Below are 121,896 nucleotides of genomic sequence, written 5' to 3'. Positions count from 1 at the left end.
ATCAGGCTTAACAAAGGCAACAAAAAATGTTTGGTAACAGATAGAAAAAGGTCATGTTGCAAAATCCAAGAAAACCCCTCAGCTTTGGGAGCAGTGTGTTACATATCTCCTCCCTAAGAAATGAAGGCAATTTTTTCAGTCCATCTACATGTTTTTTCCTACTCAAAATTTATAAATAAGCTCTTAAAATGACTGTTTATAAAAATACACTATAAGTGAATACACACAATGTCATGTTTTGTTTCAGTGAGATTAAAATCAAGAATGACACCACTGCATTTTTAACTAAAATATAAAATTTTCAACTACAATCACGAGGGTGGATGATGTGTCTTGAGATATCAGTTACTATCCCACCTTTTCCATAAAACACATTCCTATTGTAATATGATGAATTGCTTCAGTAGTACTGTGTACTACTCTTCCCAGATCAGGGCAGGTGTATCAGCAGCGGTGGAAGGTTTGGTATAGATGAAGCCTGAGAAAATTCAGGGTACAGATATGTCACTGGTGTAGAGGCAGCATATCCAGACTTGCAAGAACCCCAAAATTTAGAAAGAGTATTAACTGGCATTTATGTTACAGCATACCCTGTCTTATCATAGTCTCTTTCCCCATCAATTACTTAAATCTTAATCCTGTGCAGTTTCAAGTACCTTCAAGCTCCTCCTCAGGGTTCTCTCTTGGTTCAAACCATAGTCTTCAATGAACCAGACTGAGCAACAGCCTGATTACAAAAAACTCCTAGAGCCTGAAAGCCAGCAGATGGCTAGACTCAGAAAATAGAAAAAAAACCCCAAAACATAACACACTACAGAGGAGTTCCAGGATTCTAGCAGGTGACTCCACCACCTTCCTGGGCATCCTGTTCCGATGCTGGACAACCCTTGCAGTGAAGAAACTCTTCATGATGTCCAACCTGAACCTCCCCTGGTGCTGCTTGAGGCTATGTCCTCTCATCCTGTTGCCAGCTGCCTGGGAGAAGAGACCCACCCCCACCTGGCTACAACTTCCTTTCAGGCAGTTTAAAGGGTGCTAAGGTCTCCCCTGAGCCTCCTTTTCTCCAGGCTAAACACCCGCAGCTCCCTCAGCCTCTCCTCATAGGACTTGTGCTGCAGACCCTTCACCAGCTTTGTTGCTCTTTGGACTCACTCCAGCACCTCAAGGACCTTCCTGTAGTGAGGGGCTCAGAACTGAACACAGGATTTGAGATGCAGCCTCACCAGTACCCAGTACAGGGGGACAATTGCTGCCCTTGTCGTGCTGGCCACACTATTCCTGAGATAGGTCAGAATGCCATTGGCCTTCTTGGCCCCCTGGGCACACTGCTGGCTCATGTTCAGCCGCTGTTGACCAGCATCCCCAGGCCCTTTTCCACTGATGAGCTTTTCAGCCACTCTTCCCTCAGCCAGTAGCACTGCAGGGAGTTGTTGGGAGCCAAGGGCAGGACCCAGCACTTAGCCTTATTGAGTCTCATACAATTGGCCTTAGCCCAGGCCTGATCCAGCCTGTCCTGTCCTGATTGCTCTGCAAAGCTTTCCCACCCTCCAGCAGATCAACACTCCCACCCAACTTGGCATCCTCTGTGAATTTAGTGAGGGTGCACTCAATCCCTTTTTCCATATCATGGATAAAGATATTAAACAGGGCTGGCCCCAATACTGAACCCTGGGAAACTCCACTGGTGACCAGCCACCAGCTGGATGCAACTCCGTTCACCATCACTCTCTGGGCCAGGCCATCCAGCCAGGTTTGAAGAAGAGCAAATGAAGGCCAAATTTCACATGTCCACACACTGGTGGTACAAAAAAATAGCTAAGTCATTGTGTCTTAAACTTGAAAGACAACTGATGAAAGAAAACATGGTCCAGATGATAAAGTGCAATTATTATTTCAGTTGTGCTAAAAAGCTTTCCAGTGCTGTACTTTTACTTCTTGGTGATTTCATTCAACTTTTAATTATGTTTTTTTGCTTCTGTCCCCATCTTTCCAGTACTGTTCAGTTTGCATCTCCGTAAGTCGCGACAGAGTACGCTGAAAGGCAAAGACTTCCTCTTCTCCTGTAAACATGGAGAGTCCTTTGGCAGAATCCTACATAAATATACAAAAACAGTACCACAGAACTGTGAGAGACAAAGCTGTACTGAAATACATCCTGTATAACTCCTAAGGCTCTGTGCTTTACAGGCCTTGACAAAACAAGACAGCAGCATGGCACCAAAAAATTAAAATTAACGTCCAAAATTAAAGAACCTATTTTAGCTAGGTAATCCTCTGAAGGAACAAGGCAAAAAGAATAACTGGGTTTTAAAACAACACGATGACATGTTTTCTCTTTTTTTTGTTGACTAATTGCACACTGATTTAAACAAATTATTTAATAATTCATTAACAATAGCTAGGCTCTAGGGAAAAAGAAAAACAGAATAACCAACATGCAAATTAGTAATGTCTGTGAGGACTTGTAAGGCTGTTCTAGATAATCTAGGAAGAGGTAGAACAGACCACCTTTTATTTCTGTATTTTAAATGTAGGAGCTAAACTTAAATCACTATTTTCATACATGACTGAACAGATACAACGATTAACATTCGAAATGACCCTAAAACTTACACAAAATGGTTCTGTATATTGTGACACTTTCTTTTACTATGAATAAATAGCACAACATGTAATTATCAGAGCAACAGATACACTGCAGAAAAAGCAGCAAATCACCTGTTAAATGTTTTCTTGGTTCCTCTTCCTAAAATGCTGCTGTAATTATGAATTTATTTTGAAACCAAATTTTGTTACAAAAGGGAGATGATGTTAATATCATGTACCTGGCTCAAGTGCAAATCATCCATCAACACTCTGTTGTCCTCTTGCTCACCACTGCTGTGTTCCACCAGGAACAAGCTTTCAAGAGGAGTCACTGCAGAACAGATAATACGCACCTGAGAGGAGGAAAACAGGCAAAAATATCAACACTTGGGATTTACAGAAAAGGGATAAAATACATGATCTGTGGAAAGCAAACTACAAATTATGTCCTTGGGGGTTTTTCCCAGGTATTTTTCCTTTCTCTTATTAGCACTGCTGTTACAGATTTACCTGACTTAGTCATTTGGAATATTAAAATTACAGGATCTTTTTCTCAGTAACAATTCATGTAACTTTTACTCAGAGAACAAACAACTGTGCTATTAAATACTCAGAATATCTGCTATAGGCAATGAGTTAATGATAAAGTTTACTTTCTACAATATAACAACTACGTAGTAACCAACGCCTTCAGTTAGATTCCTCTCAGTAGATAGGTGCACTGCACATGTATTTCCATTTAAAGAATGTTTAAATTCCAAATTTCCCAGAAGGCTGAGTGAAGTCTTTCTTTCTTTCATCTGTGCTATTCCAGTAAAAGTTATTTGCTAGTTACAATAATGCTGTTTTCATGTCTGCTGGGAGGAGATACAATGTGCAGTGAGATGTGGTATCTCGGGGGGGCTGGAAGGAAGACAGACTGAAATAGCACTACAGAAGGAGACTCTTGTTGAGAGCATGAAGGCAAAATGTTTGCATTGTGGACAGGTATCCACAAATACTCTCTCGGATATTTTTCCCAAGCAACTACTTTTGATGGGAGTTTAACACTTGTGTTTTTCCTGTGGAGGAAGTAATAGAAAGTGACTGCTTGCAATTCTTAATTACAGCACATGGATAGAGCAAACCACCCCCCTATTTCTAACACATTAGTTTAATACTAGTATATCCTCTTAGAAACTGTCCATTTCCAAATCATAAAGCATAAAGAATCTGGCTGATTTGAATAAGACTACTCATACACTGAGTTCAATACCTTGCTGAATTGGCACCTTTCAGATCAGCAACCAGTGCCAGAACATTCTTGAAAAAACCAACCTCAATCAATATTTCCTGGCCACATAAATATTTAAATGTGCACAACTATAATAATGCATATTAAACCAGGGTTTAATATCTTGCATTATTTTTAAAAATATCACCTAAAACAGGAGCTTTCCTTTGTTTTAGTTGTGCTGATTTTTATTCCATGATTGAAACCTCTGTAAATCCACATAAAGTTCTGCATTTATCATTACTATTCCATGAGCGATTTTGCAACCTGGTGTAAAGCCTACAGTAACTGTTTCCTTTACACTGTAACTGTGCTATTAACTCCTCCTTCCTGATCAGGAAGGCACTGATTCCTGACCAACTGCCCATACAGATTAAAATCTAAAAAACTTAAATTGACTCCAGCACAGTTTGCAGCACAATCTTTCATTATTAAAATGACATGGCTTCTGTTGTTTTCCCAAGTTAGGAAAGAAATAACATGCCCATTCAAGAAAGGCAAATGAGCTCAGGTTTATATTTATGCTTAATACTCACAGAAAACAACCCCACCCTGCTTTATTTGCCTTTATTGCAATGGTGTGTTTTTTTTTTTTTTTGCTGAAGCTGGAACAATGTTTCTTTGCAGTGCTAGTTCATTCTGCCTATGTTTTCCAAACCATTACTACAGAAAGCCTTACTTCAAACCAATTGTAACAGTCAGGTTTGAGGACTCCCAGTATTATTCCTATACATATAGGAAAGGTTTGGTTCTCACCTTATGCTCATAAAAGGTATCAATAAGAGTAATGAAACGACGAGCTTGTGTCCTTTTTGCTATTGTAAGAAGTGGTATGTCACGAATGAACACTGTGTCAAAATGCTTTGATATTTCCAAATAGTCACTGGCTCCAAGAGGCTGAAACAAAACAAACCATAAGAAATGGAAACCCACAATAGGACACATAAACACTGTATCTTGATATACTACAATTACAGAAGAGAGCTGTAAAGTCCTGAGATCACATTCTTACTTTTGTTTCTTTGTATCTCATTTCAGGAATGCTTGCATTTGCCCTGAGGGACATAGGTACATATGGCTGCTCATTCATACTGTTGGCTTTACATGAAGTGTTTCAGAGTTAAAAATATGGCTCTTCTGCACCCTGACAATGTTATGATCTCTCTCTGATAATCTCAAATAAACTAATCACTATAAACTGTAATCCATGGAAGAAAAGACATAGTTAAGATGTGATTTCAACCTAAAGCATACATAATTTGAACAGGTAGTAGGATGCTTTCCAGCAGCAAGATTTTTAAATACAAACACATAGACTAGTTACTAAATCCTAAGTAGACCTGCATTTAGTTCACCCAAGACTAACCCAGACTGAATAAAAATTGTATATTCTAAGTACCGAAAGCAAGAGGAAACAGAAAAAAGTACAATTTTGCAGCAGTTCCTTTGTTCATGGTTTCTCTTGTAATGATCAAATAAAAATCTTCAATAAGAACTTATTAGTTTCTCTTTCTGTATCTAAACCATCAACAGAAGATATGTACAAATAGTAGTAGCTCATTCAGGGACATTAATTTAAAATTACTTTTTCATTTCACGATTCTGCAAGATCTATCCTATCAGTACCACAGGCAGTACTTTATCTTGAGCTATTAAACTTTGTACTCCTGAACTCATTTCATCAGTTTTAGTTGTGTGAATACTTCAGTAGCTTGGATGCAACTACTCCAGAGACCAAGATTGGCAGCGTTTTGCATGATAATGTCATGGCTCCCTTCCCAGCTAATGAAATGTGCTGTTACCAACAGTATAAGGCACTGCAATACTGCTAACATTATAAACCAGTAAATAAAAAATATTTTCTCTAACTGAAATTGTTTGACAAATTTGCTGTAGGCCACATGTAACTTCTCTACTAGAACCCTTCTGCAAGAAGTTATTTTAAGCAATTATTAATGGCTGTCCAACTTTAGCTTTTGTTTAGATGCTAGAATAAAAAACTTGTAGAAATGGTCTCTGCAAAAGCACAAGGGAGTGAAGCCCTGATGGCATTCCAGAAATTCTTCTGAAAATTAATGGGAATAAGCTAACCCCCCAGGCAGGTATTAAAGCCTCTGACCCTCAGCCAGTTCTCCCACTTGCAGTCTCATGAATCACCCTGCTTTCCCATTTCCAACTACACAACTTCACTGTAAAATAATCTAAGGAAAAGAATTATTACAAAAACGTTCAAGTGTTTCTAGCAATGTTTAAGAGCAGTACATGCTATATCCTCTCCTCAAATTGTATTTACTGCTCATTTTCTCCCTCCAATTCAGTCCACCACTAAAAGTAACACCACCACGATACTGCTGGAGATTTAAGATTAGTGGTAAGCAAGTAGTTCAGGTAACAGTAATTTTTATTCGATACTTAGGACTGGAGTATTGTTAAGTAAAGAGATCAAATATGCCTGTGTGATGAGTACCTGCGAGAGAGAACAGCAGTGATCTCATTGTACCTGAGAAAAGAAAGAATTTCTCATGTCTCCCTTTAGGTAAGAAATTACAGACATCACTGCTATGCTGGTTCATTCTTCTGTCACACGAAGAGCCCAAGTGCTCTTCTGCTGAAACCCAAAACCCCGTGGAATTATTCTGTCCTGCCCCAATGTGATATACCTTTCTCACCCAAACCATATGAATACACCCTCCTCATCTCAAATACAAAGTATAAAATATTGAAAGCTAATTCCTAAAATAAATAAACATATTAATAAAAATGAAGGGGTTCAACCTTTTGCAAAACAGGCAAACTGAAGTGCCCAACTGCTCAGCTATGCTTCTAAGAACTTTGTGGGCACCTTGGTGCATACCCAAACAGGAAAATGAAAAACCTGAGGAGCTGGAGGGAGGAAATAGGTGGAGGACAAAAATAACGCTAATGCAATTCAAATGGGAAGAATGGAAGATAGAATACTTATATTGCTTTTCATACAGACATAAAATCACAGTTCATAGAAGGTTATGATATACATCTTTATCACAATCAAACAAGAATTCAACCTGCTTCAGCAGTGCAAAAAGCAAGCAATTCAAGAATTCCTCTAATTAAGGACATAAAAGGCAGATCATTTCAAGCTGTAACAAGAATTTCTGAAACACCTACCCCAGCACTAAGTGATAGTATTCCGTAAGTGTTGGCAGAAACATGCCTTTAGAGACTCCAAAATCTTACGCTTAAAAAGATCTGAGCCTAGCAGCTATATGAGTATTTTAACAGAGTAAAATGGTACCTCCCTGCCAAGATTCAAGTCTGATGAGATGCAACTGAAATGCTGAGTCAGCTATACTGATATTACATATGGCTCAGCTGGCATCAGCTGTAGTTCTTTACATAGACAAGTTCTCAAACTCTCTGCTTTTGGAGTTTAGAGGCATAACCCTGGGGATGAAAGACAAAGCTTTTAATCTTGTTCCCAACATGACTTACTCTAATCTTGGGAAGTCCTTTAATTTTCTTCTGCCTTACTCTACTTACCATAAAAAGAAGGAACCACCAGCAAATTTGCAAATGCTCTGGGGACAGTTTAGAGTCCTTTTCATATTCCTCTAACCTTGTTATTGGCCTAACTTCCATGCTGCCTGTAATTGCTTCAAAACTCTTCTAACTCACCAGCTAACTCAAAATGCTCCAAATTCAGGAGACCATGATGCAAAGACCCCCTGACAGCTTCTCAACTCACGTTCTCACTGGCCTGCCACCGCCCAGAACTGGCATGATGCTGGCACAAGCATGCACATACCAACTTTGTGCCACATAGGAAAGAGAGACAGAGGAAATGGGTTCAAGACCAGATTACGCCACTGCCAGGGGTTCTGGATGTACAGTCCATATACAGAAACTCCATTGAGGAGCAGATTTCTGTTGTTTCAGCAGCCAAAAGCCCTCCCCTTTACTGTACTGACTTCAGGCCTTTTTTCTTCACCTTGCAGCATAGGCTGGGTCCTGACTGCCAACAACACGGGCTTAGACTAGGTGACAAGACTAGTGGCAAATTATTTGAGACACATAGCACTATCCCCTCTATAACCCTCCAGGGTTGAAATTTATTTTATGAATTTCATCCAGTTGCAGAAAGTATATTATTTTAGTCAGTAGCATATGAAGGTACTTCTTCCTCTGAAGTTGCTAATGAAGCCACAAATCCTCCTAATATTGATATATATATATATGTAATCCTCTTACTAAAAGTTTAGCCTGATTAATCTCATCCTCTGAACAACATTCTAAAAATAACTCAATTTGATGTATGTTTCTGGTACTGTCTGATCTCTTGTTTCATCAACTGTTCATCAAAACTCAAATTCAGAACAATAAAACATTTATGTAATAACTGTCACCATTTGTTACCAGTTCTTTCACATGCTACAATATTATTTTAAAAACCTGGAAACATGAACAGGTAAGAACTTTTCCTATGATATTATTGTTCCTGCATGTGTGTATACAGTAAAACTGTTGTGGATTTTTGTCATTAACTCTGATGCCAGGAGTCAGTATTCTATAGGCATCACACTAATGCAAAACACATTAGCACTATCATGGGCTATGAGCTCCTGACAAAGTGTTTCCTCCACTTCAGCCTACTTGACTGAGTTCTCACCTTCATTTGTTTTTGTTTCTCTGTCTCCTTAATGCATTTTCAGCTGCCATCATCTCTGCTCAAGTAGGATGTTTATTATTTGGAGCCCTCTGTGGGCTGTTTTAAAAGTTAGTAGTCTCCTGTTTCTATTATGTAGTTCATTAAATTATAGCATAAAGCATCTTTCTTCTTTGTTGACTCATCAGTGACACAGTATATGATCTTTCAAAGATTGTCTGAAGAATACAGAATGCTTAAGACATGTTAGAAAAAGATATTTCATCTCAAGATAAAATAGGTTTTGATGTTGGAAGATATTCCAGGGCCAGTTCCAGTAACATCCTGAAGAGTTGTAATTGACAATAACTATAATTTACTGCAGACATTCTAACAACCAAAAAATTACTAAAACCAACACACAATTTAAGACCAGATAATATTTACAAATTAGACATTAAGCATAAACAAAAAAATATAGAGCTCTGTTGTTTCCAAAGGAGCCACACACAATCATTACTGAGTCTGATAAAACAGAGAAATACTACTTGGATAATATTTCGAGACCATAATTTCAAGAAAGGAACAGAAAAACCTGAGGCATGATCTGTAATGCAGCAGCATGCTGAAGTTTAAATAAAAATGGAAAGACAGAGCATGGCTAACTGTGTTAAAAAATTTAAAGATATTGATGGCAGTGCAAATCATAGAACCATAGACCAGTTTGGGTTGGAAGATACGTAAATATCATCTAGTTCAACCAGTAGAGCAAGAATCTGAGATCTGTGAACCCTGGGATTGAAGGTATTTTCTGGATCGAGTATAGCTCTTTACTATACTTCTTACCTGGCAGAAACTAATTTTGCTTGACCTTACAGCACAAGCTTTTAGTCACATCTCTCATAGTGGAAAGTTGCTTCAGAGCTTTGCTCTTCTGATTAAGAAGATGATTGCTCCTATGTTCAGTCATCATTCAGCGCAACCACTCCTGCCTTAGAAGAGCTTAGAACAGTGACAGATATCCATAATGACCCTACAAAAAGTGAGATGTCTCAAAGACCTACCTATCAGCTGCTCAAAGCTGGCTGCAAAGTGGAAGAACCACAAAAGGCATGTTTCTGCTCCCAAATTTCCACTGCTAAATTTCCAGTTCCAACTCCAAAGTATGGCATTTGTCAGTGAAATGGTCTCCAAAACAGAAGGCTTAAAAAATTCATATATCTATTTAAATATTGACACTTACTGTTAAGATTTCAAAACCGTGGTCAACAAACCTTTAAAAAAAGAGAAAGTAGTACACTTGGGAATTTAAGATACAAAACATTGAATTAAAAAGCCAACCCTTCAAACTACAATCAGCTTTTATTTGGGTATTCCCTGGTCTATAAAGTACAGGATCTAAACCCTCAAGGTTTATGCAGCTTTCACTGAAGGGAGTGCTTTCTAAAAATTAAGCTCTGATACACATAAAATATAAAACAGGAAGGAAGTTTGGCTAAAATTATTACTGTGTTACAATATTTCCACCTGAAATAAGTTTCTTGAGTTTCTTTTATAAAACATACTTGTGAGTTAGACAAGACAACTTTTTTGGGGGTATAGACACTGATTAAATTTCTAAAGCAAATGTAGCTAATAAATGACAGGTTCTGAGTCCAGAATTTAAGCTGCAAAAGCTGATCTTTGGCTGGGAATAAACCTAAGATCCTAAACCAAGGAAAACTATGCTTTTAAAAGGTTACTGAAAATAGTGCTACCCATGGTATGTTTATTTACAACTACACTTGACAATCCTACAATCCTGAAGATGACACCAAATTATACAGTGGATAAATTTAGCAGTTTTTAATGAAGGTAATTCCCTCAAAATGATTCAGAATCATTAAACTGCAAATGCAGCTGAGTTATGTCATCATGTAGGGGAGACATTCAGTTGACTTAAAGACAGACACTTGCATTTCTAAATCACTTGTTGCCTTTGAAAATTGTGACTTTTTTCTTTGCTTTTTTTTTTTTTTTCTTTTTATTTAAAGCTTAGTCACATCTTTCCTTTTGAAGAGCAAGCTATTCAAGTCAGGAACTACGTCTTCCTCCTGGTCTGCAGAGCGTGCCTATTGCAATGGAATAACGACCTAACAAAAACTGTTTGCCAATTATTTATTGCGTTAATCTACACAAAAATTGTATTTTGCCAATTTCAGAAATGCTGAACAACTACTAGAGAAAAAAATCACAGTAGGATAACCTTTTCCAACATAGATATTGATATTAAATTTATTTTCCTAGCTTTCACACTGTTGTGTGTTGGCTAATGGTTAGTATCATATTAAGACACTGTTCATTGGTACTGGGCAGTTGGATGAAAGGATATATTTGATTACCTAATGGAAAGACTATAGGATGCACGAACAAAAGTAATTCAACCTTTGTGAGGAACAGGCTCACGTGTTTGGGCGCAGAAGGCAGCCAGCGTTCCCGGCAGAGGGCAGCAGCTGCTGCGCACAAGCGAGGGGAAGACTAAAAGGCAGCACTGTGGGGAAGACTGGATCTCTCGACTCCCTTAGGACCTGGAAGATTACACATAAGGTACACTGTTGTCTACATTATTTATACCAGACTCAAGCCAAACTGTCACACTTATCAGTTTTCAAGTAAAATTTTAAAAGGAAAGTGAAGACAGAGGACTGGCAGAGGGTGATTTTTGCTAAGGCATAATGAACACTGACCTTTATGTGTAAACACAGGGAAATGGGATATAACTTATATTTGCAGGATTGCTAGTTTATATAGAGATATTTTAAAACCAAATTGATATGTACATTTTATTTTTAAAAGTATTTGTGTGATCTTTCATTCACACACTAACTCAATGAAAAAATTAACTAATTATGTTTTGCAAGAATCTAACTCCATTGGTAAGTGTATCCCTCATTGCATAGACAGAGAAACGAGAAACTGGCAGGAAGAAATTAAAGGCCACAAAGAATGGGGAAGCTAATGTTAGCATTGAAATTCTACAATAAATAAGAACTGAGTCCCTATTCTGCCTAGTACCTCTCCCAGCCTTCTCTGGCTACATTTTTCATTTTATGGGGCCTTAGAAAAGGTGATAAAATAATAAACATTTTCATGAAAACCAAGCACAGTCCTTCCTGGATGACTTTGCTGGAGAATCACATTTACAGGGCTCCATTCTAGCGAGTAGACAGCTACTTTCATGCCATGACAAACACTATCATGTGCCACACTCCACAGAAACCCTGGAGTGTCAAGTCTGAAAAATTGCTTCTCATTTTGCTCTAAAGCAACCAAAATAGATCAATATCCTCTCATCCAGCATCTTGTAGTATTCCACATGGTCAAATAGCCAGTAAAGAAAAAAAGCTAAGTGTATGCATTTGACATTAACTAAGTTAGCTAAAACTTGGGATTTTCCTCAACTGGGAATCTATGATTTAAAAAGTGATGCACACAATAGTTTGGCAAGTCAACGGAATGTCATATCAGCATTGCACACGATATATTATCTGTATTTTATTTTTATAATCATTAATGGACAACTGGCAATTAACAGTATCTGATGCATTATTTTAGACAGAATTAAGTCTTTATATTCTTGATATGAAAAGGTTTAATGCAAACACATGAAACAAGAAACAAAAGACTGTAATACTAGAAAGGCACCAACTCTCTCAAGGCCTTCAGGTACTAATTAAAAAGCAGCTACTTTGAAACTTCTGCTTAAGCTAGATGTTTCAAATAGTATCAGATTATCAATTGCTGATTTGCTATATTCATCTATTATGTATTATCTGACATTTCCTGAAATCACGTGATATCAAAGTGGAAAATGTTTTAATATTTCCCTTTAAAATAGAATTTTGATTTTACTTTGATGAAGGAAACATCAGTGAATTTGAAGAGGTTTTACAGGCTGTTCATATGAAATATTTAATTACAAAAGTCACTAAGTAATTGTCTGAGAAATTTCAAACACATTGTCTTAATCCTACACCAACAAACACAGATTTCTAGGTCTATGTGATTATCCCTCTGGAATGCACTGTAACAATTACCCAAGACCAGACTAGAAGACACACTGTTGCAATGAAGTGAAAGGTAGAGTCACTTGTGTGATAAATTATTTCTCAAACATAACAAAAGCATCTATGCTTTCACATTCTCCATTCACTTGACTCTTGTAAAACTTAAGTTCTTTTTTCTGGAACCCTTAGGGGTTACGGATTGCCAAAGGAATCAATTAACCAGGTTTTGAGTACAACATTGTCCACTCAATGCTGCAATGATTACTGACACCCACATGAGCAGCAGTTTAAGACAGTTTCAGAAAACTCAAAAAATAATGTTGCAACTACAAGATAATATTGCAAGAACTCAGTGTAATCAAAAATAATTCCCCCAAACCCCAAAATCTCTTCATTACACTCACTTATCCCTCTACCTTAAACTAAAAAATGTTTTTGTAGTTATGAACCAAATGTAACAGAGGAAATGAGTTTAACCAAGTTAATTACATTAACTAAATCAAATTAGATGATATTTTGAGTTGTTCTGTCAGAAGATGTTGACAGTGTAATCTTTTTCACATACACACACACACACACACATACACACACACACTCTCACTACCTTGTATTTACTAGATGGGAAACATGTAAACAAGATTTGACATCCACCTTCCATGACAAAACTAGTTTTCATCTTGAAACTTTCCCATTCTGAATGGATGCCTCAAACTGACTTCATATGAACATGCATCTCTGTGTGAATGGAAATTTACTTGTAAAAGTTTCAGTCAATTACTGTATTTCTGAGAGTAACTTAGTTACTTTCTGACTAATTTGCTCCTCAAATTACTTTCTTTTAGCTCAATGAGTTCTAGTGCTTCCATGACATAGACCAAGGCATGCAAAATTCTGAAGAAAGGTTGCTTGGTACCAGGGAAATGTCCTACATATGTCCCGTGAAATCCCCCTCGAATCCAAGGAAGTTACAAGCCTTGGAAAAACTCAGTCTGAACTGACTGCAACGATTCATAGTAGACTAAGTATTACCTTCGAAAAGCATGAGGGGGCTGAGAGCAGGTTATACCCAGTCCCCTGGACTGGGGACATTCCCCTGACAGCTGCTTGAACTTGTTCACCACATGTGCAGGGGCAGTGACACAGCTTCCAACGGGCAGCAGGGACCGACTCTCACATCCTTAGTTTCAAGACAATTTAAGACCAGAGGAGATCGTGAGGTACTTCAAGATCCTCCATTTTAGAGACAGCTAAGCCTAAAAACTAGTATGTAGCTCAAACACAAACACTTCCTCCTAAAATGACATCCAGTTTTGACCTGAAACACAGGACAAGGAGGCTCTGCCACTCTCTTCACTGTTTCAAATGTGTGAACAGGTGCTTTTCCTTTTTTACTTTTTTTTTTTTAATTTGGATCTCTCTGTAGTCTCTGGGTTTTATTATGCTGCCTTCTGCTAGATTTAGGATCTTGCTAATACCTGGGGGGTTTTTTCCCTGTGAAAATAGCTGTATGTTATAAAATCATCTTCCAGTCCTCTTTTTGATAAGCTGAAAAAAACTGAACTGTAAGTCTGTCATCTGAGTGAACAAATGCTCCAGCTCAAATGATTTGTGGTTTCTTCAACAGCCCTGTCAGGTTTTTCAATGTATTTTCTAAAGTTTTCAGGTTAAAACCACACCTAACATTCTGCCATCAATTTGAGATGTTTCTAAAATTAAAATAAACTTCCTACCCTTCTATTTATTTCCACTCTACCCACCCTAGATGAAATAAGGTCTAAATGCTCTAACGCTGGACCAGAAGCTCCTTTTGAGCTGCCTGTCCATTACAATCCTTAAATCTATTTCCAAGTCACTTTGCCTAGGGCACAGTCTCCTCCTCTGTTTGTGACTTGTGTTCCCAATTTCTACCTGGAAACTGTGTGTTTGCTTAGATGTAAAAAAAGCAAAACAAAACAAACTCTCTTGCCCAAAAAAAACACTTTCCCCAAAATCTCCATTCGGATGAGAAATAAATCACACACAGCATCCTTGTATTCATTGCTCTTCCCCCCAATACACACAGCACTCTGTATTTACAGCAAATTTGTATTAGCATTTATGATATATTCAAAGCTGCTGGGGAAAAGAACTATTATATTTGGCTTAGTATAAAAATATGCTTATTAGAATGCTACACTCAACCACAAACCTTCAGTAATAATTCTTTTTATATGTTAGTTAACTAACATAGCAATCCATTTAACGAATACTTCCTTGAGACTGCATAATGCTAATTTCCTAGGAAGAACAGCATTTTCAAAACTCAACTCCTCCTACAAAATCAGGGTGATTGGAGAATTAATTTCATTTCCATTCTTTAGTCATCTGCATGTATGAATCCAGAACCAGCTCCTCTATTACCCTTTCTGGACTAAAATCTTACCAACATCCGCAGTTATACCAGTCATCACGTGTATGTGCGAATTTTACTTGTTTATTTTTTAATACTGGCATACAGAGGCATCCTTCTAGTGATGTGGACTTGCTCTTGGACTCCAACGTTTATCCAAAATAAAAAGGTAGTCAGAGATCTCACCCTAGTTTTCCAGGACTCAGTGATACAAAATATATTTGCAGGCTACTTTTAACATATGCTAACTATTAACAGACTGAAAATTATTTCACTACCCTTTAGTGAAACAGTATTCCACTCTGCTTCACCTAGAACACATATTTTTTGCAAAACCTTTTCCTTTTTCCACATCATTATTTAAAGTTCATCCACCTCCAAGTAGGAATAAGCCAATAACATTCAGATAATATAAACCATATCAAAACTGCCATTTTACTTAACAAGTCTTTTATCTGAGACATGATATTTTCCCGTTACCTTTATTTTATAATTTTCCTGCACTTCATAACTAGTTGCCATTCATTCCATATTATTTGATTCTGTCTCAACAGTGACACAGGAAATACTTTTCCTATCTTCCTCCTCAAAGAGTCCTCCTTTTTTGTTGCTGTCATTTACACTTCCCTCTCCAGTTAGTCATACTTCCCTTTTGCTTTTAAAAACTACTCTTCCTGAAAAATCAAATATGCAACTTCACTGTATGGAAGTATCTTTTGGTTTCAAGGAATGTTAGAAAATTAAGGAGAAGATTGTTGCTGCACAACACAAATTTCTAGATGAATTCATCAGTTTAAGTTCCCATAAAGCTGTTCCAACCAAATGACCTTGTACTGGATGTATTGCATTTTATGCTAGAAAATTATCATTTGCAATTTTTGGGATAATTACATTTCACCTTCTTCTGTGCTTCATCTTCAGCATAAGATTCCCATACAATGGTGTATTTTTATGCTTTTTATAGCCACATGCTCAAGAAGCAATCCACCTCATTCTCTATTTGCAAGAGATCCCTAGGAGTACTACCCTCTTGGGTTTGTTAATTAGCAGACTGATTGATATGTATTCAAGAACCTTGTATTAATTAACTTTAAGGCAGGTACCAGTATCTTTAATGTTGCACATTGTCTTCCACCTGTTTCAGCCACTCTGTTCTTAAGTAGGCTGTAAGCACTGATTGCACATTATTATTTTATGAATTGTCCCACAAGGTTTCAATAATATCAGTTATATCTCATTTTTCCCCATTAATGAGAATTTACCATTTATCATGCTTGTCACCAGGTCTTACAACCGATATAAAACCAACTGCAAATCTTGTTTTCAGTTCTGTTATAATTTTAATGGGCTCCTACTATAGTAACTTTAAATGTCGTTTATCTACCTAGGAGGCTTTGCTTGGGCTGAGCCCAGGGTGGGCTAAGCTCCACCCTGGTTGCTACAGGCTCCAGCTAGGAGCCTCATGTCTCTTTATACAATCTGCCTTCCCATGGGACTTTGTCCCCATGTCCTGCACAAAGAAACCTGCAGATTCACTCCACGCAAATCCAACAAATTCCCCTCCAATACTTTCTTTTGCGGATTTTGCTTTTCATTACCTCTTTTTCAGCCTCCTACTTTCCTTTTTCTTAATAGTAGCACTTAGGATGCCTGTCAACTTACCCACCATTTGGCTTCACAAGAAGGAGCAAATACCTTGTAGCTATGTCCCCTACAGATTTGTGCTTTATACTTCCACAAATCATTCCCACTTCCCATTCCAGCTTACTGGAATATATATGAATGACTTTATACTTCCTGTTGTGTGGAATGTCTCCTGGCTTTGGGGTATTTTTTGCTATAAACCACTGGGGCACTCTTCTGGATCCTACCTATGTCTTCTGTGACATGAGTGGGAGCAACTCTGATGGTTTAAAAAAGACACTACATGTTTAAGTTTTTCCATCAAAAAGTTAAAGACTTCACAAAAAAAAGGAACATGGTTTCATGGTTTGAGAGCTGAATTCTGATTTTTTCTTTTGCCTTTTAGGAGATTTTAATGGCAACAGGGTGGTCAAACAGAGCAATGGGGCAGGTAAGATCCTAAATGCAGCTTATACCAAGGGGAATTTTCTACTGTTGCTATGAATCATTACAAAAGTTATGATCATGAAAAAAATCATACTGGAGGCAACTCAAGCCTCCAAATTTAATGCACAATTCCAAGTTCATGACTATACTTCTCTACCTATAAAGGGAGCACAGAGATACCCCTTACAAACATACTAATGTAATATTTATGAAGGTACATCAGTGAACTGAAGAGAAAAATCATGGCACAATAAATAACTGTATGTAACAATTAAAAGCAGAAAAAAATGGAGGCATATACAAAGAAAATAAGCGATGACTGAGGAAGCTGTTAAAGAAAAACATTTATTGTCTGCCATGTTGTCTTAGTTATAAGCATGTGGTTGCGCTGTTAGACACTACCATAACACATATGCAGAAGGCATTTAAATCAAGACAGCATGACTTCCTAAGTCCTGGGCAATCAATGTAAGCACAGTGCTGTTAAACAGTGTTTAACATTTCATAAGGATTCTCTTTACTTGTTCTGAGTGCAAACCAAGCCCCTCAGCTCCATTACGCCAAGAAGACCTGAACTCCACGTAATACTTGAAGAGGATCAGAACCTTCAGACCCAAAGTAGTGGCCATTCACATGTGACCTATCAGAGCACTTCTACTTAGAAGCAACCTACCATCCCATTTAAGTACATAAGGCATTTACTGGACTAAAGGATTTTAAAAGTACCTGCTGACAGCATCACTTCCAGATATTTTAAGAGGCAAAAGGAAGAAAAAGTCTCACAACTTCTAGTGAAAAGCAAGCCGTTCTACCCATGACATACCTCCATTCTTACAAATGGCTAACTGGTTTTGTCTGAAACTGAAAACCAACAGTCTAAAACCTACAGTCTGAAACTTAACCAGTGAAATTTCCATCCAAATAGTTATCAACTTGGTAGCTACAAGGAAGTGAAAGCACAATGTTATCACCAAAAGACTAGTCAGCATCCTGAATCAAAAGTGCCATCAGCCCAGTTTAGGGTTGTGATCATTTAACAATAACTTTATACATCAGTAGAGAGGTCACTAAGTACAGTGCAACTCCTGGGAAACTGTCTTCCAACCCACTGGGGGTCATATACAAACAAAGCTTTCCAGGGATCACATCCCACAGGTTTAAGTAGAGAATTTGGCAATATTTACCAAAATCCGGCATATTTTGAGAAGTCCTGGGACTGAACAGCCCTTGTACACATAGTTCAAACTACGGCATGCAACAACAGTGTTACTGTAGTGGTGCCAGGATCACTATTCATTTGCTTGAGCATCAACTTAAACTCCAGATTTTAAAAACAGCATTTGAATGCTATTTACATACTGATATGTTATGACCACTAATATACCAACAACAATGATGTTAGTCCAGGTAAATATTGCAGAAGGATTTTTGAAGACAATCTGTGATACACCTAAGAGTGAATTTACTGTATCATTAAAAAGAAAATTATTATTGTTCTTTTGCCAAGGGTGCACGTTTTTTTCCTGTTAAATTAAAAATCTTTTTGCCAAGTTAAAAAAAGTCTTTTTAATTTAGTTCAACTTGGGAAAATAGTGAGTTTGTGTGTTTTGGATTCTTTTTTCTTTTTTTCTTTTAAACTGTGAAAAGTCTGAGCATTAACTGATCTAGATTGGACTGGGTACTTACTCTGTCGCATAGCTCTTCAAACGTGAAGTCTGCAATGGTTCCACACGCTTTATTCAGCCTCAGCTCTCTGCCTTGCACTTTTAGAATCCTTGGTCTAGTTACTATGGGAACATGAACAAAGACTCAATCTTCTCTGGATAATTACTATAAAATTCATCTCTTACAGATAGGAAATGCATAGCTTCATGAATAATAGCACATGATTCAACACATAAATTAGACAAAATGCTGATACAATGACTGCCACTTGAGTGTGGCATCAACCCATATACAGCAATGGAACTTATTAATTGGTCAGTGGAGATTGGGCATTGTGTTCTAAATGTATTCTCTTTCAAGAGAAATTAACTTACGTACAATCATTTTGTTTCTGAGCCAGCTCATCAAACAACTTATCCATGACAGCCTCCACATCAGCTTCACTTGTGCTACAGTGAAAAGAATAATAGAATATGAAATTAATAACACTTGAAGCCAACATCAAACAGCTGCCTGAGCCTGCTTAGCTTTTTGCCCATAAAAAAAGGGAACAGGATGTTATGCTCTAAATACAAACATTACATTTAGAATACACTTAAAAGTAGAGAATATTAACTCTCAGGTAGATGATTCTGCCTTATTTGCATACACTGAAAGACTTCTGTGTTCAAGCTGTTTCCAGTAATGAGGCAATACAGACAGAGCAGATCCATTAACACTATGTGTACACAATGAGAAAAAAGGCTTCTGGCTCTATCTTGCATGCAAAATAAGAGCAAATAGACAAGGCAAGGCAGTCAAGCACCCAAAGAAGTATTCTTTGAAATTCCTGAGAGGGGACTTTGTGAAATTAAATGCTGAAGCACCTTCTTCTTTTTTTGGGGGAGGGGTGGTGTCGAGGTCAAGTCAACTGATTGTATTGATCTAACAATTTGCAAAATTAAACTGTGAAATTAAAAATACCAGTATAATTTCTGCAATAGTAATTTTATCAGTTTCCCCCCCAAACTCTGTTCCCAAGACAGAGGGTGAAAATGCAAAATACCTGTGCTGAGAGCTGAAGTTTATATTCATCTTCTGGTTGACACAACAATTATAACTCAGTCCAATTAGAAATTTTTTTTTATCACTGAATGGGTTAGAGGGCAAATCTTTCCATGTTTCATTCTTAGAGATGGATAGATACAGCCAGATAGATCATATTTCTAGCTAAGAATAGTAAATTAATGCTACTGTAGACAACAAACTAAAACTAGGATATATAATGCTTCATTGACATTTGTACAGTCTCTTTTGGTGTGGAAGGTCTATTGCTTCATACAGTTCTAGACACGCTCTATATGAAAAATGAAGATCAGCGAGTGACACAATTACTGTCCTTATTAGGCCTTAAGCACCTTAAAAATACTAACAGCAGAACTGAAATAACTACTTTTTAGCTCAAGCTTAACAATAACAAGCCTTGTAGATACAAAGAATTTGGGGGAAAAGAAAACCCACAAACTTGTGTAAATGCAGAACACTTTGAGAAACCGTTTCTGACTAGCAGATGATATAAAATTCTACAAGTTTCTCTCAACACTGATATTTGCATGCTGCTTTCCTCTGACAAAATGACCAGACAAAAACAGAAAAAAGACCATAGAAGGGAGGAAGGAGTGTATATATCTTTATCAGAGAGTATGTCCATATGCATGCATATCATAATCAAAAAGTTCGATGGAAAGGCTACAACAAGAAACAGCTGAATATGATGCCAAGGTGGAGTGTTGCACCTAATTGCCAAGAAAGTTTGTTTTGAAAACAGACACCCGAGACTGAGATCAATGAAGTTGCTTTGATCAGGCATCTTGTAATGGTGTTACACTGATGGCTCTCAGATGAGTATGAAACAGCTTTAAGCAACTCTCAGTTGCACATTTTAAATGAAGACAAGACTACACAAAATATGAAGCATCAAGAGGATTCTTAACAAAATGTGACAATAATACTATGACCCTTAATAGAGGAATGAAAACATGTTAGACAAGAACAACTTCTTTTGGGGACAAGACTGCTAACTAAATTTCAAAGATCTGTACCAAAATACTGCATAGTACCTAATTTTAAAACAAAGCTAGTTCTGCAGTGTTGAAAGCTCCAGTGAACAAGTCTGAATAGAAGAATGAATGAGATTCCCTCAGAAAAAGAAAGGATGATGAAATAAGTATCTTATTCCATTGGCAGCTACAGGATTTTTTAAATTATTTTTTCCCCTCAGTTCTCCCTAATGATTTACACATCAAATTCTGAAGGTAACCCACATCCTTTCAATAAGAGAATACAAGACAGACATCTCCAATCTCTGCCATTCACTTGATCACAAGTTTTACAGTAGATCACCATGAAATATATTTCAGCTGGGTACTAGTCCTGCGACTTGTTTGTATTTCTTCTCCACTGAGAGCTGCTGCCACAGGCCTATTACCTGCTAGAAACCACCAGTGTGCTCTTGCTTTCTTCTGAGCATGGACATTGAGAAAAGAATACAGCAGGTGCTCTCCACAATTGTCAGACAAAGTCACAGAGTGCAGCAGGCACAGGAAGCAGTGCCGTGAGCCGGGACGGCGGCAATCGGAACAAGAGCCACGATGAGCATATCAGTGATATCAGAGGTATCAGTGGTGGCTTCAAAAAGTACCTCTAAAGCAGACACGGCAAAGCTTAGAGAAAGCGGAGCCAGACAAGAATATGGAATAAGAGCTACTTTTCTCGAGTTCATACAGTCACAATTTGTTTGAGGATACAGAACCTGCACTGGACCTGTTTTCCATACATAAAATTCTGTCATTTCCTTCCAGAAGCAGAAAGAGTTACCTGTTGTAACTCTTCTAAGCATTATTCCTCCTTCCTACAACAACTATGATATCTAACTTTATAATAAAGTGACATGGACATACTTGGTCTCAAATACCTATCACAGTGATAAAAATACCACACCTTTCTTAATGGAAGCATGATCAATATTATACGCTGGGTTGAAAGCTAGAATAGTTATAAATCTCATACTAAGCAATTGTTGTCTGCTTTGTTCAGGTTGTCACTGATTGAATAATACTACAAGAGCAAATACAAGACAGAAAAACGTTTGGATTGCAAAGGTTTCAAGGTATTTTTTTTAAAAAAGAGAGAATGTTCCTATTAGGCAGATTTATGCTGCAACCATAAGCATAAATGTGAATATCTTTTAAAAATTATTTATTTGCAAATATAAAGGGCTAAAGAAATTTTGTCATGACAAACAAAAACAATCTGTCAAAACAGGAGGGTGTTGGGATTTTTCATCGACAGCACTCGAAACACCCAAAATTAAATGAATCCTTGTCATTGGATTTCTATAAATACTTAATTACTTAAATACAATAAGGATGTTCTTCTATTATAAGAGAATTGTGCAATCTCTCACAAGAGGATATTCATTACTTTCTAACCATCTGTCACTTCAGTTCTCCAAACACCACACCTCCCCAAAAAATCTAATTAGTTTTTATTCAGTCACACATTATAAATGATGCTAGTGTGGATACTGAAAATATAGTTTAATGAAGTTAATATCAAGGCATAATGGAAGGCGGTTTGCTGAACAAAATGGACCAGAAGGCAAAAAAAGGAAAAGTCACACCCTGCTAATTCTACTATACATTTTTCATTTCCCATTGACTAGGAAATTGTTGGCTAATAAAAAGGAAAAAGAGAGCAAATACAATATCATAGATAAACTTACAGGTAGTAAAGTTTTCCAGCAGCTGGAAGCACTCGTTTCCTGTAGTCTATTCCAGAATCAAGCTGGACTGTGTTGCAGTATTTCTACAGAGACCAAGAAAAAAAAAAAAAAAGAATAGCTTTCCTCAAGCCAAAGCTGTATTTACTATTGTCTGTGTTAGAGAGAAGACACACTGCTGTGATAAACCAACAGCATAAATATAATTTGTGAAACTGAAATTCAAGATCACAAAATTGAAGTCTCCTTTGCAATTATCAAAGCAAAGAAATAACCTGGAAATCATTCACATATTCAAAACAAAAAAGTAACTATTTTCACAAGTCCATCAGCTAGAAGATTTATATAGATTAGAAGCACATGAAATGCAGGTGAATATTATTTGTTCTCTCTGGATACTGCTTTGTTGGGGGAGTGTGCAAAAATAATTATTTCCACATTAAAGTATATACATTTAGAAATACAAAATTAGTAGCATTAAGAGTTTAACAGACTACAAACAAATTCTAGCAACAAATGAAACTACTTCTATTTTATAAGCTAAAAATAATTTTATCTTTTCCTCTTACTAATAAGATTAAAAATTTTGCAAGTCAGACATCAAATATATGAACCACACCAGTCTGGCTGCAAAATGGACCAAAGCATAAAGGGGAATAAACAAAGTTCTATATCAAAAAGATTTTGCTTCATTTTTGCAATATCTGCATTGACTCAGAAAAGCATCTCTTTTGTTCCCCTTTAAGCCACCTGTAAGATTACAAGTGTGATACGGATCTCTTAAGTAGTCACAATTAATTGCTTCTGTTAGAAAACTCAAACCCAGCTGTAGCAAAGGGTGCTTTTTTTGATTCAAGTCCTGAGGCTGAGAGCAAAATTCTCACTAATATCAGCGGGATCAAGATTTTACACCCTCTAGCAAAGGGAATAACTCTGCTTATCTGTTATGACTACTGCCAACATATACAACTTCTGTGTGTTATATAGCTAGAAGCAAAAGAAGCTACAGAAGAAAGGGAGGAAAAGTTTAAATGTTTTAGAAAAAGATAACTCTATCAAAAATTCAATCAAAGCAATTAATTTTTTTTAATGTAATTCAACACCATTAAAAGTCTTTGGATTGCTAGAATGCACTAAATCACTCTGCTTCTTTGCTGCACTATGAACTATTAGTTTATCTTTAATACCCTTGTTAAGCATTTCATATTCTGTGTGTCAAACTTTTCAAAGCCTCCTTGAGGCCATTCAAATAACAAAATTGGAAATGTCAAACCTCATTTATAGCAACTACATTGCAGGGAAAAAATTTAGAAGAACTATCATCAGTGATTTAAGGAACAATGGTCCTTTTGAACAAATGCGTTGCATAGGACATTGCAGGAGTGACTGTGATGACGCATTGCACTAATTTTTTGCCCTTGGCTATTACTGAAGGCTCTGTACCGATTTGAAACCTCCGCCTTCTTCACACAGACATACAGATGAAGAAAGAAGGTGAAAAAAAATCATTCTGAAAGCACAGAATCCCAGGAAAATCCACGTATCTTTAATTCCAGTAAGTGAAAAAGCCATGCTAATCAAATCGTTATCTTGGACTAAGGCTACTGCAAACACAATAGCGTTGGTGCTACAATATTATTATAATCTATTCCCTTTCTTTTTGTGAGAGCTCACAAAGAAGGAGAATAACAGAGCAGAAGAAAAAAGTTTCAGAGGCATGTAATAATATGCACAAGGGAGGGAGGATGTTTAAGCTTTTCTTCACCATCAGTCTGGCAGCCAAGGCTAAAAGGAAGATTACTGAAATTTCACAGCAAAGATAGTGCACTTTGCTTTTCTTTGCCAGTATCTTTCCACCTAATGTTTTATTTTTTCAAAGTAGAAGATTAGCTTAAGTACTATTTTCTTTATGCTAGTAGGGAAAAAAAATGCAGATTACTACTAGAGCTTTGGGGACTCTGAGATTACTTTAGATTAACTTTAGATACTCGGATATTTAGTAATGCTTTTTATAATTTTGGGGGTTTTCTCCTGGAAACGAGATCGGTAATCTTGTGTGAATTTGGCCTCATCTCTTTGGCCTTCAAGGTGGATTTACAAACTCTACTGCTCCCTCAGTGTGTTGTGTTGCATACAGTGAAGAGCAAACACAGAACTACATATAGTTTAGAGTATTTCATGGTTATGGTAGGATCGAAAGAAATAAAAATTACACCTGAACACTGTAGCTCATGTAAATTTGTTGCCCTGATATTTACACTGGTGTGTGTGGTTCAACTGCTAATGACTGCTGAGTGGAGCAGGAGTTCTCTGCACTCAAATACAGACTGGTACTGGGCTATATTAGGCAGGTCATTGCAACTTGATGAAATAGAAATCAACACTTGGTGCTACAGTATTTTAGTCCACCTGTGTTCCACTTACAAACTTGTCACTCCTTAAATTCACAGACAGCCTATTATGACTCCATGATTTAACATTACAGTGAATGAGTTTTGGAGTTAAGAACTGTAGATGTAAATACTACCAATACAGCTACAAAGAAGATGCATTTTTTCTGTCTTCCTTCTCTTTCTCTTCAAAGTAATTAGTATTATCACTATTCAAGAAAAATCACTATCATTAGTGACACTAGTCAAGAAGAGCTTGTGTGTTCAAAAGCTTATTTATGTTTTTTGGCCTTTTTTAAGCTACAAACAGTTGCCTAACTGAAAGATATTTCTCTTCCCTATAAATCTTGCTTGTTTGTCTGCACTGATGCACTACTATTGATTCTAATATGGTATTACATTATATAGTTTATTTCAAAAATATCTGCTAGATATTCTAGGCTATAGGACCTTTCAGCCAGAAGTGCAATAGCAGAATCTTGTTCAGAGATCTACAAAATAAAGTTAATACAGTCCCACTGATTTTTTGCTTCCTTAGGAGGCAAAAGTTAACTGAACCAAACATAAACCAAGTGGAAAACCAGAATCCTGAGGTACAGCAGTTTGTGTAATACACAATATAGGCATAGAAGCAGGGGGCAGCTAACAGGAACAGTGAAATACTTAGTCCTTTTTAATACATTTGGCATTTTATTCTCCCACTCCTTAAATGTACCTAATTAATTTATGGTTTTGTCCTCTCCAGGCTGATGCTTGGTTCGGGAAGGTACTGCAGCCATTTAGAGACCATATTCTAAATAAAAATGAAACAGCCACAAGAATCTCCTAAGCCTTCTACATGTTCATGTAAGTATTTACTAATGCTTGTCGTTAACTAGTTTCACTGAAACACTTCAAAGCTCAGCCACACCTATTCTTTTAGACATTGTATAAATATACATAAAACGAACAGCTCCTGCTATTAAACCCAAACATCATAATCTGCATCGCAATATGCTCTCAGAAAACATTGCTTTAAAACATGAATCCTGCTGTTAGATTATAAGCTTTGCAGGGTAGGAACAACCTTCTGTTATATGAATATATGACAAATAGAGATCCATAGGTGCTAATGCAAAATAATGTAACAAAAAAAAAAAAATTACACAGAAGTGGGCAATGCTATTTACACAAATGGAGCTATACATAGTAGAGGAGAGAAAAGTTGTGACAGCAGTAGCAGTAAACCGAAGGGCAGTAATGGGAGGGCTGCTTGCACTGCCAGATGATAACAACACCATCCCTCCTCTAAGTTAAGAATGTACCACTGCAGATAGTTCTAAAGGAGGATTCAGCACATGGTCACCTTCACTCAGAGTCAGAAAGATCACAAAGAAGCTTTGTGCAGAGCAGAGATCCAAAAATTTTTCCTTTAGAGTTTTCCTTTGTAGACAACAGTACTGACAATGGTTTTCTGTTTCTGCACACATTCACTTATCTGCTTCACAGGAAGGCAGAGGACATTGTACATTATTCTTTTAAGATACATGCTTTCAGTGTTAAAAAGACAGCACATAATCAGAATGTATAACAGAAGAAAATAAGACACATGAAAATAGTGTATACGTCCAAGCTAAACAGTTAAAATCCTAGATTTACAAAAAGGAAAACCAGATACATGGTTGCACAGCGTGGAAAAAGAAATCCTGCTCACAAGTGTAAGAACGCTGAACATCAGAGAGTATGCCTATGGGATTATCCCTGGGCTTTGTCTTTCCCCTTCACAGGTGTTAACAATATTATTCTCCCGCATCACAGAACTAAACAGTCAATATTACAATTTAAAAATCTGCAAGTTTAGGGAGGAGGGGAAAGGTAGGCTTCTCTACTTTTTGTCCTTCTTCTTCTTCTTACAGCAAGGGGAAAAAAAAACATACAATACTACATACAGAAGTTCTAGTTTCTCTCTTATCTTCGGACTACCTCATCCAGCACTAGACTGATTAAATCCTACGGATGTGATTGCATCCTCACACTCACTAATCACCATGGAATCCTAATCAACAGCCACAGAACTAACTGGAGTGTTCAGATTGTTAGCACTTAATTGTCAAACCCACGACTGTAACCATTGGTTTCCATTTCTTAAGATGGAGTTTTAAAATTTCAAATTTCATTTACTTGGGCTAAACTTCTTTTGAAATAAATACTTACTATTGAAGCTACAGTGAGTCTAGTAGAACCATCCATAGTTTCCAAAAGATTTTCTGTTCTACTGAGATATTTAAAAGTCTGACTTACTCTATTCAATTCAAATGCATAAAATTAATTAGTCATACAATTTATTTTGAAGTCATTTATGTATTTATGGATACAAAGAACAAATACAATTACATAATTGAAAATGCTATTAGTAAGTTAAAAATAGAGTGTGAGCATGCACTCATTTCCACTGAAGTGGCATACAAACTTTGTATTCCAGAAGGAAAAAAAAAGGATAAAGCCTCAAGGCTCACCTCAAGACACAACATCGAAAACACAAATCTTCAGACAGAATAGATAAAATCAGACTGTCAGTAGACCTACTGTAGGAAGTATTAAATACAGACTAATATAAATACATTTTTCTTCCCGTGAGCACTTGTAACATTCCTTTATTGCTGCAATCAAGAATGGTAGCTACTAAATTGTTTAACTGCTCAAGAAAACAAAGTACACGACATGATAGATCATTAAGAAGAGGAACAAAGGTTTCAGAAAATTTAAAAAGGCAGTCAAACTTAACTGGATAACCTGCAAGTTCTAAAGATGTGTGTTTCCCATGTGTCACAAAAAGCCCTGAAATGCTAATAGACAGCCTTGTGGTCCACATTAAACATTGTACTAAATATCACTTGCCCCTGTGAGCTCAAATATTGTGATCAGCTGAACAACTTTGATAATGCAGGTGAGTAGATATTTCTTAACCTTACTGAAAATCATCGTAAGTCAATCCAATTATCATCCTCTGCTCTGAATTTTAACAGCATTAAAAAAAAGAAAACTGAAAAAACAGCATACAAATCATCCTGTTGGACCACAAGAATAGACAAACTAATCACCCCAGAATCCTAATCAACAGCCAAAGAACTAATTGGAGTGCTTAGATTGTCAGCACTTAACTGTCAAACCCACCTATCTGAGGACCTCCAGAGAAGGTGTAGGGGAACAGAGACACTAGAGTGCTTCAATTTAGGATGATCATTACCTTAATTCCCACACCTGCTGAGTTTCTGCAGCCTTTCACACCTGTGTCAAACCAGCCACCTGCAAATGCAGCAGCAGCAGTGCATCTGCCATATCAAATACACTTTCCATATGAGCAAAGAAGAGTATACGTCTATCCCCACACATGCAAAGCTGCACAATTAACACTCTTGGCCTCTGTGTAGTTCTGAACAAGCACATTAGGACAACTACTACTAGGAACCAAGCCATGCCTATCTAAGAAGTGCAACTTACAGCTACTCTTTCTGAGCAAAAGGAATCATAATTTTTATGTAGGTCTCATCCTCCCTTCTCAAGTGCGTTCTCTGATTTGGTGTCCATTAACAATACACAGGATCACTAATATTCCTTTCCCCCAGCAAATCAGAAAAACAATGAGATTGTTCATTTGCAATCATTCTTCTCATACATTTACATCCAGCTTAAGAGAGAAAAACTCTTTCGCATCACACAACACGTAGACACATGATGAGAGCACCCCAGCCAACAACAGAGGAAGAGTTCCTTAGGTAAACAAAGCTCACTAGACTTAACCATTTTTATTTTTCATTATTTGACTCCATATAGTGTTAGATTATCAACAATAATATTATTCCTTCTTTCTCAAAATTCTTCCTTACATGAATTCAAGAAAAGGTTTCTCCATCCAAAGGATACTGTTACAAACTGGCATTTTCCGTAACTGTGGTAGAAGAAGAATCGTCTTAAGCAAAAATGTAGCATGTCATGAAAAACTTATTTCCGACATACAAAGCACAACCACAGTGCTTTGAGTAACTTCAGTGTACTTGCAAAGTCATCAGCAAGTGACAGTCATGAGCATGTTTCAGAATGTGAAACTGGTCCAACTGGGACTCATAAGCTGGACAAGTCATAAGCTGGACAGGCTCTCAACAGCCTGCTGAGAGAAGTCTATGAGGTTATGTGCAGTGTTTCCTCTCTGGTGCAGCTGTAAAAGGAGATCAACCAGACTGTTGGTCATGGCATGCATGGTACACGACTTGGATGTAGGACTGGAAGAGATACTAAACAAGTTTTGCAGAGACACGAAACTCAGAGGAGCTGTTGACTCCCTCGAAGGCAGGGAGGCCCTGTAGAGAGACCTCAACAAATTAGAGGACTGGGCAATGACCAACCTCTGTTCAAGAAGGGAAAGTGCCAGATTCTGCATCTGGGGTGGGGCAACCCTAGATGCACATACAGACTGGGGAATGAGATGCTGGAAAGCAGTGCTGCAGAAAGGGACTAGGGGGTCCTGATCGATGGCAAGTTGAATGTGAGTCAGCAGTGCCCTGGTAGTCAGGAGGGCCAACCACCTGTGCAGGCCTAAGGGTTGGACTTGATAATCTTTGTGGATCCCTTCCAACTTAGCATATTCTGCAATTCTCTGATTCTGTGGTACAGGTGCAGGACCTTCCAGGGGCTGCTCCTTTTATCCTTTTGCCTTGAGTTTGTTTGGTTTTTTTTTAAAAAGTAACTAAATTTGTTAAACTCCAGCTTTCTGCTACACCAATCCACAGGAATGAGATGTACTCAAGGGGAGGGGAAAGGAGAAAGAGAATCATCAGGTATTCGGTGGTGGATAAAAACTTGGTCCAAGCATAGCTGGGTGTGCACGTAGTTTTTGTCTCCCTGTTCAGATGTTGTTGAAACAGTAGACTTTAAAGAAAATGTCAATGAATCCTCATAAGCACTATACATGACCTCTGGGTAATTAGCAATCATTCAAAAGCAACAAGACTAAAGTGTTCTATTCTTTATTACTGTCAGCTCTTGTCTTGATCAGCATTTTAATAAAGATGGTTCATTTCTAAGACAGTTTCATGAATCAGTCATAATTACATTCTGACATGCAGTGAATAGTAAAGCAAAACTAAATATCACTTCATCAACCTTTCTAACCTTTATGCAAGTATTAACTGTAAATAATTTTTGCACAATCTTACAACAAAAAATCCACACATTTCTTAGCTTTGTACATACTCTACCCTAACTGAATTTACTGTGACCTATACCTGAAAAAAACCCCCAAACCCTACAATCAGGAATAATTACTTAGTTTTGCATGATATTCAGGTATTGCCTTTCACAGATCAAATCAACTTCAAGGAGAAAAGGCTATTTGTTCTACAAAACAGTGCAATGCTTTAAGGGGTTAACTAAATTTTTTTACAGTCTTTTTTCCCCTATATTCTTCTGCAATAATGAAATATGGGAAATTGCTAAAATAGCCTTAGATATATCACACTTAATCCCAGTTGCAAACCCTGTAACAAAACAAAATGAAAAAAACCCAAATAACCACACAAAGAAATTTTGAGGAAAACTTTCTAAATATCATCCAAGAGTCTTATAAAATATGAGGGAAACACCATGGTCAGTTTGATTTTGGATGACAAACATTTTATCTGTGATTTATTTTTCAATGGACCTAGAGCACAAAGATCTGGGAAAAGAAATACTGCCAAGTATAATTTTTTCAATGAATCTTTTTCTTACACTTGTTACAAGAACGTTTAGACTTTAAACTTAAGAGCTTAGCAAAGATAAATTGAGAGGCAAAATTCATTCAGTGGAAGTTGCACGAGTTTACATTACAGCCTTCAAACTTTAACAACTAAGAAACCCCGCTATTCTTGCTACCACAAAGAACATATGATCTATTGTACAACTTTTCAATAACTTATTTTAATGTCTAGCTACAAATCAGCTACCCCCTAAGAAGAGGAAAAATAGACAATTAACTTGTAAAATAATGGTGCATGAATAAAGAGAGAGACTCTTAAAATGTACTGTTCTGTGAATAGTATTTCAGGTATTCAAACAAAAGTGAAAGAACTCAGAAGGTACAGATGTGGCTGTGCTGGCTCAGAGACAAGTAGCCTCTCCTTTTTCCAGTCAGGGAGCAGAAGAATGGCAGAGTAAACCTCCATGCAATAAGAATTACACTGAACAGCTCTCCCCATTTCACATCACTTGGGAAAAAATCCTCCTTGCAGAATAAGTATAAATAAAAAAAGTAAATAAAAAAAAAAAAAGGCCAAACCTGCAAACCACAAATCACAGTATAACACCCACTTTTGCTAAAGAACCAATAATGACTGTAACTTTCAATCTCCTAATAAGCAAGCTGTGGCATTCTGTGAAAAACAAATGCCAAGAGTTCACACTGAATTTATAACATGATGTTTCGTAAGCTAAGGGTCAAATTCACCCCTAATACATGTACTTCATTGGAATTATACCCTGGACAAAGTTATTTGTCTAGATTTCTTTTATGCTGTTGTTTTTCTTTTTAACATTTGATTTGTGTTTCTTTTCCCAGTATTAGCCTTTGCTCCTGCCAGAACTGTTGGCAGGCAAGAAAAAAAAAAAAAAAAGAAAAAAGAAGAAAAAAAAAGTAGTAGTGATTTCCAAAACTGGATTTCCCAGAATAAAAAAAAAAAAAAAAAAGCGATTAAGGTCTAAACAAAGGCTAAAGATGGCTTACGCTTAGCTCTGATGAGGTCCACTACCTCATTACCAACAACTGAAAACTTCTGATGCATTTTGTTTCAAGGGAATCCAAAAGTCCTTGCTGTAAAGCAGGCTGGGGGGTGCAGGGTCCATTCACTCATTCTGTATCACAACCATTATGTAAGAAGTATAAAACACTGCCTTTATGCTGCCAAACCACAATGACTCTTCTTACATCAAAGCATTTTCACCACTAGGGTTTTTTTTCTCTGAAATTTATTCAAGCCAAGGGCAGGGAGACAACAATTCATACACGCTAATTACACCTAATTATCTATTCCTTCCCCCCCCTTTCCACCAGCTTCGGTCAGTGTTATTTGCTATCTGGGTTTCTCACAACCTCCCTTTGCCCTGTCCATCCAACTCAACAGTAAAGTCTTTGAAGAAAACAGTTGTGGCTTCTTAGAATTTTAACAATATAAGGTTCAACTCAAATTAAATTATTCTATTATTAGTTTTGACACATTTATGAGTTAAATATGAAGGTCTTGTTAATTTAGCAAATTCCTCACATCTCTTCACAACTAGAATTGCTGGCAACACCCTCTCTTGTAGGAGCTTCTCCTCATGCTTTCTTTTCATGATCTAAATGAAATGTTTATTGGATTAAAGTTCTTCTCTGCAGACCTCCACGGTGGCCTGTGACAAAGAGCTTAAAAGCTTTATTAATTGGCTCGGGCTTTTTGGGGGGAGGCAGGACCTCATTTCACATTACATCACAAGCAAACAGAACTGCCACGTGTAATTAGACTAATTTATCCTGATATAGCAGGAATCAACTATTCCATACCTATGATATGCTTTGATTTACTTATTTTAATCAGGGAGTAAACAAACCAAGCAAGAGCTCAGAAAATCCTAGCAATTAATGTGAGAGAGAAGGCAGAAAGCCTGGCACAGAGCTACAGTAGCAACTATTTTATCCTAAGATAAATTTTGATCTGCATCTAAATAGTTTGTAGGAGAAAGCGTGTAAGACAAATGTAGAAGGTTAACAAACTGAACAGTTCATCTCTTGAGAATACAACAAAGCAATAGGTACATTATAAAATATTATAACATTTAAGAGCTCTAAACTACAGAATTCAAATAAATCTTGTGTTTTAATGTAACACATACACACAGAGAGATTTAGAGGGTTGAATGCAGTAAGGATTGGTAACTTGAATCTGGCACCCTGCTTTCTATATACAACATTTTATTAGTTGATAATCTCACAAATTTGTCCAACTAAAATCACCCAAAAATTATACTGATGTTCAGCACAAAAATACTTGCAGTCATGCTATATTTCTTATTTTTATTTTTTCTGTGTTTAATTAGGTACACTTCACAAAAGACGAGTACTTCTATTACTTGCAGAGAGAGAGAACAAGAACAAATGCTCCTTCTACTTAGGAGTTTGCTTGGTTACATACTAAGAAGGGAAACAAAAGGCCCAACATCTTCAGTAATGAAAAAGTCAATTGATAGGCAAAGCCATCACAATATCAAAGGCCTAATCCCTGCAATTCTGACTCAGGTGACAGTTCACAGAGGTCAGAGTGGCTGACACTGACCTCAAAAGCAGGTTTTAACTATTCAACATACTGAAAGCTGCTGGGCTATCACACCATTAGACTGGAACAAACTGACAAATCAATTTCATCAAGGAGATGACTTTTTTGGGAGGGGGGCGAGGGGGGAGGCAGATCCGCCACTCAACAAATGCCTGCATTTCTCACACAGGTGGTTGGACAAAAGCTGACTGCACCATCAAAGACATTTTATATCTACCAAATGCCTTTGTACAAAACTAACTCCCACCATTTTCTTAGGGACAGCTCTAAATGTTTTTTAAACAAGTATTTTTCACATATGCAAACTAAGTTATTGAAAAGTGAAAATGCTTTCAAGTTCCTCAATTTCTTGCTTTCTAAGAAAATGTATATTTCAATTAAAAACACAGTAATAATCATTAACCAATTCCATGAAAGAGTGCAACACAGCATATAAAAATACATTGCTTTCTATTTGAGTGCACAATGCTTACTGTTAAGAGTCATTTTAATCAAATACTGTTAAAATAAATAACTATTTGGTCCGTAATAGCAGAAGGGGGAAAAAAAAGGTCACTATAGAAAGCTGACAGGACTTTCATGTCCTACTAACAATAAAGTTCTGGCTGATTTCTTCTCTTAAAGCAAAATGCAGGTAGCCAAAGCCAAACATTTTATTTTAAAATTGTACCTTTTAAAGGTATACTCAGACTATGAAAGGCCCTAAAACTTTCTGACTTTCAGTTAGAATTTAGTGCAGTGTAGGTCTATTGCACAAAGTAAAACTGACAAAATGCAGAAGTTACATACTTGGTATTTCAACACAGCTTGACATTTTTAAACTTCAGGCCACACTTCCAGGAAACCTTTGGAAGCTCAAGAACTGCTCACTGAAGTTACAGACTCTATGCAACAAATTATTTGAGTTTTCCTTCCTATTTTCTGGAGAATGAAACATTGAACTAGTCACTGAACTAGAATTAGGATTCCAGAAGAGTTAAGGATTGATGTAAATGTCTTCATTAAATATCTGTAAAAATTAAAATGTTGCCAAAATTACTGCCAAACCAGTGAATTAAAGAACTCTTTTTTTTCCTTTTCTTTCTTTTTTTTCCAAGAGCCTCACATCATATTTTACATCAAATTGTTAAAGATTAGTGGAATGTTGATCTGCTGGAGGGTAGGAAGGCTCTGCAGAGGGATCTGGACAGGCTGGATTGATGGGCCAAGGCCAACTGTAAGAGGTTCAACAAGGCCAAGTGTTGGGTCCTGCCCTTGGCTCCCAACGACCCCCTGCAGTGCTACAGGCTGGAGGAAAAGTGGCTGGAAAGCTCACCAGCAGAAAAGGACCTGGGATTAAAATTTCTTCACCAAAAGCATTTGTCAAGTATTGGAACGGGCTGCCCAAGGAAATGGTTGAGTTACCATCCCTGGAGGAAAGACATGTAGATGTGGAACTAAGGGACATGGTTTAGTGGTAGACTTGCAGTGCTGGGTTAACAGTTGGACTCAACAATCTTCAAGGTCTTTTCCAACCTTAACGATTCTGTGATTCCAAGTTATGTATCTTTATTTATTCTGGTCACTAATGGTGTCCCCCAAGGATCAGTGTTGGGCCCAGTCCTGTTTAACCTCTTTATTGATGATCTGGATGAAGGGATTGAGTGTACCTCTAGCAAATTTGCAGATGACATCAAGTTGGGGAGGAGTGTCGACCTGCTGGAAGGCAGGAGGGTTCTGCAGAGGGACCCGGACAGGCTGGATAAATAGGCCAAATCCAACAATATGGGGTTCAACAAGGCCAAGTGCCAGGTCCTCTGCTTTGGCCACAACAAGCGCATGGAGCGCTACAGGCCGGGGACAGAGTGGCTGGAGAGCGGCAAGACGGAGAGCGACCTGGGGGTTCTGAATGACAGGAAGCTCAACATGAGCCAGCAGTGTGCCCAGGTGGCCAAGAAGGCCAATGGCATCCTGGGCTGGATCAGGAACAGTGTGGCCAGCAGGACCAGGGAAGTGATTCTTCCCCTGTACTCAGTGCTGGTGAGGCCACACCTGCAGTACTGTGTCCAGTTCTGGGCCCCTCAGTTCAGGAAGGATGTTGAGGTGCTGGAGCAGGTCCGGAAAAGAGCAGTGAGGCTGAGGAAGGGACTGGAGCACAGGCCCTATGAGGAGAGGCTGAGGGAGCTGGGGCTGTTCAGCCTGGAGAAGGGGAAGCTCAGGACAGACCTCATCACTCTCTGCAACTCCCTGAAAGGAGGCTGTAGCCAGGTAGGAGTTGGTCTCTTCCCCCAGGCAACCAGCTGTAGGACAAGAGGGCACAGTCTTAAGCTGTGCCAGGGGAGGTTAAGGTTAGACATAAGGAAGAAGTTCTTTACAGAGAGACTGGAGATTGGAATGGGCTGCCCAGGGCAGTGGTTCACTCACCGTCCCTGGAGGTATTTAAGAAGAGACTGGATGTGGCACTTAGTGCCAATGGTCTAATAGACAAGGTAGTGTTGAGTCAAAGGCTGGACTCAATAATCTCAGAGGTCTTTTACAACCTAGCTGATTCTGTGATTTGTAAATCAGCTTTAAAACATTTAGAAAATTTGTGTATCTCTTTTGGTTAGCTTAACAATTTTTGCAGTAATTATGCTCTAAGCATTTGAACAAAGTAACTGTGAGAAATGAATGTTTCTCTTTTCAAAAACTGCCTTAAAAAACCCCCACATAGTAGTTCCATGCACTTTAAAATGCTCAGTAAGAGATCCTGCAAGATTAAAAGCTCAATCAAAAGGGATTGAATCTAATTACAATTATAGAATTAAAAGATTTTTCTTCCTAATACTTCTTATCTCTGTAAAGCTCTATCTCTGTAAAATTTCATGGACTGAAGAAGCACTCTTACCTGCTGCAGAAACTAAGCCCTTCCATAAGGAATACTGTGTTCCAAAGAATTATAGCCTGTGCTGGTTTAGAAGTAAACGGGTGGGAAAAATGAACCCAACTCAAGAGAGATTACAAGTCAGAGTTACAATTTACTAAAAAAGATTCCAATAAATCCAATGATACAGAGAAAAACTGGTTTTCACCCCCAACAAACAGATATATAACCCAGCACCCTGGGACAAGAACAGAACGGTGTTCCACAGCCCCTGTGCTGAGCACCATGTGGCCCCCTGGGTGCAAAGTAAAAGGAAAGGAAAACCTGTTGATCTGGATGATGATCACAGTTGTGTTGAAGTTCTGGTCCTCCTCTGGATCCGAGGAGTGGTACCAGAAGTCTCAAAACCCAATGTTTATATATGCTCAGGTTCAAGTGGGAATGCCCGGTACCTCCCCCAGGGCAGGGAGTTTCACGATGGGTGATTTAACTCTGTGAGTCCTGGGATACTTTTGGAGTCTTTAATGGTCTAGGTCGTTGCAGCTGCCTATTATGCCAGTCCAGTATGGCCCATTAGCAGACATGACCCCTCAGGTTGGGTGTGAAGGTGCTAATGCCTCCCCGGAGGGTACTTATCACAGTTATTAGCGTGAAAACAAAAGAAACACTCCTCACAGGGTTTCTTTAACACCCAGCTTGTAGCCTGAGGTGTCAGGTGTGCCCTGGGCAGCTGCTGCAAATGATCCATTATTAACAGTCCATCAGAAATGACACAGAGGTTATACCCACATAGTGATAAACTGGTCCCCGTCCCTGTAACTAGAACATAGCCATAACAATGAACTGTCCAATTCAGAGTTTTCCTCTGTTTATGAAAACTACCCTTTTGATTAAAGAATCGCTGAAAAATTACATCTCAAATGATTTAAGATTTCAAAAGATGAGAACATTGGGATAGGCTCAGAATTGGACAGGGAACACATAGAGGGCAGAAAGCGCTGCCAGTGGTGTTACTGGCCTGCCCAGTAACACAGACCTGGGGCTTTTCTGTAGCCACTAGATGTGGGACCTGAAGCATGCATCCCTAAAAACCGGAACTTATCAACTGCAACCTCATGTTGCAGGCATTCAACAATCACTTGTCCCCAGTAATCTACTAACTAGAAAGACAATATACAGACAAACTCTGGAAGATAACTGTATCTTCTCTAGAATGTTATTTCACCCTTTTGCTTATTCCACAGAAACTGGTTTTCAGTTTTCTTTGTATGAAATAGGAACTCAAACACAGATACTGGAATTACATGGACTGCAGAAAAGTAGAACAACAATTGAGGATGAGCATAGGTCTAGGAAAGAAACCATTACTTTTGATCATTTGAAGACAGGAAAATACTTTTTTATAGCCTACCTGTGTATCTAGGAACTACATCTTCCATTTATGAGAAATGAAAACCTGAAATCTATTTCAAATGAAGCATCTCTTTACAGAAATTAACCGTCAATACTTTCCATTCATCCCACCTTCCCAAGAACATTTCAAGGAATTTGAAGCTCCTATGTTGAACTTGAACATTTTTTTCTCCATTCATAATAATGACAATATTCATCTGCCTCAAGTCTGAGTTGTAGTACTTGTTTCTTGTTGCACTACTCCATTCTATGTTGCAGCTCTAGACCAATCCACTTTTAATGCTTCTCTCTGTATTCCTTTCTAAAATATTTTGATCACGTTCCCAGTCCTGATGAGGTGTTCTACATGCATAAACTACATTTCACTTTTTTTTATTTCAGCTAGATAGAAAGAAGAAAAAAAGGAAACTATAAATAAGCATATGACAGATATTCTTAAAATCTGATGATCGGTGAAATTAAAGAGCCTTACAGTTATCAGGAAGAAAACTCAGAGTCAACAAGGTAGACTTAGAAAAGAATGATTTGCTACATAGAAAAGAATGATTTGCTACATAGAAAAGAATGATTTGCTATGGTTGCTGCATTGCAAAAAGTAATTGCATTTGGAACTACTTCTATTCTTGAAAGTACTCTATGACTGGGAGCTCTCTTGCATTCCATGCAGGCAGCTACAGAATAAACCCTCTTCAAGAATCTGAAATGAAAGTGGTTGTTCATTTTTTTATGTTTCTTACTTTTCTAAAGCCATCCAGGTGAGAACTACTTTCACTGGTAACCTCCCTAACTCTATATGCAGCCATTCTAAGATGTATAGGAGTGTCACAATAATGTCAATGGCATATTAACTTCAAAAACTGGTAATTGTTCAAATGTCAACATCAGATGAGATTTTCAAAGGTGCTTAGGCAATCAAGCAATCTCATGATTCAAAAAGGGACCACTGAAAACCCAAGGCAACGTCTTCTTTACTGCTGAGCACCTTAACAGAAACATCCAACCGATGTGTCTATTCAACAATTCCAAATTTCCTATCACAAAGCCAAACCTACCCTAAAGTCTACCTTACCCTCCTCTTATCTTAAAGATCAATATAGTTAACATTATTTCTGTACCTGTGCTAGCAATACTTCTGTGAGTTAGGGAAATGCTGTTATTTCCATTTTACATGTCACGTCAATCCAGGCAGAGCAGGATATGAGAGGTGTATGTCAGCCCTCAGAAACATAACAATACAAATGTAACTTGTGAATGAAAAATATCTGCGACTTGTCCAGAACTTAAAAGTGTGATTTCAGTATATGTTCTTTTTAACAGCAAAATAAGCACTGATTGTATTATTCACATAGAGAAAGGATCCTCTGTTTTTTAATTTACATGAAGCAATTACAGTTTTTGACCTGCCACACTACAACATGCAGACTCAAGGAAGCTTCAGAGCTGCTCCTTGTTGAACATTATACGAAGCCTCAAAATTAGCCATTGAAAAAACTACTTACACATGAGAAAGACCCAGAAACAAGGCAATTGAGGGGTACAGATCAAACACTACTTTCCTTGTATCGAAGAAACAGGAAGTTTTTGAACCATAATAAATATAAGGTGTCCACAAGTACAACACAAATGTTAGAGGCATGCTATGTTATTCAGCATACACACACCAGCCAGCAAGAAAGTCTTATCCAAACAAACAAATTCTGCTGCCTTAGTCCAAAAGATAACTTTTTGTCATACTAAAAATGTCCAGCTTTCAAGACATGTTAATTTCAGAAGGAAAAAGTCCTTTCTTACCTTACCTTCAATTATTTTTGCTCTAAATAGTTAAAGCATATATATAATCTGGAAACCAGCATCAAAGCAATCCTGTACAAATCTCTAATTTATTAATAAAACAGGGAAAACTGAAAGGCATTTAACAGGTGGCTCTCCTTACCTTCAGCACAGCAATGAATGGTACAAAATTAGCTCTCTGAAGACCATTTTTATAGAGATCTGAAAGAAAGAAAATCAGTACCATTTTGCTACTTAGTCTTAATAACAATGTCAGCTTGTCTACTAGTCTAGCAAACAAAACTCAGTGTTGCTAGAGACAGGAAGAGGAACAAAAGGCAGAAAAGGAGAGCTGAAATTGATTTCTCTTCTTTTACTGCATGAAAATTCAATACATTCTTAAGGAAGAAAGGAACACCCTGAGGAAGTTTGAAAAGGGCAGGGAATGAAAAAATTATTTAGATCTCTAATGACATAAAACTGATTCTAACAGAAGAAATTAGACTATCATTTGTCTTAAAGTAAGGTTATAAAAATCACTTGTAATGCTGGGTATACAGTGGTATGATTATAAGGCCAAACTGTGCAACTGTTAAATCCTGTGTACTTGGCAGAGGGCAAAACCCCCACATAAACTAAAAATACACAATTTGAGTTTACAAAGTCAGCATCATTCTTTTTCAGTGTACTGTGGTACACTTTATCTTCTAGCAATTCTGCCAGGTACACCCCCTTTTCCAAAGCAAGAAAAAGGGTCATCCCTAAGGCTAAAAAAATGAAAATTAAATTATTATGTTAACTTAGGCAAAGTTGCTAAAAATACAATCTAAATTTAAAAAAAATGAGATGTTACGTAACAAAATGCAGATCTGTACTCAAAGAAAACACAAATTAACAAAAACAACTGCAAAACAGCATTTTTTGTCTTATTTATCACCATATATTTATACAACATAAACTTATCTTCTCTGAAAGTTATCCAACTGCCCAAGAAGTTCACAAGAGAATGACTTCTTTCAAAATGTAACCACTTAAACTGTATGATGAGCTGCTCTGTTTCATGAATACTAGGAAGCCTTATAAAAAGGCAGTAAAGCACCTGTAACTGATGGGAGGAATGAGCAAGATAATGCAGACACCTGGTAGAGATATCACAAGAACTCCACACAAAGACCATTCCAGGTTATGATTATGACTTACATTCCCCATAATGCTTGAAGGCTATAGCTATGCTAAAGCTTTTATGCTTTGCCAACACCTCACGGTGGACAGAAGATGCAGCATGCATGACACACCAACACGACACCTACAGAATGGTTTTCACAAAATTGGACATGTACATAGAAATATTTAGGAAAATTATCAGTGAAGGAGATTCCACATCCTAATTACTAACAAAGCTGCAGGAAGCCATGTATCATGCTCATTCACAACTCTGCAAATCAGGATGGTTATACATTTGTTAAAAGTGTATAGCAATTGCATATTCACTTGCAAAGATTAGTGAACATGTAACAACACTATTAGACAGCTATTCCTGTTAGGTCTTTTAATTAGTAGGGTTGTGAGTTCTGTATTATGTCTCTGTTTTGTGATGATGAGAAAATAAACAGTCATTTTGGTGGAGAAATGAAGCCTGGATTCTTCAAATACTGCACCTGAGTATTTCCCCTCATATCCCCCTAGGGCAGAAGTTCAACACAGTTAAGCGTAGCACTAATGTTCAGCAGCTCGATACATCTGCTCTCTAATGAAAAATTCACTTTTCCTCTTTGTATCAACAGGAAACAAATCTCTCCATTCTTAAACCTTGATGTGGCATACTACAGTAACTCAACTCTCTTTCCTGTGGGAGGATTTTAGACGTGCCTTGAGCATGCAGGAATAGTGACAAGGGAAGAGACAGGCATTGACCAACACCTGGACTGCAATATAGTTCAGTTCTGGAGATGCTGTTCTTGACATTCTCTGTTGGGCAGCTAGAACAAGTGCATGGCTTTTGCATTGATTAAGTGACTTAATATGCATTAAAAAATCCCATAGGACGATAATGGTCACAAACTGATACCTCAATTTAAGATGTTGGATACAATTCCCAAGTTATGATAAAAATTTCTCCTGAACTTCAAAGAGCAGAGCTCCAAAAACACAAGGATGGCTCTCAACTGAGTAAGGCATCCAGTTTATCTGTAGTTAACCCAGCTACAGTAGTTATGATTTCATCTTCTTTGCTCAAACAAGTAAAATAAGCCAAGAGGGAATTATTAAACCCTGTAGTAAAAACCTAAAAAACTTTGGGTGGATTTGTGGTTTTTTTTTTTTTTCTAAGATAAGGTGCATTGTAAATCTACAGTGATTGTCTTTTACTTAATTAATTTGGGTAGAAAAATTAACTGGTAGTTACAGTTAATACTGTAACTCTTCAGTATTTTTTGCAAACATTCAAAATTAATCAGTCTAAAAGTTGCATAGAAATTATGCATTATGCTAACTGCTAATGTTACACTATACAAATATCTTTCTGTTCTACAAAAAATTACAGTTGTTAAAACCCAAACAGATTTGGGCACTTTGTAGACTATTTACCTAGCTAGTCGCTACCAGTGACTAGTTATTCTAAAAAAAGTTAGAAATGGAAACAACTAGTGAACTCAAACCGGGCTTTAAGAATGGCATCCTGATAAGGGGTTCTGCTTTGAGCTGATGGATCAAGTCTGCCAGTTCCTGAGTTAGAAACTGGGAAGGATCGTACTCCCATTTCCCCTCTCTTCTGCAGAATATGGTCTTTTCCTATTCTGGCATACATCTAAAATAGGCAGTATTTTACCCCTCCTCAACATCCCTGTTCCCAAATACCCTTCCACTGGTTTGGATAGAATAGACGAGATCAGAAAACATGGAAGGATTTGAGAGTGATGGGGGAAGGAACACCCTGAGTTTGAGAGAAAAGAGGAGTATGATTTAGTAAAAATCTTTCTTCCTTAAGAACAAGAAAAAATACAGGGCAAACCAGAATATCTCAGATTCTTGCAGACTAGAGATTTTATTAGTGTTAAATATTACTACAATTGTTTTGTAAGATACTGAGATTCATAGTATTTGGATAATACCAGTAGCATGTTTGTTTTTACCTTCTGGCGGCCTGTTAGATGTTGCCACAACGACAACCCCATTTTGGAAGAGATTTTCAAAAAGCTGCTTCAGAATCATGGCATCAGCAATGTCAGTGACCTGTAGAAGACAACACATTTGTTTTATCTTGCTTTCAGCTTCTGCTGCAATAGATCTGCAAGTGGCTTTGTAGCCAGGAGAAATGCTTGTTAGTGAAAGCCATTGGAGAAAGATTCTAATTATTGCTTGGTGAGAAAAAAATAAAAGGGATAATTAATAAGCAGCGAATGCACCACAGTCTTTCAAAACTTGCCCACTCTTTATTGAGGAACTCCACCATTTCTTTACCAATTGCTAAATGATTCCGTGTTAACTTCTATAATAAAACTACAGGTGGGAGACAGAAAACAGACCTAAACATTTAAGAGGTCTACTTAATTAGAAGCAACATGAAAAAAAACCCAGAAAATAGAAAGAAAATACACACCGGCTGTTTTACATTTCTATTACCTTTGAGGCAAAGGTTTGCAGAGGTGAATTTAAATGGTCATGGGACTTCAGAAATAAAGACGAGTAGCCAACTATACATAATCAGCTGCTGTTGAAAATAGAATGATATGACATAGATACTATTGTGTGATTGTTGCAAAAAACAATTCAACAGATGGCCCATCACAAAAATAAGCAATTTCATTGTTCTTTTTAAGTGCCTTCTATTACTGTCCATGAATAATCAAAAGGCAGGCAGTCACTTGCAGCACAGTCAGCCTCTTCTAACCTTCAGGCGCAAAACACGAATGAAAAATAAAAATGGGTAGGACAAGCGATACTGGGGAGGGGGAAGGAGGAAAAAACAGATAGACAGAGGAAAAAAAATAAGCCTTTAAGTAAAATTTCTTTAAAGATCTTAATTTTAGCTCAACAAACTTGCTTTCTAGTACCAAGAAATAAAAGGAAACAGAAACCACTCTGTACAAATGAAAAAAACGTAATAAGTTTTTCGGATAAAAAAGCCCCTTGTTACAACAGTAATTCATATTTTATAGTAGTTCACCAGCTGAGATCAGCAATCTTAATACATAAACCACCTTTATGATCATTACACTTGATTCTCCTGCATTCCCTGTGGTTATTATGTAGACACTTGTTGCATTTTGACTTACCAAAACAGACCCTGACTCTGAGGAAATAAACCAGTGGTGGTATGGTGAGAGTTACACATACTCATCACACAGTAGACTGACAGTTTGCTGTGCTTTCACCAGCTTAGATGTGTATGCTGTGATAGTAATACATGTACAGAAATATTTTAACCAGTATAATTTTTGACTCTACTCCACACCCCTCCACCTCCCATCATTCTCACATTTCTAAATGACCTTTCTGGGCAGAAAAAAAGAAGATAATTCTACAGTAGAGACAGTAAAGGACTTAGGTTACATTTCTAACAGCTAGTTTGGAAGCAATAATGTTCTTAATAAATGATATACAAACACTAGTTTCCTTCTTCCAAAGACTACTTCTATTTTGTTCTATATAATGCATTAATGGGGACTTTTTTCTTTCCTTTTTAAAAACCAAACTTTTACATTATCTGTAACACCCCCCTCAGATTTGCACATCTCTGCTCACTAAGAACTGATATTAAAAAAAATATAGTAACTCTGTACTGTACTGTATGCCTAATATATCTGCTTATGCATCACTTATTAGTAATTTATTTCTTCTAAATAATAAAATTTAGGAACTTCCCCCATTCCTAAAGAACAAGACACACAAGGAATCACTATAGATGTGCATCTGAGGAGTAACTGAACTTGTTGTACCACAAAGCAAACCTAAAAGCCAAGTTTTAAAAATCTATTATGTGTCATTTTGTTACAAACTTTTTTGTTTAACAATACTACAAAGCATGCCACCTTTAGAAAACAGGGAGTGAAAGAATATAAATGCTCATAAAACAAAACAATAACATCCTCTTATTAATAAGAACTGTTATTTGATGCAGGATTCTGAACTCCATTACAAAAAAAACCTAAACAACAAAAAAAGTTCTTGAAAGCTCTGTCAAAAACCAAGAGCCATTTTGTGGACCAGAATGCAAACATGAGCTCTTTTTATGTAATCCCGTTTCCCTTCGGAAAGAGAAAGAAAATGCTACAGGGTAAAGCAGGTAGGAGACAGTAACTAAAGACTAAGTTCTCATGGTTTTTTACTGTATCTAGCATTCATTGAAACAGATAAGAAAAGCAAAGGCTACAAATTAACAATAAGGAGAGCCAGCTAATGGAGAGAATGCAGAAATTTCATGCATTTAAAAGATTTTTATTACATAGTGCTGCTTTCCATTATAACTCACGTTACAAAAAAAAAAAAAAAAAAAAAAAAAAAGAAGAAAAAAGAAGGAAAAACACTAGACTAATAGTTAATTTACATGTGTAAGTGCCTGAGATTCAGTCAGCCACTGATTGGTACATTGCCATGTAATGAATGGCAAACATAAGCATGTATTATCAGCAATTAGTATTAGCACAAAAATAAGAGCCTAATTTTTATTAGAGGCTTTTAATAGAATGCAGGTTAGTAAAAATTCCCTAAATTGTAGTTCACTTTAAATCCAAATGGTACTGATGGCATATTAAGACTAACACTACATGATCACTCAGCTTCCCCAGAAGTAGGGATTCTGTTTTCATTTTTAATACTAACTAACATAGGTTACAGTCCCATGCCAAAATTAGACCTTCTAATTACCTGTGTATAGTTATTTGATCACTAAACAACAACTGGACTCTTTTTGCTAGCCAACCTCTGTGTTCTAAAACATCAAAACTATAACTACAAATGGCATAATTCTGGGGTTTTTCTTCAAAATGAGGACACATTTTTAGAATGGCTTAAGACTTTTGGGATTAAAAAAAAGAAGACGTTAATATTTACAGTAAACTGTATGACAAAGATCAGTAAGAAGTAGAAATGCCTTAATAATCTGAGAGCCTGGGACTCAGGCAAAATGCTGACAAAATCCTGCTTCAAAATAGACACACAAGCTTAGTGCCACCACTAAGGTCCTCTCTATCACACAGTATTTGCAAAACGAAACATTTAAAACAGTAATTTTTTTTAATACAACACAGAAACACTACTTTTAAAAGAAGTACTCTAATATTTTTTTACACCAATTAGTCAATTCTTCAGCTGCTTGACAGTTTTCTAGGCTTTGCAGGAAGATTCACTTCCAAATACTTCTGCTTTGCTTTAGCCCACTGTCAAAGACTAAATGGCAACCTAAGCAGGGCTTTTGTCTTCTGAAGTTCTGCATTTGGTTTCCTCTGAAATAGGAGCATTAACAATATAGCCACAAGCTTCAGTGGGGAAATGTGCTGCAAACATCCCGAACTAAATATGACTCATTATTAATGTAAGCTGCTTGTCCAGTCACTGCACTACTCTATGATTACTTAAGCAGAAGGCTTCTTATCCCAAAATCAGTGCCTTCTGCAAAATTTAAGAAAGCTGGAACTCCTCTTCAGTAGGCAAAACCTGTATAGAGTTCCATACTACAGAAAATCAGTTAAGAAATCCAGCCATTCAGAAATCTGTGAATTTAGAAAATTAGTACACGCAGAACAAGTAGATTTTAAAATTCACATATGAATGCAAAGTCTTAGAAACACTTAAAAATATAGTTCTTATATTAATTTCCCAGCTGTGACGGACTGACAAAACCAGGTGATTTTTCCAACTGAAGTCACTGATGTACCTCAAGCAAGTCAGCAGGGGGAGCAGGCAATCAATCTGGAAACAAAAAATACCAGTCTCTCTCTTTAAAATGTGGAAACATGACAGACAGTCTGGAAACACAGCAATACCAGGACACAAAAGCAGTGGGCACTTATACAGAAAAGCAGGTATTTACACTAATATATGCTACCGCCTCTTTCTACCATTTGAGCATTTAATGTCATGAGAGTTAATACTTCCCTCTCTAAACCTTCCCATTTCTTCACAGTGTAAATACAACTGTCTCTGTATTTAGATTTTATATTCAAGTCTCGGGAGCCCAGCATTCATATTCAATAGATAAAGCATAAATTAAATGATCAAACAGCAGCAATTGCAATGAGCCCACACATTCTGAAACTGTAGATCAAAGGACTACCCCCAGATGAAAATGGAAAAGTAACTTAAAACAAGAACTACTTTACAAAAATCCCCTTCATGGAAGCCAATCACAAAACAGTTATTTTCCTCGGATGCACACATTTGTAAAATAACAGCCAGTAAACATAAATTGCTCCATCTATTTCAGAAATGTATTAATTTAAGAGCATAACACAGACAATTAATAGATTATTCTTTTATTATTGGTGATTTGAGAACTAACATAGATCTGTTCTTATCTTGTTCTGCATTTTCTCTCTAAATTAAAAAAAAAATCTCAGCTGGTTAGAACTGCCAAATACCTCCAGCTTCTTTACTAATAAATAAAGCAATTTTACACTTAAGTTTGTGATGTGCCCTTAAAACAAAATTCACAAGCTATTTAAAATTAAACAATCAAGTCGGCTTGTGCAAAGATCATTTTATAAGCTTATTTTAATTTTCACATTTAATTAAATGAAAGTTTCTTAAAATGCTAGTTGATATAATCTGGCACAGTCATGCCAAAGACTTCAATAATTCTAGGAAAGAATTTAGGTTGAATCTGACGTGGTATTTACATATCTTTAATCACAGAGAGTATTTTGTAGCATTATATGAACTACAGCAAAGACCAGGCATGCCAAGCAAGTATCAGGTGGTACTGGACAGACTCAGTACAGGATGATGGCCCCTGCCCTGAAGCATTCACGAGCCTCTAGACAAACTCTAATTCCTCCTTGTAGGATCAATAAACAGATTGGTAAACAAAAGCACTATAAGGGCACTTATACCGCCAACTTGCATCTTATCTACTGTGGAAAAAAACCCCAGATCCTCGCCATCTTCAAAACTGTGAAATGACTTACACTCTTCAACTTGTTCACTACAGTTCACTACTGTAGTGATTAAAATATTATATTAGCAGTTACAAGGGTCATATTTTAAGATCAAAAGTAATTTTATGTAGTTTCCCTTGAAGCAAAGGAGCAATCTCTGACTTTTTACCTGAAATTCATCAAAACATAAGAGAGCAGCCTCTTTGCTTATTTCCTCTGCCACCGGTGCAATTGGGTCATATGATTTGGCCATAAATCCCGCCTTTCTCTTTGGCAAGCTCTGCTTAAGGCGATGTATTCCTTAATTGATAAAACAGAAAAGAACAAATACGTCTTATTTCTTTTTCTAAGACTGGAAGAACAAAATTATTTAGCTACCAAATAAAAACTAGCCCAGTATAGTAAAAATAAGAAAGCTTCAAACTTAATCTAGTTTCAGGAGGGCAAAACAGTTTTCAACCACATCCAGGCAACAGTTAAAAGTTCAGAGATTCTATGATTCATATTTTTTTGTTTAGGAATATATAAAACAAAAATCAAAGCAGTCTTGAATGCTGTGCACCTATACCTTATCTTTTATAAATAAATATTAATTACAGACTTATCTTGCTCTGAAGGTATTCTTAGAAAGCATTTAGTTAAAAGAATTCAGACATAGCAACAGAGTCATGCTTTAAAATGTGAAGATGATGACACTGGCAGAAGGTAAGATTATTATATCCATACTTTACTGTATGGATACTGATTGTATTGCATCTGACTACAAACAAACGTTTGGAAGACAATGACTCTGCAGTAGGAAGCTATCTTTGTTAAAATCAAGCACAAATGACAAAAAACGGAAATGGAAAATCTCAAGAGTGACCCAGTGATGATAGAAAAGTGAGCACTAGAAGTGGCTTAAGTTGTTTACACTGATGAAAGCCTCACAAGGAAAATGCAGCTGTCACAACATTTGTAAATTACAGCAATAGTTAACAATTTCACAGACATATAAGGTCATAAAATTTGGAAACAGAAGCAAAAACAGCATCTCTGTCAAAACAAAGTGCTTTTCACCCTGTCAGAAAATTTTCTGAAACTTAGGATTAACTTCTTTCTATTATTTTTTCCTCCAAATTACTCATAGTATTACTAAGTTAATCAACCAGAATAGTTTCCATTCTCCTTGGCATTTATACCTGATTTAGTTATTCTTTATTCAAAACACAGATGGAGTTTAACCTTTCCAGTTTCAGTTTTAGCAATTGCCTTCTTCAGATTTCATGTAAGCTAATTGGTAACTGGAAAACATTTAGTTAAGGATTTCATCCTAAACACACCCAAGTTTCTATACAATCAGGTATATATATATATATATCTTTCAGAAAAGATATTTGAGAAATAATATGCAATTAATATCTATACTGGTCTGACAGACAATGCTAAAATGCTTCAACATTTCTCCTATTTTTTACCTTTTTTTTTCTTAAATACTTGAATAAATTTACAGTGATTACTATGAACATAAGAATGAGACAGACCTTTTTATAGATATCATATTTCATAAAATTCTTGTCAATACCCATGTCTGCACTTACTCTGGTGTACATCCAACATGAAACCATGAAAATGGACTCTCTTTTTTCTTTCTACTTCTAAGTGAGAATAGAACATGTCCATCACCATTGTCTTTCCTGTGCCTTCAAATAAAAACAATAAAAAGCACTCAACCAGTAGTTAAAGTACAGTATGTACTGATTACAACAATGATTGTTTGATAGCTTTGAATTAATTCAACAATAGTCTTCCACAGAGTAAGTACAAGACCAGACTGCTGTGAAGAACAGTTATGTTTTCTGTTCAAAAACTTGGAACAACTGCATGTTTATTTTTCTGTTTTAAAATTTTGATTCATACAGAGATGGCCCAAAGGTTGCACAAATTACTCCACATACATCCAGAAAACATCCTTAGTATTTCCTCCGGAAAGCAAGTATGATTTCATGCTGCGCTGCTGCAATTAGAATATACGAATTCTCTCTGGTGGCCTCCACAATTACTTCCCAAATTCTTAAACTGCATTCTTAAATATTAGGGAACGGGTAATGCTGAAAACTACACATAGTAATGTGGCCCAATCAAACAGATTCCAGGATTCAGACTGTAATTGTATTAAATAACATCATAATGTGGAAGAAAACTAATCCTGTAAAATTCATTAAAGCAATAAAGCTACATAAAGCTTTTAGACAGTTCAGAATTTGAAGAGACATGCATTAGAGAAAGCTCCATTGGATGTAAATGAAACTTACCAACATCTCCATAGACATAAACACCTTTTGGGGGTTTGTTTTTGGCAAGGAGCTGCAAGTCAAGAGAAAAAGAATAAATATGGATATGGGGTAAAATAAAAGCAAACATATTGCTGTGGTAGAGTAAGAAAGTAGCTACACTTAACCACAAAAGTAGCACTAGCTAGCAAAGTGCAATCTTGAATAAATCATTAGCTCAGAATTGATAGGCAATCAATGTTGTATTTGTGTGAATTCTATAAAAGAGGCAAAACACACATGCAGGGTTTGGTTGGGCCTTTTTTCCACATCATTTTGAAAATATCCCCGTTCCCAGTCCTAGCACACATGCCTTTTATATATACATATATATATAATGATTTAATATTTCCCAATCTATCATCATCAAAACAAATCCTTTCCCTCATTAAGCCATCTGAACAGTTCTAGAAAAAAGGATATCAAATTAAGCAGTATTAGTAGTATTCATAGATATATGCACTATATACCTATTAGAGCAGTTCTGCTAAAGATATAAACTCATAGATGATTCAGAAAATCAGTATTGCAAAGCCAGTGAGCATTGTAAGACCTCTTTCTCTCAGCTTTGAATCTTAAATGCAGAATCATCTCTGGTTTAAATATTATTAAAATAAATGGAGTCACAGTAAAAATATGTACCTATATACACATGCCTGTGTGTGTATATGCATAAATATATAAAAATCTAAAAAAATATTTTCAAAAGTATGCCTTTTATTAACCATTTTTTCAAGTGAGTTACTTTTATCTGGAACGAACACTGTTTAAAAATTTTAAATTTCTTAATATTATTCAGGACATATATTAGGACACCTGATGGTTTATTCTATTTTACTCAAATACATATGGAAAAACTTCAAATAACACCAAGACTTTCCATCTGAAATAGTCCTCTCCCTCTCCCCCCCCATATGCATAGCCCCTTCCAAGTATAATTCTGAAAAGAAACAGTTTCTAAAAAAATAGAGATCTTAAAAAAAATTCTATCAAATCCATGAAAATGAATTGATATCTGCAAAAACACTGCTGAAGAGTATTTGATTATTTTAAAGGGCTCCACTTTCAGAGCTCTATGGGGTGAGGCAACACAGAAGAATATTAAAATTGCAACCCAGGGGTCTCATTTGGAGCTGGGTAATTGCTAAACAACTTGAATCTAAAGCACTTCTTCAAAATACAGTGCCATGTTAAAGAAATAGAGGAGTCAGCAGCAAGACACTAATTGAATAGGAAAGAAAATTCATGACCAAAAGGTAGAAGGCTAACATCTCAGGTCTGGAGTACCAGTTCATTCAGAAAATATCCAAGCATGGCTCTTACATAAGATCCTCTTTTGGATTTCATTTAAGCTATATTAATAGGGTAATCAAAAATTTGTATCATCAATCTGTGGTTGGACAGGGTTTCAGATGTTCTGAAACCATTCCATTAATAGATAAGGCTGCAACTATTTGCTAGTGCTTTCAAAGCACTGCAAGACAATTTAACTGGTGAATATTTTTCATTGTGTACTTTTTAAGAGCTTGCACTCAGTAAAACTACTGATGCTCAAAGTTACACAGTAAAGAAAGGAGGAATGGAAAAAAATCCAAAAGAAAGACATTCCTAACAATTTCTTTGGTTTTAATTTGATATTAACAACAGTCATTTTAACAAGACAAAAGATTATCACATTCAATTTATTTCAAAGAAAGGCTGTATCAATCTGATTTGCACTTTCACAAGGAATGACACCAAGCTAGAAAAATAAATCTGTTTAGAGTACAGCTTTACTTGTCTTTGTAAAGGTTATACGACCAGAACAAGTATTTCACTGCGAATTTTTTATTAATTACATTTAACCATTTTAATATTTGTCTTTTTAGGCATATTTATTTCTGGAAAACGCATTCCAGAAAAAAGGGGTTTTGACTAACGGAAATAAATATAATGGCTTGGGCTCCATAAAAGTCTAAATCAATTTCTGGTTGATTCAAAAAATGAAATTAGCTTCCCTGTAAAGACAAAAATTTTTGAGTGATATCTAATTCCTGAAAAGGATGGGTACTGCAGCAGATCCAAACACATCTGCTGAAGCTGGTCATCTCTAAAAGCAAATCAAATGTCAGAAAACCTCTCATCCTCTTTGAGGAATCCAAGAAGTTTGTAGGAAATATTTTACATATAATTCTGCCAAAAGTGACACTACTGATCGCTTCAGTATAATCACTTCCTTAATCCTGTCAGGTACTGTATAATGCTAAGAATGTATTTTTATATTCTTGGGTTGTTTTATTGTTTTGGTTTTTTTTTTCTTGAAATATATTTTATTTTTAAAAAGTAAACTTGCTTAGTAGATTTTTAATAGTGAAAATTTATTTCAGGGAGGGAAGAGGGAGAAGTAGGAAATGTAGGAAGACAAACTAAATGAATGAGTTTCTCCTCACTTCTCATTCCCATATTATCCTGACGAATATTTGGGGTCTCGGTATAATACTGTTCAATTTGTTGACAGTACATTTTCTTTTGCAACAATGGTAAGATTTAAGGATGCTGAAGTTAATATTTAGAATGTACTAACCCAGAGATAATAAGTGATGCACAAAATTTGAGTATGAAGGGGAGAATTTTGAAATGCTTATACATAAGTTTTAAAGGTTCCCCACACTCTTTCAAACAGGGGCATCACCTCAAATATGTCAAATGCTTGAGTCCTCCAAGTTTCTTAATTCCCACAACATTCTTTGCAATAACTTAAGAAAGCATAAATTCAGTGCTTCACAGAGTTTCATTATCATCAAGACATGCTACAGCAGAAGCCTTTTTTCCTTTTATAGATAACTGACTTACAGATTTTAATTTGAAAATCATTCATATCTTAAAAATATTTACACTTCCACAAGATGATATAAACATTAGCATCCCTAGATTTACAGAATTCTCTTCTGTGTTATCAAAATGTTTTCATAGAATCACAGAATGGTTTGAGTTGGAAGGGACCTTAAAGATCACTTAGTTCCAGCCCCCCTGCCATGGGCAGGGATACCTTCCATTACACCAGATTGCTCAAAGCCCCATTTTCCACATTTCTGTTTCAAAACTGCAAGCCTTGCTTTGACCCTATCAGATCAGATTTTTTCTTTGTTTAAACTTCACTTTCAATCAAACAATATCCTACCTCATCTAAGGAATTGAACTGGTCAGAACATCTCCTTCATTCTGACAACTTCTTATTCTTTCTTAAATATCTTCAATAACATGCAACATCTTCCCACCTTCTCCCACGCTCAAACACCAGAAGCAAGCAACTCATTTCCTGGGAATATTTACACTCTGATTTGAAAACTTTTAAGATGGTTAGGCTACTAAGGTGGTTAATTAAAATATGCAAAATCCAAGAGACAAGTCTCTCTTAAATGCTAACAAAACTGCCTCTTTCTCCCACTCTTTCAGGCTCCTTTTCGGCTGCTCTTGTAGTTGAAGACATTTTCAAGGTCTTGAATGGTGTTTACTATTGTTTATACCTCTTTTCAAAACACGACCTCACTTATAATTGAGCTTATTTCAATTCATTAGTACAGCAACTCAACAACTCTTAAGAAGCCCCAATTGGTATTATTTTGAAAAGCTAGAGATCTGAAATGTCCGTGCAAACTCTTACAGCCTTGAATTTCAATTCAGAGGATTTCAAAATATCTCAACTACAAGGCCACGCCTTCACCAAGTTGAAGATCAAAGTCCTTGTTCAAATTTGAGCAATAATTTTGAAAAACAGCCTACTTAGTCGGTAGCAAGACTAATTGTTTTTTCCCTAAGATTCCTTCTAAGATGATGCTCCAAAAAGCTACATCACAAAAAAAATAGAGTTTTATTACCATGAAGAAAAATGGTTGATGTCATGGTGTATGTCCCAAACTACTCATTTCAGAAAGCTTTGGCCTGTGAGGCAATATAAATCCCTTCTATAAACACTGAAATGCTTCTCTATTGTATCTGATGCAAATATTTGCTCCCTAATCCTCCCTTTACCATATTTTACTGAATAAAACTATTTAGACAAAAAGTGACAAAAGAAGAACAAAATTACAACCAAAGCAGACCATTCTTGTAATGGGTGTGAAGTTTCTATTTCTGGAATAACAGCTATTTTGGAAGAGGCTTCTGCAATTCTATCACAGAAGAAATCAGGCAATAAAATAAGGAAGATCAGACTACAGAAGAGGCTGAGAGATGCTTCTCTTCCACCACCCCCGTTTCTTCAATGCAGCCTCTCAACCACATTCTCTTCAATGACAGACCCAGGAAAAATGTGTACACTTGAAATGCCAAGCACCACTAGTTTTTTATTTCTTAAAAGCTGCCAGTAGATAAATCTCTTCTCAACACAGGAGATTTCATACTAAAGGTAGGCTAGTCAAGTTGCCAAAAACCTCCTGAAAAAGTAAAAAGTCAATCTACGAGATACTAAGTATAACTGATAAAGTATTTGATTTTTTTAAATAAATCTTTAAATAATTTAAAATACAATCATTTGTTTCATTTATATCTATTAAAGCCCATTAAGTACAAAAAGAAAAATGAAACAACTGTTCTATCACAAAAACATAAGGTTTATCTTTTACTTCCCAGCATATTCAAAGTTAGAAAGTACCAGGCCCTCATGGGAGGAGAGTGACAACAAGCTATTCACAAATACGGGATTTACCTGTGCCCTGTATCATTAGTACTCCATGGAGATGCCTTCTACTAGTTACGTGAACTAATTCCACTCATAAATCTACACAAATCCTATTCAACCCAGGCCAATTCCAGACAGCAGTACTCACCAGCACCTCTTCTTGCCACGAAAAGCCTTAGTTCTACTCTCTAAACCCGAACCAAGTCTGCAACAGCATCCCTACTCTGGAAGTCCGTAATAGAAAAACAGGTATTTTGCATACTTAGGAAACTCCTGAACAGATGCAGACATATGACAAGCACATGATTTTACCAACTACCTAGTCAAAGTTGTGACTTATTCTGGGGAAGACCTTCATTAAGGATGTTGATTACAACTTCGCTGAAGCAAAACCTTGCCTGCACTAGAATTTAATCCATACTCTATTTGGCTTCATTTTATCTCAAAAGGAGCTCTGTTTGAACTGGCAAATAGCATCCTCAAAGACAACAGAACAGAAACAAAGCTGTTGTGACTTCTTCAGCCTGAATCATGATTTGATTTAATTACACAAGCTAGGTTTTTAACAGATTTACGCAAAATTCACTGCTCTCCTCCTTCTCTGGAGTTTTGATGTATGGCATGGCACTACAGTGCTCAACCTTGATTATCATCTTGAGATTTCCATAGAAATATCAAGCTCTAGAAGAAAAACCTCGAACTACAACAACACTCACCCCAATAGCAAGTAGTTCTACAGCTGCCTCTCATTGACTGTGGTATTAGTTCCACCAATGAGCCATACAACAATTTTTAAAAGCTGGTTTAAAATTAAAGCATGGAATTGAAGCAATGTTAAATAAAGAAGTGAAGTGCTTTAAATGAACTTGTGAAAAACACATTCTCATCTTAAAAAATGGCATTTGACTTTTCCCTTTTAAGGAAGCGTCAGTCAGTCTGGTTTTATTGCAATTAGCTCTGTTATGTAGGGGAAAAAGTAGCATTACATTTCCTTAAATAAAATAAGATTAGTATTTGTTCTCTGCAATACAGACTTTCTTCCTTATTCATGCTTCCCAATGAAAGAATCAGTAAATTACCCATACAATGGTTGATCTACAAAGCCAGTATAAAACACCTAATCTAACAGTGATTCAGCTCTCAAAACTATTCTCAAAGGCAGCCCTTTCAGAACCTAATATCCAAATGTCCAAAACAGTTTTCCAGTAAAGATCAAAATGCTTTAGCCTACTGATCCTCAGGTTTGACAGCAAGACCAATGCCTTCATCATAACATTTTTTCTAGAATATGAAAATGAATAAAAGTCTGGCAGTATGTCCAAAAATATTACAGGAGCAAGCCTGATAACTGGCTCCCTTTCAAGTGACTTCTTCCATAGTCCAGACGCAGTAAGACAATTTCAAGATAGGTAAATTAAAAGATTATGAGCCTAACATCAAAGATTAAAAAGAAGTCCAGATAGATGAAAAAGAAAAACAAACCCCAAATCCAAGAAATTTTCACATCAACAATTCTCAAGTTATAAAACTCTGGACAGCTAGATTCCACTTATAGAAATAGTTTGGCAAGCTGATTCCAGCTTGATCTCCTTACACTTAAACAGAAAAGGTTTGCATTCAGGCATGCTGCCATATTGCTCTGGATACCAAAGATAAGAAATAACCATTTTTCAAAGAGGAATTTTCTATTTTTCATTTGGTATTTGCTGAAATCGCATCAGGAGACTGATTTAGACTCAAGAGTTAGCCCACAAATGCATTAAGACAACATGAATTTGCAGGCACACGCCCACATACAACATTAATAAGTGTTTTAAAATACCATAAACATACAGTTTTCAACCTACATCTATAATTTATACACTGTTTTTATGTTTTTAATAATATTAATTAAAGAAATCCCAAAAGTAAAAAGGTAAAGGTAAGCAATGTGATGAAATGACTCATCCGCCAGAGCAGGCAAAAATATACTCCAAACCCACAAGTTTGGCTCCAATGCCCACATCAGAGTTAGAATCATTGAATGATTTGGCTTGGTAGTGATTTCAGAGGATCATGTGGCCAAGCCCTCTGCATAAGTTGGATCACAGAATATCTCAAGTTGGAAGGGACCCATAAGGATGATGCTTCTACAACAGAGCTTCCAAAGACACACTCATTGCCCTTTAGGAACAGTCTTGCCTTAGGACTTCGCTTCCTGTACTTGCATGTTTTTTCTTCCAGAGTGTCTGACTGTTGCTCCATGGAATTACTTCCCATTCAGGTTTCTTCTCAATAAAAAAAGAGTTCCTTCCTTCCATCGGGAGGCAGGAAGACATTTAAAGCATTTCCAGTCAAGCATATGATTAGCAAATATATTATCTGCAGCTACATATGCAGGCATTCAAGCAATGTTAGAGGAAGACCACAGGCAAGCACATCCCAATGCTCTGCACCCTGCTATACTAATACATGTACTAAACAGGCCCATTCACAGGTATGTGTTCTGTTCTCTACTTTTTTTCACACCTTGAAGCTAATATTCATTGCAAGAACCTTAGAGTGGTAACTTGTCATTCAGTACGTAAAGGCCAGAGGAAAGTGTGCCATTTTAAGGGACTTGAGACTTGTAGGCTTTGGCTCCCCTGATCCCATGCTACACCATCTGGGCTTGCCATGCTAAAAAAATACAGTATTTGTGTCAGGTAACAGGAGAATTTGGGGTCGTAATGGGAAGTATATTGTTAGGCAAGAAGTTCAATAGAGTTACATATTTAGATTTATGTTGTGTAACGAATGCTGAGAAAGGCTGACATGGAGCTTTGTTAGCAAGGACTGCAGATGATGGCAAACATTGACTGTAAATGTGACAGTTACTTCTGACGACTAATAAAACCAAAACAGAAATAGAGAGAGCACAAGAAAAACACTGTGAGGCTGGCTGGGAAGAGCAATGACAGTTTCCCTCCTTCTAGAGGCAGGGTGTCTCTCCAGTGCAGATGATGAAGGCAGTGTGTATTTTGCCATACTTTTTTCCCAGCACTATACTTTTATCATTAGACTCAGTCAAACACTCTGTTCTTGTTTCTCCCCACCATAGCTTATGACTATTTGTGTTGACTCCAGTATGTTAATCAGGTGCAAATGAAGTATATTCACTGGTTGTTTAGTTTCTGTGTACATCTATGATGGCCTAATATTTACCAAGTAATTAAATGTCTTATGTACTTTGGTTTTCTCGAATATAAACTCAAATCTACAAAAACAAGGGTCAAGGAAAGCTGAGGGGGGAATTCTCACACCAGTTCTAATTGCTTCCCATAAGAGCCTACCATAACAATGCTATCAATATTTGCAGGTGCAAGGCCACAACAGCAACAACCTGAGAATAGCATGAGAACAAGACATGAAATACCATCAAAGAGACTCTGGAAAACATTGTGTCAAGAGCTTCAGAGAAAAGTTACAGAGATGCAACAGCAGGCTAACAGCTACTAATGCTAAGGGACTATGATTGACAAGTCTCTGTGCAACAGGGATATGTCTGAACTTTTGTTAATCCTTTGAAAAGAAGCTGTGATGCCCCTCCAAAACTCAGTCAGGGCACAGATCACACCTCTGCCTTCTTTGTCACCTCACCCAGAGACAACAACATGGGAAAAAATTCTTTTAAAGTCATATCTGATCTACAGTATGATGTGGAAATCATTCATGAAAGATCTGTTAGAACACAAAACATCAATGTTCAGTTAATGTAATTCAAACACACAAGTATAATATCCGTGACTGAAAACTAAAACCTGGATTAGGCCCCTCTCTCCTATAGCCAAATAATATTTTGGAAAGGTAGACAGTGGACACAACTAAAACCAGATTTTCTTGCAGAATTATTTCAATAATATTTAATTTGGTTACTTCTAGAGTGCCACTGGATTTTATAAACCAAAAAAAGCAAGAACAGAGACTGAAATATGAAGAATGATGTATCTGTAAAGACCCATCTGGAAAAACAAGATTCATGCTAATGACAGAAACTTATGTATTTTAAGCACATTCTTATGAGCAAATATAAATGCAAAAAAACATTTTTATCACTATAAGCCTCACCTTTGAGAAAAGATTTTTTGAATCAATGCTGTAGCCTTTAAGGCTCTCATGCAACTTCTGCAGGTGCTGCACAACTCTTCTTTGTTGCTCATCGTTCTTCAGCTCTTCTTGCTTAATCAGAAAGTCATAATGTTCTAAGGGTCCATTGCAAACCAACAAGGCTCTGGCGTGAGCATCTGTAGAAGTACCAGGGCCTGTCTTCTTCTCTGCCTGAGCTGTGTATGCTGTAAAAAATAAAAGTAGCCTATTAATAGAGACGTTTTGAAAAGCATTTTCTTATAAACAGCACACATCTGTAACAGTTTACACAAAGACATATATAATTACTTACCTATACAACCACTAGAGTATGTTACCCCTTCATTTTTCATCAACTGAATTTCTACCTTTACTCCAGTAGCATGTTTTACCATTTATTTTTATTATTAAAAAGTACACTCACTAAGAAGCCCAGCTGGACACTTGGTAAGATTTGGATGAGCTATTTTAAGGGAAGTTTTGACCTTTTTTTATCAAACTGGGGTAAAACTTCCAAAGGGCATTTCTTTGAATAGATAATCCTTTAGATGATACTTTAGAAAGTGTTTAAAAGTCAGCAAACAGGAGACCAAACCAGGAGTTCTGTAAGGAAGTTGAGAGAGTCAAACACCATACTGAGCAAGGCAATAGCCGTGAAGCCCTGCAATGCCATGGTCTGTTCTGCTGGCATTATCTTCTCCCTAGAAGAGACAGGGATGAGCCCAAGCAGAAATTCTGCTGGAAACAAGAAATCAAAAAAAAAAAAATAAAAATTGCTAGACATAAAATAAGATATAACTAGGAAAGGAAAGAATGTACAGCATTACAAAGAAGGCTAGTCAAATCATTAGGATCAGAAACAATGGCATACACTGAAAAGCTGCTAAATACCTTCTTTGCTTCTACTGTCATTTAATAGGTTAAGTATAATAAAGAAAAACACAATTTGTAGCAATGGTAAAGGGAACAGATTTGAGTGTAGGAAAAACACATATCAAAGACTGCACAATTAGATATTTTTAATAATGTGAGATCTAAAGAAATTCATCCCTAAATGCTTTTGGTAAGTGTCCCAAACAACACAATGGCCTCTAACAGCTTTCTTTGAGGCCTCACTGAAGGCAGGTAAGGTTCCAAACCATGAGGAAAATGAAAAAGAATTTGTCTTTTAAAAAGAAGAGAAAGGTAAATCCAGAAATTCATAGGTCATTCAACACAACTTCAGAACACTCAAAAATACCGGAACAACTACAAGCAGATTTTTTTTTTAATAAAGTACTTAACAAGATAACATAACAAACAAAAGGCAACATCAGCTCCTCATGAACAACACAAGATCAAAAGGTTTTTCTCTCTGATCAAGCAATATGCTTAATGGGTAGAGGAAAAACATCTTTATTGCAGTAACACTTTTGTTACACACCAAGATTATAAAGCAATTCAATGATGGTTGCCCAACCCTGCAGATGTCCTCAAACAACATATACAAGGACAACTTTCCCTTTAACATGGAAGCTGAAAAACCATGCCTAAAGCCACTGGATTTGCTCTAACAACTTTTTCTAAATGGCAGTATGTTGGTTATAAAAAACAAACTCCAGAGATTTCAAGTGTTAGACCAGTATCAAATAGAACACATGCAACCAGCATACTACTAACTGCAGTGCTTGTCTATTTTTCTTAGGATATATAAACATTGTACAATCACAACATAATGTGTACGTGAACACTTATGAACCCTGGGACCCACCTGTCGCCAACTGAATTTGCTAGACTGGCAGAGGACGAAGAGCTCTAAGCGAAGAAAAAAGACCTCTGCTCCTAACCTAAGCTTCAAGTTCACAAACTTCCATAAATTTGTGTACGGTACTGAATTTTAAAGCAAGGCTTAGAGCACGGCTGTTGTTATGCATCGGAAGATCCTTGAAGGAAAACAGTCCCTCAGACATCCTACAGCCCAGGCCCGGCGCTGGCAGCCACCGGCGCACTCGCCGAGCACCCGAGGCAGCCGCAAGGCAACGCGTTTAATCAGGCACGGCACCGCAGCCCTGTTTCCCGGGGGGAAAGCGGCACCATTCACTCGGGAAGCCACAGGGCCCCGTCCGCGTGCCCCCCAGGGGATCGGGGCCAACTCCCGGCGCCACACCGGCAGGCGCGTCCCGTCGTGGGCAGGCCCAGGACAGGGCACAGGAGGACACCGGCAGGTCACGGCACCCCGGCGGCGGCCCACCCCGCCCGGCACCAGCCCCCTGTCCCCTAGTCCCGATCCGCCTCCGCTGGGGGGAGACCCGCGGCACGGCAGGGAGGGGCGAGAGGGACGCACCGGCTCCTGCGGCCGCTTCTCGGTGCCCTCCCCGCGCAGTGCCCCGGCAGCCTGTGGCCGCCCGGCCGCGGCGGCCGCACTGACCTCTGAGCGCCGGGAGCAGGCGGGCGCAGCGCCGCGGAGCCCGCAGCAGCCACGGCGCTGTAGCCAAGGGCGACACGAGCGCCGCCATCTTCCCAGCCCGGCCACCGCAGCGGGGCGCGCGGGGCGCGCTGGGAAATGGAGTCCCGCGGCCCTACGGAGGAGCCCGTCGAGGGCGGCGCTGAGCCAGTGCTCCCGCCTGGGTCACGGAAACACGGAGTCAATTAGTTTGGCAAAGACCGCTGAGATCATCGAGTCCAACCTATGACCGAACACCACCATGTCAAATAAATCACAGTGTTCTTGCAAAATTTGTAGTGTGGTTGCATTTGGTGGTGGAAAGTGACAAGTTATTCGTTGTTCAGTTGTTTAGTTATAGAAAGATGCAGTTTGCCCAGAAACAAGGGGACCATGTAATGAGAGGACACACTGTAGGCATCGAGAAGGCTGTAACCCCGGAGTATCTCAGCCAGTGGGGAAATGGGGAGGGACCTGCGTTTCAGGCAAGGGGATAAAAGAGGCTGCGATCTCCATTAAGTTGAGAGACCTCACTAGGGATTGGCCAGAGAACTCTCCCTTTTATTCGAATAAAAGTTTAGTTAGCTCCTCTGTCTCTGGAATATTTTTGAGGCTTATAATAACAGAAACAAACAGGTATATTATTTTCCAGAACAGCACTAAGTGCCACGTCCAGCCTTTCCTTAAACACCTCCAGGGACGGTGACTCCATCACCCCCCTGGGCAACCCATTCCACTGTCTAATCACCCTGTCTAGGAAGAAATTCTTCCTAATATCCAATCTAAACCTCCCCTATGTCCTCTTGTCACTAGTTGCCCGGGAGAAGAGACTCACTCGCACCTGGCTACAACCTCCTTTCAGGCAGTCATAGAGACTAATAAGGTCACCCCTGAGCCTCTTCTTCTGCAGGCTAAACAATCCCAGTTACTTCAGCCACTCCTCATAGGACATATGCTCCAGATCCTTCACCAGCTACATTGCCCTTCTCTGGACTCACTCCAGCACCTCAGTGTCCTTCTTGTAGTGAGGGGCCCAAAACCGAACACAGTACTCAGGGTGTTGCTTCACCAGTGCTGAGTACAAGGGAACAATCACTTCCCTGGTCCTGCTGGCAACACTGTTGCTGATATAGGCCAGGATGCCATTGGCCTTCTTGGCCACCTGGGCACACTGCTGGTTCGTGTTTACCTGGCTGTCGATCCTTTGCCAGTCCCTGGCTCCTTCCCCCTCTCTTTGCCCTCCAAACTGCACCACAAGCAGTGGAGCAGCCCTTGGAGAGCCCACCTGCCTGCCTGGCTGCCCAAGGGCTGTGTTCCCCGTGCTGCTCTGGCCACTCAGCAGAAATTGCAACTTCCAGACCCACCTGCAGCTGCACATAGCACCTTACCGCCCTACCCATGCACTCCAGTTTCCAAACAACTTCCTTGACCATCTCAACACGAGGAAGAAGTTACATTGAGGATGGCAGAGCACTGGAACAGGCTGCCCAAAGAAGTCATGGAGTCGCCCTCTCTGGAGGCATTCAAAATGCACCTGGACACATTCCTGTGTAACCTGCTCTAGATGACCCTCCCTTGGACTAAATAATCTCCAGAGGTCCCTTCCAATCCTAACTATTCTATGATTCTATAATTTGTATCATGCTGCACCGTGCCTGTATCGGGTGCCGCAGTTCTCAGGCCAGCTTGGCTGTCACTGAGGAGTTTTGGCAACTGGATTTGCATTTCCTGATCCTTTCTAGCACGTGCTATTTGATTTTATCTTTAAAAACATGTACCATAAAATACTAAGGACAAATATTTGTAAAATATTAAGAACAATATTCCTGTCCAGAGTTACAGTCTATCTGCACATCAGCCATATCAGTTTATGTCTATCAGTATAAGTTTATGTCTATCAGTATCACTTTTATGCCTATGAATATATATTTAAAACTGAACAAGAAGATACCTTAACACAAAAACAAATTTCCCCAAAGATAATGCAAAATCTAGAGGCTGATTCAGTCCTGTTCAGCCAGTTTGTTCTTAGCTCACAGTAAGCCTTGTCCTTGGTATCAGTTCAGATACTCACATGTGGCTCACGAGAGCTCCTCAGGAGAATGCCAACTGCCTTCCTCCTTTGGTAGGTACCTGACTGCCTTATCCAAGCACCTCCACTGTGACTACAAAGCTCTTTTGACAGAAAGGCACAATGCAAAAAGCCTGCCCTCCATGGGAAAGGCACTGGCACTCAGGAATCACCAACTGTAATTCTCACTTGTTCACTGGCTGGGCCTCCATTCCCATCAGAAATGCACCCAAAGGTCAGGATGGGGCTTCAGGAAATGTTGCTTGCAGACTCCATTGTGCAAGAAATGGATAACAAAATGTCTGCTCCTGATGGAAGCACAAAGGAAATGCTTAAACTGACTTTTAGTTTTGCAACATCAGAATTTCTATGTCTTATTCTAGCATTAAATTTCTGTGCAACATTAGAAGGCAAGCAAGTAATTTTCCTAGGCTACCAATTAACTTTTTTTTTTAACAAATGTTTTGGAAAATGTTGCTTTAGGGCACTATAGAACAGCTTGCAAACAAAAGTTGATTATATCCTGAATAGTATTGCTAATTCTAAAAATAATGTTTATGATCTTGAAAATATTAAGTGATTGAAGTCATGCTCTAATATGTTCAGCTGTTTTAAAATACGTAGTTGCTGCAGAGACGCATCTTCAGCGCAATATACCTAATTAAGTAGTGAACTAAAGTGCTTTTTAATCACATCTTAAAAGTGCTGCTTTCAGTGCATTTTCTTTCATCTTTCCTTTATTGGGCATTTATTGGTTTTGACTCATTGTAGCATATTATAGCTATCAACACCTGTGCCCATTTAGGAACGAATTCCAGTACAAATCATAGTGCATTGAATAGACGTCTCAGAGATGCATCACAATTGTCGCAATATATTTAGAAACTCAAAGAAGGAAACAAACAACTTCAGTAAAAATGATTTAAATAACAAATAAGTTATCTTTATAAACAGCTTATCTCCTTGAGAACAAAGAATAAACAAGGCAACAAGAGCTGGGTTTTCTTCCATTATTAACTCAGATCACAATATGAATGGGTGAAATGTCAAGATAATTGGAGAAAATGACAGTATAATCTTCAGCAAAAACATCTGATTTATTTAAATTGTCACTGTTTTTTTCTTAACCTTGTTATGCAAGACAGCATAGAAAAACTTCCCGTTTGGTTCTATTCTGACATCTTCTACCTAAGTGAATAAACCCTCTGCAATGCTATGAGCCTTCTATACACGGGCAAACCCTGACATGCCACCGTGCAGTGGACTGCACACTCCGGGAACTCATTGTCTGTTGGCTGTAAGCACTTGGCAAAATGAAGTTTTGGTGTTAACCTAAATGAACAGGACTTTCAAGTACGCTTCTGTAGACTACCATGTTAATGTCCTGAGACAGATACAGACCCATTCTGTGGTACACTTGTACCTATGCCTTTGCTCACCTTCAAAAATGTGACATTGCAACCGTGTAGAAATTAAATTAGCACTTGTTCAACTGCATTATTAATCTGCCAGCTAGCCAAAAGTATAGGTGGTCTTGAAGAGGAATATAAATCAGGAGTATAATCAAACCACTCCAGGGGTCCTGTCTGGCCTCTAGTGGTATAAACTGCACTGCTTTTAGAAATCTGGATGTGTTGAACCTTATGGGGACAGATGTGTCCAAGGGTGTTTGGGTCTCTGCCAGACTCCTTCTGAGTTTCTGCAGAAGGAGGGCTGAATTTACCTGCCTGCAAGACTCCAAGATATTCCCACCATGGGACACATCTTTGGCTCCCAAATACAAATGCACTTTTGATATAGAACTAACCATTCAGCCTACTCTATGAAAATGAATTTTGTGGCTAGTTTTCATCAACACAGTTTCCATCAAAAGTCATTTTCCTGTCAAAACACTTTAGGGTAAACTTGATATTAACCTCATCTATTTTGAGTCAATCAAATATGCTGTTAATAATCTACATTGCTTATAAAGCCTCAGGTTAATAAATCTGCATAAATATTCCCAAAATTATGGACTTACAGCCATTTTCACTATCAGTTTATAGTTTACTTCTAATAGCTCAAACAGCTCAACGTGTTAGAAATTCACTGCACAGTCTTTCAGCTACACAGGCACTACTTGGTGTCTCTCAGAACAGGAGTTCACTATATATATATATGTATATATATAAATGTGGATATTACAAATTATACTTAGAAGCTTAATATTATTATCTGGCAGGCAAGTACACAATGCAGATATTCAAACACCATGTTTCAAAGCACTGGCAGCTACTGCAGGGATCAGGAAGTAATTTTTCCACATAAGGCATTGCACAATTAGTTCAATGTCCTGTGAGTTTTGCCTTATCCTGAGTCAGCATTCCCCACAAGACAAAATCTGCCTGTGATGTTTAAAATGTGTTAACCTAGGCACTTGTTAGAAATGCTGAAGAGTCCTAACTGGATAATGGAGAGATTTGGTTTCCTTTCCAATTAAATGTGACTTTTTCTTTTAAAAAAACAAAGAAATAAACAAAAAACTACTGGAGAGGTAGTACTTTACAAAATTCAAGAAGCAGTCATCCATTCATAACTGCTTATATGAGTTCATGCTATGAGACTATGGTATCCATATTAATGTTCTGCTAGAAAATCTGTGTCATAGTTGAATAAACAATGTGTAGTAACAAATCTGTGAGTATATAAATGCTTGGTTTCTTGCATCTAATCTTTGGACCTACAAACACAGCTGACCTCTCTCCCTCCAGATTTGAAATCTGGCCCAAAGTTCATGTCAGAAACAGAATTAAAACTTTCTTTTCCATATTTATGCTCACTTTCACCTTGAGAAAAGAACCTTTCTAGCAAGAAGAAACAACTGCAGAGAGCTTAAGTCCAGTCTCATGATCACAAAAAACATCTGAAACGTGTTACAAAATAAACAAATGCATTTTCTGAGGATTGGAAGAAAACAAGGAGGATCACAAAACTCTGCCTTTCCCCCACCTTCATTCCTTCTCCTTGCCTCATTAGCCAGTGTGGCATGCATGCTTTCACTTGATGTAAGGGGGAGGCTAGTCATAAAGCAGGGCATCTTCCCCTTTGTCTCCCAGATCAGAGGATTTGTATATGACCTCAGTGGGAAAAAAAACAGAAATGGGAGACCTCTTCAAATCACTTTATATACCAACACTGTTGACACATGGGCACTATAACAGTTGCTCCCCGTAGCTTGCCTCCACATGGCTCTCCACCGCCAGTTATCCCTGTTAGAAAAAGTAGACAGAATAGTAGTGCTCAGATGGTATGCTGTGAGAAAAGAATTCAACTTAGGCCTCGCTCTTTCCAAATGTACGGTACTGGATATCTTTTTGTTGCTTTGGAACAGATAACGAAACAAGGCTTGGCCAGGAGGCAGACAATATGTTATAGTAAAGACAACACCAGTGCTCTGCTGCATTGTCACATTTTCAATTAGATGTGGCAGGATAGGTTGTGTAACAAACAAAAGCTTATCCAGATGCACATATATGTGATCTCAGTAGAATTAATGAGTTTTTTCTTGCCTTGCTGCAAGACCGGTTTAATAACAAGTATAATTCAGGTAAGGCTCCCTTTCACTCCCGCTTTGTAAAACTCTTGTCAGCTTAATTTCTGTTTATAATTATAAAGTGAATAGTTGGCAGCTATTAGTGGAAAGAAAGGAAGTAAGGAAGGTGCACTGTAAGGCGGAGAACTAATCATGAAGGAGTGATGACAAGGAAATTCACAGAAAAGTTACCAAGCAAACCACCTACGGCATACTGGTTATGGTGATGGGCTATTTTTGTATCTTGAGTTCATCTCTGCTTTCTGATTATCTTTTTATTAACATAGACAACTGCTAATTAAACTTGCCAGATGTTAACTTTGAGTCTCTTGAACGTGATCTGTGGGCAGCTTGCCATTTTAGCTGCTGCCTACACAGATTTTTGGAAAAAATATCACTAGTTTTTTGTTGTTGTTGTTTTTTTTTTTTTTTAGCTAGACTACAGTCTCATTCTATCTGGATAGTAATGAGAATCACTAGAACTCTTTCGGAAGGCAGGTAGGTAGGAAGGAAGGAAGGAAGGAAAATTATATATGTATGTAATCATTGGAAGGCTACTGTTAACAGATAGTAAAAAATTCTGGAAGCCCTCCAAGATGGTGGAGTAATTTGAAATATTGGCAGATTAATTCAATTTCTGTTCACTGATGTTCTGAGTGTATCAAGAGGGTAAACATTCCACTGCTTTGGGCAACATTTCTTTTATCGTAACACACCCCCTGCCTGATCAGATACCGAAGAAATAAAGACCTTATGTCACGGAAGGGAACAAGTCTATCAGCTTCGTTTCTGCCTTTCCCTCATTCTCTTTTTTCCTTTCTCTCTCAAGTTATTAAAATACTTTTTTAAAATTTTTAATTATTCTGTAAACACAGTTTTCCTTTCCTACCTTTTATGAATGAAATGGGAACAAACACTTAGTCTTTGTAAGCTATGAGGATATAAAATCTAGGCCCGTTGGTTTTATTATTAAATGTGTATCTCTTGGAAAAATGCAGTAAGCCTTAAAAGATTTAAGGCTGCTACAGACAACGCTGTCACCTTGATTGCAGCTTGGGTCTGTAACTCAAGACTTTGTTTTCAACACAAAGCTTTTGGTGGGCATCTCCTGCAGCCTACGTTCGCACCTACCTGTTTCCTTACGCCTAACACGTTGCCCATGCTGCATTTCCTGCCTAGTCTCCTCGCCCCCCCAAGGCGGGGAAGCTGCGCTCGCTCCCCTCAGCCCCACGGCCCGCGCCCGGCCACTCGCGCCCGACGAGCGGGCGGGCCCGACAAACCAGCTCCCCCGGTCAGCGCGCCTCGCCTCCAGCGCCCGCCGGGATCTGTAGTTCAAAAGGAGGGAGGTCGCGACGGACGTAAGCGAGAGGCGCGGCCCCTGAGGACTACACTGCCCAGCGTGCCTTGCGCGTGGGCCGTGGGTGTGGGTGCGCGTTGCCGGGCAGTCAGCTGGCCGCGGGGCGGGCGGGTGGAGCGGTGTTCGGGGCTCGGGGCTCGGTCTGTCGCTCAGGGTGGGAAAGGCGCCCGCTCCGCCATGGCCGAGACGATCGCGGACACCCGACGGCTGATCAGCAAGCCCCAGAACCTGAACGACGCCTACGGGCCCCCCAGCAACTTCCTGGAGATCGACGTGGGCAACCCGCAGACGGTGGGGGTGGGCCGCGGCCGCTTCACCACCTACGAGATCCGCGTCAAGGTGAGGCAGCCCCGGCCCGGTCGCGGGGGTGGCGGTGTCGGGCCCTCCTGTCACCCGGGGCTGGCCGGGGGCGGTGACGGGCTCCCTCCGCCGTGTCCTTCAGGACCCGTGTCGCGCCTGCTGCAGGAGCGGCGCTGGGGGGGCGGTGGCAGAGCCGCAGTGGACTCTCCATCCTCGGCCCGGGGCTCCTTACTCTGTGACGGGCTATTAGGAGTTAAGGCGATGCAGCTCGGTTCAGATAACCATAGGACAACTGCTCTCTCGGCTCTGCTGTGCACAGATTGTCCTTAGACTGAAGCACCGTGTACTGTGAGCAACTGCTTGTCTGTCTTCAGATAAATAGAGGAGGGCAAACTCTGAGCTGTCTGAGGTGGAGTAATATGGGTGTATCTAGCCTGAGAAGGAGGTCAAGTTCAGGATTCCAATGGTCTCAAAAGATGCATAGAGAATGTGTAAATAAGTTTAGTGGGCACATGTGCTAGATCAAAGCCAGCTGAAGTGATAAGGTACGTGTGTATGGGGCAGGGCTTCCTGATTTCTTTTGTACCTGAAATAAAATTTTAGTGCCTGATAAATTGGGCTGTTTCTTGCTATGTGCTGCTATCAAGTACTTTTTCTTAGTAGCGCTAGGCTCCTTCGTAGCTGGAAGGGCTGTGTGCACTGACTTGCCCCAGAGGCTAGTAGTCTCGAGCTTGAGAAAAGCTATGTGAAGTCATTACTGTGTTCCCTGGTCTTTCATAAACAGAGCCCAGAGCAGCGGACAAACAAAATGCAATATTTACAACGTAGTTCTTACCTGTGGCTGGTAGGAACTTGAGGTAGGGAACCCTTTTTGGTCTACATTGCCAGGGATAAGTTGGGTTGAAAAAGATGACCTCTTATAATTATTTTTGTTTCTTGGTTTGTGGTTGAGTCTACTGCCTTGTATTGCTTTACTCTGTTAAAGCTGATTGAAACAGGTCAGTTATTACAGTCACTAATAAAGGGGAAAGCTTCACTGACTCCCTGCACACATTCTCTGAAATAGGAGGTTTTACATATGCCTTCAGGGTAGGGAGGGCTTCAGCTGAGGGCTGCTGCCTTGGTCACTAAAATTCTTTAAACAAGACTTAACCTTGTGTGGCTTTTCTGGTTTAAAGGTCTAAGTTCCCAGCTTAATGTAACCTTACTTAAAAAAGCAAAATCAGCTGAGATCTAAAGCTACTAGGAAGGATACTTAATTTCAAATGCTTATAAATTGTCATGTTCAGTAGCCATTCTTGTGTTTCAGGATGTGTCAGTGGGGCAGGGAGAATAAGCTAACACTCTTGTAGCCTGTGTTCAGCCTCTGTTTGAGGACAAACTAGAACTTGCAGACTTGTGTTGCATTACACTGACCTTATCAGAACACTAGCAGTCCACTTAGCAGAAAGATGTAATTCTACCTTGCTGGAATGTGTTTGCACCTTAAGTTCCTGATGACGTTTCTTTCCATGAGACTGAGCATTTGGAATTACTGGATCCAGGGAATATGGTACAAAAGGGACTTAGCCATGATATGGCCTTGGGAATGAGAACAAATTTCCTGTGATTAAAAAAAAACACAATAATTTTTTAAAAATTCTCAACTGAAGTTCTTCATCAGAAAGAAAAGCAGAAAAACAGGTTTCGAGACAGATTAGTTTTAGCCTATCTGCTGTTTGGGGTAGAAAATTCTGGATTCCTGTTGTAATGAAGACCAAGAAGTGATTTGGACAAACATACGCTATGATAGTGCTGTGACCTTCCTCTGTTCTTCCTCCCAGTCTGACTACTATGTAAACATTGTGTCCTCCACCCTCCTTGCTTGCATCCTCCTTGCTTGCATCTGTGCATGCCTGTGTACAGGACTGTCTCTTATAATACAGGATCATTCCCTTTCCCGTTGTGCACTGGTGTGCACATAGTGCTGTACATGTAGTTCATAGCTATCATGAGCTGTAAAATTGAATATTATGTCTCTGTGTGCTGGAAGGCTACAGAGCAGCTAACACAAGATATGCAGAATTACGTTCACTGTCTAAACTTGTATCAATTAACTGCTTCTCAGCAGAACACGGACCATGTTACTAATATGCAAGTTTCATCATGGAAGAAGAATTCAAGCTTGAATTGCTGTGGTATTGTATTTATAAAAGGTAGGCCTAGTACTATAAGCTGCTTCTTGGAGTGTGGCAGACAACAGCCACCAGCTAGCCTCTGTCTTTGACAAGTGCTTGTGGTCATAGAAAGTAAGAAAGTAAGCAGCTGACATTGACAGTTTACCCCAGCAGTGCCAGTAGTGGACATAGAACAAACCTGAGAAGATTGTGTGAGTTATCTGTGTCATATCTGGAAAGCTGTGTCTTCAACTAACACGAACATTAAAATGTTAAGTGTGCAGAAATGGAAGGCTTAACTGCTGCCAGATTCTGGAGAAAGCAGCTTCATGTTATGGCTGGAGATCATGCTAAGCTAGAAATATTGTGAGAGAGGACATTGAGATTCAAGTTTTTGTTGAGGCAAGTAGACTTGTACCATTGTCACGGTGTTTACAAACTCTGTCCAAGCGTAATTCTATCTTTGTCTGAATCTAAAAGCTTAACTTTTTTTTTCTTTTTGTTTGAAAGACTGAGCTTGCTAGCAGACTCTTGAACTGATATCTGTTAACGAGCATCTTGCAAAAAGTACGTGTGAAATACTGCAGAGTTTCCCCAAAGCTTTTACTGGCAAGCTTTGTACTGGTAGTGCAGCTGAAGCAACAAGTGGAACAACCTCATGCTTTAGTTCTTCTATTGCTGTACTCATCAGCTTCTGGTGGAAGTTGGAACGCCTAATGGGAAACTCTGAAGTTTTGGGCAGACTCCTCAACAGTACACAACTGCATAAGCAAGTCAATAATATTTTGGTACTTAGGAAGGTTTTTCACAGCAAATGTCTTTGTGAAGGGTTGCTGTGAATTTTGGTAAATGCATGGTGCTTTGACAAGGATTTAAGGTCTCTTAAGAGGATTGTTGCAGGTAGACCCTATACAGCACTTCTAACTGGGCAGCTTACTTCACAGATGGACACTTGGCCAAAGTATTGACTTTCTGAGCCTGAACTTACATTAAATAACAGTCTGTTCTTGGCAAGCTGAACAAGGTGATGACAGAAAGCTTTCCACTGTAGCAACCACTGTAAGGCATACAATGTGGCAGTGTGCCACCACAGTGCAGCCCAGCAATAAAAGTCAAATGTCTTGCTCAGAAATGGTAAGTGATAGAAAATACCATCCTGGCAGTGCTGAAATGGCAAATCTGAGTGGGTCATGTTTTTGATGGGGTACTTGAGAATTTGTTTTCCGTCAGTAGAATTAGACAGTGAGTTTGTACCATTCTAAAGTGTCCTTTGTGTGTGATGGCTTAGGGTGAGCCAAAACGGAGATAATGCAGTAGGGTATAAAGTTCCAAGTGCTTTTTCTAGTGAAATAAACTTGATAAAGTACTCATCTCATCTAAAGTTATCTAAATGATCACAGTATGGTGACAGTATTTAAAACGAACATTATCAGCTAGACTGCCTGCTAAAGTAATACTGCAAACTACTTCACTGCCCTTACCTCTTGAGGAAAGGTGTGAACCAACAGGTAAGTTCTCGGTGTAAATACTCTTCCATGCTGTTTCTCATAAGTCTTTACTAGCTGTTCCCTCCTACTTGTTAAACCTTGTCAGGGTGGGCTTGTGCACGTCAACACTCTTCAATGAGGGCATGCGAATACCTGTTACTATTTATGGGCTATAAGTCAGTCCTCTCCCTGAATTCCAGGAAACAAACGTAGAACAAATGGCAGTTGTCATATTATCGTCCTACAGCATGTCTTTAGTCCCCAATCCAGTTCCAGGTATCATTTGTCTTCTGCTGTAGTTGAGACATAGTTTTCTTGATAAGTGGGTCAAAAGGAAGGTCTTTGCTCAACAGATTCTCTGCAATAACTTCAGCTCTTAAATCCTTTAAGGAGACAAGACTTAAGCTTTACAAGCTAACTCTGATCCAGCAACTGGTGACACACGTCAGAGCCATACACCCACTGTGGTGGCAGTGCCATAGGAGGTAAACACATTGGTTAGAATACTGTCAACAGAACGTATGGGTATCCAGGAACTTGGTACATGTGGGGAAATATCCCTTTGTTAATGCTATTTCATCTGTTACTGTTTCTGTAGAAGTAAAAGTGGCTTCTGTGCTGCCCATTTTGGTTGGGTTTGTCACCCAAGCTAAAAGATTAAATTATCTGTTTATGGTTAGTGAGAACTTGCAGGGAAGTCGTTGATATTCAAACTGACAGAACTCAAACAAAACACCTGTTACAGGAGCTATTAGTCCGAGTAGTTAAAGAATTTTTTTTTGGTCAAACTAATAGCCTTTGTCTTCTTATTTCTGTTCTTTAATGTTCAATGGCCTGTTGCCTCTAATCAGTATTATTAAACTCAGCACTAAGGTATACCTTAGCTTTTCGAGGTTCTCTAGTGCAGTGGCTTGTCTTAAGGTGTAGAAAGGTACTGTCTTGCTGCTGTGCTTTCAGATGTTGTGAAATGGATCACTTAAGTGGCACCAATGCTCTTTAAGGCAGCAGTCACCTTTCCTGTATCTCCTGCAGAAAGACTTCTGTAGACCTGCAGAGGTACTTGACTCTGTAGGTCCAGTGTGGGGAAGGAAATGAACACACAGGCTGTGAAGTGCCTGCAGTGTTAAGAATAGTATTGGTTTCAAAGGATTGGGGAAGTATATCCAAGTACTGCTGAACTTGAGACACTTTTGAAAGTCTGTTCTCCTCTTAACCCATTTTTTCAAGACTTAGCTTGGATACAATATTTGCATTTCAGCATATTTATAGTAGTGTGAATTGAGTGACTGATTTGAGTCTCACTGCCGTGATCAAATCAAGTCAGAGTAAGACAGTAAATGAACTGAAAGTATAACTTGCTCAGAAAGCACTTGTCTTATGCCATGTGTTGCAAAGTGGTGCTCTTTATCTGATGAATGTGTCTTTGAAATGATCTGTCCTTGAACGGTACCAAATCTCCTGTCCTTCCTGTGTTTGGCAGGGTTTGAAGATGCAGATTCCCCCACCATGAGAAGAATCAAATCTGCCTTTGATGTAGTTGACTTCAGCACTGTAGAGTTTCACAGCTGAAGCTTGTGGTGGAGTAATGACTAAACACTGACTCAGTGTGGATGTGTTTAGGGATGCATAATCTGCAGTAATTCTTTATTTCGTTACTACTGGAATCTTACATAACACCACAAATCTTCTCTAACTGGAGTAAATTATGCTTTTAATGCCCTTTTCTAGACACTGCTTCCAGTTAGATATTTTCAGACTCCTCTTAAAAGAATAAAAATGCAGTGATTCAGGTGACTTTGTTTTTCTGTTCTACAGCCCAGATATGGCACATTTACAAACATTAACTGCTCCTTCAAGCAGTAGTTCAGAAAAGGATAGCTGGAAGGCTAAGAACTTCCAAGGACACTGACTAGGGAGATAGAGAAGTGGAATGGCTTGGATGAAAGAAACTTCCAAAGCAAGGGGAGTTGATTTACAAGTCTATTGCTATATTTGCTTTGAGCAGCTGTTTTTTCTGTAGAGGTTTGTGATTAAACTAGGTTCAAGAGCCTGGTCCAAAGGTACTGAACTAGTTTTGCATTGCTCTGTGTTACTGTGTAAATAAAATAACCAAGTCTCTGAACAGTGCTTCTTATTAGTGACTTGAAGTCCTTTTATTTCAGCACGCACAGTGTGGATCTTGATTGTCATGTATTAAGATTACACTTTAGTACAGTGCGGAACAGACCAAATCAAATGAGAAAATGACTAATCTTTGTAGGACGGTGGCTGTTATCCAGGTAGACATGTGATGCCAGAGAGTTTTGATACGTGTTTATTTTTAGATGGCTTGCTGAAAAAGTGTAAGCTTGAACTTTAGAGCAGTGAGGTCTCTGCTGCTTTTCATCTGGGGTAATAATAATCTGTGCTGCATCATTTATGTCTTCTAATGGTAAGGGAAGTATTTTATTTAAAGTTTTTTCACTTGGTAATGCAATGCCAGTTGCACTACTGGAGGCTATTTAACTAAGTACATAATCCAAATGCCCTGTGAGACTATAGCACTGAGTGAGGGGTCTGAAGTTGCTATTGTTGCTGTAACTTTTAATGTGAAAAGGATGAAAAAGCCCTAACCTTCTAGTCAAAGTATTAAAACAAGTGTTTTACCAACTGAAAATGGGTCCATGAAGTGTTCCGTCTGTGGGTATTTCTTGAGAATCCAATTCAAAACTTCTGTATGCCCCAGAAGGTTCTCCCATGTGACAGTATAGTTTGTATCGGCCATAAAGCCCATCTTGAAAGTGTAACTATTAACTCTGTATAGCAGCTTAACTCTAAAATCCAGAACAAAATGAAGCTGTACATTAAATGGTTTAAAGCCACCTCTATACATGGGAAAAAGGCTTCCAAGATTATTTCCATGGGCCTAAGCTGCAGCACCTTCTAAGCGTTAGGATATGCTACAAATTAATGAGCTAAAGGAGTCAGAAGCCTTTCTGCAGCTTTTAGTGGCTACTTAAGAATGTGAATGTTACTGCTCCAGTAAAACTGGAAATATGAAGAGTAATTTCTGCTACTTAATAGATCTATTCTATACTAGTTGCTTACCTCCCTTTTCTTGCATGGTTGGAGTATAGGGATACTGGACTGTCTCTAGCTCGCAAAGCACAGTAAAGCTTTTGTTCCTGATAAAAAATGATCAATTACAGCAATTCACTGATTTTTTTTCATCCCTGTTTGACTGTAGCTGACAGATGTCAGCTAATGATGGTGAAGTGTCAACTTAATGTGATCCCACTTCAGTCACTCTCAGTGAGGAATGAATGGGAACATTACAGTAGGCCAAATCAGAGCATATGGCTGTTATACCTTGCGGTTGTGTAAAAGTAGCAATCCCTTCTCTTTCAAATGAGTATTTGATATTTCAAAAGAGGCTTTGGCTTGCTAACCCTGTAAAATAATTATTTAGAATTACTAATTCTGCTTGGGTGTTATAAAATTCGTTGCCTGAGTCCTTCTTAAAGTCAGCTCCTGTTTTTACCTTTGGCTTCTGAGTATGGAACCTGAAGAATAAAGAATCACTAAACAATCTGTTTTTCTCAACTTACCCTGCTTTGAGCCTTTTAACCACGGCTCACCATAATTCAGTTGTTTGAATGGATGTTGCTGAACTTGATCAGGTGATGATAGATGCTTTTTGGCAAAAACCTAGATATGCCTATGCTCATTTTCAGAGAGCAACTCTGAGCTCAAGGCACTGGACTTGGTAAAGGTTAACTCTTGTCTAAAGACTGATAGTCCCTCTTGCATGGCTATTAGGATTTTACTGCCTTGTTTTTAAGGTGGAAAACATCCTAGCTCTGTATCTCATTACTGCATGGTGGGAAGCTCTATAGTTCTTGGTATAGTTTAAGTCAGCATTGTTTAAAACTTAAGTGTACATATGGTCAGATTTTTCAGTGTTCTATTAACTTTATATTTTTTTGGATGTAATGTACCTTCAGTAGATCTGGACACCTAATGGAGAAAAGGAAAGGTTTAGACAAAAGGACTGAAACTTAGAAAAATAACAATGTCTTATCTGACATTTTGCAGTGGGAAAGAAGCTTTCCAGCAAAAATCTAAACTTCTAGAAACTGAAGTTTAGAGCATGTTTTCCTTCTTTTTTTGCTTTTTGTAAGTGTAGGAAATAGAGAGGTAGCTGCTTATGTTGAGTCAGGAAGGAAACAAACCACTGGCAAGGTTTCTGCAATAACAGTGGACTGCTGAAGCCAGTTTCTTGCTGAAGCCAGTTTCTTGCACTAAAGGACAGCAGGCTCTTGTGTTAAGAAAATCATAATACTTTTTTATCCAGCCTGAATGCTATTTACTGTAATCTCCCAGAGCTCCCTTTGACTGACTGTAAATGTAGTCAAAGGGTGTAGTCTCTTGACAAAGATTACAGCTTGTATGAAGAGACAGTAAGATGCTTGAATTTAGCTTCTGAGAGTCAAAGCCACAAGCTTCTATCAGAAGTGAGCTGTGTGCTTTCTTTTGCTCTATTTTAATGGAAATAGAGTTCTTGCAAGGCTACCATAAGCTACTTGAAAAGATGACATCAAAGTAGGTGCTGTGGCAACAGAGAAGCTTTATTCTTGGTCTGTTAGGAGCATGGGCAATGCAGTGCTGCTGGTGTGTGTTATGTTGGCAGATGAGGAAATTAATCAAATTTTGTTTGTGAAAGTCTCCTCGCTTGTATATAGAAACAATTTCTAGACTTCTAACTGTCTAGCTTGGAGATTGACTGTAGTAACAGCTAGAAGACTGTTACCTGGTTATCCAAGCTACCGTCCTAGGACTGTCATTTGCTTCTGAGGTGAATTGGGAGCCTCCTGAGCTTGGAATTGGACTCAAAGTTGAATATGTTATAATAACATAAATGTAGCTGAAGAAACATGCTCACTGTGAATACAGGTTTTGCCCTGAAGTCTATTAGCAAGCAATCAGTGCTTCCCACTACTAGTTTGTTGAGCATTAGCCAAATGGCTGTAGAAACTTATTGGCATCTAAGTGGAAAAATGTAGGAGTGACTTAGGGGTCTGGCTTTGTCATCAGTTGTTTAACTGTGTAATGTAACTTGGCACCCATTTTGATAATGTGTATTGCAGTGTGCTGGCTTGGCCATTAACTCCTCCAGCAGAATACAGACTGTTAGTTTGACAGTAGTCGGAGAAAGCCTAATGGTGTCTACATGTAGTCTAATACAGAGACAGTGCTACACAGAATCTGTCTCATCTTAGCATCTTTCTGTGGCTTAGGATTTTGGGCTGTGTGCGATTTCTGCAGAGCTGGTTTATTGGTCCTTCTGCAATGGTGCTTTATCTGCGATTCTGACTAGTGATTTTGGTTGTCTAGTATCTTGGGTGATGCATAATCCTTTCAGGTTGAGGGCTTGCGTTCAAACTGCTAAGAGACATGATTTTGGACTAGGAAGTTCTTGAATTTTTTTTTCCCCAAATGATATGATTATTACACTGCAGAAGAAGCAACTGCTGCTGTAATTCTGCTGAATTTGTCAGAGGAATGAGCTGTGCTCCAGGGCCTGTGCCAAACTGGGTCATGAGTTTCATGATAGTAGACTTTGCAGGTCAGCAGGCCAGAAAACCAACACTATAATGCTGAATGAGCATGGGCAGAAATGCTTGTAAAAATAAAATTAGACTGACTTCAAGTTTTGTGCCTTACTCTTGTCTCTGTTCTAGCAGGCAAACAAAGCACTAGCAGTGCTCTGAATAGCTATTGGCACCCTTAGTGACTAAACAAGGATAGCTCTCAACATAAAATGTGAAGCAGAGCATAACACTTTTGATATCCTGCATGATCTTGAAGTGACTCTTTAAGTTTCTGTTGACACTTCAGGATTGTCTCCTACCAAATTTCTTGTCCATTGATAGCCCATACTTCAGGAGCTGTCTTTGCTTAATGAAAACTCTCTCTCCATGGTAGATGAAGGCAGTAGTACATGCAGAAACCCTTCCTACTGAAGGGCAATAATCCTTAGTGAGAAAGGCCCATATAGTAACTTCAGGTGTGAATATAACGTCAGGGGACCTAAGATGTAAGTGGGTTAAGCAGTATAAAACAGGACTCTCAAATTGCTTTTTTAAATAGATCCTAAACATGAGGTTTAGAAATTGGTCTCAACAGATAGCTCAATTTCATATCCAGACCAGAGGACAGGGAATATGTACTTTAGCATATAGTTGTCAAAATGTGACTTGTAAGACATTTAATTTAATGAATGCCTTTTGACATACTTTTCAGTCTGAACATTTCCAGTGCTTATGATCAAGATTGGAGAAGATTTTTCAACTCAAAAGGAAAACAAAGGACTCTGTCCTTTCCTCCAGCTTGCTAGCTGGGCTAGCGTGTCAAAAGTTCAAAAGGGAGTGTAGAAGGTAAAGTGAGCTCAATTGGCACTTCTACCACCACATTGTACCTGTAAGCCTGATATGTTGTTTAGAGATTAACTTTATAGACTTCATGCCTAGAAGCATGAAAAGAGTTCCTGAAGACCTGGGAACTCATTGGTTTTTAATTGCTTTTATCCAGTCCTAATCCCTCTTGTAAGTAACTTGAGAGGAGAAAGGAGTATTTTCTGCAGGTGAGAACATATTTGTTAAATATTGTAAAGGACTTTTTCTACCTGAAACACTGACAAAGAGTTGATGTAATGTGTAAGGGTGAATTTGGTTAAAAAGCCAGTAGTTGAAAGCAGAGGAAAATATTCCAGTACTTAACTCCAGGGAATCTCCTTCATGTACTCTGGGAGACCCATATTCACTCTTGAGTAGAGTATTCTTACCCTCAAGACAAGAGTGTTTATTTATAAATCCTGACTTCTGGCATAAGTCTTAAGTGCAATTTTATTATTAGTGTCTTGCCTGATCAACAATATTTTACGTGGGAAAGAGAGCTTGAATACTTTTAAACATTTATCAATAACACTGCATAACAAAATACTGTTCTGTACTTTATCACTTGTAAATTTTGGACTAACTTGCATAATGTGAAAGTGCACAACCAACTTCTCAAGTACTTTTGAACTGTGACAACCAGAAACTTGTTATTGGCTGGCAGCAGTACAACAACCCATAGTGACAGGTCTGCCTAGTGCAGGAATTAAAGCTGCAATTAAAGTTGTTTTGAGCAGCCAAAATTATTGCCCAGTGATAGCTTAAGCATAACATCCTATGAAAGTTATTGTGTAGGGATATCCACTCAAACTGTGATCAGATCCTGAGTGAGATGGTTTACGAGATAAAAAAATAAAACAACAAAAAGTAAAAAGGCACTAGCAGAGAATGACTACTGTGCATCTGTCAAGAGAAAGACTGGGGGGTAACTCTAGTCCCATGTGAACATCAGCTTCCAAGGGTGCTCCTCAAGACTCTTTAAAGGCATACTAAGACTATTAGTGAATATGCAGTCTGACAACAGTAGGCTTTATTTTGTTGCTTCTGGTTGTGCATGGCAATTACAGCCTCATGGTCTTACTTGTAGGAAGTCATAACTCCTAGGAACGTTTTTGTAATGTTCTAACCAGTATGCTGATGACACTAAATTTCAGAATATGGTCTTGGAACTTTTCATTCTGGGGCTGTCATTAAGAGAGGACTCTCCTAATGTCTACTTTTAAAATAACGTGCAAGTTGGATTGCAACAGTGGGATTACACTGCACCCAAGAATGAACAGAAGTAATACAGACTCTCTCACAAGTTAGTGTAAGGACTTGTATCAGGGTGCTTGTATATGTAACATGGTCTTGTGCGGCACTAAAACCTTGCTCCATTTGATGTCTCTTTCAAGGGTGTTAGAGTTGGGTGCTGGCTCCTAGCCTTGTTCAGCAAAGTTCTCCCTAATGTCCGTAATCACGCTCTACTTAGTTTAACTTTTTAGTCAAATAGTCTGATCTCTTCAGCACTGAATGTTGTATTGCATCTCAGCCTTGTTAGCTTCTTTGGAGCTACCCAAACTTGGCAGCTCGTGCTATCAAATCTTCATCTGTTCTAGATGGATTCACTGTAGGACTTACTGGTTTTGCTTCTAAAGATGTTGGAGGCCATGATTTATCAGGGAGTAGAAAAGTACAGGATGTTTGGTTCGTGTCCTATGCTGGTATCTGAAACGCAGCCTTCAATGCAATAAGAGAAGCCTGTGTGGATTAAGAAGACTTTCTTCCCCCTTCCCTCCTCACCTCCAATTTTGTACATATTGGGGATCCAGCTCCTAACAGAGTTGCTTGTGCAACCTTAGAACTATCTCGAGTGGCCAGCAAATCAGATATTTTGCTAGGTGATAGATGACAAAATACCCGTGATAAGGATGCCATATAAATGAGGCTCACAGTTACGCAGTTTGAGGTACAGCTTACTCATGTAGCTTAGAGCTTTATTTATATTTCTGTGTCTTGAGTGTTTCTCAATACTGTTGTTGTTGCCTAAATGGAAGTAATGTGTAACTTAACAGCTTGGTTCTTCTGGTTATCAAAACTTCTAATCTGTCTAATCAACAGCTTGTGTTCTTGTTTTCAGACAAATCTACCTATATTCAAATTGAAAGAATCTACAGTCAGAAGAAGATATAGTGACTTTGAATGGCTAAGGAATGAACTAGAAAGAGAAAGCAAGGTGAGTAAAGTGAAAGGTAAATACAAGTCTTCATACAAAGAGTAATGATGCTGAAATGTTATCGCCATGTTATAAAGCATATATCATATGGAGCAGATACTGTGGTTGAAAATGTCCAGAAATAAACCAGTGTGTCAGTCTTTTTATCAAGCCTCAGTTTTACAATGCTAGAGGCTGTTTTAATGGTTTCAAGTTAATTCAGAGTTAAACTACTTGAATTCATCCTACCTCTTTGGACAGATACTGGTCTTCTCTGCTCATATTTTATTACTTTATTAGGGATGTGATTGATGAGTTGAGTCCTCTAGGAGGAAGAGGTGGAACAGGTGTATGAACTTGCTTATAGGCTGCACTTAAGGACACTTCTGTAAATCTTTCAGGTTGTGGTACCACCTCTACCAGGAAAAGCACTTCTCCGTCAGCTTCCCTTCCGAGGAGATGATGGTATATTTGATGATTCCTTTATAGAGGAAAGGAAGCAGGCTCTTGAACAGTTCATAAACAAGTAAGTGTTGGCTCTAGTTACCTAGAGACAAACCCAGAGCTCCGCTCTGGAAAATTGCATTAAAGCTACTAATCCTCTAATTCTGGTAACTGCACTAGGTTCAGAATATTAACTTTCACATAATCTTGCAGTAGGACATACTAACATTGCTCATCCAGTGTTTAGTTTGGATATCTTAATGCTTACCTGAACAGCTGAAATGACTGTTAGTGTTGTTGTTAATTTATGCAAATTGCTACTAAAATTACAGCATTCAAAATAGTTCTACTTTATAATTTCTGAAAGAGTATCCTTCACTGTATGAACAATGGAGCTTACAATGGGGTTACAGCAGTTTACTTTGATAGCAGATGTGAGGTATTATCAGCTTGTGTAATGATGCATATTTTCTCTAATCATCATGAGAATCTTTCTGAAGATGTAAAAACACTACTCTAGGTAGGCATGCATAGTTCGAAATAGACACTTTGGGTTTTGTCACTGCCTTTCAAAAGGTGAGCAGAAATTATAGTAGCAAAGTATTATGATTCTGTTTCTGCCATCTGACACTACTAACAGCTGTCTGTACATGAACCTGAGTAGCTGGTTTAATCTCTTTAACAATGTGGATCCAAGCTGTGGGTAAGAAGGAGTTGCTGTCAGTTAATCAGCTCTTTTGGTCTCTAGACTCAGCGCTGTTCAGACCAACTGGATTTGAGACTGCTCCCTTTAAAAGTTCAAGCTTGTCAGTTCCTCTAGCATTCTAATCTTGTTCAAGTTATGTTGTTTAACAGAGGATGCCTGTGAGTTACACAAGAACTTAAGAGAATATACTTGTCAGCTACTGTTAGTCAGTTCAGGCATGTGTCTTGGAGCTGCAAGTGACTAGTTTACTAAAACTCTCTGTTTTGTGCAAATGTGACCATATGAAATCTCTTCAGTTTTTCTTCACATAGTTGCTTGGTAGCTCAATTTAGAGGTATCGATAATGATTCTGAGCAGGTAAAATGCTTCAGACTGTTCTTTGTGCTGTTCAAAGACAAGCGGAATGAACTTCCAAGGCGTCCAATAGTGAAATGGAAATTGTTTGGTTTTTTTAATGCTGTAAAATCAAGGCAGTCATGCCTGTAAAGTACAACTTTTGTCCATGCAGGCTTGGAACTCTATCTTAAATGGTGAAGAAGTGCAAACTTTTGTATGCCAAGCCTAGCAACATGTGTGCAAGAGGGCTGTTTGTGTTCTGAAGCAGCTGAAACAGTCATCTTACCTTGACTCTCTGAAAAACTCAGTATAGCTCACAGAAATTAAGTGGTCAGTTTATGGGCGTCACTTGTTCAGTCCTACAGCAAGTAATAAATTGATTTTGTGAAAGTGTAAAACTTCTTGGTTAATTTTTCCTCCTTTGAAACATAAAAGCAGATTGTTAATGTAGCTGCTGATGTAGTGGCAGACTTGAGTACAGCTGGAATAGGACTTTTCAGGCACAACTCGTAACTATTCAACCTCATCAGTTTATTCTAGTGGCATGACCAACTCAGTAAGCAAATATTACTAAAGATTTGAACCACATAGAAGCCTTAAGGCTTCTACCAAGTACTCTGGGTACTGGTAAATTAGTCCTGAAGGTCATTTGCATAGTACATTCACATTATTGCACTCTCAGTGCTGGTCTTTGCTTCTAGAACTAGAGTTCCTCAGATAATTTATATCACTGTAACAAAAAAAAATATCTTAGTGCACCAATGCCAATTCTTGATATCCAGTAGTGCTGAGATGGATGTTATTGAGAAGTTTTGCCTCTTTAGATGTAAAATCTAAATCAAGACAGTACACCTTATTTGAGTCAGCTGTCTTGGGCCAGCTTGCTGGCACCACCATCAGTAGTACGTACAATGACATTCAAGGGATGGCTGTGTCTCAACATTGTTGTCTGCCTGAACCTGACTTTGAGATACATGAAAATTCTTGAAGTAGCAGCTGCTACTTGTAATGGTCACTTTTGTGAAAAATATTGAGGGAAAGTCAATGCAGAGCAAGGTATTCCAGTTGAATCTGGGATCAGATCTAGTCTTGCAATTCAGCCACCAATTTCCAAGCCTTCCTGAAAGGGAGAAGAAATATGCTGCTTCCTCATCATCCTCTCCTATATATCTTTCCTTTGAAGTTCAAGGCCAGCAACTTCAGTCTGATGAGGGTAAGAAACTCTAACTAGTTATTCTAGACTATCATCCTTGTGAACTAGTGCTTAAGCCTACTGGCCATTTACTAGAACCAACAAGATTGATAAGTTTTATAACTGCACTTGAAATAATCATCGGTACTGAACAGGAGAGCTTAGCTTCCTCATTACAGGTCACCCTCAATGACAAGTGAATATGTCCTGTGGTGAAATAAACACTGATAGATAAATTTGGAGAAGATGCACAGAAGTTCTTGGAAGTACTGGTGGTGAGCCACTGGAGCTTACTGTGTATTACATGTGTTCAACTAGATCACTTCCGTTAAGAGTAGAAATGTTCTGACAGATATGGAGGCCATAAGGCTGACACAAGCAGCCCTAGGGAGGATGGGGGACTTTTTCTCTTAAAGTCAGAAGTCTCTCTTGATTGAGCAAACTGGATGTAGCTTTTTTAAACCAAACTGCTTTACATTTTCACGTTCATAAGTTTCATGTTCATGATCAACTTTCAGGTATCTGATTCCCTTGGATTTTTACCAACACAAGAGTCTGCATGGTATTTTAAGGGTTTGAATGCAGTACCTTGTGGTTTACTTCCAAGTTTGGGAGTGTCTCCTAATTCAATTTCAGCCCCTTTCCTATTAAAAGGATGGTGTCTCAGTTTATGTGTGAAACAAAACCTACAGTACAGATACTGGTCTCTCCTAGAGCAGACGAACTCTGTCTACTGTGTTTGATAGCTAAGACACATGCAGTGAACAGAACCCTCTGGCTTCCCTACAGGAGAGGAGCACTGACAGAGCGGAGTCACTGCCCGGAGCAGTGCTGGAGCCTTCAGAAGGCCTTCACACCCCCTGGTGGAGCAAGGCTTCAGCTCTGCCGGGGCAAACTGCTGCTCAGTGGGATGAGAACTGAGTGGATAAGCAGCCTTCAGAAGAGGGTCCTGTGGCACAGGTGTCAAGACCTGTAAAAAAAAAATCCATTTGCCTTCCTTAACTCCAGATTCCCTAATGCTAGGATGGCACTTGGATAATCCCATCAATTGCAGGTGATAAATGATGACATAACATGCTTCCAAATGATCAGAGGTAGCTCACAGTTCCTATGAACTAACTTCATCTGGGGGAGCATGACGAATCTTGCTGCTAGACATCATTCTAGTTGCCAGCAGCGAACTGAAGGTGGGATTCATGCCTAAGTGCAGAACAATAGGTTACTGGTACAAAACCTCGGTCTCCTGGCTAGCTGCAAGTAGGCTCGATTGGTTGACACTAATGCTTGTTTTTTTCCTCTCCAGGGTTGCAGGCCACCCACTGGCACAGAATGAGCGCTGTCTTCACATGTTCTTACAAGATGAAGTAATAGACAAAAACTACACACCATCCAAAATAAGGCATACTTGAATTCTAAAACCGTCTTCTTAAACATTATTGGTTCTTAGGCTTGGTTTTAAGAGGTTATAGTTTGTCTTAGCATGCTGAGGATGAACAGGCACGAAGTCTCCAGTAACACCAGTACACTGCTTGGTCTTTGCATATGCTTTATAGCATTTAAGAACTCACTTGTCTTCTAGCTAACTCGCTCTGAATCCTTCATTTAAGAGTATTATATTATGAGACCATCCATCCACCCCCTGCAACATCTCACAAACCCTTCCACTATTATTTGCAATGACTTAACAATGTTTACTGACTTGGCCTTACTTGAACTTTCACAATTGTAGTGTCACGTGTTCACTTGTATTTGACTAAACTGCTATGCTGTTTTTGAGGTAGTCACCTGTCTGAATGTCTGTAGAAAGACTGCTTTATTTCTGATATCCTGTGTGAGAAACACTTATGCAATTGTCTTCAAGCTTGTAAAACACTTTATACTGAAGTAATGAGGGAATTATCTTTATATTCTGTAAAAGGAAAAAATCAAATTTATATACTAAAGTAACTTGTCTAAAGTTTTGAAATAAAAGTGAAAATGCACTTCAAATGTTTTGTCACTCTTGACCTTGAGCGTGGGGTATCTCATGCTTTCTGAGAAGCAGGGATTTGACTATACTAACTGAACTGGTGTTACAGCCTTGCTGTGATGCTCTTCCACAATGTAGTTTGGTATTACTAACAGTGAGCACTAAGAACCCTGAGACGATGGCACTCACTCTGCAAGTGTTAAAGAACATATAAAGGTATCGAAGGCTGTTCCTGTGGTGTGGAGCCAAAGCTGGAATACCATTCATGGTAGGTAGACAACAGATCTGTGACTTTAGTAACTTTGGGGAAAGAGTACCTTTCTGCTTGGTGTGAGAAGCATCAGTCTAGCTTCAACTAGCTGGTGAAAACTATACCATCCTATAGAGAAAGGAATGTTGACATAACTTCATTCCTAGATAAAAGTAGCTCTGCTCTACAATTACAGTTAGGGACATGAAATCCGGTAAGTCTGCTCTGAGATGTGACATAGCCCACTTCCCAAAAGGAGGGGTAAGCTGCAGCACTGTGCTTGTGTGACCACTGGTGCAATGCAGATAGTCAGCAACTGAACTGCAGTTCACAAGCAGCACTTCTGAGGTTGACTTTTTCATGAGAAAGAAGTGAGCTGGAGAAGCTTCCTTAGTCTTCCACATGCGACACACAATTTACCTATCCATCTTGAAAACAGATTCAAGAATATTCCAGTAGCAATCTGCTCTAGTGTTTTGTGCTGCTTGGTAGCTACATGTTGACTTAGACTTGGCTCTGCTGTTTTTTTTCTTCTTGCAATACTACTTATCACTGTCAAGAGCATCCTACAAACTTGCTGACAAAAGTTATTAGCTTCTTTTTACTAAGGCCACTAACCTCATTTTTGGAAATCTGAATGTCAAAGACTTAACTGACAAAGCAGTGGTGGCCAACTGGATGACGTATAGTACTAGTGATTAGCTACACTGAATAGATAGGTGTTTGAATAATTGCTCTTTCCACCTCGTACTTAACTAAGGCTGTGCTGATTCTCTCTAATGGTCCCACTCGTTAAACCAGGGACCAAAACTGACTGAGTCCACTTGCAGCCCGGGGATGTCCAGCTTTTCAAGATGTTTGCGATAATGTAAAATGATTTCTAAAATTCCCTGTGCTTGTTGAGTCACACTTAAAAGTTGAATTACTCTTGAAAAAGGGGAAAGAAGGGTTAAATGTATATGAAGTTTCATTATGTAGGTTTATATACAGAGTAAGATGTTCTTTTTCTCTTCTCAAACATTCTTTTCTGAGAAGTGCTTCTCTCAGAAATGAAAGTAAATGCCTCATCTTATACCTAAAATATGATGACACAGTCTGTATCATTTGCCATGAAAAGAAAAAAAATAAGCCAAAGAGGGAAAAACTGCATGCTTGATGTCAAAGTATTCCTATTTCCAAAGTGAGGACTTTAGAGTGTTAGCCTCTGAGAATTACAGGACTGTGGGATATTACCTGGCCTTAAGTCCTTTAAAGCTAACTAGAGACCCTAATTGTAGTGTAGTGTACTGGTTCTGCTTCTGTGCAATCTGCTGTAGTGGGAGCAAGACATAGTCTGAGATTAGCTGTGCATAAACCACAGGGATCTGGGCATTGTTCCCAGCTCGTGAGTCTTTTCAAACAATTCTGCAGCTGGGCTAAGTTCTCCAGGTAAGAGGGTGAGATATGGGTGTGCTCCCATTGTTCTGCCTGTTTTGCAGCTGGAAGAGAGCCAATACGCTCTGTTTTGTCCTCTGGCTTGGGTGAGGTAGGGACTACAGCACACTGCAGAGCGCGGTTGCCTGGTTGCCTTGCAGCAGGGATGCAGTTCACGTTTATTGCTACTCTGGGACAGCAGCATGAATCTTATTGAAATGAATGTTCTGTGATGGGTTCTGTGCAACACTGAGTTCAACTTCTTTAGCTTATAAACTGAATTGTCACAGAGTAGAGAACCACATTTGATTTTTCTGCCCTATCTGGTTATTCTTATTGTAGAGAGCAGAAAATGGTATAAGGTTATTACAGGTGCGGGAAGAATGGTTTATAAAGCGTTTGTTGGTTTCTTTTTAAGAAAGTGCTGTGCCCTGTGGTAAAGGCATTCTCAAGTGCTCCATGCTAGTTTGTATAGAAGATGTTTTGAGGTCCTGTAGTCTGCGCTTTGTCTCACTGGACTTATCCAAACACTTGTCTTGTGTACTTTATGATCTGGTTGTCTTGGAAAAGATAGAATGTGAGACCTAGCAGAGTGCAAGTGGAAGAGAGTTGGGGTGAAAACACGTGAGAATTTTGAGCTTGGAAGTCAACAGAGCTAGGATTGCACTCATGACCTCTACTCCTTGACACTGCAAATCAATGACCCATTAATATACACTGTATATTTCTACCTGTCATTTTAACATGCATGACTCTTCAGTCACTCATTGCCATATGAACAATGTATTTCCCTTCTCCTCTTGCCAGCTTTTTCTGTTGACTAGGAGTTGCTTACCTCTTTCTTTGGTGTGATTACACAATTGGGCACCTTAATAAAACCTCAATCTTTTTAATTGAAGCAGAGCTTTTGTACTCATCATCCTTTGTAGCTGCACAATTCACCAATATTAAAAATTGTAATAACATGAAACAGAAAGCAAATACTGGGTTAGATCTCTGATGCACTTAGTTGTGTCCTAGAAAAAGCTCTATGTCACCTCCTTGAGAAGGGAACGTTGCAGCCTGTGTATATTTGGATTACAGGGAACAGCTCTATGCAGAATCTCAAAAGTCAGGATCACCTAAGCTACTCCTTTGATGTTTGTCTAACCTGTTTTTCAAACCTCTGATGATGGAGACTCCACAGCATCTAAGGCAATCCATTTTAGTAGAGAATATTTCTATTCCCTGGTCAGCGGGGTATAGTGGAAGAAGCTAACTAAGAACAAGCGTTAAAAGAACACTGGAAAGTACTTTAAATTCAATATATTTTTATTCTTTGTAAATACAATGAGTACAACTTTTTAACTTCACAAATCGGTTAATCCACTTTGTACAGGAAAAGTTTTACTCATTCTATGATAGTCCAAGTGCTGATCTTTCTCAGTGCTAGTTCCTAATAACAAATTTTGAAAAGTACAGCAGCTATCTTTAAATGTTTTTTTTTTCTACATTTTTCATACATCAAATAAGCAGCTTATAACGTTTTTGTATGTGAGAGGGTATAGGTGAACAAGGCTTCAAAATTAGAACCTGGAGTATTCTAAAAAGGCAATGGAGATTTTTGGAAATTGTTAGCATTGTATCAGTCAACAACTTTTATTTCTTTGAAATAAAATTCCTTCCATTGATTTTTTAATAGTCATTTCATTTCTCCACACATCTCATCGACAAAGAGTTTGGCCACCGTTGCCTTTGGTTTCAGCACTGTGCCAACGGGACAGCCAGCAGGTCACTGAAGCGGTCATCTCCATTGTATTTGGTTTTGCTGTTTTAGTCTTCCTTTCTTGACTTGTATCTTTTCAGGGGTGGGTGTGTGTGAATGTGTGCCTCTGTGTGTGGAAGAAGAAGGAGGGAAGTTCGGGGAGGAAGTTTATAAAGCTCTTGTGTCTTTGAGATGTTAACTGAACAAATTGTGACATCCGCGTCAAAGATCACCAGTTCATTTTGGAGGAAGAATGGAGCTCCCATCGTAAGCTACTTTTTAATCAGTTCTGAAGGCCACTTCATGATGTATTATAGCAGAAGCAATGTTTTGGTAACCTGGTCTTAAATGTTGCCTATCGTATTAAAAACATTTTCCCAACATAGGCTACCTTTAAAACAATTCTGAAGGCCACCGCATCTTGTGTTACAACAGAAGCCAAGTTTGGTCACTCAGTTCCAAATACTGAACAAACTAAAGTACCTTCTTTCACATTTTGTCTCAGATCTGCCAGTTAAATGAGAGAATAGCAGAGTCTTTGTTAACTATGACTGGCATCTGAATTGCCTCCATCCTGTAGTAACAGGAATAGCAGCCAAATTCCAACCACTTTCACTTTTTCTGTAGAACAAAGCATTCTCTCCATGATCTAAATCACTCTGTTCAGAGCAGCAGAATCATATCTACTGGGGTGGTTTTTGTCAATGAGTTTAAGGGCTAAACATTCCCAGGCTTATGCTTCCTGTAGATTTTGTTAGTTGAGGCTTATTCTCCATAGATAAAAGTTCTTCTTAAACTGTCCATCCTGATTGTTTATTTTAAGGTAATTTATATGTCACTGGATTTGTACATATCTGAAAGCAGTCTTGTAATTGGTACATTCCCAATGGTCTTTTTGAAAAACACTTCTTCTATTGTAGATGGACTAATTGAACGTAAAGCTGGTAAAAGCAATAAAAGTTTCCCAAAACGACAGGGTTGTGTGGGATACCTGGGAGATGGAGAGAGAAAGAATGTTATTGAAGTTTTCAAGTATTTTTTCAGAGTAAGTATTTTATTTCATAGAAAAGGACCAACATTCAATAAACTGTACAGATGGTGCTACCCGTGCTAAAACCCTGTGTTTTGCACTCATGTGAGCAGGAAGATTGACTCCAAGGAAATCTCTATAGCTGTTAGCAGAATATAGAACAAAGTTTCTGAGTTTTGTTTAGCTCCTTTGTTTATTCCCGTAGAGCAATAGCAATATAAAGACTGGATCTGCTCCGATGTGTCCCTCCTACGACAACTATGTTCTCGATGCAGTTCAGGGAAGAGCTCGACCTGTAATAACTACCCTCTCATTTAAAGTGCAGTTTAAACCTAGCCAGATTGTCATGGTAATCACTTTGCCTCTTTTTGCTTGACATATGTATTGAATGCCAGTTGACATTTTTGAAGAAAATTTTAGTTAAAGAAGCTATGTTTATCCCCAGGTAATGTGTTTGTGTACAGGATATTTTCCATCCTTTCTCCCAGGTTTTGAAGCCAACACAACATAGGATGTGCGTTCTAGCTGTGCTTACGCTGACTTTACACCAGCGATTCTCAAACTTCTGCTTACAGTGGTCTCCCTGAAAGGAGGAATAGATCGTTTGGAGAAATGTGCTGCTTCTCCAGACTGCCATCCCTTGCATCCTGTTGACTCCACTGAAATCAAACACCTGATACTGCTGTAACACTGGCAGGAAGGTAAATTCAAGCCTGAGGATGAAATGCAAGCTGAAAGCCCTCTCCCAGTGAAGTCGAAGTGACAGTCCTGTCAGTGGACTGCAGATTTTCTCTTGTAAAAGGCTATCTTTTACAACAGATATTGTTTAGCCCAGTAGCTAAATAACTTCCAACAACACAGAAATGCAGCAGAAAAATTGCCATGCCTGGAATGGAAACAGTGGCTATGTATTCCTCCCTTGCTTCTCTCTCCAGCAGGCCCTGTCTCAGTCTCTAGGGAGCAATCTTCCCGGAAAAGGCCTTCCCTAAGAGCAGGAAGAGGCTGCTATGCAGCGGTTATTCTTTTTGTTCTGAAGCAGCCATAACTGGATGGAATTTGCATATTTACTCCCATCCTCAGTCAGGCCATTCCCTTTAGACTAATAGAAGTGATCAGAGATTGCTGCCATCTAATCTGTGATGTGGAGTAGCCTTCTGCCTGACAGAGCTATTATGACAGCAAATCAAAGTTTCAGAAAGAAAAGATGGTATTGAAGTTTCTCTTTCAGGGCTCCCATCTCCCACTGTTCTAGTCTCATGGACCTTCACTGCAGCTAAACAACATAGACGTGGACTTTGCAAGCCCTGTGACAACCCTCCCTGGGAGTCCTGAACCAACCAGGGCAGCGTTGCAGAAGATGTTGGGTAACACCTTCAGGCTTCTCCCCTGTCACACGACTCTGAAGTGGTCCATAGCAGGAGGTTACTGATCTGTTCCCAGCCAGCTGTTCTAGAGTGTGGGGTTGTACTTTGCACATTTTCTGGGCTCACCCCCATACACTTTGTGGAATGACAGCTACAGCTTTTACAGCAGGTTTTAAGATTTCTGTATCCTATGGAACTTGTCCCGAATTAGACAAGGGGAAATATTTTCTTCCCAGACAATGATTCTCATCACTCTCCCGCTGCACCACAGTGGGATTCACAAGTTCTGGGTTTTTCGTTTCAACTCGAGCACAGACACAGGCTAGCATCTTGGAAGAGCCACTTAAGATCCTTGTGTCCTGATTTCTGTGTCTGCAATGTGGGGGAAATCATATGGGAATTGGAGATCATGGGTAAAAAGCGCTCATACTGGTCTGAGATGTGAAGTTTTGAGCATCACTTTTAGAGGTATTTAATTGGATAAAGTGTAGAGGAAAATGTAGGCCTCTGAACTGTGAAGTTTTCCACAGCAGGTATCACTTCCCAGGGGAAGATCTCTCCTATTAGCACTTTTCTGTTTGTTTAAATACACTGAGGTGCTGGAGCATACCCAAAGAAGGGCAAAACCAGTGAAGGGTCTAGAGCACAAGCCCTCTGAGCAACAGCTGAGAGGGCTGGGGTTGTTCAGTCTGAAGAAAAGGAGAGAGGGGAGACCTTACCACTCTACCTGAAAGGAAGTGAGTTGGGTTTTGGTATCTTCTCCCAAATAGCGGGCAGAAGAAACAGCCTCAAGTTGCACCAGGGAAAGTTTAGATTGAATGTTAGGAAAAATTTCTTCCCCAAAAGGGTTGTCAAGCATTGGAACAGACTGCCCAGGGAAGTGGTGGAGTCACCATCTCTGAAGGTATTTAAAAGACATGTAAATCTGGCACTTGGGGACATGATTTAGTGGTGGACTTGGCAGTGTTAAGTTAATGACTGAATTCGATGATTTGAAGGGTCTTTTCTGACATTTTCTGTAGTTCTCTTCCATCAGGAAATGCCAAATGCCAGCAGGCTGACAGCCAGTGAATACTTGCTGTAACAGCCCAGTCCCCACTTCAGTCAGTGCAAATGTTGTCTTCAGTACAGTGAGAGTAGGATTTTACCCCTACACCTGCCAGAAATATTGAGAGAAGACACCACTCACCTGGTATGAATGTAGCTGTTCAGAGTGAGCTGGGCTTCATCTTGAAGGGCTGCTATGGCAGCAGCATTTCGGAAACTCCTCAGTTCAGAACCACTGTGTGTGGGCACTGGAAAGCAGATCAGTTACTAGTTCAGCTTGACTCTTGGGTGGGTCAAAACAGTTCAGCTAGTGCTATCAACGGAAATTAAATGTTCCTATTAGTTTCCTAGCACTCCACTGTCAGTCTTTCAAAATGCAGCACTGACTAGTGGAATTCAATGCTGGGAAATCCATTGGCTGATACAAAGCTGTATCTGGCTTAAAACATAATTTTTTTCTTTAAAGTAGCAACCTCATAGTTACCAGACCAGATGAGCAAGAGATTCTTTCTGCTTACCAGCTTTGAAAGTGACGATGCATTTAAGACAGGCAAATTCGGTAGCATCTAGCCGAAGTTGTCTAAATCTAGCCACAACCTCCTGTAAAGCCTGTATTTCTGAAATAATTTTATTCAGCTTCTGAGAATCTGTATTGTCACCATTCATGCCTGAAACAGAAACAGATGAAATAAATAATATTAAAGGCATTTCCTTTATTTTATATTGATTTCTGACAAAATCCTCTGTATCAATATCCACTCTATTGTCACACTTGTCTATCTGGTTCCATGTAAACTGACTATATTGTATGAAAGTTAATATAAAATCTTCTCTTGGATGATAACAAACACAGTAATTTGCATTTAAATGACAATGCAAGCGGTCATGAATACAACAAAACAACATTATTTGCATTTAAATATAGATTTATAAATGACAGGTATGCTCTATTGTTCAGTAGGAATTTGTTATTCTTTACATGTTGTTCTTTTTTCAGTAATGTATTTTTATGGTAATTTTTGTAACAAAGTCATTAAATTGTGCAATTCTTACCAGATACAGCCAGTAGAGTGTTAGCATCAACTGGAATGGCCCATTGTGCTATTCCTAGAACAAACAGTTCTCTCCAAGCATCTTCCAAAAGCATCAGCTGTCATACAATAGATGTACAATATAACATAGTGTATAATTTATAGATTTATAAACAATTTAAATATGTAAATTTCTGTTATTTTAAAAACTACTTTAAATGCCTGTCATGGTATTTTCCCCACAGCATTCATTAGCTCTTCTCTTAGGTTTTTGAGAAGGTGTCTAGAAAAAAGTCTGTGCGTTGTGGAAAAACACTGAGCGTTGGCTCACTGTGTACCATGTTGTGGACCAAAAGGGAAGGTGAGAGAGGAGAGTGAGAATTCCTTCCCCAAGAGTTTGCTCACAACATGAACACACTTGCCTTTGTTTCTCAGCATGGTATGGGCTCTCTGCTCCTCTCCCTCACACATATAATTGTTCTAGGACAGCTTGGATGAGTGCTTTCCTCTTGCTCTCTAGGGATTACACTCCTTTCCCTTGGGAAGACTGAATTTGTGAAAAAAAGCCTGGACAACATCCTGCATCAGTGTAGGGAGCACTGCTTTAGATCACATATATATCTTACAGCCCCTTCCTTACTAAGCAAGTCTTTAGCTCTGTCAAGCACAGCATCTGGACACACATAGAGTTTCTCAGTGTCACCCGTTTTCCTGGGTTTTTTGCATAAAATCACTCAGAAATTCCAGGCACTGAGCTGTTGCCTTTCAGAGATGTGAATACCCAGGCACGTACACTGACAGCATTACTGGTTCTCTGCCACTTTTGCATGTTGTGTGGCTGTATGGAGGATGTGTTTTTCCCTGTTTGGAGGCAATGCTTTTCATTTCCATGAAGAGTCAGTGGTGCATCTGAAGAGGAGAAAAGACTTCTGGAAATGCAGACTGGCAAAGCCAGACATTTTTAATCTTGAGGGCATCTAGGATTGTTAGCCCAGACCAACTCTTAAGAGACATTTGGCGGATCCTCAGTTCAGCTGAAGTTCATGGCCCATAGGGCATGTTGTGATGCATACACATTGCTGGGACCTTGTGCCCACAAAAGGGTGAGAGAGACTTGGAGGGATGAGAACTGGAGTGGAGTAGGGAGGTATCTTCTAGCAGCTCCATGCAGTGAAAACAGATTTTCCAAAACTCATGCAGCAAAAAAAACCAAACCAAAACAACCCCCCAAAACCTGCAAAAATTAATGTTGCTATGGTCCCTGAAAGTATCAGCAGCTTAGCTTTTTAGGAAAATAGGAAGGTGGGCATTTTAAGTCTATGAAGAGTCTCTAAGGAAGAACAAAGTAAAAAAAGATGTACCAAATTAATGATTATTTCCTTGGAATCAGATATGTGAAAGTAATAGCTGATATAGAAAGCATCAATAAAAGTAATCCTTCATCGATGTGTGAATTCTTAACAGTATTGCTGTTCAGGGCAGTGTTATTTGTTGCCAGCCGATAGGACAAGAGGCAACGGGCAGAAACTGATGCACAGGAAGTTTCATCTGACTACGAGGAAGAACTTTACCGTGCAGATGACCGAGCATTGAGCAGGTTGCTCAGAGAGCCTGTGGAGTCCCCCTCATCAGAGATACTCAAGAACCACCTGGACCCAATCCTGTGCCATGTGTTCCCTGCTTGAGCAGGAAGGCTGGACCAGGTGACCCACTGTGGTACCTCCCAGCCTGACCCAGTCTGTGATTCTTAGATTACAAGTTTTAATTCCCCCTATTCTGATCTGAATGGGATGAAGAGTTCTCAGAACCTCTGCTCTCAATTGTCACTGTAGGGTTATGTCCATTTTGTGCCTTTTTTTGCTATGTGCTTTGCAGAACTTCTACATAACCTAAGGAAATTGTGACAGGAAGGTATTTCTGTCACTGTTTGCACACAGTTACTGTTTGAAATACTTACACTGTATTTCACAGTATGAAAAACTACCGAGATTATTTTATGAAATGTGGGGAAGGCGGTGTTTTGTCTAGAGTATAGTGCCCATCTCAGCCTCTGTTCTGAGAGCAGATGCAACCACTGCAACCTGTGAACCCAGCCCCTCCTCTGGATAATCCTCCCTGATGGATGGGCAGGTTTCTGTATGACATAGGAAATGATTCACCAGCCTTTCATTTGCGTTTGTAAAACTTTTTGTCATTCATTCATGCAGATACAATGGTGATGAATGGTGGTTCCTGGAAGATATCAATTTCATATGTTCTTTCCCACTAAGTCTTTAAAGTCAGAAGACTTTAGAAATTAGAGACTACTCCAATAGCTGAAGCTTTCTTCATGCCTATGCATAAGTTTGTAAAACCACCAATTAAAATGATTCATGCTGAAGTCATACTCAGCCCTCCTTCTTCAAAGAAACAACAAATACTAGGCTGTCTGAAGGACTGGGTTTTGCTTCTTAATCAACCCCATCCTTAGAGTGACATTTTGTTGGTGATGTGCATTGGGCCAACCTGTCTCACAGGCAAAATGGACAGGTGTGCAGGATACTAGAAGTACGGTATTTTTATTTGTGTGGCTTCCAGTTCATGATGGATTTATCTGTATGGATCTAGGGAAGGGATGCACCCTCTGTTTTACCAGGGGTAAGTGACTCAGCAATCCTCAGACTTGTGTTTTATCAGCAAATTAATTTCTATCTATTTCCTTGCCTTCAAGACGAAACTGTCTCAGAGTTCTGAAATCACAGTGCACTTGGCTTTTTAGAAGAACACAAAAAAACCCCTAAAATTCAAAAAAAGGTTTTAGAGTCTCCTCAGGCGGATGTCAGGGATAGAAAAAGAGAAGTGCAGACATTTACAGCTGGGCCATTTGTCAAATTAAATAATGCAATAGCACTGTTATAAAAATCAACAGTATGATTATTTATGAAATAAAGTGATTAAAATCAATTATTTCTTCTCCAGCTCTCCTAAATATGTCAGGGGAATCATTCAGAAAGAAGCCCAAGTCAAAGTGTTAGAGTTGAGCAGCTCTTGAGTTTTGAGGAAGCTGGCTTGAATGAGGAAGTCAAGGTAATGTTAAGGAAGGGCTGGGTTTTTAACTAATGTTAGTCCCCGATATGATATTGAAAGAGGCAGTGGGTTATTTAACAGGAGCACTATGGTATCTATGGTAGATAAGCAGGCCTTGCTGTTTGAGGCATGCTTGTTCATGTGCAGTGGAGACTTCCCTTGCTCCCAAATCCTGCTGCCCCTCCTCTGCACACTAACAGAGATGCATAGGGAAATGTGCCCCTATTATGTCAAATAAAGCCTTTGCCTAGGAGTCTGCTGTGGACATCACTGGTCTAGAGATGGACTCAGTCTCCACCTGTGTGCTGGGGCTGGTGCTGGTGCTGGAGCAACACACTTGCTTCTTGTTCCTGATATTTGAGCCTGCTTCTTTGGTTGCTTGGTGTGACAGACCCAGTGCTCCACAGGAGTAGTGCCAGCAGAAGATGTGATTAGAGAGCAGTATTCCACACTGGGATTATTATCTTCCTAACAGTGTGTGTGATCTCCTGGGCCCTGTGTCATCGCTTCCCTCGTCCTCACTGCATAGCAGTGGAGCTGAGCAGCATTCCCTTTGTGTAATTTCCAGACAAGGATTTCAAAACATGGGTTTGGTGCTAGAAAAAAACATTTTTAAATACCTTAGCCTTATATCACATTGTGACCACCATGATTTGCCTTTAGATAGAAAACACTATTGGTTTCCTAAGAAATTATTTTCTTTTAGTTCTTTGCATATCATATGCAACATTTGCAACATGCATCTGTGGAAAGAAACTAGTTCCCCTGATAACTGCTATGTAACATCTAGACTGCTGTGTAACGTTTAAGGCACAATTTTGCGAGTAACCATTTTGGTAAATTAGCTCAATCATATCAAAGTATTAGATATCTTTTATGATTGGGGCTTTGCCTAGGTTTCCACCCTTCCATTTTATAATTGTGTGATTACTTTTTTAAAAACTGGTGCATTATACAAAGCACACTGAGTCCTCATCAAGAATCAAGTCATTAAGAAATTGCTTCAGCTTGTATGGTGCACATATGATTTATTCAAGGTAAAGGCGAATTGTCATAGAGGAAAACAAAACACATTAGGGAAGATTTTAATTAATGGGGAAAAATACTGGGGGCTGGCCAAATACTGCTTCCACCATATTAATGTAATTGTAAGTTTACTGAAGCCAAGGTGAATAAGGAAAAAATGTTGGCTGTGTAAACAGTTGAGAGGAGAGCAGGAGCAGGAGAAGGCGAAGGAGGAGGAGGTAGAGGGGGTGATGGAGGAGGAGGAGAAATGTTCTTCAGAAACCCTTCAGTCATATCCTGAGGCTATATGCTTAAATAAGCATTTCTCATCCCAAAATAGCAAAGTAAGATGCTGTTTCCTATTTTATGAAGGGAAAAGTTGTCCCACAAGTAGAGAAATAGTTTTGGCATGCTAAGTTTGGTCTGCAGCCTGGTGATTTCTCCTCTGAACCTTGCCCTCCCATAATACTCACTTTATATTAGATTTTTTTTGTTTGATTGATTTTCATTTGCTTCATGAAATAAAAGTTGTAGGAAAGCAGTTTCTAAATCACTGCCTGGTTTTCAGGGACAGACCTAAATTCTACTGTGAACTTCAGAACTGCTGAAGTTCATTACAGATTTTGAGGTCTAGGGCTGGAAGTTCAGGACCCTACCTGAGGTCTGAGACTTTAACAGGCAGACCAGGCTGATGCCACTCCCACTGCAGGTGCCTTACCTGGTCTTGTAAGGACAAGGTGGAGAAGGCTGGGACACTCTTGGCCCACTTGATGCTCATGAACAGAAGTCTGGCTGCTGACTCGCAGACGGATTCAGTGGCCACTTCGTAGAGGTACATAGGGGTACCGTTGACTTCATGTGGGTACTAATGTCAAAAAGAAAATAAAGCAACTTCATATAGTGTCACCAAGGCAGTCCCATCTTCCTCTCCCCTACAGCTGCCATTCTGTGCATCAAACTCATGCTCAATGCAGAGTGTGCACTCTCCTGTTCCGCAAGCAGAGGGCATTGCTTGCAGTGAGCTCACTCCAAACTGCTCCCTGCTGCTTATCCGCTTGGATGAGCTGTACTACAGAAACAGTTCGGAGGAAAAGACTGAAGGGAGAATGAAATTATTATATGGGGGGGGGAAGTATGAAAATGAAGTGTTATCCTTTACTCTGTTACACACTCGCACATCTTTGATAGCAGAGTTAGAAGAATACAAGTTTGATTAAGAATTTGTGGTTTGTAACCTTGCTTCAGAAGCTGATTTAGCATTCCAACCCTGCTCAGCAAAGCTGTAAGCACTCACTTAGCCTTAACCTTCATCTTGCTCCCTGACTGCAACAGGTTGTAAGTAAATGAGTAGAGCTAAACATAACTATCTAAAGGCTGTGTCGAGTTGGAATGGAGTTATGTTTTCAAGTGTGTGTTACATTTTCTTGCCAAAAAATTTCTGATTCTGTGTTTTCCAAAATTACAGTGTAAAACTATATATTGTGACCACACTCATGATGGGTTCTGCCAAGCTACCAACTCTGAAAATGCAGAACTATTTAAGCAGTCTCTTCTGTGATTTTCTAGATGCAGTGAATATGTAAAATACCATTGCAAATGAGCTAATGAAAAACATCACCTCACAGCTAATTCCTGTGCAGTTGAGGCCACAGCAGTGCTTCCACTGGTCTGCTTAGGAAATGTCACAACCAAGAAGTACAGAGCCAGCTTAGCTAAGTTTGTTTTTTGTGTCTATGTGGACAAGCTACAGGCTTTGGTCAGTACACATAGTACTTTCTGGACTATACCACCATGGAGATGGGCATTTTGCTGAAGAAAACTCAATGATTGCATGCCTTGTGAAACAATTTGTTTAAAACTGACTTGTGGATGGGCTCCAGGCAGGAATAGCACTTCTGCAGCCATGAAGGTGTAAGAATGAAGGAGAGACAGGGTTTGTATGGAGCAGGTTATCAGTCAGTGCTGCTGCTCACCCCTTCTGCAGAGGGCCTCTCATCCTGTGCACCTCATCTCTTCAGGGCTTTAGGGATATAACAAAAGTCCCCACCACAACCCTCAGAGCCTCAAGCCTTGCTCTTTGCCATGTCTATCCCAGAGGCAGGAAGGAGCTGACAGGTTGCAGGCACCCTGGTCTGCAGGCCTGCTGAGGGCCAGAGCAGTGGCTGACCTTTGGGGTGGGCTGTGCCAGGCCCACCAGAGCCTGTCTCTCTGGGGTGCCAGTGACGGTGGCCAGCTCCAGGCCATGGGGCTCCAACTGGGAGACGGCGGTGAAGAAGGCGGGTGCTGGCAGGGCAGCGGTGGGGAAGTGTGGGGTGCCGCCGCTCTCCTCCTTGTGCCCGCGAAAGTAGAGGGCCACCTGCTTCCGTATTGTCGACGTCCGGGGGCCCCGCTCGTGCTGCACCGCTGTGGGGCACCAAGGAGAGATGAGGGAGTCACCAGGGGGTTCCACACTGGGTACCCTGCACTGCTCGGCTGGGCTTCCCTCCCTCCCGGCAATTTTCTCGTGCCCCTTGCCCAAGAGATGTCTCGGGAGAAATGTCCAAGGCTGTCACAGGATGGGGGGATTATTGGGGGCCAGGGCAAGGAGACACCAGAATGACACAGCGCTCCACAGTTCAGAGCAACTCCGTCCTGCTGCCCTGCCACCCCGGCCCCGGGAGAAGGGGAGCAGGTACCATCTTTGTTCATGTTGACCTCCAAGCACTTCTTCAGCCGGCAGGCTCGGCACTGGTTCCTGTGCGTCTTGTCCACCGGACAGCCTCCCTGCAACACAGCCAGCCGTCGGGCCGGGGGCAGCAGCGCGCCCATCCCGCCGGCTCCCAACACCCTTCCCGCGGCGGCGGGCACGGAGGGGCCGCCCTTGGGTGCGTCGGGCCGGGCCGGGCCGGGCGCTCGGCCCAGGGATAGGGCGGGCCGGGCCGCCTTCAGCACCCGAGACAGCGACGGCGGTGCCCCGAGCCCCACTGCGCCTTCCCAGCCCCACGTCCCCGTGGGGACGGTCCGCGGGTGGAAAGGAGCGCGGCCGGAGCGGGAAGGCGAAAAGCGGGGCTGCATCGGGCCAGGCGCGGGCGCGACACGCCGGCATGTAAACCGATGGTTGTCTATCTCCCGGACATGTACTGAGGCTTATGGAAGGCTGCCCCTCTCTGTCCCTTCATAACGAGAAGGTGTACTGGCTGCGCCCTCCACCAGCCCGCATCCCTCCGCCTCCTTGCGCATCCCCCCGGCCTCTCCGGTGGGCTGGGGCGGGGGGGCGTGCCGGGGACAGGCGGGCTGGGACATCCAGCGCCCGGCACCCCCTGGGAAGGGAGGGTGAGAGGGTGAGACTGCGTGGGTGTTGCACCTTGCTTGCTGCGGGTGTCTCTGTTGGCGAGGGGAGGGCAATACGGACCCTTGGGGAAATGCAGGTAAGGGGTGCAGACGGTGAGGGGGTTGCTCTGCGGCTGGTACCTGATTTCCTGATTTGCAAACATAGGTCCTATTCCTCCTGATGCTCCGCTTGAAAAATCCCGAGCACCCATCGCAGGCGTACACCCCATAGTGCTTCCCGGAACTGCGGTCCCCACACACTTTGCAAGGGATGTCTAAGATGCGACCTGAAAGCAGAGAAGGGAAAGAGGGAAAGAGAGCGCTCAGCAATCTGACCTCCGGAGAGATTAGCCCCAGAGCCGCAGTACAAGCAAATAACGAAGTGATTTTATAGCCAACTTTCTTTTCCTTGAGCAAGTGTCAGTCTTCTACAATGAGCATTATTCATGCCCCACTACGTTTATTTGGATCTTCTATAATCGCCAAGACCCATTTTGGAAGGGAAGATTACAGCAGCGGGAGCAGCAGACTTGCCCGCTAGAAGTGAGGATGAGGAGGGTGGGGAGGGAATTGCGGGGATTTAGGGGGAGTGTTTCCTTCACTTTCTGGCGCACGGCAAACAAAGGTCGGCACTTTCCCTGGGCAGGAGAGCAGTCAGGAGACCGAGGCACAGAATTAAACCAAAACAAAATAAAATGACCTGGAAACCAAGTAATTTCCTCTCCCCGCTAGCAACCCAGGGAAAGGGGGTTGGTTTCTGCCGCAGAGAGGGCGTGCCATTTTCTTCACCTCAAAACCTGCACCAAAACTTTCCGCGTCGTTTTTGTGAGCGGAGGAGTCTGCGGGCGAGCTTGGGTGCGAGTCTGCAGGGCGGGCAGCGCCCCTCCGCTCCGCTCCGCCTCTCCTGCAGCCCCCTCTCCACCAGACGCTGCTTTCACACCGGCTTTGACTAGAATTGCAAATGCTCTGAGGGGGATGCAAAAACTCGTAGAGTATTGCAGCCCCGTTCAAGAAACCCGCCAAAACCCCGCTAGGCTTCTGTCTTTTCTATGGTTTTTTTCTTCTCTCTTCTATTCTTTTTTCTTTTTCTTTTTCCTTTTTTCTTTTTCTTTTTTTTTTCTTTTTCTTTTCCTTTTCCTTTTTTCTTTTTTTTTTTCTTCTTTTTTCTTCTTTTTTCTTCTTTTTTCTTTTTCTTTTTCTTTCGTTGGAGGGATTTTTTTGTTTTGTGCGTTTTGCTTTTTTTTTCGGGGTTTTAGGGGGGATTTTTGTTGCTTTTGCGTGGCTGGTTTCTTGTGGGGGGATGGGAGTTGTACGGGGTCTTCTTTTCTCTTCTCTTCTATTCTCTCCGTGGCTTCTCTTCTCTTCTCTTCTCTTCTCTTCTCTTCTCTTCTATTCTCTTATATTCTCTTCTCTTCTCTTCTCTTCTCTTCTCTTCTCTTCTCTTCTCTTCTCTTCTCTTCTCTTCTCTTCTCTTCTCTTCTCTTCTCTCTCCTCTCCTCTCTTTTTCTTCCCTCTGCCTCAAACAGTCTTCTTCTCTCCTACCAGAACTTAAGCTGGAAATTCAGTTCTCTCATGAAACCTTGGTCTCCAAACTCCAATGAAGAGCTCTCGAGACCATTATCTTTGTTTGGAAGCAGTTCGGGAGAGCCCCGGCTATGGGGGTTGAGGATGAAGGCTGGAGGGGTAAAAGCAGCAGCGTGCGGAGCGGTGCGGAGCGCTGCTGCGGGACGGGAGGGGGCAATGGAAACAGGCCGCAGGGGCTCCTCTCGCTCCCTAGAGAATTTAGGAGTCGGAGATACTTTCAGACATGTCTACGCTAAGGCTCTAAGACAATGCCTGCTGGCAGACAATAGGGACATTAGATAAAGTGTTAACTTAATGATTTTTCCCATTGAAACTCGTTTGACTGCCTCCAATGAGCACAAGCTGCCAGCTTCTCCCCTAAATGAAACCCGACAGCTGCTATACACAACACGGTGAGAGGGACGGGGATTAGGTTAGGGACTGCGAGAGGGAGGGGTGGAGGAGGGAGGGAAGGTGGGAGGGAGGGAGAGGGGTTAAAGAATAGAAAACTTTCACGCAATTAATAAGGAGCGCAGCTGAAGGATGCCCCCCCGACCCACTGCCTGCGAGCAAACCGCGGCTTTGGAGCTGCAGGTAGGCGCCCGTGAGGAGGGCTGAGGCCAAGGCACCGTTTCTGGGAGTGTGTAATTACAAGCCCTCCTTGCCACCTGCCTATTGGGGCACCAGTGACCCGTCAAAAAGTGTAGCATGGGAATTCGGATATCGCACAATGCCAACGGGGGGAAAGCGCTCGACTTCCCTCTCCAGTCCTTAGCATCCACGGGGAGAGAGAGGGTCCACACGCACGCACACAAAGGAGGAGGAGGAGGGGCAGGCTGGGGGTGGGGGGAGAGACACTGGAGCGATACGTGCAGCGTTGGTGCATCCCGGTGTGGAGCCCGGCGCTGCCGCGCTGCTCCCACGCACCCCGGTCCACCGCCGCTCCCGGCGCCGGGACCCCGCTCCGCTCCTCTTCCCTCGCCAGCGGTCCCCAGCCTCGGCCGCGCAGCCGAGCCCGCTGTGGGACCGCTGTTCCCCCCGGGGCACCGGACAGCCACGGGGGTCCCTGCTTCCCCGGCTGGCCTGCGGTGCGGGGCAGCCAGCTCGGCTCCGCTGGCGCTAAAGTCGTGCGGTGGAGAGGGAAGAAACTTGGGTTACTTTTAAAAAATAGTTTTCCCCAGACGGATTTTATGTTTGGGAGCTGTTTTGAAAAAATCCTATGCACTATCTAGGTACATATCCACATCATGCATGTAAACATATTTTTTATATATCCTTTACACGCCTACATATTCGGTCTATAAAACCGAGCTCCTGGAGCACCTCGCCAAACCCACATAAACATATTTCCCGCCGCCAAAGCGGCTCGGCCGGTCCGCTGAGCTCCGTGGACCTTGGCGAGGCGGAGGACGGGGAGAGGGGACACGGCGGAGGGAGCGGCTGGGGCCCCCCGCTTCACGAGTCTGCGGGGCCGCCCCGTCCCGCCGCCCGCCCGCAGCCCCGGCCGCGATCTGCACCCCCCCAACCCCAATTCCTGCCCCGCAGGGGCTGTTATGAGAAAACTTTCGTGCAGGGCGAAATATGAAATAAGTAGACGGGTAAGAGGCAGGGCGGGGGGTGAGAAGAGAAAAATGTAAGCTTGACACGGGGTCATGCGATAACTGATTAAAAGCGCTCCGGTTCCCCGAGGTACCGCTTCGTCTCAGAAGTTTTAGCGCTAAGAAAATGGGATTTCTGTTCAGCAGGGAAACCGTTTTGAACATCCCACGACAGGGGGTCCTTGGGGGCTTTTTTTTGTGTCATAATTGCTTAAAGGATATATGGCAGTCCCGATTACTGTAATTACCATCAGAGGCTGTTGAAAGAAGTTAGTCTGGGCTCGGGGGACGGCGGGATGGGGTCTTGTTACCACCCAGGCTGATATCGCAGCTGACATCGCCAGGCGCCCACCGGCGGGCAGAAAAGCCAGGACGCAGCTCCCTTGTCCAGGAACCCCCTAGGACCCCCAGGATCGCGCCCAGGCCCCAGGACAGCTGGTCGGGCTTTGCATGCGCTGCCGAGCCCGGCTGGGATCGGGTCCCGGCCCTGAGCGAGGCCACGCGTGTGCCCATCCCCGTGGGATTTGGCCGAGTCGGGCCTGGGGGTCCCTTTCAGGAGGTCCCCGGGGTCAGAGGGTCACCAAGCGGTGAAAGCGGCGGCAGTGGCCCAGGGTCGCCCAGCGCCGTGCGGCCGGAGGCGCGGTCCAGCCTGGCGGGTTTTCTTCGCAAAATGTCTCCAGCAGAAGCTGCGGCATCTTTTGAGGACAAGGCTCCCCGGTCCTTCCTGCCCCTTCCTCGGCACTCAGAAAGCTGCCAGGAGCCCCGACAATGTCCCAGCGCGGCTGCCCACGGGCCCGATCCCGCTCCGACTGCCTCGCACTTCCCGAGCAGCCTGGGCAGTGCAGCAGGCGGAACCAGCCCCCGGCCACTGCAGGTTTTTGGACCCTGCCCCCTACTCTCCCCCAGTTAGCCCCTTAGCACCTCGACTACATTTTTTTTTCCCCTCGGGCGGCTGGCTCGGAAAAGTGCCGCACTCAGCCCCAAGGAGGAAGAAATAAAACCAGCCCACGCCGAAGCGGCGGCAGCTCGGCCGCAGCGCCGGGGGCTCCGCGCCGCTCGCCTCCTCCACGCGCGACCTCCGCGCCGAGGCCCCCGGCTGTCCCCCGGCCCTGCTGCGCCCCCCTCCCTCCTTCCCGGCTTCCCGGCCCCCGCGGACAAAGGGCGGACCCGGGTCAAAATAATGGAGGACAGCGGAGAGAAGAAGGCCTCAGGGCTGGCTAGAGGCGGCCGGTGGCAGGTACCACGGCGGGTTCCTCACGGCTCTGACTCCCTTTTTCCGGTGCTCCGCAACCCCGGGAGCCCGTCAGAGTGTAGAGGAAATAGCTGTCCGATCCATCACTTGTCAGACATTAAATTGGATTGGGTATTTCCCCCCCCCTTTGTTACTGACTCCATCCATATTACAAACTTCGAAAGTCCCATTGGGATTATACGGATTGAGCCATTCTGTAAGAGAGGTTAGTCATGCTTTAAATTCTCCAGTTATGAGGTGCATGGATTTAGGATTAAGGAAAATGTGACTTTTAAGTTGTTTCTGCTTTCCTCGTTGCAGGATTATTTGTTGTAACTGGGAATGGTGTGCAAAGTATTGCGTTTAAATCCTCCTTCAACTGAGTTGCTTGCGCGATTCCTTGTAATTGAGTGACCGGAGTTTCAAACTCTTAAAAAGAAATTATTATGTCGCAGAAGGTTGCATAAAGTCCGTGAGAAAAGCAGCACGTTTCAACGCCGTAAAGCCATTTAAACCCAAACCTTCATTCTTCCGCCCCAGTACCGAAGACCTGCACACAGCCGCCCGAGCCCCGGCGGGACCAGACCCCTCCCCGCCACCGGCAGAGCCGCCTTCCCCAGGGCTCGCTGCCCACCGGCTTCTGCCTCGCTTCCCGGCGCGGAAGGCCAGGGTGTGCAGCTAAAAAGCTTTACTTTTTGTAAAAGCCCGGGCCCAAACTCTATCGGGGCAACACAGAGCCTATATATTCGTTGCCACTCCGGTTGGAAATATACACTTCTTTTTCAATTGGGCGGGGGTGGCGGGGAGGGAGGGGGGATGCAAACCCAAGCCACAGCCCCCCCTCCCCTTCCTCTCCCTCCCCTCCACCTCCCGCCCCCCAGGCCAGGCTGCAGCCGGGCTCGGAAAGGCTGCTCGAAGTCTCCACCGCGTTATTACCCACTTGTTGATCCCGCCGGCTTGCTCATGCTCGAAGCCCCCGGGAGTCGTTAAACTCGGGGTGAAGCGTCGGCGCCGGGGCGAGGCGGTGCGGCCCCCCCGGAGCGCCCCCTGCTCCGCGGGGCAGGTGCCTCCCTTGGGCGCTCACTGCTGGCTCCGCCGCTGGGGCCGGCACATCGTCACCGAGGCCCCGCTCCCCGGCAATGTCCTCCCGAGGGACGGGGACACGCTGCGGGGACGCGGCGAGGGGGAAAGGAGAAAAAAAAAAAAAAGTGGAGCAAAATGAAAAAAAAAAAAAAAAGGAAAGCCGAAAATAAGGCAAAGAAAAATAGCAACGAAGCGACCCAAAGTCGGCTGCCTCTCGCTGCCCCCCTGCGAGCAGATGCTCTCGGGACCCCGGGAGGGTGCAGGGGGTGCGACTGTGATCGCCACTGCGCTCCTGGAAGGCAAGCGAGAGCCACAGCAGCCAGGACAACAATGAGGCGAAAGAGAAGGTAGGATGGGGAGCGGGGCTCTGCGTCGAGCGCCTCGGTGCAACGAGCAGGGAGATCAGAGCCTGGAAAAATAATGGAAGGGGGGAAAAGGCGTCAGAGGAGGCAGTCTCTGCCTCTCAGAAACTGAATGGTATAAAAAGGGAAAGGTTTCCAGAAGTTCATTACACTGGCTGACTTCGCGCTTTGAGCTCCAGGCTTCAGCCCCTATAATATCGGCAGAGAGGCTGTGACAGGCAGCGGCGGGGAGGGGAGAGGGACGCCCCTTGCCCACTGAGCTTCCCTCGCTTTCCCCCCAACTCCTGCCGCCGCGTGACGTCACCCCGCGCTGGGAAGGGGAGGGGGCAGGGAGGGGGTTAAATGCTAATGATATTAATGAACCCCCGAGCGGCTTCCACACAAAATACAGCGGCTGCCGAGACGATTCCGCCTCCTCACTCGCCTTGTGCCCTCACTGTCATAAAAAAGGACACCCCCTAGGAAAAAAAAAAAAAAAAAGAAAGAAAAGGAAAAAAGAGGAGACAAAAGAGAAAGCAGAAAGAACGGATCAAGATCCCGTTTCTTTCGCATTTTCCGTGCTGAGGTGGGGCCCGCCTGTGACTCGCCCCTGCCCTTGCCCTTGCCCCGGCCCGGGCACGGCTGTGCTGGCACCCGGCGGGACAGGGCGGGGACCGGGCCGGGGCTGCGAGCCGGGCCGGGCCCCGCCGAGCCTGCAGCCTTCCCGCCGGGCAGCCGGACCTCCATGCTGCCGAGGGAGCCGGACGCTGGCACGGGGGGAGCAAGGCCGGCGCACGGCGGGGTTTGCAAGGCGAGCGGGGGCGGCTGCCGCTTCCCGCTCCCCGGCGCCGGGACTTGTTGCACGACGGCCGTGCAAGGAGCCCGCCCTTGCTCCGCAGGGCCGCTCCGACCCTTGGGCACCGCCGACCTCGCCGTGCCTCATCATCTCACCGCCCTCGAGTGGCCCAGCAGCGCTGTCAGAACCGGGGGGCGGGGGAGCGGTGGGGGGCCAGAGATGAGACCCTTTCCCAACTCAGCATCTCCGGTTTCACCTCTTGGAAACTCTCTACCTGCTGGGATCTGGTAGAGCAGTCCAAGGATGGTGAGAGACGCTTTCCTTCCGCATCTGGGGAGAAAGGAAAGACTACCTTTCCTGCGGAGGCAAACTGGGACGGGCAACGGCACCAGAGAGCAGGGGCAGCAGTTGCTGAGGAACTTGTGAAAACCTCGGATGTGCCTCGGTCTCTCCTTTCTCGTCCCTGTCACTGATGTGAGGTGTTAATGCAGCATAACTGACTTACCCCTTGCTGGCAGTAATGCTGAGGGAAAGTGGTGCTTAGCCCAGCCCTAAACACACTGTCCCCATCCTTTTGCACTTCATTATTTCATCCTTCCATCCTTCTACCCCAGGTATGATTGATTCTTCTTGTGCCTATACCATATCTGTGTTGCAGGGCTGCATGACTCTGGACAGCACTAGAATCCCAGTGACTTTTTGCTCTTTGCTCCCCATGAGTCCAGTGCATCCATGGCACAGAAAGAAGCCTTGAATCAGGACAAGCCTGGTCCTGCCTAACACTGAGAGACACTGTCCAGAGAACTGGGGAGTTACTCAGGGAGATCTCAGAAAGCAAAGAAACTAGTGTATCAGGGAACGCAGACAAATTCACTCCAAATCTGCTTCCAGGGAGGCAGGGAATAGTTCACCTCCTTGAGCAATGTGGAGAGCAACAGGAAAGGAGATGCTACATTAGCAGGGTCTGGAGGCCAAAACAAAGATGAATAAATGGCAGCAGGGCCCAAATCTGTCCCTGAGCATCCCTTGCTCTAGTGAGGCAGATCTCTGATCCTACAGAAGCTATAGTTCTTTGCCTTATGAACTCTGAAAAACACCGCAAATACTGATTAAACTGTGTCTGCAGGTTCCAGCCACACCTTAGACAGGCTGCTCTGAATATGAGGAGGGCTCCCCCTCCCATGCACAAAACCAGGCTCTGCGAAGATTAAATAAAAAGAAGAGCTCAAATAACCCATCCCTCCACCCAAAACTCCACTAACATAATGCACACACCCAAAGCTGGCTCTGCATGTGAGATGGGCTGGGGCTGTGAATTGCTGAGGAGGGAGCAAACCATCAGCTCTTCCCTGTTCCCCAGGCTGTGCAAACCTGCACCAACTGGGGTTTGTCCTCTTTCCTGCGGTTTGCTGTATCTCAACCCTGAAAGTGAAGGCATCATGTATCTTCCAAGAGTACAGGGAAGAGCTCTCTCCCTAGTCCAGTTTTTCACTGCAGCTTCTATCAAAGCTGTTTCCATGATCATTTGGTGGAAAAGCACTCCAGCTCCAAAAAACCATGAAATTATTGTTAACATTTTATTTATAATTATTACCATTATTACCATTTAGCATTTACCACTACTGTCTTGGTTTTGGATGGGGTAGAGTTAATTTTCTTCATAGTAGCTGGTATAGTGCTGTGTTGGGGATTTAGGAGGAGAATAATGTTGATAACACACTGATGTTTTAGTTGTTGCTGAGCAGTGCTTACACTAAGTCAAGGACTTTTCAGCTTCTCATACTGCCCTGCCAGCAAGTAGGCTGGGGGTGTGCAAGAAGCTGGGAGGGGACACTGCTGGGACAGCTGAACCAAACTGGACAAAGGTATATCCTATACCATATGGTATCATTGCTGAACAAAAAAGCTGGGTGGGAGCTGGCTGGAGGACTGGCTAGGTATCAGTCTGTGGGTGACAAGCAATTGTCCATCACTTTATTAACATATTCTTTTATCATTATTATTATTTTTCCCTTCCTTTTCTGTCCCTTTAAACTACCTTTATCTCAGCCCACAAGTTTTACGTTTTTTCTATTCTCTCCCTCGTCCCACTGAGCAGGCAGTGAGTAAATGGCTTTATGATGTTTAGCTGCCTGCTGAGTTAAACCACAACAATTATATTTAGTATTTTGTTTATTAAACAGTCCTACATATACAGGAGATGCTAATATAGTAATGAAATTTACTGTCTTCTCTTAGTGCCTTGGAAGTACAAATAGTTATCCATCCTGATACAGGAGTTGGCATGTGTTCTCTTTTCAATGTATCTCATTCAGGACTCTGGACTCTGACTACATATACATGGTGACACTTTTTAGCATTGTGCCACAGTCTCTTGCCAGTTATCTTTTCTTTTCTTGGAGTCTTAGCAGCAAGAAAAATCCAATGTGCAACCGATCTTCAAGTTCAGCACTCCTGACTTTGTCTTGCATGTCTTCTCTGCTCTTTGGATGGGGAGCCAAAAGATACTCAGTGAGCAAAAAAAAAGGACAAGAAGAAGGTCAGGCAAGGGAAAAATTTAAGCTACCAGAGGTGTATGGACTAGCAGCAGAATATATGGATGTGGTATTTTCTTCTGTTTCTCTCAGTGAGAAGCAGTAAGATCAGGCAGATCTAACATACCTGTTTTCTTGGAAAGGAGATAAGGAGGGAAGGGATAGAGCTATCTTCTCCTGGGAGGAGGAGTTGCTTATGCTTTGGGATGCTTGAGAAACTATCTCCATTCCCCTCCTTTGTGGTATGTGCCAGATAAAAGTCAGGGAAGTCCCTAGGCAGCCCGAAGCAAAAGGGGTGAGCACAGCAGCACCCTCACAGCATAGAGACCCACAGGATTTAATTCTTCAAGGTTGCCAAATCACCCTGGAAGTCTAAGGTAACTTCTCTTTAGGTCACAGTCTGTGGTTTTGCAGCACCACCCAAATCCCTTTCTGTATCCACCTGCCAGTAGATGGATTGGCAGCCGCGCTGAGAAGGCTGCTGAAGGGACCATGGTGCTTCTTGGCTGTCCCACCACACTCCTGGTCTGTGACACGGCTGTGCTTGGTGCCCAGCTCAGGCTGCTCTCTGAAAGGCACCTAAAAAGTTCTTTTGCAGTATTGAGTCTTCCTTGCCAAGCCCCTGCCCTACGCACATCTTCCCAGGAGGGCCCTGCACTGTGTACTGTGATGTTGGCCTTCCCCGTGCCCTGTCTGGGCCATCACGCTGTGCTGGTTTCGACTGAGGTAGGTAATTTTCTTCACAGTAGCTGGCATGGGCCTGTATTTTTGGATTTGTGTTGGAAACAGTGTTGATAACACAGGGATGTTTTCGCTACTGCTGAGTGGAAGGCCTTCTCTGTCTCTCATTCCACCAGCAAGGGAGCTCAGGATGCAAGTTGGGAGGGGACAGAGCCAGGTCAGCTGACCCCAACAAACCAAATGGATATTACAGACCTTCATACTCAGCATGTAAAGCTAGGAGAAGAAGGAGAAAGGAGGGGATGTTCAGAGTGATGGTGTTTGTCTTCCCAAGTCACTGTTAAGTGTAATGGAGCCCTACTCTCCTGGGGATGGCTGAACACCTGCCTGACAATGGGAAGTGGTGGGAATGAATTCCTTGTTTGCTTTGCTCATGTGTGTGCCTTTTCCTTCACCTGTTAAACTGTCTTCATCTCAACCCACGAGTTTTTTCACTTTTACACTTCCTATTCTCTTCCCTGTTCCCCACTAAGGGGGAGTGGGAAGGTGCCTCTGTGGGGCTGAGTTGCTGGCTGGGGTTAGACTCCACCATACACTCAACATAGCTGACCCTGTGGGATAAGGATGCTTGGCAGCCACCCTGGATGCCCTGGGGCCAGATGCTTTCCAGGGCTGCAGGGCTATGTTGAGAGCCCTGATTAAAACAAGCAAACCAAAAGGCACCACTCGGTGCTGTGAATTTTATCCAGGTGAGGCAAGAAAAGGCTTTTCCCCCAAAATGTTAAAATCTAAGGCAGAGAAAGATGACCCAGTGAAAAGTGTGTCCTGTAAGTGCTCCCTCTCTCCTGGTGCAAGAGGGATTTCCTCGTGCTCATGTGTGCTGTGTAAAGCAAAAACACCTTCCTGCAGCAGCTGGGGATGACTTTCTCTGAGCTGGTGGCACCTTACATTCCCTCTCGACGTGCTGAGGTGTCCCACAATGAATGTACCAGTTACTTCTGGTGGATTCTGGGCTTGAGCAGCTCTCAGCTCATCCTCCATCCTGAGTAATCCATCCAATAAAGCTTTGGGGAAGACCTGCATTCCCTGCAAATGCCAGTGAAAAAGTGGTGAGTTTCTCCCTTGTGCATGTGCATGCTTGGTTAAGTAAGTTAATGACCACATGCAACAGCAACCATATAACTCTATTTCCACTCATGCATCTGGTGAGTATACAGGAGCAAAGGCATCTTGTGCAGAACAGTGGGGAAAATTATACCTAAGGAAGATAACTGAGAAAAGAGTATTGCTGTAAGTCATGGCACTTCTTCTCAATACTTGTATTCAGAGGTGGAATAAGCCTGAGTTCACTTGCAGCAATGAAATGCCCCATTAATCACGTATGCCTTTGAAAGGGATATGTCAGGCTTGGCTTATACGCCTACATTGGTACCTGATCTCCTCTAGACAATGCCAGACAAGTGCTTAACAAAGCAGCTGTAGTTAGTAACTTGACTTATTTGTTAGTTTGCTAGTTAGATATAAATCAAAGTGTCGTAATAGGCCAATGATGTAGCAGCAGCTGCAACCTAATTTAGAGAGAAACAGCCTCATTTTAGTTTTCCTGACATGAACACAAAAGATAGTATCAATACTGAAGCCAACAGAGACACAGCTATATAAAATTAGTGAAAGGTTCAAATACAAGAGCAAATATATTATTAACTCAATAAAAGAAAACTTAAGATTGGTCTATGCTTTAATAGTTTTAAATTGTCAATAAAACAATGCTGACTGCAAGGAATAAATACATCTTGGAGCTATGCTGTGACATTTAAAAATCATTTTATCAGTGTATTGAATAAATAGCTCTGGTTACATCCTAAGCACTTGCATGTGCGTAGGAAAGAGTTGCCTTAGCTATGACCCTGATTGATTGTCCTTTGAATGTAATCATTTCTCTGGTAGACTAGCCTCCCAAATTTTGCTGGAGAAGCCTATTAACAAGCTGACCTTTGAGGCAATTGCACAAAATACTGGGTAGTGGCAGCAAAGAATGCTGTTAGAAAGGGCTGTATTTCTGGCTGGCAATGCAGTGGCTCAGCTCCATTGATTTCAATTTAGCTATATCTCTTGATATTGGCTGGAGACCAGATCTGTGGTATCTATTTCAGGAAATGAATTTAGAACCAACAAAAATAAATACTTCCAGATGCAGCATTGAGTCAGCATATCACATTCAGTGCTACTTGAAAGTATTGAGCCAGTTGGTGCGGATAGATTTTTAAGAAGAGATGTATAGCTTTATTACTGAATACAATGTTTATAGCCAAGCTTGCTTTATCTCTTGCTTCATAAAATATAGGTCACAGAAATATCCTTGCAGGTAGACCAATTACTGGCAAGTCCAAACAGAGGAGAGAACAATATGCATCACTCTGCAACTACCTACATGTATTATGAAGTTGGTTAGGATTTTCTGCCTTTTGACAGTTCAGACATGAGATCAGGATGGTGAAACCAGTGGTCTGAGCCTGTGTAACAAAATTTAACACTCTTACCCCTAAGAAAGCTGGAAAGCAGAGGTCTACTCTGCTCCTCTGTAAAATGAATTAATCCTGCAGCTATTTGCACTTGTCATACCTGAACAGAAAGCGTAGTCCAATGAGAACATACACTGAGGCAGTGCTTGGATATAGGTGAGGATATCCCCCTCGTGAGATGTGATCCAGTATCTGTATGTCCCTCTTCTCAATGAAGCATGGCTTTTATAAGGGTAATGTGTTATGGGAATTCCAGGACAGAGCTTTATCTTGTGACTTAGTTCTTCACGCTACAATACAGAACAAAAAGTATTGAAGCACTGAATCAAAAGCTGAGGATTGACATGGATGGCAATCCAGCGTGGAATAGTGCTTGTGGAGCAATAATAACTAGTAATGCTTACATTAACTGCTTTTCTTAATTACTCAGTTCTGTGGCAGTGCTGATACTGATAAGCAAAGCTGTGTGGCAGATCACTAAGCTAAAGCAGTAGATGTCCAGTGCGCAGATTATTGCTCAATAATGCTTTTGTTCCAATTACAAGTGAAGACATGATACTGTGTATTAAATCACGATCTTTAGGAAACCCCAAGACTGAACAAAATATTGTAGTTTGGCTGCATATATGCATGGGAAGTTGCTTAAAATCTACAGTGTGGTCAATTAACCAGTTTTATACTGTCAGGAGTATATGCTTGATTATTACTTATGTTTTATATATATTGTCATTGCAGTCAGTGCTGGCTGATTCTGCCCAAATCCAGCTAGCCTTTTTGCTGGCATGAGGTTGATGTGATTCGGCATCTGACAGACAAACAGAGGAAATATGTTTTTCTTCTGTTCTGTTTTCTGTGCACACGGTAAGCACACTATAGCTGGTAGAATATTTTCTGTATCCAGTAGCTTTTTTTTCTTTTATTGGAAATTATAAGCAAAATGACCACTCAGAAAAGAGGAGTTTTGGTCTTGGGAGACCCGTCAATTTGGTTGATGACCAGGGTCAATCATGCTAAGGGAATAAAAGGTAAAACAACCAAGCTTCCTTATGGATACCATTGTCCCTGGTACTGGTGTTCCTCCCATGCCAGGGAAGAACAAATATTAATTGACTTGTGCATTTCTAGGAGAGTTGAAAGAGTGAGGTTCCTACCAGAGAGATGCCATACGGAAAAAGCTGTGTTTGAATATATTTGCAATTGTATTGCTTGAATTTTAGCCCATCTCAGTGTATTGCACCATTGCAAGGTGTGTCCATGATTACTCACTCGCCCTTATGATCTCTTAAAACTCCTCTGTGGATGGGGAAGGTCTTAGGTCTTACAACTGTCTTCTGTGACTGAGGACACTGCTGCTCTGCAACTGTTTGTTGAACTCTTTGTCCCCTGTAGTGAAGGCCACCTAGAACATATGATACCCACTGGTGTCTTCAAGTGTGGAGCCTGATATTTCAGTTTTAACTCAGAACTTTAACTTGGTCTCAGTTTTAACTCGATGTGTTCTAGGTTTTCTAAACTGATTCACTTGGAATAGATCTAACACAATAGTAAATGAGCCCTGTTTCTTGCTGATTTATAATTAGGTTGCAGCCCTGTGTGCCCTTTTTGCTTTCCAAGAGCAGGTGTAAGCAGGCTTAGGGGAACTTCATGGGTATAAAGCAGACTGGTGACATTTTTGATGTCAGTTTGAACTTGGTCTTCGTTTTTCTTGTGTCTTTCAGGAAATGCCTTGGGAAGGCCATCAAGTAAACCCCAGTGGGCTGGACAATATTCAAACAATGAGATTCTTTCGGAAATGTAGATAAACCCCATTTTAGATACAGCGAGACCAAGTAGTCTGACAGAAGAGCTGGACCAGCTGTCACCCAGCAATGGAGTTTCCAGAGTTTATTGCAAAGTTTTAGGGCTGTATAGCTGCCTTGCACCTATTTCTCATGCCCTTCTTTTGGTCAAATAGCTGCAGCAGATCTATGTCAGTGAACCAAACTGCCTGAATAGCAACAGATAAGCACTAAGACTGCAGCAGAACCACTTATTCTCCTGTGAATTTGGCTTCTTTGCTGTGCAAAGGCCTGTGGGGAAGAGCAGGCTGTACTTGGTGTCTAGAGGATTAGATGCCAGTTCCTCATATGCAAAGGGCAACTGTGTTGGGCTGAACAACCTCTTCCAGCCTTTCCCAGAAAAAAACAGAGCTCTAGTTTTCAGCACCATAATGTTCACAGGGACCTGCTAGCTCCCACCTCAGCATCCACCCAGTGGGTATAACAGAATCACAGAATAGTCTCAGTTGGAAGGGACTTCCAAGGATCATTGAGTCCAATTCTTGAGTGAATGGCCCATAAAAGGATCAAACCCACAACCTTGGCATTATTAGCACCAGGCTCTAACTAATTGAGCTAATCTCAGGGTCAAGGTGGAGTCAAGGTGAGATTAGGTTACTTTTTCTATTTTTCCCAAAATCTGAGCTATTAAGAGAGATTAGTCTGACAGGGTTGGGAACTTCTCAATTGCTACCCTGCAATGTGAGAGTAAGGCTGTCTCCGTGCTGCTGGGAGAGGCCGTGTGTATATGGTTGTAGATCTGCCGGAGTCCAAGCTGTGGAGAGAGTTTCCAGTGCATTTTCCCATTCTGCTTTTGGAGTATGTGCAGAAGTGTTGTGGGGAAGGGCAGGTCCTATGTGTGAGCCAGGGATACTGGGTAGTGCTATATTCTGAGGGTGGGAGCAACAGCAGTGCATGTGAAGAGCCGCAGTTTGCAACAGAGCGGGTTTGTCTCTCTGTTCATGCAAACAGACTGTGAAGTCCAAAGGAGGGTGTGCCTGCAAGGAGCATTGCAGCATCAGCGTGGGGACAAGAAATACCTGTAGTTTGTTTACCCTTCTCCTGCCTGGAATATGAGCCCTACTGCACTGTGCATAGGAAAAGCTACACCAGCCTGTTCACAAAAAAACCCCCAAACTTGTATGCATTTAAATGCAGATTTTGGTGGCAAACCATAAAGAACGAGGCCTGCTGCTCTCAGGTTTGCGTTGCTGTTGAGGTGTTTGAGGCTGGGAAACCCTGGCCAGCCTAGCACATTGCTGTGTATCAGGCATGACAATGCCATGTAAAAGAAGTCCCCTGAAAGGCTTTCAGAAGTCAGAGCAGCTATACAACAGCCTGGGAGCTTGTTAGCTCCCTTGCTACATCTGCCTTGAGATGAACAAGAGCCCCCATCAATGCTATTTCGCCTTTCTGTACCTCAGGCCCTGCACTCATCCCACCTGCTCAGGACAGCCTCCCAGACAGACAGACAGATGGACAAGGATACACTTGCTCTTCCTCCTACACTTCTTCTTTTCCCCTTTTTCCTCCATGGCTTTTTGCTTTTAAAGGTTGCTGCTGACAAATCTATCTATTTGGGGCAAATTGTCAGTGAGAAACTTCCGCTCGAACTCTTTGGGACAAAACTGCCTCTTTGAAAGGGTAAATCCCGTTGCATGAAGGTCTGAACAATGGCCAAATGTGTTGCTGCTACTGCTGCCGCTGCTGCTGAGGCCGGGGCTGTGACAAAGAGCGGATTAATTGGTGCCGCGGCTGACTGGTTCGAGATGGCTCCACTCAGCCCGCGCTGCGGGGAGCCCCATTGACTGGGCCCCGAGTCCCACTTTTCACAAACTCCAAACAAAAGTCAATTTCTTTTTTATAAGGCGAGGGAAGAAAAAAAAATCAGTTCATGTTTGAGCTCGGGAAGTTGACTTGTTGGATTATAGGGCGTCATGCTCTCTCTGTCTGTCTCTCTCATGCTTTAAAGTTGCTTCTCCTACTAAGAGAAGAGTGAAGGGGGAAAAATGGAAGCAAAAATGAGCCGTCCCCATCAACGTAAGCATGAGAGTGAGCTCTCGGAGCAGAAAGTTAACAAGGACCCTGGGCTCTGCAACCATGCTGGGGACCAAGCTGAAGCTCTTATTTAGTCAAGTTAAACTTCTTCAGCCATTTGATGCTGTTCTCAAAGGTGCCTGCAGCACATTTAATCCTCAGGTAGGCAGCGCCGTCAGTGAATGAGACTGAGTTAGCGTGATTGAAGTCAGCATATCCATATGGGACTTCACGACTGGCAAGTCTCCTGCCCTCTTCTAACACAGAAGGTTTTCTCACGTGAAAGTGGGCAACACAGCTAGATGTCTTGTGTCCTCCTTGAATAAACTTTGTCTTCCTCTGAATCTAATCAGGTCAAAACAGAGAATGCAGAATGAGGTTCCCAGGAGGTACATCCCAAGCACTTAAAAAAACTATAATATATATAGAAGCAATCAAAGAGAGAGGAAAAAAGAAAGAAAACTGGGGGATTACTCTTGTGCATACAGATGTTAATAGCCAGTACTAAGTTGGCACAGTTTCTGCAGCTGAAGTTATACTAAAGCATTTTGGGAAGTTAATCCCTGTAATTGCTTTGATAATCTTGTGGTATTTAAGGTATCACTTAATCAATATTTAGCTTTTCTTTTGGAAAATAGTGAACCCCAAATAAAAGAAGCAGGCTATTATCAGATGTAACTGCTGACCCTCTCCTCCTGGCGGTGGTATAGTATCAGATCTCCTAGTTACCTGCAATTTATTTGAATATCTTCTGTCTTTGCAGGGGGATATTTCACACTGGATTCTATTTCTCCCTTTTCTACAGAGTGGATCCTTTGATCTAACTCTCACTAATTGCTTTGACACACAGGGGAGGGAGTGGGGCATCCAACAGTTAAATTTAATTCCTCTGATTTTTTTAACCATAATTTTCTGCAACCTATTCTTACTTTAATGGGAAACATGGTGTAATTTATCATGCACAGCTTTGCTGCATACTGTAAGGCAGACAAACAGAGCTTAGAGTAGAAGACTACAGAGTGCAGCAGTTTTGATTTGAAGTCAATGATAATTCTTGTGTGTTTTATCTCTGTGCACTCTGCAAATGAACTTTTAATATTTTAAGTTCCACATTACAGATTTTATTTAGTCCACTTCTCAAGTAGAACTATCTTTGTAAAAACGGGTGCAGCAAGAGCCAAACAGTAGAGACATCTGTTCATGGTATCCATGTAGCTCTGCAAGTATAGCTTAACTTGAAAAGAGCTTCTGGTTTCATTACTGAGTTGGAGGATTTAACACCACACCACATGCCCCCCTCCCCTAAACCTTTGACTGTGACCTTCACTATGGCGCTGCATTTGCTTTTACCCTCTAGTTGTTCTTTGACTTTTGGCTAACCTGACACTGGAAAGACTCCTCTATCTTCCCAGGCTGATCCTCTTTTTGTATATATTATATATCTGTATATAGTTCTGAATTAATCCATCTCTGATTTTATCAGTGAACAGAGAGCGCCACAAAAAACAATCTGTAGAAAGGCGAAATTATTAGTTTCATCATCAAGAATTCATCAAAATTACGAAGATATGAAATTGCTTGTATTATATGTTAAGTGTGGCGTAGAGGTCTACAGGAATCAAAAAGACCCTGTGCTCGAGTTTTCCTTGCTATTGCGTATGCCCTTAAAATTTTTGTGGTTTCTTAAAAGGAGCTTCATTAGTGTGCAGAAGACAATACAAAGAATTATCCTTTTCATTGTGCCCCCATTCTTAACGCTTCTGGCTGTCAACTACCAAGCTCTAAAATTAAGGTGGTAATTTTCAAGCACAGCAGCTGAATTGTAGGAAACTCCAAGGGAAAGAATGGTCTGATATGTCATAGGTGTTGGAAAAATCAAAGGGAAAGAGGTTGGAGAAGAGGTGGTTAGAATTGACTAGAAGGACATCATTAGTGATTTTAGAGAGAGCAATTCCTGCAGAGTGAAGTGGCTGGAAACCAGACTGCTGAGTGTCAGAGAGGTGAGTTCAAGAGAATGGGAGTAAACTAGTAATTTGAAAGGATAAGAGGTAAAGGAGATGAGAAAGGCATAATGGTATGTAGAGGAGGGTTGTTTTTGCAGAGACTTCAGAGGCTTATTTGAAAACAGATGAAGAGGGTGATCCATAGAAAGAGTCTGCTGGTAAGTCTGGAGAAGGAAAGTGCTAATCAAAGAATGAGTAGGGATGGGGGAGGTTGAAGGGATCCTAGCAGGGATTGGATGAAGAAAGGATTTTTTTGCAAGGATAAATGCAAAGATGCAGAGGATGAACACAGGTGTCTAGAAACATATGCCAGACCACGTGCCTGGATGAAATAAGGCAGACTAGAGGCTGGAAGATTTAGCACTTAGTGGGCAGGGACGTGCAAGAAGGGAAGCAGAGAGGAGAGCTGAGGGTAAGTATGACCAGACTTAGAGGCTGAAGGAGGGACAAAAAAAGACAAAGAAATCAGAGTGGCCGAAAGGTAACTGGAGAATGCACAAGGTGTAAAGGCAGAAACAGCTGTAAAATGAGGTCAGTGACTCTCCGTTGAGATGGCAGCAGAAATCTGAAGCTCTTAATATAGGACTTGATCTGCAAAAATCAACAAGAGAAACCAAATCAGCAACAGTGAGGAGGAAAAAGAATGGTTACCAGGAACACACTGTAAGGTAGCAGATAAGAAAATGGGAGAAAGGAACTGGCACCTCAGCTGGCAGACCTAATGGAGTTCACAGTGAGGCAAAGAGAACTGGGGGGACAGCAGTGCCATTATGTACATATTTTGACATATTAATCTAGTTTCAGGCGTGACCATAAGGGTTTCCAAAGCCCATGGCCCTGCCTCAGTTGGTGTAGGACACTCTTTAAACAAAACAACAGCAGATAGGGAAGAATCTATGGATTCTCTTGTTTTCTTTTTCATCCATATAAACCCCTTCGAATCCTCAAAACTTCTCAAATATCCAGATTTTTGTCTTGGACAGGTGAACCTGCCTTCGGAGCCTGTCACTGTTGCTCCCTACTTAGACAGTCTAGTGTTCAGCAATGGGCTCTTGTGCTAGGGCTGAGCAAAGTGTTTTCCTTTCACTCCAAATTTTCTGGTTAGTACCCAACTTCAACATAAAGGTACCTATGTCAACCTGGAGGTACTTAAAATGCTGTATTTTGGGGATAAAGTCTTTACTGTTGTTACATCTCTAATACTGGACAATGCTGAGCAGCTCAGTCAACATTGCTGTGTCTCAGACTTCTTTGTAAATCTAGTCCAGGTCATGCAAAAAGCTCTGACACCGTACAGGAGCCTGTGGAGAAACAAGAATGAGAGTTGTGTTTCTTTTCTATCACAAGAGCTGTATAGACAGCTCTTGGCTTCCAAGAGAAGCAGACCTATTGCACTGAAACTTTACTAAGGCTATCCATGCATTGGGCACTGTGTTTGCTGGCACAAGTTAGGCAACAGGGTAGAGTCGATTTTTCGTGTCTAAGAGACATGCAGATGCTATAGAATCATGGAATTGTTTAGGTTGGAAAAGACCTTAAAGATCATCGAGTTCAACCATTAACTCAACACTACCAAGTCCACCCTCAAACCATGTCCCCAAGAGCCACATCTGTGTGTCTTAAGTACCTCCAGAGGTGGTAACTCCTGAACTTCCCTGGGAAGCCTGTTCCAATGCTTGACAACTCTTTCAGTGAAGAATTTTCTCCTAATATCCAATCTAAACCTCCTCTGTCTCAACTTGAGGTGATTTCTACTCATTGCTTGTTACTTGGGAGAAGACACCAACCCCCACCTCGCTGCAACCTTCTTTCAGGTAAATTGTAGAGAGTGATAAGAGGCTCCTCTGAGCCTCCTTTTCTGCAGGCTAAACGAGCCCAGTTGTCTCAGTTTGCTATATACCAGGATGCTAGTTGCATTGGGCTGCACTGTGCTCACCTCAAGCAGGGTCATCTGCTCAGCCCCATTGGGTAAACATGTAACATCTCTGTGGGGACAGCTGAGTGCGAAGACAAAATTGCTGCAGAGCACTGAGGTCATCAGAAATGATCAAGCCTTCTGCTTCTACCAGAGCACCAAACAGGGAAAGAAACATTATTTTTTTTTTTGTGTAAATTAAAAATATTTGGTGTGAAAGCCACAAAGCTGTAGCAAACGTGCAGCCTTGCTCTGCTTTGTATAAGATCACTTTTAAGAGTTGAGCTCACTCCAGAATTGGGAAGGACAAGGACTGACATCTTTGTTTCTGCCGAGTCCATGGGCTTCTCCCCCACAGAAAAGTTCAGAGGATGGAGAAAGCCCATATGAGCCTCCTGGTCTGTGAAGGTATCTCATCACACCCCTCAGGGCTGAGAAGGTGGCAAGGCGGAATTTCTAGTCCAGGCAACAGAGTTGGAACATTTGCTGCACCTCAGGTCCAACTCCAGTCTTGCCAAGGCAGTGGATTCAATGAGCTATGTGCCCAGGACTTCACTACAAGTTTGACCTAAAAAGAATTGTTTGTGTTGCAAGAAGAAAAATTAAATGCATTTTAGAGCCCTGGCTTATACTCTCTGTCTGTAAATCCTTTTTATTATTATTAATATGAAATTGTTGCTATTTCTAGATGACAACTGAGAATAATTCAATTTAACAGCAAGGCTATCTGGTAAAAATAATTAATTTCCTCTGGAAAATGATGGGCTGAGCTGGAGGGAGGCATCTTTCACTGACTGTAAAATGTGACTTTAAGGTCAGAGTCAGATAGCCAATTCCACCCAGATAGTGTGTACTCTTCTGGGTACACACAACCCAGTGTGTTGTGTCAAGAAGACAGATAATGAATGTCCCAGTTGCTGTGAAATATTATCACAGATCATTTACTTAGTTTGAAATAACAAGTTTTAAATTGTCTGTTATGTTCATTACCAAGTGTCCTGGTTTTGGCTGCAATAGAAGTAGTTTTCTTCCTAGTAGCTGGTACAGTGCTGTGGTTTGGATTCAGTTTGAGAAAAATGCTGATAACACACTGCTGTTTTAGTTATTGCTAAGTAGTGCTTACTCTAAGTCAAGGACTTTTCAGTTTCTCATTCTCTGCCAAGAGGAGGTGCACTAGAAGCTGGGAGGGAGTGTGGCTGGGACAGGGCACTTGAACTAGCCAAAAGGATATTTCATGCTTTAGAACATCATGCTCGGTATATAAACTGGGTGGAGTTTTCTGTGAGGGACTAGTTGTAGTTTGGGGACAGGTTGGGCATTGGGTATTGTCAGTGGGTATTGTGCATCAGTTGTCTTTCTTGGATTTTATTTCTCTGTCTCTTTTTGTTGTCTCTCTTTCCATTACAGTTATTATTATCATAATGTTATTATTATGTTTTGTTTCAATTATTAAACTGTTCTTATGGCAACCCATGGGTTTTACCTTCTTTCTGATTGTCACCCCTAATCCCACTGATGGGAGGTATGTGTATGTTAGAAAGCAGCTGTGTGGTACTTAGTTG

At 40.7% G+C, this 121,896-nt stretch overlaps 3 protein-coding genes and 1 long non-coding RNA gene across 6 annotated transcripts; 2 read left to right on the top strand and 2 right to left on the bottom strand.

Annotated features, from left to right (window-relative positions):
• Window positions 1-1,866: 1,866 nt before the first annotated feature.
• On the bottom strand, window positions 1,867-67,606 carry AFG1L (AFG1 like ATPase). 3 transcript variants are annotated; one of them, XM_039379802.1, is made up of 15 exons: window positions 67,511-67,606; window positions 58,298-58,521; window positions 49,534-49,585; window positions 48,820-48,921; window positions 47,409-47,539; window positions 42,278-42,377; window positions 39,310-39,368; window positions 22,414-22,496; window positions 19,029-19,099; window positions 18,672-18,772; window positions 10,926-11,047; window positions 9,724-9,754; window positions 4,616-4,756; window positions 2,826-2,939; window positions 1,867-2,091 (listed from the first exon to the last, which is right to left on the bottom strand). In XM_039379802.1, the coding sequence occupies exons 1-15, from the start codon at window positions 67,545-67,547 to the stop codon at window positions 1,960-1,962; spliced, it is 1,500 nt and encodes a 499-aa protein (XP_039235736.1). In that variant the 5' UTR covers window positions 67,548-67,606; the 3' UTR covers window positions 1,867-1,959. The 3 variants fall into 3 exon arrangements, with proteins under 3 accessions (XP_039235736.1, XP_039235735.1, XP_027603692.1); XM_039379801.1 differs by lacking the exon at window positions 67,511-67,606 and adding an exon at window positions 60,723-60,810; XM_027747891.2 differs by lacking the exons at window positions 9,724-9,754; window positions 10,926-11,047; window positions 67,511-67,606 and adding an exon at window positions 60,723-60,810.
• LOC120322965 lies at window positions 11,042-21,769 on the top strand. The gene is made up of 3 exons (XR_005562974.1): window positions 11,042-11,066; window positions 16,945-16,989; window positions 21,726-21,769. It is a non-coding gene; the product is annotated as an uncharacterized LOC120322965 (long non-coding RNA).
• A 199-nt stretch (window positions 67,607-67,805) lies between the features above and the next one.
• On the top strand, window positions 67,806-87,515 carry SNX3 (sorting nexin 3). The gene is made up of 4 exons (XM_027747869.2): window positions 67,806-68,075; window positions 80,233-80,328; window positions 80,709-80,833; window positions 84,289-87,515. Exons 1-4 carry the CDS (start codon window positions 67,914-67,916, stop codon window positions 84,392-84,394), a joined length of 489 nt encoding a protein of 162 aa, XP_027603670.1. The 5' UTR covers window positions 67,806-67,913; the 3' UTR covers window positions 84,395-87,515.
• A 392-nt stretch (window positions 87,516-87,907) lies between these two features.
• NR2E1 (nuclear receptor subfamily 2 group E member 1) lies at window positions 87,908-105,806 on the bottom strand. The gene is made up of 9 exons (XM_027747868.2): window positions 105,546-105,806; window positions 100,355-100,500; window positions 99,580-99,667; window positions 99,072-99,307; window positions 97,623-97,769; window positions 92,856-92,952; window positions 92,321-92,470; window positions 91,945-92,050; window positions 87,908-89,352 (listed from the first exon to the last, which is right to left on the bottom strand). The coding sequence occupies exons 1-9, from the start codon at window positions 105,568-105,570 to the stop codon at window positions 89,190-89,192; spliced, it is 1,158 nt and encodes a 385-aa protein (XP_027603669.1). The 5' UTR covers window positions 105,571-105,806; the 3' UTR covers window positions 87,908-89,189.
• Window positions 105,807-121,896: the final 16,090 nt, after the last annotated feature.

This window comes from Pipra filicauda, unplaced genomic scaffold (genome assembly GCF_003945595.2).
Source record: "Pipra filicauda isolate LSUMZ 115617 unplaced genomic scaffold, ASM394559v2 scaffold176_size3548034_pilon, whole genome shotgun sequence".
NCBI lineage: Eukaryota > Metazoa > Chordata > Aves > Passeriformes > Pipridae > Pipra > Pipra filicauda.
Note: the sequence above shows the minus strand (reverse complement) of the source record. Positions and strands in the feature narration are given on the sequence as shown.

What these genes read in the sequence shown, in the direction of transcription:
- AFG1L (XM_039379801.1), bottom strand. Translation starts at nt 60,810, where the DNA reads ATGGCGGCGCTCGTGTCGCCCTTGGCTACAGCGCCGTGGCTGCTGCGG. An exon ending in CAAAAAATCTTTTCTCAAAG is followed by an intron (nt 49,586 to 58,297) that starts GTGAGGCTTATA and finishes CTTGACTTGCAG; the next exon opens with CTCCTTGCCAAAAACAAACC. An exon ending in GCTGGAAAACTTTACTACCT is followed by an intron (nt 19,100 to 22,413) that starts GTAAGTTTATCT and finishes TTTTCACTGTAG; the next exon opens with CACAAGTGAAGCTGATGTGG.
- SNX3 (XM_027747869.2), top strand. Translation starts at nt 67,914, where the DNA reads ATGGCCGAGACGATCGCGGACACCCGACGGCTGATCAGCAAGCCCCAG. An exon ending in CCTACGAGATCCGCGTCAAG is followed by an intron (nt 68,076 to 80,232) that starts GTGAGGCAGCCC and finishes TCTTGTTTTCAG; the next exon opens with ACAAATCTACCTATATTCAA. An exon ending in CTTGAACAGTTCATAAACAA is followed by an intron (nt 80,834 to 84,288) that starts GTAAGTGTTGGC and finishes TTTCCTCTCCAG; the next exon opens with GGTTGCAGGCCACCCACTGG.
- NR2E1 (XM_027747868.2), bottom strand. Translation starts at nt 105,570, where the DNA reads ATGAGCAAGCCGGCGGGATCAACAA. An exon ending in CCTTGTCCTTACAAGACCAG is followed by an intron (nt 92,953 to 97,622) that starts GTAAGGCACCTG and finishes ATTGTATGACAG; the next exon opens with CTGATGCTTTTGGAAGATGC. An exon ending in AACAGCTACATTCATACCAG is followed by an intron (nt 89,353 to 91,944) that starts GTGAGTGGTGTC and finishes TCCATCTCCCAG; the next exon opens with GTATCCCACACAACCCTGTC.